The sequence below is a fragment of the Hypanus sabinus genome, chromosome 9 (assembly GCF_030144855.1).
Source record: "Hypanus sabinus isolate sHypSab1 chromosome 9, sHypSab1.hap1, whole genome shotgun sequence".
Lineage (NCBI taxonomy): Eukaryota > Metazoa > Chordata > Chondrichthyes > Myliobatiformes > Dasyatidae > Hypanus > Hypanus sabinus.
This window is the reverse complement of record NC_082714.1, coordinates 87,753,204-87,857,314: the sequence shown is the minus strand read 5'-3', so window position 1 is coordinate 87,857,314 and position 104,111 is coordinate 87,753,204. Positions and strand designations below refer to the sequence as shown.

General features: G+C 49.8%; 2 protein-coding genes across 4 annotated transcripts; both read right to left on the bottom strand.

Annotated features, from left to right (window-relative positions):
* Positions 1-5,936: 5,936 nt before the first annotated feature.
* LOC132399572 (protein ENTREP2-like) lies at positions 5,937-40,562 on the bottom strand. The gene is made up of 12 exons (XM_059980083.1): positions 39,551-40,562; positions 32,308-32,364; positions 30,267-30,377; positions 29,700-29,840; positions 28,265-28,372; positions 26,727-26,887; positions 26,537-26,636; positions 26,144-26,228; positions 25,548-26,021; positions 15,728-15,787; positions 12,438-12,739; positions 5,937-6,472 (listed from the first exon to the last, which is right to left on the bottom strand). Exons 1-12 carry the CDS (start codon positions 39,767-39,769, stop codon positions 6,287-6,289), a joined length of 2,004 nt encoding a protein of 667 aa, XP_059836066.1. The 5' UTR covers positions 39,770-40,562; the 3' UTR covers positions 5,937-6,286.
* A 14,709-nt stretch (positions 40,563-55,271) lies between these two features.
* Positions 55,272-99,085, bottom strand: scamp3 (secretory carrier membrane protein 3). 3 transcript variants are annotated; one of them, XM_059980079.1, is made up of 9 exons: positions 98,854-99,085; positions 78,446-78,529; positions 72,425-72,553; positions 70,665-70,782; positions 69,166-69,294; positions 66,906-67,065; positions 66,074-66,175; positions 59,764-59,881; positions 55,272-56,528 (listed from the first exon to the last, which is right to left on the bottom strand). In XM_059980079.1, exons 1-9 carry the CDS (start codon positions 98,893-98,895, stop codon positions 56,382-56,384), a joined length of 1,029 nt encoding a protein of 342 aa, XP_059836062.1. In that variant the 5' UTR covers positions 98,896-99,085; the 3' UTR covers positions 55,272-56,381. The 3 variants fall into 3 exon arrangements, with proteins under 3 accessions (XP_059836062.1, XP_059836063.1, XP_059836065.1); XM_059980080.1 differs by lacking the exon at positions 98,854-99,085 and adding an exon at positions 82,794-82,820; XM_059980082.1 differs by lacking the exon at positions 98,854-99,085 and adding an exon at positions 79,868-80,015.
* Positions 99,086-104,111: the final 5,026 nt, after the last annotated feature.

Here is a 104,111-nt window from a genome sequence, read left to right as displayed (position 1 = left end):
GCTGTACTTGATCTGGTATTGGGAAATGAACCTGGTCAGGTGTCAGGTCTCTCAGTGGGAGAGTATTTTGGAGATACTGATCACAATTCTATTTCCTTTACCATAGCATTGGTGTGGAATAGGAACAAACAAGTTAGGAAAGTGTTTAATTGGAGTAAGGCAAAATATGAGGCTATCAGGCAGGAAGTTGGAAGCATAAATTGGTAACAGATGTTCTCAGGGAAATGTACAGAAGAAATGTGGCAAATGTTCAGGGGATATTTGCGTGGGGTTCTGCATAGGTACATTCCAATGAGACAGGGAAGGGATGGTAGGGTACAGGAACTGTGGTGTACAAAGGCTGTTATAAATCTAGTAAAGAAGAAAAGAAGAGCTTACAAAAGGTTTAAACAACTAGGTAATGACAAAGATCTAGAAGATTATAAGGCTAGGAGGAAAGAGCTCAAGAAATAAATTAGGAGAGCCAGAAGGGGCCACGAGAAAGCCTTGGTGAACAGGATTAAGGAAAACCCCAAGACATTCTACAAGTATGTGAAGAGCAAGAGGATAAGACATGAGAGAATAGGACCAATCAAGTGTGACAGTGGAAAAGTGTGTATGGAACTGGAGGAGATAGCAGAGGCACTTAATGAATACTTTGCTTCAGCATTCACTATGGAAAAGGATCTTGGTGATTGTAAGGATGACTTACAGTGGATTGAAAAGCTTGAGCATGTAGATATTAAGGAAGAAGATATGCTGGAGTTTTTGGAAAGCATCAAGTTGGATAAGTCACCGGGACCTGTAGGAGGTGAGGGAGGAGATTGCTGAGCCTCTGGCGATGATCTTTGCATCATCAATGGGGACAAGAGAGGTTCCGGAGGATTGGACAGTATTCCTCAGTTCTGGTCACCTCGCTACAGGAAGGATGTGGAAGCCATAGAAAGGGTGCAGAGGAGATTCACAAGGATGTTGCCTGGATTGGGGAGCATGCCTTATGAGAATAGGTTGAGTGAACTCGGCCTTTTCTCCTTGGAGCGATGGAGGATGAGAGGCGACCTGATAGATGTGTATAAGATAATGAGAGGCATCGATCGTGTGGATAGTGTTACGCCTGTGTCCCAGCTCTGAGGGGCCGAAGGGTACAAAGTAGCCCCCTCCTTTTTGAGAATCGCAAGATCGCTATTAATTCAGGTTAGGAGACCCAGGAAATGAGAGAAAGACACGCAGAATCCACAAGGGGTTTGGAATGTCCTGGCCCCTCAGCGATACAAAGCCACGGGAAACGGCCATTGTCTCTTGGAGATGGAATTGTGTATTGAGTACTGTACCGTTTATTTGAAGCCCTCAGGGGAATGACCAAAGTGGGCTGGTTGAGGGATGGCACCATCCCAACCTGATTGACATCTGAGACCCCGTGAGTAAGGATAAAAGAAGGTCTGGGGAACAACCCCTTTAGACGCACCAGGAGAAATGCCAGAAATCCCGTGACAGCATTTAATAGCAACAGCCCGTGGGGCCCGCGTGCGTCCTTTCCCGTTGCCTGGGATTGGCAGGACTGACCACGGAAGAACGGCTTAGCTAAAAGGAAAAGGACACCAACAACATTTCGAAGGATCGACATCATAAAAAAGGAAACTCTGGCAAGTTCCAAAATCTCTCTCTCTTGAATCCAACCAAAGGCTGCAGCCTGAATGAACTAAAGTGACTTTTATATTTCCATCGGACAATACATTATCCCCTAGACAACGATAGAGCTATTTCTTATTGATTATTATTATTATACCCACACTTTTAGATTTAGTATTGACGACGTATATTATCTATATGTTTGCATTGATATTATTTTTGTGTATTTTTATCAATAAATACTGTTAAAAATAGTATCATCAGACTTCAACGGACCTCTCTATCTTTGCTGGTAAGTGACCCAGTTACGGGGTTCGTAACAATAGTCAGAGGCTTTTTCTGAGGGCTGAAATGGCTAGCACAAGAGGGCACAGTTTTAAGGTGCTTGGAAGTAGGTATAGAGGAGATGTCAGGGGTAAGTTTTTACATAGGAAGTGGTGAGTGTGTGGAATGGGCTGCTGGCATCAATGGTGGAGGTGAAAATTATAGGGTCTTTTAAGAGACTCCTGGATGGATACATGGAGCTTAGAAAAACATAGGGCTATAGGTAAGCCCAGGTAGTTCTAAGGTAGGGACATGTGCAGCACAGATTTGTGGGCTGAAGGGCCTGTATTGTGCATCATGTTTTCTGTGTTTCAATCTGATTTTAGCTTCTCCTTCTCAAACTGCAGGGTGAATTCTATTATATTATGATCACTGTCTCCTAAGGATTCCTTTACCTTAAACTCCCTAAACAAACTTGAGTCATTACGTAACACACAATCCAGGATTACCATTCCCCTGCTCTAAAAAGCCATTTCTAGGCACTCTACACCCCTCTCTTGGGATCCAGCATCAATCAGATTTTCCCAATCTACCTGCATTTTGTAATTCCTCCCCCCCCAATATTACCCTCTTTACATGCCTTTTCTATCTCCCAGTGTAATTTGTAGCCTGCATCTTGGGTTCTGTTCAGATCTTCTTACCCTTGCAATTTCTTAACTCTACCATCAAGGATTCCATATCTTACAACCCTCTTCCTAAGGATTTGGTCTCATTTTTAACCACTCCACCCAGCCCATCCAATGTGTGTCCTTGGATGTTAAACTCCCAACTATGATCTTCTTTCAGCCATGACTCAGTGATGCCCACAATGTCACACCTGCCAATCTCTAACTGAGCTACAAGATCATCTACCTTATTCCATATACCATGTACATTCAAATATAACACCTTCCGTCCTGTATTCATTGCTTTTTTTGGACTTTGGCCCCCCCTGTGACACTTTAACTCATCCTACTGGCAGCAATTTTGCCCTATCATCAGCCTGTCCTTCCTCACAGTCTCACTACACACTGCTTCTAATCATATACCACCTGCTCCATCCTCAGCCCTATCACTCTGGTTCGCACCCCACCCTGCTAAATTAGTTTTAACCCTCCTCAACAGCTCTAGCAAACCTGCCTGCAAGGATATTGGTCCCTCTTTTGTGCAGGTCTTACCTTTCCGAGAAGATATCCCAATGATCCAGAAATTTGAAGCTCTGCCTCCTGCATCAATTCCTCAGCCACACAATCATCTGCCAGATCACCCTATTCTTACCCTCACTGGCACGTGGCACAGGGAGCAATCCAGAGATTACTACCCAACTTTTCAGCTTTCTACCCAACTCCCTGTTCAGGACCTCCTCCTTTTTCCTATCGCTGTCATTGGTGCCAATACATACCACGACTTCCGGCTGCTCACCCTCCCTCCCTCTTTAGAAAGCTGTGGACCTGATCTGAGATATCCCTGCCCATGGCACCTGGGAGGCAGCATACCTTCCAGGGGTCTCTTTCACACCCACAGAATCTGCTGTCTTCTTGTCTAATTTAGGAATCCCCTAACACCACTGAACTCTTCTTCTCCCCCCGTTCCCCTCTGACAGACTCACTGCCAGAAACCTGGTCACCGAGAGGCCGCCCCTCGCCAAAATGGTACAATTATTATCGAGGAGAATGGCTACAGGGGCACTCTGCACTGTCTACCTATCCCCCTTGCCCCTCCTGACAGTCACCGAGTTTACCTGCCCCCTTCAACTCAGGTTGCCTACCTGCCTGCACCTCCTGCTTTCCCCGTATGAGCTGAAGGTCACCTGCTGTCCTTGAGCCTGCTAGAGTGTGAATCTTCGACCCGATGGGAGAAAGGAAAATCGAGGCAGTGGGAGAGCAGGCAGGGTCTGTGGAGAAGGTCGGTCAGGAGTTTGCCATTTTCTGTTAACTGACTCGTACGAAACATCCTCTCTCCCATCCCTGTCGTAGAGTCTGCACCAACCATTCTGTTGCTGTGGTGGTCTAAAGGGTCCCTGTCCCTGGTGTAAAACTTCAAAGGACGTGCTCTGGCATTGGTGTCAAGATTCCTGACTGCTGAAGAAATGTGATCTGAGTTGACTTTGACCGTGGAACGATTGTTGGTGCCAGACAGGGTGGTTTGAGTATCTCAGATTTTCACACACAACAGTTTCTACAATTTAGAGAATGGTGTGAAAAAAAATCCTGAGGGGCAGTTCTGTGGCTGAACTCACCTTAGTGGATACGGCCCAGTCGGTCACAGGTAAAGCCCCCCCCCCCACCATTGAGCACATCTACACGGAGCACTGTCACAGAAAAGCAGCATCCATCACCTGGGACCCCCACCACCCAGGCCGTGCTCTCTTCTCGCTGCTGCCATCAGGAAGAAGGTACAGGAACCTCAGTTCTCACACCACCAGGTTCAGGATCAGTTATTACCCCTCAACCATCAGGCTCCTGAACCAGAGGGAATATCTTCACTTGCCCCATCACTGAAATGTTCCCACAACCTATGGATTCGCTTTCAAAGACTCTTCATCTCATGTTCTCGATATCCATTGCTTAATCTTTGTGTTTGTTTTCCTTTTGCATTTGCACAGTTTGCTGTCTTCTGCACATCGGTTGTTGGTCCGTGCAATCTTTCACTGATTTCAGTGCTTTCACTGTGTATGCCTGCAGGGAAATAAACCTCAGGGTTGACGTGGATGCCCTTTGATGATAAATTTACTCTGAAAGGGGTCAGGGGGGCACGGGCTGACAGGAAGGAGACAGTAACTCAAATAACCGCGCATTACAGCAGTGGTGTGCAGACGCCCAATTCTGAATGGACTGCACATCGAACCATGAAGTGGATGGTCTACAGCAGCAGGAGACCTGATACATACACCCCAGTCTGCCAGGCACAGAACGAAGTGGCCACAGAGTATTGAAATGGGAATGGAGCAATACCACAACATAACTGTAATCAGGGGCAGAGACAACGCAACGTATAGAGATATAGAGGTTTCATTTATTGTATATATTTATTGCAACATTCTCAGTCTCTGCAATGCTTTTATTCTCCATCTTCTGCCACCCAGTTCCTCCTGAGACCTCGTGCCCCTCATGGGGCAGTAAGAAAGGACAGATTCCCCACACTGATCCCCCACCCTCCATGTTCAAAGACCCAGCCACTCTTCCCTCAGCTGAACAACATTCCCCCCACCTGATCTCCATCCTCGAATGTAAACCTGAGCAGTCAGGGTCAGTAAACTATTCAGCTATGGACTACAGCACACAATTACCTTCCAGCAATGCCAAACTCAACAGTGGAATTAACTCCCTCTGCACTGTCCCATCACACACACACTCCCAGGGTCAGACACAGAGTGAAGTTGCTTCTACAGCAGGCGTTCCCAACCTTTGTTATGCTGTGTATCAATAACATTAAGCAAAGGGTCCATGGACCCTAGATTGGGAACTCACTCTCGGGGTCAGACACAGAGAGAAACTCCCTCCACACCATCCCATCACTCACTCCCGGGGTCAGACACAGAGTGAAGCTCCCTCTACACTGTCCCATCACTCACTCCCGGGGTCAGACACAGAGTGAAGCTCCCTCTACACTGTCCCATCACACACTCCCGGGGTCAGACACAGAGAGAAGATCCCTCTACACCAGGGTGTTCCAACCTGGGTCCATGAACTCCATCGGCTCCATGGTATAAAAAAGATTGGGAATCCTTGTACTACACTGTCCCATCATCGACTCTCAAGAGACAGACCTGGAGTGAAGTTGTCCCACCAACAATGCTCGGATTGGGGAAAGCACTCAATTCTCTGGAGAGGTCTCCGCAGGTTGGCCCTGACCCTCGACCCCTCCACCCCACTGGGTGGTTCCATAGAGAGATGGCATGCATTGTGCGAATCCTAACACCCCGGCCAGGCTAATAGCACCAAGCATCGAAGTGACCCTTGACCCCACCCCTTCTCCCACCCACCCTGCAGCAAGCTACCCCAGCAGAGCCCACCCCAAGCCAGCGGGGCCTCAGATACCCCCTCCCTCCTGCCCCCATTCAAATACCCCTTCCGGGGCAAGCAGTGAGTAGTCTGGAGTATAAACCCTCCCCTATTTACAAGGGCATCATGCAGGTCTGGAAAGAGCTGGCCTAACCCCTCATCCACCCTGTCCAATCTCAGAGGGCTTGTGGGGGGGAAGAGGGGAGCAGCCAGCAGTGGGAGGCTCCCTACTTATAAATCCCACTGCCTCCCACAACATATCCCCAGCTGGGATGCAATGGGCAAAGATGTCCTCCACGTCCCCGTTGATCGACCCAGCAACCATCACCCAGGATTCCAGGAGATGGTGAGGTGTGGGGAGGGGGCAGCTGTCAAAGGACAGTCTCCCGATAGACTCCGATCAGACTGTGGGGGCGGCTTCCCTCCAGCGCGCCAGCCGAGAAGAGACGGTGCATGCTGGAGGCCGAGGAGTTGATATCTCCACAGCTCTGAAGGTGCAGGCTTTCCTGGTGCATCGGGTGTTGCCTCGCGCTGGCTATTCCCAGGCTCCGGAATACCTGGGGGGGGAGAGGTGGGGCAAACAGGGTTGGGGGGGGTAATATCAAACACAAGTGAAGCTCCCTCCCATCACACACTCCCGGGTCAGACACAGAGTGAAACTCCCTCCACACTGCCCCATCACACACTCCCGGGGTCAGACACAGAGTGAAACTCCCTCCACACCGTCCCATCACACACTCCCGGGGTCAGACACAGAGTGAAACTCCCTCCACACCGTCCCATCACACACTCCCGGGGTCAGACACAGAGTGAAACTCCCTCCACACCGTCCCATCGCACTCTCCCGGGGTCAGACACAGAGTGAAACTCCCTCCACACCGTCTCATCACACACTCCCGGGGTCAAACACAGAGTGAAGCTCCCTCCACACTGTCCCATCACACACTCCCGGGGTCAGACACAGAGTGAAACTCCCTCCACACTGTCCCATCATACACTCCCGGGTCAGACACAGAGTGAAACTCCCTCCACACTGTCCCATCACACACTCCCGGGATCAGACAGAGTGAATCTCCCTCTACACCGTCCCATCACACACTCCCAGGGTCAGAGACAGAGTGAAACTCCCTCCACACTGTCCCATCACACACTCCCGGGGTCAAACACAGAGTGAAGCTCCCTCCACACTGTCCCATCACACACTCCCGGGGTCAGACATAGAGTGAAACTCCCTCCACACCGTCACATCACACACTCCCGGGGTCAGAGACAGAGTGAAACTCCCTCCACACTGTCCCATCACACACTCCCGGGGTCAAACACAGAGTGAAGCTCCCTCCACACTGTCCCATCACACACTCCCGGGGTCAGACACAGAGTGAAACTCCCTCCACACTGTCCCATCACACACTCCCGGGTCAGACACAGAGTGAAACTCCCTCCACACTGTCCCATCACACACTCCCGGGATCAGACAGAGTGAATCTCCCTCTACACCGTCCCATCACACACTCCCGGGGTCAGACACAGAGTGAAACTCCCTCCACACCTTCCCAACGCACACTCCCGGGGTCAGACACAGAGTGAAACTCCCTCCACACCTTCCCAACACACACTCCCGGGGTCAGACACAGAGTGAAACTCCCTCCACACCTTCCCAACACACACTCCCGGGGTCAGACATAGAGTGAAACTCCCTCCACACTGTCCCATCACACACTCCCGGGGTCAGACACAGAGTGAAACTCCCTCCACACTGTCCCATCACACACTCCCGGGGTCAGACACAGAGTGAAACTCCCTCCACACTGTCCCATCACACACTCCCGGGGTCAGACACAGAGTGAAACTCCCTCCACACCGCTCCATCACACACTCCCGAGGTCAGAATGAAACTCCCTCCACACCGTCCCATCACATACTCCCGGGGTCAGAATGAAACTCCCTCTACACCGTCCCTTCACACACTCCCGGGGTCAGACACAGAGTGAAACTCCCTCCACTCTGTCCCATCACACACTCCCAGGGTCAGACACAGAGTGAAACTCCCTCCACACTGTCCCATCACACACTCCCGGGGTCAGACACAGAGTGAAACTCCCTCCACACCGTTCCATCACACACTCCCGAGGTCAGAATGAAACTCCCTCCACACCGTCCCATCACATACTCCCGGGGTCAGAATGAAACTCCCTCTACACCGTCCCATCACACACTCCCGGTGTCAGACACAGAGTGAAACTCCCTCCACACAGTCCCATCACACACTCCCGGGGTCAGACACAGAGTGAAGCTCCCTCTACACCGTCCCATCACACACTCCCGGGGTCAGACACAGAGTGAAACTCCCTCCACACCGTCCCAACACACACTCCAGGGGTCAGAATGAAACTCCCTCCACACCGTCCCATCACACACTCCCGGGGTCAGACACAGAGTGAAACTCCCTCCACACTGTCCCATCACACACTCCCGGGGTCAGACACAGAGTGAAACTCCCTCCACACTGTCCCATCACACACTCCCGGGGTCAGACACAGAGTGAAACTCCCTCCACACTGTCCCATCACACACTCCCGGGGTCAGACACAGAGTGAAACTCCCTCCACACCGTTCCATCACACACTCCCGAGGTCAGAATGAAACTCCCTCCACACCGTCCCATCACATACTCCCGGGGTCAGAATGAAACTCCCTCTACACCGTCCCTTCACACACTCCCGGGGTCAGACACAGAGTGAAACTCCCTCCACACTGTCCCATCACACACTCCCGGGTCAGACACAGAGTGAAACTCCCTCCACACTGTCCCATCACACACTCCCGGGATCAGACAGAGTGAATCTCCCTCTACACCGTCCCATCACACACTCCCGGGGTCAGACACAGAGTGAAACTCCCTCCACACCTTCCCAACGCACACTCCCGGGGTCAGACACAGAGTGAAACTCCCTCCACACCTTCCCAACACACACTCCCGGGGTCAGACACAGAGTGAAACTCCCTCCACACCTTCCCAACACACACTCCCGGGGTCAGACATAGAGTGAAACTCCCTCCACACTGTCCCATCACACACTCCCGGGGTCAGACACAGAGTGAAACTCCCTCCACACTGTCCCATCACACACTCCCGGGGTCAGACACAGAGTGAAACTCCCTCCACACTGTCCCATCACACACTCCCGGGGTCAGACACAGAGTGAAACTCCCTCCACACCGCTCCATCACACACTCCCGAGGTCAGAATGAAACTCCCTCCACACCGTCCCATCACATACTCCCGGGGTCAGAATGAAACTCCCTCTACACCGTCCCTTCACACACTCCCGGGGTCAGACACAGAGTGAAACTCCCTCCACTCTGTCCCATCACACACTCCCAGGGTCAGACACAGAGTGAAACTCCCTCCACACTGTCCCATCACACACTCCCGGGGTCAGACACAGAGTGAAACTCCCTCCACACCGTTCCATCACACACTCCCGAGGTCAGAATGAAACTCCCTCCACACCGTCCCATCACATACTCCCGGGGTCAGAATGAAACACCCTCTACACCGTCCCATCACACACTCCCGGTGTCAGACACAGAGTGAAACTCCCTCCACACAGTCCCATCACACACTCCCGGGGTCAGACACAGAGTGAAGCTCCCTCTACACCGTCCCATCACACACTCCCGGGGTCAGACACAGAGTGAAACTCCCTCCACACCGTCCCAACACACACTCCAGGGGTCAGAATGAAACTCCCTCCACACCGTCCCATCACACACTCCCGGGGTCAGACACAGAGTGAAACTCCCTCCACACTGTCCCATCACACACTCCCGGGGTCAGACACAGAGTGAAACTCCCTCCACACTGTCCCATCACACACTCCCGGGGTCAGACACAGAGTGAAACTCCCTCCACACTGTCCCATCACACACTCCCGGGGTCAGACACAGAGTGAAACTCCCTCCACACCGTTCCATCACACACTCCCGAGGTCAGAATGAAACTCCCTCCACACCGTCCCATCACATACTCCCGGGGTCAGAATGAAACTCCCTCTACACCGTCCCTTCACACACTCCCGGGGTCAGACACAGAGTGAAACTCCCTCCACTCTGTCCCATCACACACTCCCAGGGTCAGACACAGAGTGAAACTCCCTCCACACTGTCCCATCACACACTCCCGGGGTCAGACACAGAGTGAAACTCCCTCCACACCGTTCCATCACACACTCCCGAGGTCAGAATGAAACTCCCTCCACACCGTCCCAACACACACTCACGGGGTCAGAATGAAACTCCCTCCACACCGTCCCATCACACACTCACGGGGTCAGAATGAAACTCCCTCCACACTGTCCCATCACACATTCCCGGGGTCAGACACAGAGTGAAACTCCCTCCACACTGTCCCATCACACACTCCTGGGGTCAGACACAGAGTGAAACTCCCTCCACAACGTCCCATCACACACTCCCGGGGTCTGACACAGAGTGAAACTCCCTCCACACCGTCCCATCACACCCTCCCGGGGTCAGACACAGAGTGAAACTCCCTCCACACCGTCCCATCACATGCTCGCAGGATCAGCGAATGAAGCTCTCTCTGCACCATCCCATCACACACTTCTAGGGACAGACACCAGAGGTGACGAAGCCTTTTAAGATCGTGAATTGTTGATAATCTACCAAATTCTCTCACGCGCCTTGTTAATTTTGAGCAGCGCTCATCATCGTTGATCTGTTGTCACCAGTACAATCTGCGATGTGGTGTGTGCTGGGGCAATGGCAGCAACACGGGTGATGCCAACGGGCTCAATAGACTGATCAGCTGTGTTATTGGAGTCAAACTGGACACACTGGAGGCTGTGGAAGGACAAAGGACCCTCGGGAAAACCCTGGCAATTCTGGACAATGTTTCTCACCCTCAGCACGCCACCTTGGCTGAACAGTAATAGACTGAGACAACTGTGCTTCTCCAAGGAGCGCGATATGAGATTGTTCTTACCCTCGGCCATCAGGCTCTATAACGAGTCACCCTATAACCGAGGAAGTGGCTGTTTGATGTAACTTAATTTTTATTCTTTCTTACTTCTCGTCTAATTTTTGTATATCTGTGACACTGTAATTTCCTTTGGGATCAATAATGCATCTATATATCATTGATTAATGAATTAATAACAATAATTATGGACATTTTTAATGAAAAAAGAGTGAGTCCTGTTGTCTATTTGCATTAATTCATTGCTTCACTGTTAATAAAAGTGTAACAGAGACAGATTTAAATAACTGAAGCAGTTTAGAAGAATGATTCATAAATTAACAATATTATTTTGAAGGGAACAAATGAAATATAGATGATTGTGGAGTACTGTGAGCAGTTTCAGGCCCTGTATCCAAGACAGGGTGTGCTGGCTTGGAGACGGTCAGAAGAGGTTTACAAGAATGATGCCAGGAATGAAAGGGTTAACATATGAGGAGCATTTGATGGCTCTGGGTTTGTGCTCACTGGAGTTTAGAAGAATGGGATTGGGGTGGGGGGTGGGTAATCTCACTGAAGCCTGTCAAATACCGAAAGGCACAGATGTCCCAGAAAGGACATGGACTGTATGTTTCCAATAGTGGGACCAGAGGGCACAGCCTCAGAATATAAGGAAATCCCTTTAGAACAGAGTAGAGGAGGAATTTCTTCAGGTGGTGAATCTGTGGGATTCATTGCCCTGTACGGCTGTGGGAGGCCAAGTTACTGAAAGTGGAGGTTGATAGGCTTTGGATTAGTAAGGACATCATTGGTTACAGGGAGCAGGTGGGAAAATGGGGTTGAGAAGGATAATGAATCAGTTAAGATGGAAAGTTGGAACAGACTCGATGGGCTGAATGGCCTAATTTTGCTCCTGTGTCTTAAATATCCTTGCAACCAATCAGCCGGCACCGAGCCAGCACGTCACAGTTCCTGTGAAAACACCATATAATCGTCATGGTTGTAAAAAGAATAATCTGCTGCTTCATTCGGCAGTAAAGATAATCATTATGTATCTTGTTATTATGGATGGGGTTTGAAGAATCGGGGGGGTCACCACCGCACAGCATAAACACAAGAGATTCTGCAGATGCTGGAAACCTTGAGAAACTCACACAAAATGCTGGAGGAACTCAGCAGGTCGGGCAGCACCTGTGGAGATGAATAAAGAGTCGGCATTTCAGACCAGGACCCTTCATCAGATGTCGTTGACTGTTCATTCATCTCCATAGTTGCTGCCCGACCTGCTGAGTTCTTGCAGCATTTTGTGTGTGTTACCTATTGGTTTGTTATTGTTCAGTGTACTGAGATATACAGTGGAAAGCTGGAGAACGAGAGACTGCAAACGCTGGAGGGACCCAGGCATCTACAGGAGCCTGTCCACAGATGCAGCCCGACATGCCGTGCTCTTCCGGCATTTTATACGCGTGCCTTAGGGTTCGCCACCTCTGCTTTACGCCGCCCCCCCCAGCCCCCATCCCTGGTTTCCCAGCCGGGCTCACCTGCTCAGAGCCGCTGCCCGTCCGGCCCCTGTCGAGCCGCCGCTTGCTGGTCGCGGGCCCCGGGTCCCCGAGGCCGTGCTCGGCCGCCAGGTTGCGCTTGGAGCGCTGCAGGAAGCGGGCCACCAGTACCCGGGTGCCCCGGCACACCTTCAGGTCGCCCAGCGAGCGGGTGCCGTCCTTGCACAGCGCCCGCGGTGCCTTCCCCTTGCCCGCCGGCCTGCGCCGGGAGCCCACCAGCCGGCGCAGGAGCTCGGGGGTGGCGTGCCGCGATCCTGGCAGCAGACACGCTTCGGAGCAGGGGGCTGTGGAGAGATAGGCGGGGGGGGGAAGAGTACATTCAGTTAATGAGGGTCTGATCTCCTTCCTCGAACTCACCTCCTGGACCCTGCAGAAACCAGGCCCCAGGCTTTAGGCTCATAGTGGGCCCACAGAGCCTGGGGACAGTGGTGACTCCCCTCCAGCTCCTGGTGTCCCTTCTGGGCTTTGTCCCCTGCAGCCATCCAGCCACTTCTGCTCCCTGCTAGGATTTTGGGCTCACCTACCCTCCCTGCTTCTGCCCCCATGCTGGGGAGTGAGTCCTCATTTCCAGCCCCTCCCAGTCCTTGGGGAGCAAATCTGCCTGCATTCCCTGCCGGATTATTGAGAAACTATGCTAAATTACCGGTGAAACCCTGTCGCTCACATCCAGCCCTTCGGAACATCTGGTTTTGCACCAAAGTCTCGTCTTTTTTCTCTTTCTCTCTCTTCACCACCTTTCTTTGTTTCTTTATTTGGCAGAGTAAACCCTTCTGGCCTTTCGATCCATGTTGCCCCCAGCAACCCCTGACAAACCTGATAAACTCTGACAAGCCCAATTAGTTCCTAACCCAATCAGGGGAAAATTTAAAGTGACTAATTAGCCTATCCGGTAGGCCTGGCCTTTGGACTGTGGGAGGAAACCGGACTCCCAGGGAAACTCACGCGTTCCACAGGGAGGACATACTGATGGCGCCAGAGTCGAACTCTGAACTCCGGGACACATCGTGCTAACTGCGGCGTCTTGTGTAATTTATATTCTGTGCGCCAACTGCCCCCACGCGTCCGTGAAGCTGGTGCGAGCGACTCTTTTCCTCGTACCGGCACCTCACCCTGCCTGGGCTCACGTCTGAAATCTCAGTTTGGTCTTCCAACCCAACTCCTGAGCCGGCCCAAGGGGAAAGATTCTGACCGTCCAGCCTGGCCACGCCTCCGATAACTTATAAACTTCTATCAGGACTCCACTGCCCCTCCGGAGAAAACAACCCAGGTTTGCCCAACCTCTCCTTACAGCCCATACTCTCCAGTCCAGGGAGTATCCTGGTGAACCTGGTCACTTTACAACCGAGGTGAGGCGTATTAAACCCATTGGTTCCCTGAGGTTGTCAAATCCGGAGGGGTAATGGGGATAAGCCCCCACTGCCCGTTAAATGCTCCTTCTGACGGCGTGCATCTCTAGTAACCCCTGACAACCAAGTGCAGCTCCTGACCATCACGTTTGGCTGCTAAGCCCGGCAGAAGCGTTTCCACTGCAGGTGAAGGGGTGCTACTGATGCCTTTGGGCAGAGGGGGCTCATCAGGTGTGGTTGGCAGCTCATCTAGGAGAAGCAGAAGTCTGATCTCAAACCTCCACTGCTAAACCCACTCATGGGGAGCTCGTTCAGAGTGAACCCCAGGAGAAAGCCTGGAGCTTCCTAAGTCCCTACGTTGAGTTCAACGCTGACTGGCATCTCCTTCGACACCACTGGTGCTGAACCGTATTGGTCTTTGCCGTTCCTTCGGATTCATCAGCTGCGTGGAGAGGGGGAGCCTGCTACGCGGGCTACAGCTTGCTCTGCGCATCGTGTTGCCTTGGCTTGCGTATCACGTAGACAGCTAGAAGGCAATAACCATGGTCGACCGTGACCCCTCAATAAACCCCTAGTACAATCTACAGTTCGCACTGCTGCAGCTGACTTTCCTGCACTTACCTTGTGTCAGCACGCCATTGTGGGCCGAATGGCCTGCACTGTGCTGTATTGTTCTATGTTCTAAACCCCCCCCACCTCTATCTTCTGAAGTGACAAGGATAGGATAAGGCACGGGGAAGCCGACCTCCAAGTCACATGACACCCTGGCTTGGAAATATATCCCCACTCCTTTACTGTCAATGGAGCAAAACCCTGGATCTTTCTCCCTGTGGATCCTCATGGACTGCAGTGGGTCAAGAATGCACGTCACCACCACCTGACATCCCCGAAGAGGAGCAATTTCTTCAGCCAGAGGGTGGTAAATCTGTGGAATTCATTGCCACGGGCGGCTGCGGCTGCTGGGAATTCTGAGAGCATTGGGGTAAATCTGTGGAACTCATTGCCATGGGCGGCTGCGGCTGCTGGGAATACTGAGAGCATTGGGGTAAATCTGTGGAATTCATTGCCACGGGCGGCTGCGGCTGCTGGGAATACTGAGAGCATTGGGGTAAATCTGTGGAATTCATTGCCACGGGCGGCTGCGGCTGCTGGGAATACTGAGAGCAGAGGGGTAAATCTGGGGAATTCATTGCCACGGGCGGCTGCGGCTGCTGGGAATACTGAGAGCAGAGGTTTGTAGATTCTTGGTTGGTCATCAAAGCTTATGAGGTGAAGGCAAGAGAATAGGGTTGAGACAGGATTGAATGGGAGAGCAGACTGGGGCCAAATGCTCATGTGGTCTTCTCAGGGGCAAATGGGGGGGCAGCAGGCAATTGAACACTGGCTCAGCCCAAACCCCTTCGAATAAATGTTTAAAAGAAGAGGAGATTCACCGAGATGGAGCTGTTCAGTTACAACGATCTCTTCTTCCTGGAACAGAGGAGTCTAAGGGAAGACATGTCCAAGGCACGTAAAGTGAAGAGGGTATAGATAGAGTAGGCTGCAGGAAACTACTCCCCAGATCAAAGGGAAATAAAACGGATTTAAAACTCAGATTTAAAGGAGGAAGAAGGGATTCAGAGCACGTTGGAAGGAGAACCCTGGATTAAACAAGGCAGGGCACGGTACAGACCAGGTGCTGCTGGATGGGATTAATACAATTGCCCGCTGGTTGAAGTGGGCTAGATGGGCTGAATGGCCTGTGCGAGGATGCTACATCTACCATGTCACTCTTATCGATCCTCCCTGATGCTGTTGGAAGAGTTCGGGATTTGTCCAGGTGGGAATTCTCTGCAGGTGTCAGGCCCTTGGAGGAGGGGGGTTTGGGGCACTGCTGGTGGGGTGGTTCAGTGGCCAGAGGTGGGGGACGCAAGGGACCAGTCTTACCCGTGTCGGTTGAAGTCTGAGATGTGACGTCCTCTGGAGTTTTTGATCTCCTGTTCACCTCTGGAAATAAATCAAGAATGGTTTATTGAAGCAATATGCTCCCGTTACCACCCCACTTGCCGTCTACTAGTCCCAGACACTCTCAGAGCACAAGGGGACATCCTAGGGGCTTATCCTCGGAGAGGAGAGGACAGTTGGCTCGGAGGCGGAACCCCTGGGCCCCACCTTTGACCAGGCCCTGGAGCTGGATGACCAGGAGGACCCCACTCTCCACCCCAATGATGGACCTATCCCTCTCCTCACAGGCTGCCCACCGTTCAGGAGCATGGGGGCCAGAGTGTAGCCACACCCTGACAAGCAGCCCTTCAGGTCCTGAGACAGGGGCTGCGACCCCTCACACTCATAACGTAGATTCATCAGGCAGCCTTCCTCGGGTTTTCTGGATAAGAGTGGAGACGTCAGGCAGATTAACTGGTTACGGGTAACCGTCACCAATTCTTTTTGACGCACCATAGAGAGCAGCCTGTCTGGATGCATCATGGCTCGGCACGGTAACTGCTCAGCCTGAAAACCAGAGAGAGTCATGGGCACATCACAGAGGCCAGCCTCCCCTCCATGCTCTCTGTCTAGGTGCTTGCTCAGTGAAGCAGCCAGCACAATCAAAGAGCCTACCTACCTTCCTGGGCACTCTCTCTTCTCCCCCTCTCCCTTTGGGCAGAAGATATAAAAGCCTCTAGGCACGTGCCTCCAGGCTTCTATCCCCCTGTCCAGGTTCAGATTTATGAAACGTACAGTGAAATGTTAACACAACCTGAGGATGTGCTGGAGGTAGCCCACTGTTATAAGAAAAGTTCCCGAGTACGATAAGATGAACTCTTGACATCAGAATCTACCTCACCATCGCCTTATTGTCTGCCTGCACTGCACTTTCTCTGTAACTGTAACATTATTCTGCATTCTGATATTGTTTTACGTTGTGCTACCACAGCGCACTGTGTAGTGAATTGATCTGTCTGTACCAACAGAATTCAAGACAAGTTTTCCCACTGCATCTCTGACCATGTGACAATAATAAACCAATCTGCCAATGTACAATCTCGTGGAATCTCAACTGAGGGTGTGGTTTAACGACTAAAGAGGGAAATAATTGATCCCTGTCCCAGACAAAGGGCTTATCCATGCAATGACAGGTAATAACATTTGAGTAATCTTGTATCCCGCTATCACGTGATACATGCGCACCTTACTTAAAACAAAGTTACATCCGCTTTTTCAGACTCCCTTGTTTTTTAAGGAATTAGTTTAATATTTTGAAATCACAAAACATAACATTGGCGACACAGTATTTTTAAAAAAATATTTTAAAATATTTATGGAATTCTCTCCCTAACAGCATGGGGGTGTACCTACACCTCAGGGACTGCCGCGGTTCAGGAAGGCAGCTCATCACCACCTTCTCAAGGGCAACTAGGGATGGGCAATAAACGCTGGCTTAGCTGGTGACGCCCACATCCCATAAATGAATAAATAAATAAATAACCTAAATGATAACACAGTATTTTAAAACGAACCGCAGACAGCTATCGACCTGTTAAAGCAGAGCGAGGCGTTTGAACTGACAAAACCTCACTGAGGAATGGTTGATTCTAAACTCAGCACATGGAGAGATGATCAAGTTTAAAACAAAAGCAATTAGAACATGTTCTCTGGAAGGGAAGACATGATCGAGTTTTTTTTAAAAAGGCCATAAAGGGAACAACGTGTAATTTCATAAAGAGTGAATACTGGGTGATAATAATCACTTAAAAATCAAAAACGGCTGGCTACATCAGAAAGTTTGATTACACAATGGGTAGTTGGCTCGCGTACACTGAAATATTGGAACAGTATTTCAGTGTAAATGGAACAGCTGATGAGAAGCGAGTTCATTCGGTTTACAGACATGCAGGTTGCTTCAAAGGTTGACTGCTTCCAGCAAGCCATCAGAAATGAGCTTTGCTACTATTGTAAAAGTAAAGCAGAGATGTTTAGAGCCGAAGGCATTGTTGATTGCCAAATGCTTTAGGTTTCATAAGCAGAATCAAAAAGAAGGAGAGCCCATTTCAAAGATACCAAACTGAAGCCTGCATATATCCAGCTAAGAAGTCATACCGGACTAAAGGTAACTCCTGTGGGATGACATTCCTAACAGAGATATACAACAACCAACAAGCCACGCTGGGTTTGTAACTGGTAAACACAGAAGGGCCAGCATTGTGGGGCCATGGTTGACTAAGACAACTACAACGTGATTGGAGATCCATCCACCGTCTGCATGCCACATCTCCGGCAATAGGGTCAACTGAAAGTGAAAGTGAACTAAGTGAATTCAGAAAGGTACTGGATAATGCCACAACTGCCTCCATGCCAAACACCAGCAGAGGGCAAACAGGTGCTGGTGCCAACCTCTGTGCCTCTGGTTGGGAAACATATTGGACCAAGGAAGGACCACCATGCTGCTCAGGGGAAGCGTGAAATTTACAAAAGCAGTGGTCTGGCTACAACAGTTTTCGTAGATAACATATCTGAGAGAGCTTCTGATCTGTTAATCAGGTGTGAAATGTGGCTTGCTTTTAAGCTGGAAGAGAGTTCAAGGAGCTGCAGAAAAGTTTTAAGCATTTAGTTTTTGTGAGTATAAAAAAATAGAATCTACTCTGCAGGCATTAGGGTTTTGGCATGAACTTCAAGTGGGAGACAAAATGCTGCTTGTAAAGGTAGATGCAAAGAACAAAGCCGAGCCAGGTGGATGGATGGAAGGCCAAAATAAAGGAGTCAATGGAGATACAAACACAGAGAATTCATCAGGTGAAGTTGTGGATGAGGAGAGATCGGATCATAAAGGGAGCAAGAGAATGATAAGTAAGAGAATACTCCAGAGAGCTGAATGCACCTTCCCAAGATCAAGAAGCACAAACTAGGAAAAGGAGGGATAGAGAGAAAGAACGTGGGTGTGAAAGAGAAGGAATATGAGAAAGAAAAAGAAAGGATTCAAAGTAGACTCAGAGAGGGAAAAGGAGAGGAAAGGTGTCCAGAGCTGTCAGAACAACGTCCTGCGGCCTCAAAATCAACTCCTAGACCCCCCAAGGAGGAAACGTGAGAACCTGAGGAGGCTTCACAGCCACGAGTCTCACCTGCCAGGCAAAGTGATCCCTCCCCCTCGTTACGAAAGACGATATCCCACAAGAGTAAGAAATCCTCTACAGTGATTAAATCTTCAGGCTTGAATGGGACCATTTAAACAATAACTATGCTGTGGATGTCTCTATATAGTAGTTATATTATATAATATACTGTCTATATAGTTGAGATGCAGTCTATATTGAGTTGGAGTTTATAGCTAAGCAGGGAGGAGTGTTGTGCATCTGATACTTCAATAATATTTGAGTAATCTTGTGTGTGCGTATATGTGTGTATATATATTGGTTTGATTAAATATTCTTGTTCATTTAAATAATTTATTATAGGTTATATGTAAAAATATGTTAATTGCATATTTCATCGCACTATCATATGATATGTGCACACCTTGCTTAAAAGTAAAGGCAAGGTTACAAAGTTACGCCTCTATTTAGGATTCTTGGGCCTTTCGTTTAATTTAATGTTTTGAAGTTATAAAACATAGCACTCCCATTTTTGGACCCTTTTATTCAGATTTGCTACCAGCCCCTCTTCTCCATTTCCATCCAGCTCTTGCGCACACAATCTGGGCCCCCACCCTTGGTCCTTCCCTACCTGGTTCTGGTTCCACCTGCCATTCACCCCTACCCTGATGAATCCCATCTGAATGGTTATATGAAGATGTAGCTTGGAAACTCTGAAGCTCAGGAACACAAGGTCAGTTCCCTCCCGGGTACAGCTCTCCCCACTATCGAGGAACATCTACAAGAGGGGGGATATCTCAAGTATGTAGCATCCAACATCAGGGACTCCAACACCCTCTTCTAGGTTCTGTCTTCAGGTAGAAGGTACAGGAGCCTGTAGACCAACACCTCAGGGCTCAACAACAACAACTCCTTTACCACCACAAGCCCTCAACTTGAACCAATGTCACAGTTATTTTTTGTTTATATTGTGATTTACATTATGTATAAATCATGCTGTTTTAAAAGATTAGCTTCATTTGTCACATCTACTGAACCATATGTAAATTCACATCAACAATCAACACAGTCGGGGGATGCGCTGGGGACAATCTGTGGTGCCAATGTAGCATGCCCACAATTACTAACCTTAACTGGTACGTCTTTGGACTGTGGGAGGAAACCAGAGCACCCGGAAGAAACCGACGCGGTCACAAGGAAAACATACAAACTCCTTGCAGAGGGCAGTGGAAATTGTAGAGTGATTGCACTAACCCCTAAGCTACCATGCTGCCTCTGGCTCAGATAACTAGTTTGTCTTTGTAATATTCTACGCTGCTGCTGCCAGAAGCATTCGTACCCTGTGTATGTGTGTGGCCCTGACCATGAACTTGACCGTCTCACCCACTTTACATATCGAAGTCCAGTGTTTAGTGTGGCTTCTTATCTCTCTCCAGCAGCTGTCTCCTAGCTTCACACTCCCTACTGCCACCTCCCTCCATTTGCCGCTTCATAGTTCTCATCGCTCATCCATTTGCCACTGTCTCCCAAGTTTATCCCTTTCTCCTACATTGCACCACGTGCCCATCATCTTTCACCCCTCCACAGTCCTCCGACCACTCATAGCTCTGTCTCACGGCTCCCCCTCTCCATTCTCAGTCCTGATACGTCAACAATTCCCACAGAAGCTGCCTGATACACTGATTTCCTTCAAACGACTGTCTGCGTGGCTTACTTTTATTTGGATTTTGTAAACATTGTAAACAATGCCTCAGAGGGCACAGGAGCAGTCATTACCCCTCAACCACAGCTCTTGAAAGGGATAGCTTCACTTACCCCATAAATTGATGCTGAGAGGCAGGATTTATGAACATTTGGAGAAGCATAATATGATTGGGGATAGTCAGCATGGCTTTGTCAAGGGCACGTCGTGCCTTATGAGCCTGATTGAATTTTTTGAGGATGTGACTAAACACACTGATGAAGGAAGAGCAGTAGATGCAGTGTATATGGATTTCAGCAAGGCGTTTGATAAGGTACCCCATGCAAGGCTTATTGAGAAAGTAAGGAGGCATGGGATCCAAGGGGACATTGCTTTGTGCATCCAGAACTGGCTTGTCCACAGAAGGCAAAGAGTGATTGTAGATGGGTCATATTCTGCATGGAGGTCAGTGACCAGTGGTGTGCCTCAGGGATCTGTTCTGAGACCCTTACTCTTTGTGATTTTTATAAATGACCTGGATGAAGAAGTGGAGGGATGGGTTAGTAAATTTGCTGATGACACAAAGGTTGGAGGTGTTGTGGATAATGTGGAGGGCTGTCAGAGGTTACAGCGGGACACTGATAGAATGCAAAACTGGGCTAAAAAGTGGCAGATTGCAATCCAGATAAGTGTGAGGTGGTTCATTTTGGTAAGTCAAATATGATGCAGAATATAGTATTAATGGTAAGACTCTTGGCAGCGTGGAGGATCAGAGGGATCTTGGGGTCTGAGTCCATAGGACGCTCAAGGCTGCTGTGCAGGTTGACTCTGTTGTTAAGAAGGCATACAGTGCATTGGCCTTCATCAATCATGGGATTGAGTTTAAGAGCTGAGAGGTAATGTTGCAGCTATATAGGACCCTGGTCAGACCCCACTTGGAGTACTGTGCTCAGTTCTGGTCGCCTCACTACAGGAAGGATGTGGAAACCATAGAAAGGGTGCAGAGGAGATTTACAAGGATGTTCCCTGGATTGGGGAGCGTGCCTTATGAGAATAGGCTGAGTGAAATTGGCCTTTTCTCCTTGGAGCGATGGAGGATGAGAGGTGACCTGATAGAGGTGTACAAGATGATGAGAGGCATTGATCATGTGGATAGACAGAAGCTTTTTCCCAGGGCTGAAATGTTGCCACAAGAGGACATAGGTTTGAGGTGCTGGGGAGTAGGTACGAGGAGATGTCAGGGGTAAGTTTTTTACTCAGAGAGTGGTGAGTTTGTGGAATGGGCTGTCAGCGATGATGGTGGAGGTGGATACGATAGGGTCTTTTAAGAGGCTCCTGGACAGGTACATGGAGCTTAGAAAAATAGAGGGCTATGGGAAACCCTAGGTATTTCTAAGGTAGGGACGAGTTTGGCACAACTTTGTGGGCTGAAGGGCCTGTATTGTGCTGTAGATTTCCTGTGTTTCTATGAAATGCTCCCAGAACCTATGGATTCACTTTCAAGGACTCGTGTTCTCAATATTTATTGCTTATTTATTATTCTTTTTGAATTTGCTCAATTTGTTGTCTTTTGCACTCTGATTGAACGCCCAAGTTGGTGTGGTCTTTCTGTTATTGGATTTATTGATTATGCCCACAAGAAAATGACTCTCAGGGTTGTATACGGTGACATAGGTAATAAACTTTGATAATACATTTACTTTGAACTTTGATTTCTGTTTAATTGACGTTTTTCTTGTGCTTGCTGCTTATGACGTGCCTGTGATGCTGCTGTAAGTTTCCCATTATGCCTGTGCATACACGGGCTCGTGTACATGACAATAAATTTGACTCTTGTGTCCATGTGTGTATTCAGCCCGTGACCGTAAGAAACTGCAGAGACACGGCTCAGCTCATCACAGGAACCAGCCTCCCCTCCATGGACTCTGTTTACACTTCTCACTATCTCAGTGAATCAAAGACCCCACCCACCCCAGAAATTCCCTCTCCCATCGGCAAGCAGATACAAAAGCTTGGAGGCAACAGCAGGCTGAAGGATGGCTCCTACGATTGAGCAGCCCCCTAGTGTGGTCAGACAGACTCCTGACCTCATGCTAAAGCATCAAACAAGATTGTGACATCGAGGCGAAATGTGGGAGGCAGACAAGAGTTGCAGTCCCGACTGCCTGCTGCTGGAGCTGCTTATCCCTGTGGCAGCGGGTACGGGTATGCCCCCCTGCCTCGCGTGCTGCCTCTCTCTTTCAATGAATGTCAGTTAATATCACAGGATGGTATCGTGGTTCTGTGTTTATGGTCGGACTATTGTGTTGATGGATTGTGGACATTTCCGGACTTATTCAGATCCTTGTTTTTTTTTATATTCTGTGTTTTTTATTGCCCTGTCCTTTTCCATTGCATTGTGTTTAGGGGTTGGTGATACATTAATTATTTTTGTGCGGGGAGGGGTTGTTTTTTGAGGGCTGATTTTCCTGTTGGGCTTTGTGCAGGGGGAAGGGGTTTGGGGGTGGATGATCAGGATGTTCTTTTTTGTGCGGGGGGGGGGGATTGATGTTTCTCTCTAAATGACTTTTGTCTTCTTTCTTTGTTTTGTGGCTATCTGGAGAAGACAAATTTCAGAGTGCTTTGATAAAAAATGAACCCTTCAACCTTTGACAGTCTCCCTAGTCGTGGCCCTTGCACCTTATTGTCTGCCTGCACTGTACTTTCTCTGCAATTGCAATATTTTATTCTGCTGTTGCTTTCCCTTGAAATGCTCTTGAAGAATTGATCTGTACGGGTAACGTGCAAAACTAAGTTTTTCACTGTACACGTGACGATAATAAGATTAGCTTTATTTGTCACATGTACATTGACGCATGCGCTGAAATATGCTGTTCGTGTCAGCTCAAATTACACTATACTTTTCTATGTAAACAATTGCCTGTCACGATGCAGTGACAGGGAGTAGACACCGGCGGCGCTAGCGGACCGGTTCTGGAGCCCCGCCCCCTTCCCGGAACGCCCCCTGTAGGATGAAAGAATGCAACGCTCACATGGCCCCGCCCTCGTCCCGTAACTCCTCCTCAAGTCCGGTCCCCAGCACCGGGACGCCCGCTGCGCGAAAACCACTTCACTCTCCTCCCCTGGTCACGTCCCACTCCCTAGAATGCTCCGCCCCTGGTCACGCCCCACTCCCTAGAGTGCTCCGCCCTCTGGTCACGTCCCGCTCCCTAGAGTGCTCCGCCCTCTGGTCACGCCCCGCTCCCTAGAATGCTCCGCCCTCTGGTCACGCCCCGCTCCCTAGAATGCTCCGCCCCTGGTCACGCCCCGCTCCCTAGAATGCTCCGCCCTCTGGTCACGCCCCGCTCCCTAGAATGCTCCGCCCTCTGGTCACGCCCCGCTCCCTAGAATGCTCCGCCCTCTGGTCACGCCCCGCTCCCTAGAATGCTCCGCCCCTGGTCACGCCCCGCTCCCTAGAATGCTCCGCCCCTGGTCACGCCCCGCTCCCTAGAATGCTCCGCCCCTGGTCACGCCCCACCCTAGAATGCTCCGCCCCTGGTCATGCCCCACTCCCTAGAATGCTCCGCCCCTGGTCACGCCCCACTCCCTAGAATGCTCCGCCCTCTGGTCACGCCCCGCTCCCTAGAATGCTCCGCCCTCTGGTCACGCCCCGCTCCCTAGAATGCTCCGCCCCTGGTCACGTCCCGCTCCCTAGAATGCTCCGCCCCTGGTCACGCCCCACTCCCTAGAATGCTCCGCCCCTGGTCACGCCCCACTCCCTAGAATGCTCCGCCCCTGGTCACGTCCCACTCCCTAGAATGCTCCGCCCTCTGGTCACGCCCCGCTCCCTAGAATGCTCCGCCCCTGGTCACGTCCCGCTCCCTAGAATGCTCCGCCCCTGGTCACGCCCCACTCCCTAGAATGCTCCGCCCCTGGTCACGTCCCACTCCCTAGAATGCTCCGCCCCTGGTCACGCCCCGCTCCCTAGAGTGCTCCGCCCTCTGGTCACGCCCCGCTCCCTAGAGTGCTCCGCCCTCTGGTCACGCCCCACTCCCTAGAATGCTCCGCCCTCTGGTCACGCCCCGCTCCCTAGAGTGCTCCGCCCTCTGGTCACGCCCCGCTCCCTAGAATGCTCCGCCCTCTGGTCACGTCCCACTCCCTAGAATGCTCCGCCCCTGGTCACGCCCCACCCTAGAATGCTCCGCCCCTGGTCACGCCCCACTCCCTAGAATGCTCCGCCCCTGGTCACGCCCCACTCCCTAGAATGCTCCGCCCCTGGTCACGTCCCACTCCCTAGAATGCTCCGCCCTCTGGTCACGCCCCGCTCCCTAGAATGCTCCGCCCCTGGTCACGCCCCACCCTAGAATGCTCCGCCCCTGGTCACGCCCCACTCCCTAGAATGCTCCGCCCCTGGTCACGTCCCACTCCCTAGAATGCTCCGCCCTCTGGTCACGCCCCGCTCCCTAGAATGCTCCGCCCCTGGTCACGCCCCACTCCCTAGAATGCTCCGCCCTCTGGTCACGCCCCGCTCCCTAGAGTGCTCCGCCCTCTGGTCACGCCCCGCTCCCTAGAATGCTCCGCCCCTGGTCACGCCCCGCTCCCTAGAATGCTCCGCCCCTGGTCACGCCCCGCTCCCTAGAATGCTCCGCCGTCTGGTCACGCCCCACTCCCTAGAATGCTCCGCCCCTACTATGTCCTCCCTCGACCCCATTCCTCCCCTCCCCGAACAACCCGACCCCTCATCTGGACCCGCACCTTCCAAATACTGTAGCCCACACCCAACCCAACCCTTCAGACCCATTCTCTGACTCCCCTCACCCCACCCTCCCTGCCCCATCTAACCCCGACCTTCCAATTGAGCCCACGTATCTCGTCCCAACCCACCTCACCTACCTCCCAGCCCCGCCACTTGCTCCTGTCCTCTCCCTTTCCCCGGTCCCGCTCTCTCTTTTGGCCTCTTCTACCCGGTCCCACCGCTTCCCCACCCACCATTCAGCCCCGCCCCGTCTTCATCACTTACCTGCACCCCCCGGCACAAAGAGGCCGGGGTCGCTGTTGGACCTGGTGACTCGCGTCGAGTGCAGACTGCAGGCTGGAGTGGGCGGCCGGGACTGCTCACTGTGCCTCCGGCGCCGGGCGGCGGGGCTGGCGTCGGCGGCTCCCGGCCCGTGGGCGTCCGGCCGCTCTCGCAGCCTGTCCTCGTTGGGAGCCGGGGAGCCCGCAGTCTCCAGCCTCAGGCAGCTGCGGGTGAGCCCGTCCTGGTCGGTAGGAGGCCCGAGCCCGGGCCCGGGGCTGTGGTGCCGCGGGGTGCTGCAGGAGAAGGACCGCCGGCTGCGGCCGCAGGGGCTGGCGCTGACCGGGCATGGATCAGTCCCCATCCCCGGTCCTGGCCGCAACCCTCCCACTCCCATTAGGCACGAGTCCTCGGAGCAGCTGCTGTCGTCTGGGATGTCGATGATTTCGGACATCATAAGGGAACCGCTGTCTATGGAACCTGGGGCGGGGGAGGGGTGTAAGAAGAGGGTGGTTAGGGCCGGTGGTGGGAGGCCCCGCGACCCGATGAGGGAAGGGGTGAGGGTCAAACGGGGAGGGGGTCGGGTCGGAGGAGACCGTTACCTTCTCCGCTGAAAGCTGTGGAGAGAATTTGCTCACAGAAACTGGAGTTGGAGATCTCAGTGAGTTGATGATCAAAGTCCGTCGTCTGTGGGGTGGGGGGAAATGAGGGAGGGCGTAGGATGGGGAGAGGAGGTGGAGTAACAGTAGGAGAGTGAGAAAAGTGGGGTGAGAGGGGAGGTGGAATGGGAGAGGAAGTTGATGTTGGAGTGGCGGGGAGGAGGTGAGGGGCATGGTGGGAGAAGGGGGGGTTGGGGTAGGGAACATGAGGAAGAGGAGGAGTACCGGAAGGAAGGGAGAATGAGAGGGGGAGAGAGAGAAAGGGGCAGTCAGCAGCCTGCCTGATACAATACTGGACCCCCAGAACTCTTCCCCTCCCTCACCCCTTCCACCTACCTGGCTGGTCGATCCGTGCCTGATCACCGCCTCATAGGGAGGAGGGAAGTCGCTGGGGTAGAGGGGTACCGGACTCCCCATCGAACCGTTGTAGGTGATACTACAAGAGGAGGGAGAGGTGGTAAGGTGTGTGATGGGATGGTGGTGACCATCTGCGCCACGTCCGGAAGAAGCTGCCGAGGGAGCCTACCTCTGCGCGTCGGTCTCCGAGCTGCAGGTGTACTCCGGCGGGTAGTAGGGAGGAGGGGGAACCGGCGGCACAAACTCGTCTGGGTCCGACATGTTCCGTAGAAAGTTTTCCTGGGGCGAGGAGCACTCCGGATTCAGGGACCTCGGCCTCTGCGGAACCAGCTGTCGGAACAGGGTCGGTCAGCACTCGACGCCCGCCCCCGGCTAAGCGGGATCCCCCAGACCAGACAAAGATGAGGGTTGGGTTTACTTTTTCCGCGTCCCCCCTCCATACTCTCCCCCCGACCCCCTCCATACTCTCCCCCCGTCCCCCCTCCATACTCTCCCCCCGTCCCCCCTCCATACTCTCCCCCCGTCCCACTCCACACTCTCCCCCGTCCCCCCTCCATACTCTCCACTCCGTTACTCTCCCCCGCCCCCCTCCACACTCTCCCCCGTCCCCCCTCCATATTCTCCACTCCGTTCACTCTCCCCCCGTCCCCCTCCACATTCTCCCCTCCGTTCACTCTCCCCCGTCCCCCTTCCACATTCTCCCCCGTCCCCCCTCCACATTCTCCCCCCCGTCCCCCCTCCACATTCTCCCCCCGTCCCCCCTCCACATTCTCCCCCCGTCCCCCCTCCACATTCTCCCCCCGTCCCCATTCTCCCCCCGTCCCCCCTCCACATTCTCCCCCCGTCCCTCCTCCATACTCTCCCCCCCGTCCCACTCCACACTCTCCCCCGTCCCCCCTCCATACTCTCCACTCCGTTACTCTCCCCCGCCCCCCTCCACACTCTCCCCCGTCCCCCCTCCATATTCTCCACTCCGTTCACTCTCCCCCCGTCCCCCTCCACATTCTCCCCTCCGTTCACTCTCCCCCCGTCCCCCTTCCACATTCTCCCCCGTCCCCCTTCCACATTCTCCCCCGTCCCCCTTCCACATTCTCCCCCGTCCCCCTTCCACATTCTCCCCCCGTCCCCCCTCCACATTCTCCCCCCGTCCCCCCTCCACATTCTCCCCCCGTCCCCCTCCACATTCTCCCCCCGTCCCCCCTCCACATTCTCCCCTCCGTTCACTCTCCCTCCGTCCCCCTTCCACATTCTCCCCCGTCCCCCTTCCACATTCTCCCCCCGTCCCCCTTCCACATTCTCCCCCCGTCCCCCTTCCACATTCTCCCCCCGTCCCCCCTCCACATTCTCCCCCCGTCCCCCCTTCACATTCTCCCCCCGTCCCCCCTCCATACTCTCCACTCCGTTACTCTCCCCCCCGTCCCACCCCATACTCTCCACTCCGTTACTCTCCCCCCGTCCCCCCTCCACACTCTCCCCCGTCCCCCCTCCATACTCTCCACTCCGTTACTCTCCCCCCGTCCCCCCTGCACACTCTCCCCCCGTCCCACCCCATACTCTCCACTCCGTTACTCTCCCCCCGTCCCCCTTCCGCACTTCCCCCAGTCCCTCCCTCCACACCTTCCCTCTCCCTCTCTCCCCCTTTCTCCCTTCCCACGTCTCTTGCTCCTCACCTCCTCTATCCCTCCCTCCCACCCCGGGGACACTCACGATATGCAGCACGTCGACAGCGAACATCTGGATACAGCAGATGACCGTGGAGAGGGTGCAGATGATGGTGGAGAGGATGCTCAGGCCACACACGCTGAACAACAGGTCCTGGGGTTGGGCACAGAGAGGGTCCCCGTTACTGCCCCGTCGGAAATCACACCCGCACCCATTCCTGTCCGGCAGCCCCCGTCACCTGCCTCGTTGTACGGTCCTCCGTGAGCGGCAGACAACGGTGCCGACGGAGCGCGGTGGAATAGGCGGCGGTCTGGCGGTCTCCCCGTGACTGCTGCCCCCTCCCCCGCCCCCGCCCCCGCCCCCACGATCCAGAGGTGTACGGTTAGGGTAAGTTGTGGGCACGCTTCGTTGGCGCCAGAAGTACGGCGACGCTTGCGGGCTGCCCCCAGGACATCCTCGGACCGTCACTGTATGTTCGACACACGGGGGCTCTGGACAATTTAAGCTAATCGTTTTCTCTCCGAATCAGGACAACAATCTCTGCCTCAACGTCAGGAAGCTGGGCGGGGTACTCGTCCGTCTGTATTAATGGTACCGAGTTCAGGAGCGCTGGGAGCTTGCGGCTCCTGACAGCGAACATTCGCCCGTCCCAGTCCCGCCGCGTAGACGGCGTGACCGAGGGAGCTCACCGACCCCGCTCTTTCCTTGGGGGGCGAACGCCCTGGTGACCAATCGACACCGACGCGCCACAGAAAGCATCGTCGCGGCTCGGAACGGTCACTACTCCGCCCCGCGACCGAAACGCTGAGCTGCGGAGCTGTAGACGTCACGGAAACCAGCCTCCCCTCCGTGACTCTGTCTACACTCCTCACTGCCTCGGTAAAGTGGCATTCTCTCCCCCTGCCCCCGACAATGGACAGACGGTACCAAAGATGAATTCTTCATCTCCCGCTCTATCTCTTGGGCCTTTACGCTCTACGTTCTCTGCGACTGTGCCACTCTATTCTGCCTTCTGATTCCCCTTCACTACGTACGGAATGATCTGAGTGCTTTTATTTCACCGTAGCTCGGTACACAGTAATGTGACAACTCAAAATGAATCACCGAAATCTTTGTCCCGGGGTGTTCAATCGACATCTCCGCTCGTTTGTTCCGTAACCCCTTCCCCATCCCGCATGGTCAGACACCATCCCATCCACTGTCCAGGATAGTCAGTCCTCTCAATCCTCCCCTCCCCGTCTCAGACAGTTAGTCCCCCTCCCCTTCCATTCCGGACCTCGGAGCCCTGCGCGGTCCTCCCGGTGCTGTGTCGTTAGTCCACTCCCCTCCCTCTATGCCCAACATCAGATTCTGCGGTCCTCCCGGTGCTGTGTCGTTAGTCCACTCCCCTCCCTCTATGCCCAACATCAGATTCTTCCCTCCTCCCCTGTCCCGAACGGACAGACTCCCCCCCCCCCCCACTCCCCCGACGGCTCCTCACCTTCAGGGCCATGCGGACCGTCTTGCAGTCCTGGAAGTGGTGCAGTTTGAGCAGCTCCCCGAGGGCGCCGCACAGCTTGGGTCGCTCCCGCTGGGTCACCCGGTCACAGCACATACACAGCCCCTCCCTCTTGAAGCCGATCTGGACAGGGGACAGGACGGGACGGGAGCGATTAAATATTAATTACTGCCCAGCAGTGGGCCGTTCACACTTGTCATCCCCGTCCCTCCATTTCCAAAACTCTCAACCCTCCTTCCTCACCTCCTCCGGCCTGTCGCCGTCCTTTGCTCTTCAACTGCGCCTCTCCCTCTCATCCTCAAACTGCCCCACATCCTCTCCTCCCCTTCCCGCTCTCCCCTTCTACCTCCTTCTTTAATCACCACCTTCCCCCTTCCACCTCCCCCCCTCTACCTCCCCGCTCCCAATTCCACTTCCCCTCCCATTCCTTCCTTCCTTCACACCACCCCCTCCTCCGTATTGTCCATTCCCTTACATGTGCCCCATCCCTGACATATGCCTTCCCATGTTTCCCTCCCTCCTCCCCGGCCCTTCCCTTCGCACTCTCACCATCTGACAAGCCTCCAGGGCTTTCACGGTCTGAGCGTTCTGACAGGAGAGGATGGATCCGGCCAGACTCAGCATCACGCACACCACCGACAGCAGGGTAAAGAACGTCACCTGGGACAGACATTCAGAGTCATCTTCCCCCCAAGAGTACGAATCCCATTCACTTCTCCCTCGTCGAACCCCCAATCACTCGTTCCCACCGCCTGAACTCCAGTTCCCACCTCCCGCAACCCTCATTCAGTCCTCCCGACTCCCGCAACCCTCATTCAGTCCTCCCCCACTCCCGCAACCCTCATTCAGTCCTCCCCCACTCCCGCAACCCTCATTCAGTCCTCCCCCACTCCCGCAACCCCCATTCAGTCCTCCCCGACTCCCGCAACACCCATTCAGTCCTCCCCGACTCCCGCAACCCTCATTCAGTCCACCCCGACTACCGCAACCCCCATTCAGTCCTCCCCGACTCCCGCAACCCTCGTTTCGTCCTCCCCCACTCCCGCAACCCTCATTCAGTCCTCCCGACTCCCGCAACCCTCATTCAGTCCTCCCCCAGTCCCGCAACCCTCATTCAGTCCTCCCGACTCCCGCAACCCTCATTCAGTCCTCCCCCACTCCCGCAACCCCCATTCAGTCCTCCCCCACTCCCGCAACCCTCATTCAGTCCTCCCCCACTCCCGCAACCCCCATTCAGTCCTCCCCGACTCCCGCAACACCCATTCAGTCCTCCCCGACTCCCGCAACCCTCATTCAGTCCACCCCGACTACCGCAACCCCCATTCAGTCCTCCCCGACTCCCGCAACCCTCGTTTCGTCCTCCCCCACTCCCGCAACCCTCATTCAGTCCTCCCCCACTCCCGCAACCCTCATTCAGTCCTCCCCCACTCCCGCAACCCTCATTCAGTCCTCCCCCACTCCCGCAACATTCAGTCCTCCCCCACTCCCGCAACCCCCATTCAGTCCACCCCGACTACCGCAACCCCCATTCAGTCCTCCCCGACTCCCGCAACCCTCGTTTCGTCCTCCCCCACTCCCGCAACCCTCATTCAGTCCTCCCGACTCCCGCAACCCTCATTCAGTCCTCCCCCACTCCCGCAACCCTCATTCAGTCCTCCCGACTCCCGCAACCCTCATTCAGTCCTCCCCCACTCCCGCAACCCTCATTCAGTCCTCCCCCACTCCCGCAACATTCAGTCCTCCCCCACTCCCGCAACCCCCATTCAGTCCACCCCGACTCCCGCAACCCTCATTCAGTCCTCCCCGACTCCCGCAACCCCCGTTCACTCGCCCAACATCTCTTCACGCCCCGTGTAAAATGTGGTCTGTTCCCCACCCAATGTGTCCTTGCCCCACGTTGGAGGGGTGGAGTGTATGGTTAGGGGAGGAGAGGAAGGTGTCGGAGAGGGATGGGCAGAAGTAGGGTGGAGAGATCGCAGGGCGGTGAAGTTCAGATACCGAAGGAGTACCGAGGCCTCGAAACAGACCAACACCCCCAGCGCAGTGACGAGTGAGGGAGGAAGAGGAATGTTTTGGGGGGAAGGATGAATTTGGGGGATGGGAAAGAGGATAAGATGCTTGGAGGAGGGTTTGGGAGGGAAGGGGAGAGAGGAGTACAACTTGAGGAAAGTATGAGAGAAGGGAGGGGTGATGGGAGAGTCAGGAATGTACAGGGGTAAGGGAGGGGTGATGGGAGAGTCAGGAATGTACAGGGGTAAGGGAGGGGTGATGGGAGAGTCAGGAATGTACAGGGGTAAGGGAGGGGTGATGGGAGAGTCAGGAATGTACAGGGGTAAGGGAGGGGTGATGGGAGAGTCAGGAATGTACAGGGGTAAGGGAGGGGTGATGGGAGAGTCAGGAATGTACAGGGGTAAGGGAGGGGTGATGGGAGAGTCAGGAATGTACAGGGGTAAGGGAGGGGTGATGGGAGAGTCAGGAATGTACAGGGGTAAGGGAGGGGTGATGGGAGAGTCAGGAATGTACAGGGGTAAGGAAGGGGTGATGGGAGAGTCAGGAATGTACAGGGGTAAGGGAGGGGACCTTCACCTACCACCAGGGAGAGTGGCCTCTTCCAGGAAATGACTCCAATCAGCCCCGCTAACAGCACCTGCCGGCAGGAAGGAAGATCATTGTTAACGGGCACCGGGAAAACGTAACCAACGAGAGCTTGGGTTGTTGGATCGACCCCTCCCCTATCCCCACCATCCTAGCTCCAGGTCTCGGGAACACAGACTACGTCCCCTCTCCAAACCTGTGTCAACGAGACTCAGCAGGTTGGGCAGCAGCCGTGAAGGGTCGTTTTGTGATGAGTGGGGAGAAGAGGGGCTGTCAGTGTTTAGTGGTACGTACGGGGTCGGCCACGGATCGGGCGGGGGGAGGTTCACAAAGCAGAGGAGCAGAGGGACTTGGGAGTCCCTGTGCCAGATTCCCTAACGTTGCACGGTGAGTCAGGAAGTTGTTATCATTCAGTTGGAGAGGACGGAATGCTAAAGCAAGGATGTGACGCTGGGGGCTAAATGAGGCTCTGGGCAGACTGCGCTTGGAGGATTGGGAGCAGTTTTCGGCCCCTTCTCTTAAAAAAATTGTTGGTATTGGGGAGGGTTCCGAGGAGGTTCATCCGGGAATGAAAGGGTTAACTATGAGGGGCGTTGGACGGCCATTTACTCGCTGAAGTTTAGAAGAATAAAGGGGGTGTGTGTGGGGGGGAGGATCTCAGTGAAATCTATAGAATATTGAAAGGCTCAGACTGTGGAGAAGTCTAGGGCCACTGGCAAAGCCTCGGAATAGAGAGACATCCACTGAGAACGGAGGTGAGTAGGAATCTCTTCAGGCTGACAGTGGTGAATCTGTGGAATTCATTGCAGCTGCGGGAACTACCTCACTGGGTATCGTCCGTGCTGTAATTGTTATATGGTTATTTTGGTCAGTGGGGGTAAGCGTTCGGCACGGACTAGAAGGGCCGAGATGGCTTTTCTCCCCGTGCTGTTATGGTTATATGGTTATATCTTTAAAGTGGAGGTTGATAGGTTTTTGATCAGTAAGGGGAGGGTCAAAGGTTCTGGGCAATAAGCTGGAGAGCGGGGTCGAGAAGGACAACGAATGACAGAGCAGACTCGATGGGCCGATTGGACTAATTCTCCTCCTATGTTGAATGGGGGGAGGAGAAACAAAGGAGAGGAAACGTGATCCATATCCCCCCCCCCCAACATTCATGTACTACCCCTACCCCCGCAACCCGTTCCAGGCACCCACTCACTGTGTAAACAAGGAACTTACCTCGCAAATATCCTTTAACCCTTCTGCCCTCCCAACTTAGACCCCCGCTCTCTCGTATTAGTCATTTCTACCTTGGAAGCAACAATTCCGTCCGTCCCTTTACAAGCAAAAGTACGGTAAGTCACAAATGCGACAGGCCCGTTCAGTAAGGCTGCAGATGTCCCAAAATGAAGCATTTTGGAAAGTCAGACCGGTGCGGGACGGGTATTATCAATGGTCGGTCGAGAGGGGATCACAGAAAAGCGACCCGCGGGGAAACTTTTTCAAACACAGAGGGTGGTGAGCAGAGGAGAACGAAGTGCTTGAGGCAGGTACGCTACTGTCATTTAAGAGGCACTCGACAGATTTGGTAACAAAAACAAATGTTATCGAATGGGATCAGATGAGTGGGCACTGTTGGCAGGGACGGGTTGGGTTGGAGGGTTTGTCTATGCTGGATTGCTCTATGAGTCTAGAATCTGAATCAGGATTAATATCACCAGCATATGCCGTGAAATAGGTTTTGCGGCAGTGCAATATATAACAAAAATTATACATTACAATAATATATATGTATGTTAAATTAAATCTGTCGTGCAAAAAAGAGAGCAAAGAACACGTGGTAGTGCACACGGTCCATTCAGAAATCTGACGGTGGAGGGGAGAAGCTGTTCCTGAAACGCTGCGCGTGTGTCATCGGGCTCTCCTTGATGGTAACAGTGAGAAGAGGGCATCTCCCGGGTGATGGATGAGGTTTTCCTCCATGCTGGGAGGTTAGTGCCCCTGTTGAGTTTACAACCCTCTGCAGCTGTTTTCCCATCCCGTGCAGAGGCCCCTCCATGCCAGACGGTGATGTCGCCCGTCACATCGGCCTCCACGGTAGATCCGTGATCTATGACTCCGCCGTCGAGGCAGAAGATACAAAACTTTCATTGCACAAACCAGCAAGACCAGCTTCTGCCCCGCTGTTATGAGACTGTGAACGGATCTCTCGGATACTGAAAGACGGAATCTTGACCTCACGATCTAATTCTTTTGGCAACACGCACAAAATGCTGGAGGAACTCCGCACCAATTGACGGGAATAGACTCCAGTTTCGGGCCGAGACTGGAGAGGAAGGGGGGGGGGGCAGAAGCCAGAGTAAGGTTGGGAGAGGGAGAGGAGTACAAGCTGGCGGGTGGTAGGTGAGAGGGAAGGTGTGTGGATGGGCGAGGGAGGGATAAATTAAGAAGCCGGGAGGAGATGGGTGGAAGAGGTAAAGAGCTGAAGAAGATGGCATCTGATAGACACGGGGAGTGGACATGGATGATAGGGAAGGAGTAGGAAAAACAGGGGGAGGTGACGGCAGGCGGGAAGTGATAAGATGGGAAACAGGATGGGGAATGGAAAACGAGAGGCGGGGAAGTAATTTCCAGAGGTTAGAGAGTAATCAAATCAGTGTTGATGTCAACAGGCCGGAGGCTGCCCAGACGGAACGGGAGAACTGTCCGCGGGCGGTAAACTCTCTCCGAAACCGCGACGCTCTCCATTTCCACCCGATCTGCCAGGTGGCGCGCAAAGCAAAACCCTTCACTTGCAGCAAGAGGACAAAACTATTCCCACCGCCCTCAAACATGCCGAACTTCTTTAATTCAGGAGAGGAGAGAGTAAGATGGATATGGTCAAACTGTGTGTGTGTGCGGGGGGGGGGGGTGCGCGGGGGTTTTAGAGAGGGTGGGGGTTCAATGTAAATTTATTATCTAAGTACATAAATGTCATCATATTCAACCCTGAGGCCCGCTTTCTTGCGGGCATACTCAGTAAGTCCATTAACCGTAACAGAATCAGTGGCAGACCGCACACATCAGGACAAACAACCAACGTACAAAAGACGATAAACTGTGCGAATGCATAAGAAAAAAAAACAACAAATATCGAGAACATGAGATGAAGAGTCCCTGCCAGCGAGTCCATAGGCTGTGGGAACAGGTCAGTGATGGGCCGAGTGAAGTTATTCCCCCGGTTCACAGCCTGATGGCTGAGCGGTGATAACAGCTCCTGAACCTGTGCTGTGACATCTGAGGCTCCTGCTGACAGCAGCAATAACAGGGCATGGTCTGGGTGGTGGGGGTCCCTGATGATGGATGCTGCTTTCCTGTGACAGTGCTCACTGCTGGGGAGGGCTTTGCCCATGATGGACTGGGCCGTACCCACTACTTTTTGAAGGGTTTTCCTTTCAGGGGCATTGGTGTTTCCATACCAGGCTGGGGTGCAGCCAGTCAGTTATGCAGTCAGGTGATTTAAAGAGGCTGGGGTGGAAGGGGTGTGGTTTCGAGAGGGTGGGGCGGTAGGGGCAGTGATGTTTGAGGAGGGTGGTGTAGAAGCAGAGGGAGACAGGCAGCCTGGAGAAGTACGATGTGTACGCACTTCGCAAACACTTCACCCCAGGGGCAAATACACACAGCAGCTGGACTGTCGGAGTAGATTAAAGGGTCGGCACCACACTGTGGGCCGAAAGGCCTGTACTGTGCCCCACCGTCTGCCCCCAGAGATAAAACAGACCGGCTCGTTCCATCTCCGCAAAACATGAACTCACCCGAGCCCACCCCGCCCAGGAGAAAACACTCCTTCCCCCTCCCCTACCCCAGTTGTAAATGCCCTGGGAGCTGTTGCCGGGGCCGGTCACCGGGAACACATTGTTGCTGGTTTTAGAATTGCCTTTCGTTGAGCCCGGGAGCATCGGGGTGACGTGCAACCGGGCGAACTCGCTTCTGCTCTACGAACAAAATTAGGACAGAGGCACTGGGGCTACAAGTTGGAGCCGATATTGCCGCTGCATTGGAGCTAATTATAGAGCCCCGGATGCGGCAGGCTGAGACTCCCAGCCCGAGATCGTTCTGCGGCTCAGGTCCCCTGCCTCGGCAATCCAATCTGTTTTGTTTTATTTTTAAAAATAAGCATTTATTGTTTTTTTTTATTATTGATTGGGAGTGAGTGTACAGGAAGCTAAATGTTTCAGATGTGAACTGGAGGCCGTGTGCAATTAGAGAGAAGCGGGGAGGAGGGAGGCGATTATACAGATTACAAAGCGGATATGAAGACACAAGCAAACACATTAACGCACTTTTCAAGGTGAAAGCAGACCTCGTCACTAGGACACGGACACCCAGCGTGAACACCCGTGGAGGGCAGGAACGGCAAGCTCCCTCCACACCGTCCCATCACACACTCCCGGGGTCAGACACAGAGTGAAGCTCCCTCCACATCGTCCCATCACACACTCCGGGGGTCAGACACAGAGTGAAGCTCCCTCCACACGGTCCCATCACACACTCCCGGGGTCAGACACAGAGTGAAACTCCCTCCACACCGTCCCATCACACACTCCCGGGGTCAGACACAGAGTGAAGCTCCCTCCACACCGTCCCATCACACACTCCTGGGGTCAGACACAGAGTGAAGCTCCCACCACACCGTCCCATCACACACACCCGGGGTCAGACACAGAGTGATGCTCCCTCCACACCGTCCCATCACACACTCCCGGGGTCAGACACAGAGTGAAGCTCCCTCCACACGGTCCCATCACACACTCCCGGGGTCAGACACAGAGTGAAGCTCCCTCCACACCGTCCCATCACACACTCCCGGGGTCAGACACAGAGTGAAGCTCCCTCCACACGGTCCCATCACACACTCCCAGGGTCAGACACAGAGTGAAACTCCCTCTACACCGTCCCATCACACACTCCCGGGGTCAGACACAGAGTGAAACTCCCTCTACACCATCCCATCACACACTCCCGGGGTCAGACACAGAGTGAAGCTCCCTCCACACTGTCCCATCACACACTCCCGGGGTCAGACACAGAGTGAAACTCCCTCTACACTGTCCAACACACATTCCCAGGACCAGACACAGAGTGAAACTCCCTCCACACTGTCCCATCACACACTCCCAGGGTCAGACACAGAGTGAAGCTCCCTCCACACTGTCCCATCACACACTCCCGGGGTCAGACACAGAGTGAAGCTCCCTCCACACCGTCCCATCACACACTCCCGGGGTCAGACACAGAGTGAAACTCCCTCTACACTGTCCAACACACATTCCCAGGACCAGACACAGAGTGAAACTCCCTCCACACTGTCCCATCACACACTCCCAGGGTCAGACACAGAGTGAATCTCCCTCTACACGGTCCCATCACATATCCTGAAGACAGAAGCAGCTCTATTAGATACTGAACTGGAAACCAGAATCTCCACCCCGGGGACCGGTTAGGAGATGGCTCTGTTAGAGGATGTAGAAAGTAAAATTCGAGCATCAATTATTCATTTGGCCTTTGCAACTTCAGCATCAATTTCTCGTCAGTACAGGAAGTTCAGAGCAGAATCACTCACATGGGACCTCATTTAATCGTGGAAATGCACTCACATACTGACACACTCACACCGACACACAATCCCGCATACTGACACACTCACACTAACACACAGTGTCACATACTGACACACTCATACTGCCACACTCACACCGACACACAAACCCCATACTGACACACAATCTTCCATACTGGCACACTCAGACCGATACACAATCTTACATACTAACACATTCACACTAACACACAATCTCACATACTGACACACTCATACTAACACACAATCTTCCATACTGACACACTCACACCGACACACAATCCCGCATACTGACACACTAACATCGACACACAATCTCACATACTGACACACTCATACTAACACACTCACACCGACACACAAACCCCATACTGACACACTCACACTGACACACAATCTTCCATACTGACACACTCACACCGACACACAATCCCGCATACTGACACACTAACATCGACACACAATCTCACATACTGACACACTCATACTAACACACTCACACCGACACACAAACCCCATACTGACACACTCACACTGACACACAATCTTCCATACACACACCAAGACTCACACTGACACACTCACATACACTGACACGCTCACGCACACTGGCACACTCACATGCACTGACACCTTCACAAGCATTGGTGCTGTACACTCACGCTAGTGAGAGTTGCAACTCACTCACAGCCACCTAATTTTTTTAGTCTGAAGTTGGTGACTCTGAAGAATTCATTGCCACACACGGCTGCGGAGGTCAAGGCACTGGGAATATTTAAAGTGGAGGTTGATAGCCAGTGAAGGCTACGGGGTGAAGACATGAGAATGGGGTTGAAAGGGGAAATAACTTAGCCATGGTGGAATGGAGGAGGAGATTGAAAGGGTCCAATTCTGCTCCTATGCTATGTAGTCTTAAAAAGAACCTATATTCAATTTTTTTTGTGCGTGCACACACATGCTAACGGACACAATCACACTCAATTTCACACGTACACTCGTCTCTCGGACACAGTCACACACTCCTCAAGCTCGGCAAGCCGTTGCACGCCCACACGTGCTTTCACACTTGTCTGCAGGCCGAGGGGCAGATCCGGACTCTTGCACATTCACACCCAGACGCTTTCACTCTCACTCGCGTGCTCACACTTGCACTCAGCCACGCGGGTGATAAGGACGTGGCCTCGCACGCAGTCTCGACACCCCCCCCCCCCCGGCACTTCGACAGGAGCATGGGGGGATCACACTCATCGGCTGGGCAGAGGGCTTGTGCCCAGTTGAGATCGAGAGAGGGATGGGGAGGGAAGTGAGTGTGAAGTGTGAGAAGGAGCTGAGGGGAAGAGATGTGGAGGGAAGTGAGCAGCGGGTGGGGAGGGGGTGCGTGAGGGAGGGAGAGATGCAGATGGAAGTGAGAAAGATGTGTGGGATGAGGAAGATAAGGATGGATGGAGAAGAGGAACAATGATGACTGGTAGGGACATGATGGGTGAGGGAGGGATATTGAGGGAATGTGAGATATGGAGGGGATAATGGGGTGAGGGAGGGAGGGAATGGAAGGGAGGGAAGGATGGATATGAATGGTAGAGAACATGGAAGGGAGGGAGGATATGAAAGCGGAGGAAATGAGGAAGGTACTCACCGCGAACCCAGCCCAAAAGGGACAGGAGTGCCGGATCTTTGCAGAGTTGGTGATGGCGAGGGCAGCGAAACTGACGGCCACGATCATGGAGCCCAGGGCGATTTGGGTCACTCCCAGGGCCAGCAGAAGCTGCGTCCGGGCCCTTTGCTCCCCCAGCCGGGACAGGCTGCGTGATACGGCGGGGCTCAGGGACGGCAGCGAGTCCGAAGACATTGGCATCGCCTGGCGTGCGGTCACCTCGGGCGCAGCGCCCTAGACTTTCGGCCCAGAGGCCGCAACCCGGAGTCAGTGTGCGGGGTGGGGCGGGCTCGGGACGCACCATTCCCTCCCGGAGCAATCTCCTGCCGGGAAAGATCCTGGAGAGACTGCAGCCGGAACATTGGAGTGGGAGGGGGTAAGGAGGGTGGGGAGAGGATGGAGAGAGAGAGAGGGGAAAGGAGGGGAAGAGAGAGGGAGGTGGGTGGAGAAAGAGGGATGGGGAGAGAGATATGAAGGGAGAGAGGAATGAGAAAAAGGAGAGAGAAGAACGGGGAAGTGGGAGAGAGAGGGGAGTGATTTGAGAGAGGGATTGGGGATTAGAGGGAGAGAAAGAAGATGGGAAGAGCGAGAGAGAGGTAGGGAGGGAGAGAAGGGTTGGAGAGAAAGGAGAGGGATGAATGGAGGAAAAAGAGGGAGCGTTGGGGATGTAGTGGGAGAAAGATGTGGATGGAGAGAGGGTCGACGAAGAGGGTGATGGAGAAAGACGGGGGTGGAGAGAAAAGGAAGAGAGGATGGAGAGGAGTGCGGAACGAGAACTGGGAACGGAGAAGAGGTGATGGAGGGTAGGGGCAGGAAATCTGGAGAGGAGGTAGAGGAAGTAGGTTAGGGAGGGAGGGGGAGGGGGAAGGTCAAGAGCTCCGCGAGGTCCCGGACGAACGGATTGCGCTCCCGGCAGGGGAACCGCGGCCGGGCGGGGGATGGGGACCGAGAGCGGAGCCGCGTCTCTGCACCAGATCGCTGAGCCGCCGCGGCCGCTGACGTAAGGCGGCTGTCAATCAGAGAAAGGCCCGCCCACAACAGGGAGGGAGGGGCGGAGGCGAGGTGAGGGTGAAGAGTGAAGGATCAGGTTTATTATCACCGGCAAGTGTCGTGAAATTTGTTAACTTTGCGGCAGCAGTTCATAGCAATGCATGACAATATAGAAAAAAATAAGTAAATGAATTACATTAAGTGTACATACATGAAGAAGAGAAAATCCGCAGATGCTGGCAATCCAAGCAACATACCCAGCCCGAAACGTCGACTATAATCTTTTCCATTGACGCTGTCTGACCTGCTGAATTCCCTTCAGGCTCCTGTACCTCCCTCCTGATGGTAGCAATGAGAAGAGGGCATGTCCTGGATGGTAGGGTCCTTAGTAATGGACGCCGCCTTTCTGTGTCGCTGCTCTTTGAAGATGTCTTCGATACTACGGAGGCTGGTGCCCAAGATGGAGCTGACTAATTCTACAACTTTCTGTAGCTTCCTTCAATCTGTGCAGTAGCTCCCTCCCCCTCCACATATCAGTGGTAGCCAGTCAGAACGCCCTCCATGATAGATCTACATAAGTTTTCAGGTGTCTTAGGTGACAAAACAAATCCTCCCAGACTCCTAATGAAATATAGTTGCTGTCGTGCCTTCTTTATAATTGCATCGATTGTTGGAACGAGGCAAAATCCTCGGAGATAGAAACATAGAACCGTAGAAAACCTACAGCACAACACAGGCCCTTTGGCTCACAAAGCTGTGCCGAACATGTCCCAGGGTTACCCATAGCCCTCTATTTTTCTGAGCTCCAGGTACCTATCCAGGAGTCTCTTAGAAGACCCCATCGTATCCGCCTCCACCACTGTTGCCGGCAGCCCATTCCACGCACTCACCACTCTTTGCGTAAAAAACTTACCCCTGACATCTCCTCTGTACCTACTCCCCAGCACCTTAAAACTATGCCCTCTCGTGCTAGCCATTTCAGCCCTGGGAAAAAGCCTCTGACTATTCACATGATCAATGCTTCTCATTATCTTGTACGTCTCTATCAGGTCACCTCTCATCCTCCGTTGCTCCAAGGATAAAAGGCCCAGTTCACTCAATCTATTCTCATTAGACATGCTCCCCAATCCAGGCAACATCCTTGTAAACCTCTCTGTTATTAAACTCAGTCTCATGATTGATGAAGGCCAATGCACCGTACGTCTTCTTAACCACAGTCAACCTGTGCAGCAGCTTTGAGTGTCCTATGGACTCGAACCCCAAGATCCCTCTGATCCTCCACGCTGCCAAGAGTCTTACCATTAATACTACATCCTGCCATCATATTTGACCTACCAAAATGAACCACCTCACACTTATCTGTGTTGAACTCCATCTGCCACTTCTCAGCCCAGTTTTGCATCATATCAATGTCTCGCTGTAACCTCTGACAGCCCTCCACACTATCCACAACATCCCCAACCTTTGTGTCATCAGCAAATTTATTAACCCATCCCTTCACTTCCTCATCCAGGTCATTTATAAAAATCACGAAGAGTAGGGGTCCCAGAACAGATCCCTGAGGCACACCACTGGTGACCGACCTCCATGCAGAATATGACCCGTCTACAACCACTCTTTGCCTTCTGTGGGCAAACCAGTTCTGGATCCACAAAACAATGTCCCCTTGGATCCCATGCCTCCTTACTTTCTCAATAAGTCTTGCATGGGGTACCTTATCAAATGCCTTGCTGAAATCCATATACACTGCTCTTCCTTCATCAATGTGTTTAGTCATATCCTAAAAAAATTCTATCAGGTTCGTAAGCCACGACCCACTCTTGACAAAGCCATGCTGACTACTCTTAATCATATTATACCTCTCCAAATGTTCATAAATCCTGTCTCTCAGGATCTTCTCCATCAACTTACCAACCACTGAAGAAAGACTCACTGGTCAATAATTCCCTGAGCTATCTCTACTCCCTTTCTTGAATAAGGGAACAACATCCGCAACCCCCCAATCCTCCGGAACCTCTCCCGTCTCCATTGATGATACAAAAATCATCGCCAGAGGCTCAGCAATCTTTTCCCTCACCTCCCACAGTAGCCTGGGGTACATCTCGTCTGGTCCCGGTGACTTATCCAACTTGATGCTGTCCAAAAGCTCCAGCACATCCTCTTCCTTAATATTTACATGCTCAAGCTTTTCAGTCTGCAGTAAGTCATCCCTACAATCGCCAAAATCCTTTTTCGTAGTGAATACTGTAGTAAAGTATTAATTAAGTACCTCTGCTAACTCCTCTGGTTCCATACACACTTTTCCACTGTCACACTTGATTGGTCCTATTCTCTCATGTCTTATCCTCTTGCTCTTCACATACTTGTAGAATGCCTTGCGGTTTTCCTTAATCCTGTCTGCCAAGGTTTCTCATGGCCCCTTCTGACTCCTAATTTCTTTATTGAGCTCTTTCCTGCTAGCCTTATAATCTTCTAGCTCTCTATCATTACTTAGTTGTTTAAACCTTTTGTAAGCTCTTCTTTTCTTCTTGTCTAGATTTACAACAGCCTTTGTACACCACGGTTCCTGTACCCTACCATCCTTTCCCTGTCTCATTGGAATGTACCTATGCAGAACTCCATGCAAATATCCCCTGAACATTTGCCACATTTTTTCTGTACATTTCCCTGAGAACATCTGTTCCCAGTTTATGCTTCCAAGTTCTTGCCTGATAGCCTCATATTTCCCCTTACTCCAACTAAACACTTTCCCAATTTATCTGTTCCTACCCCTCTCCAGTGCTATGGTAAAGGAGATAGAATTGTGATCATTATCTCCAAAATGCTCTCCCACTGAGAGATCTGACACCTGACCAGGTTCATTTCCCAATACCAGATCAAATAGAGCTTGTAGGCTTATCTACATATTGTGTCAAGAAACCTTCCTGAACACACCTAACAAACTCCACCCCATCTAAACCCCTCACTCTAGGGAGATGTCAATTTGTATTTGGGAAATTAAAACCTTCCACCACAACAACCCTGCTATTATTGCACCATTCCAGAATCTGTCTCCCTATCTGCTCCTTGATGTCCCTGTTACTATTGGGTGGTCTATAAAAAACACCCAGTAGAGTTATTGACCCCTTCCTATTCCTAACTTCCACCCAGAGACTCAGTAGACAATCCCTCCATATCTTTCTACTTTTCTGCAGCCCTGACACTACCTCTGATCAGTAGTGCCTCTTCCTTCCCCTACCCTGCTGAGCCACAGGGCCAGACTCTGTGCCAGAGGCACGACCACTGTTGCTTTCCTCAGATAGGCCATCCCACCCAACAGGACTCAAACAGGAGTACTTATTGTTAGGGGGTACAGCCACTGGGGTACTCTCTAGTATCTGCCTCTTGCCCTTTCCTCTCCGGACTGTTACCCATTTATGTCTCGTGAGGCCCCGGTGTGGCTACCACCTCTCCATCACCTCCTCACTCTCCCTGACCAGACGAAGGTCATCGAGCTGCATCTCCAGTTCCCTAACGCGGTCCCTAAGGAGTTCCAGCTCGACGCACCTGGTGTAGATGTGGTCGCCTCCAAGACTTCCCATACCTGACACCGAGCACAGAACACTGGCCTCACACACATACTTCCTGTCTGTATTCTACATAGTTAACCTACCTCGCCTCGACCCGTTATCACCGAAGCCCCACTGAGCCAAAGCCTTCCTACTCTGTCTCCCTCCACTCAGTCGCTCGCTCTGTAAAGCTGTCTCCTTTTAAACTACTCTCGCTGGCTGTCGTCCACACGCTTGCGCAGTCGTGCCCCGATCAAACCGCTGAAGAAGATATTGACACCCAGGAACTTCAAAGGAAGTGGATGAGGAGGTGAGAGAGGGGAAGAGGGGTGGGGAAGAGGAGCGGTAGGCAGAGGGTAGAGAAAGAGGGTGAGGCCTGAGGGATAGGAAGGGAGTGTAGGTGGGGAAAGAGGAGAGGGTGTAGTAGATTGAGGGGTTTAGGGGCGGGGAGTGGTAGGTAAAAATGAGAGAGGGCGAGGGGAAGAAAGGAGGTGGGAATGGCTTTGAAGGGGCAAAGGGGTGGTAAAGTGGGAGGGGAGGGATAGCAATAGAGGTGGGGAAGAGTGGAGGGGAGAGAGGGAAGGGGCGAGGAAGGAGAGGAGGTGGAGGGAAAGAGGGGAGGGGAATGGTGAAAGGGGAGGAAGAGGTGGGAAAGGGGAGACAGAATCAGTGGAGGGGAGATGATAAGGGGAGATATGGGACGGGGTAAGGATGAGGAGGTGGGGAGGGGAAGGGGGTAAGAGGAGGAAGGGAGGTGGTGGGGAAGGAGAGAGAGGAGGGGTAGAAGGGGATGGGGATGGTGAGGGTGAGGAGTGGGGCGCTGAGGGGAAGTGGAAGATGGAGGAGTGGGAGGTATGAGGATAGTGTGGGGTGGGAATGAGGGAGGAGGGATGGAGAAGGATAAGGGAGGAGGGGATGAGGTGGTGGAGGAGTAGGAGGTGAGATGGAGAAGTGAGAGGTATGAGGGGGACAGGAGTGGGCGAGGGGTGAGGTGTGAGGGAAGAGGAGGAGTCAGGAAGGGGGTGATATACCTTGGTCTCTGCTGTCCAGGACACGGGCAGTGGACCCTCCTGTGTCATTGCTCGGGATCCCTGGTGTTTCAGTCAGTTGCTCCATCCATTAACTCACACACCCCCACATAGACACACACACACACAAACACACCCACTCACTCACTCATACACACACATCCACATACACATATACACACAAACACACCCACTCACTCACTCATACACACACACCCACATACATATATACACACAAACACACCCACTCACTCACTCATACACACACACCCACATACACATATACACACACACACCCACTCACTCACTCACACACACCCACATACACATATACACACACTCATACACATACACCCCCCCCCCCACATACACACCCAAACACACTCACACACCCCTGCACAGACACGCACAAACACCCACACACACATGGTCTCTCTCAGGAAGGAATGGCAGAGTGTAGGGGAGAGGGGGAGGAGGGAGAAAGAGGGAGGGTGAGAAGAAATGGACAGGGAGAGTCTGGGGGCAGAGAGGAGGAGGGAGAAGGGAAGGTGGGGGAGCACCATGAAGAAGAAATGAGGTACAAATGTAGAAGAGATGGGATGGGGAGAGAGTGGAGAGGATGGCAAAAAGGGAGCGGGAGAGAGGCAGGGAGGGTCAGGAGAGGGAAGGATGAGGGAGGGGATGCGAGGAGGGGAGGGGGAAGCAATGGGATGAGAGTGACTGAGTCGGTACAGAATAGTGGAGAAGAGGAGAGAGGTTGGCAAATGTGATGGGACATGTCAGGAGAGGGGGGAGGTGGGATCATAATTGGGGAGGGCAATGGAGGGATGGATTTGGGGGATACTGAAGCGTGTGGAGTGAGGGACAAAGGGAAAGGGGGCAGAGATGAGGCAGAGCTAGCAAGAATAGCAAGGTGAAGAGAGGTGCTGAGGATGGGACTGGGGGCAGGACTGAGTAGAGGGTTGGAGAGGGGCTGGAAGGGAAATGGGATTGTGTTTGGTCTTCACGAGAAGCAGAGAGCTTGGTACAGCACTTGCTCTGCCCAGGACCACCAGAGAGCTGCTCCACTCGGCACATCATGGTAGTATAGTAGTTGGTGTGACACTAATACAACTCAGGCCATCAGAGTTCAACTCCAGCGTCCACTGTAAAGATGTTTGTACTGTGTGTGTGTGTATATATTCTCTCTTCTCCTTCCTCTCACTGTGCAGAAGATACGAAAGCCCAAAAGCGCCTACCACCAGGCTCAAGGACAGTTTCTATCCCACTGTTATCAGTCTTGAGTGGACCTTTGTTCGATAAGATGGACCCTTGGCCTCACAATCTATGTCAATATGATCTTGCATTTTAGCTGCACTGCTCTCTATTAGTATCTTTATAGTTTATTTTGATAGGCTCTAGGATTCTGTGTTACCTTTATTATTTAAGTGAACGCCTGATTAGCAGTCATCACAGGGTCCTGGTTTTGAGAGTGTTACGTCTTGCAGTTTTGCTCAGCCAAGCTACCAACATTCTTTTGGAACTATTAATAAATTTTCGATGTCACCTTCACCTCATAGTCTGTCTTTCCTCCATACTTGAGTTCTGATATTGCCAGAGCACATCTTGACACCTTTAGCTTCAACCCCTTCTCCTGGATTGGGACAGGATGAATAGCAAGATCCCACGCTCTGTTGCTTTTCTGTGCCAGGCCAGCTGGACAGAGGGGACAATTGTAAACTAGTAAATAGGTTTAGTGAGACAAAAGTTTAGAAAAAAACCTGTCTTGTTAACTGTATTGGTATAGTTTAGTACTGGTCTATTGTTGTCACCTGTACTGAGATACAGTGAAAAGCTTGTCTTGCACACTGTTCATACAGATCAGGTCATTACACGGTGCATTGAGCTAGAATAGGATAAAACAACAATGCAGAATAAAGTGTAAAAGCTTCAGACAGACTGCAATGCAGGTAAATGATAAAGTGCAAGATCATAATGAGGTAGATTTTTAAAATTTATTCATTTATGGGATGTGGGAGTCACCAGCTAAGCCAGCATTTATTGCCCATCCCTAGTTGCCCTTGAGAAGGTAGTGATGAGCTGCCTTCCTGAACCACTGCAGTCCCTGAGGTGTGGGTACACCCACAGTGCTGTTACGGAGGGGATTCCATGACTTTGACCCAGGGACAATGAAGGAACGGTGATCTGTTTCCAAGTCAGGATGGTGAGAGACTTGGAGGGGATTTCCAAGCAGTGGTGTTCCCAGATATCTGCTGTTCTCGTCCTTCTGGATGGTAATGGTCCTGCTTCTGGAAGGTGCTGCCTTAGGAAATATGGTGTGTTGTGCAGTGCATCTTGTTGACAGTACACACTGCTGTAACTGTTCATCGATGGTGGAGGGACTGGATGCTGTGGAAGAGGTACCAATTAAGTGGGCTGCCTTGTACTGGATGGTGTCAAGTTTCTTGAGTGTTGATGGGGCTGCATTTATCCAGGCGAGTGGCGAGTGTTCCATTACGCTCCTGACCTGAGCCTTGTGGATGGTGGACAGGCTTTGGGAGGTCAGTTACACACCGCAGGATTCCTAGCCTTTGACCTACTCTGGCAGCCACTGTTTATATGGCTAAAACAGTTAAATTTCCTGTCAATGGTAACCTTACACCCAAGAGTCCATCTTATCATACAAGAGTCTGATAACAGTGGGATAGAAACTGGTACAAGGGCTGTGTCAGGGGTGAATCGTGAGATCGAGAGTCCATTTCATAGTCCTGGGGACCAATCGATAGTCTTACAGTAGGGTCTTTGAGCATGGTGGGACATGCTTTCAGGCCTTTGTATCTGTTGTTCAAAATTAAAAGTAAATTTATTATCGAAGTAAATATATGTCTCTATTTACCACCATGAGATTTATTTTCTTCCAGGCAATCACAGTAAACACTAAAAGACACAATAGAATCAATGAAAAACCACACACAATGCAGGTGGACGAACAGCCAATGCACAAAACACAACAAACTGCAAATATAAAGAGAAATATAAACAAAGTAGTAATAATAAATACATAAGCAATAGATATGGAGAACATGAGTCGTAGAGTACTTGGGAACGAGTCCATAGGTTGTAGAATCATTTCAGTGTTGGAGAAAGTGAAGTTATCCCCTCTGGTTCAAGAACCTGATGGCTGAGGGGCAATAACTGTTGCTGAACCTGGTGGTATTGCCTGATGGGAGAGGGGAAAGACAGAATTCCAGGGTGGGTCGTGACTGATTATGTTGGCAGCTTTACTGAGACAGCAAGAAGTGTAGACAGTGTCCATAGACAGGAGGCTGGTTTCCGTGATACACTGAGCTGTGCCCACAACTCTCTCTGCATTTTCTTGTGGTCGTGTGCAGATCAGATGATGCATGCCAAGCCGTGATGCATCCAGACAGAATACTTTCTGCGATGCATCAGCAAAAGTTTAGTAAGAGTCCAACAGAGACATGGCGAATTTCTTCCCCCCCACCCCCGAGGAAGTAGAGGAACTGGTGAACTTTCTTGGCTGTGGTGTCTACGTGGTTACATCTGGACAGATCATTGGTGATCTCCACTCTAAACTCTCCTGACCACAGCACCATTGACAGAGACAGGAGCATGCTTAAGTCAATGATCAGCAATGATATTGAGGGAGAGGTTGTTGTCATGACACCATGTTACTTGGCTCTCTATCTCCTTCCTGTATTCCAATCTGAGATACAGGTGGCGGGCGGGCGGGCGTGTGCGTGTGTGGTGGAGTCATCGGGGCGCCGTCATGACAAGCTTTTTGCACTGATCTGTTTGGTGATTGCTCATTATACGGCGTGTCTTGAGCATCTGAAACCTGGTGAAACCCTTCCCTCTCCAGGTTTTTTGGAGCTGGCTGGATTTGAACTCAGGAGCCTTCGCTCCAAAGTCCAGCGCTGATGCCACTACGGTCATCTGCAAACTCGTAAATGGAGTTAGAGCAGGATCTGAACATACAGTCGTGACTGTGCAGCGGTCTGAGGGGGCGTAGCCTTGTGGGCAACGTCCTAGGGGACTTCGCCTGTACCCTCACCAGCACTCTCACAGCATTCCTACACAACAGTACACCAAAACTTACCCCTTGAGCCTGTAACCCACCAGGGGACATCTCTTCAAACTTCCCATCACTGTTTAAATGTTACAGTGGTGGGGGTAAATTGGGGGGGGGGTGGTTGCCATCACACTTTCAGGCCCAGTTTTCTACCCACCTTGGGAATAAAATGATTCCACTTCTGCCCCTTCCATCTTTTGAATCTCCTCAGGCATTTGACACCTCTCAAGGAACTTGAGCTCTTAGAATGTTGGATACATTTTTAAGCCCCTTAAGCTTGCCCCATTAAAAAATCAAACATGCCATACCAAAACCCTGTAAATCTCCCCAACATCCTCACTGACATATAGTGATGTAGTAAACTCCTGTAGTGTTGCCAGTTAGTAGTATGGCTGGTTAGCTCAGTTGCTGAGACCATGGTGCTAATAATGCGAAGGTCATGGATTACATCTCCTGGGTCTGGCTGATTTGATTTGATGATAGGACTATGAGGAATATTAATGTAGAGGGGGATCTGGCTGCTTCAATGATATGACCATAAGGAGCATTAATCTACAGAGGGATTTGGCTTATTTCAGGATAGGACCATTAGAAGGATTAATTTACAGAGATATCTGGCTGATTTGATTGGAAGATTGGATCATGAGGAGCATTAATGCACAGAGGTATCTGGCAGATTTGATTTCATGACAGGACCCATTAGTGTATAGAGGGGACTGGCTCATTTGATCTGATGATAGGAGCATTAAGGAGTACAGAGGGCTCTCGTTGATTTCATTATTTGACCATAAAGAGCATTAATGTACATAGGGCTCAGACTGATTTAATGACAGGTCTATGAGAGACATTAATGTACAGAGGGATCTGGCTGATTTCAGGATAGGACCATTGTAAGTATGAGTGAACAGAGGGATCTGGTTGACTTGATGACGAGGAGCATTAATGCTCCATAAGCTCATTACAGGAGGACATGGAAACCATAGGAAGGGTGCAGAGGACATTTACTAGGATGTTGCCTGGATTGGGGAGCATACCTTATGAGAATAGGTTGAGCGAACTTGGCCTTTTTTCCTTGGAGCAACGGAGGATGAGAGGTGACCTGATGGAGGCATAAAAGATGGTGAGAGACATTGATCATGTAGATAGTCGGAGGCTTTTTCTCAGGGTTGAAATGGCTAGCATGAGAGGGCACAGTTTTAAGCTGCTTGGAAGTAGGTACAGAGGAGATATCAGGAGTAAGTTTTTTTATGCAGAGAGTGGTGAGTATGTGGAATGGGCTGTCAGCGGCAGTGGCGGAGGCAGATGCAATAGGGTCTTTTAAGAGACTCCTAGACAAGTATATGGAGTTCAGAAAAATAGAGGGCTATGGGTAACCCTCGGTAATTTCTCAGTTAAGGACATGTTTGGCACAGCTTTGTGGGCTGAAGGGCCTGTATTCTGCTGTGGGTTTTCTATGTTTCTATTAATGTACAGAGGGAGTCTGTCTGATTTCATGAAGGGACCAGGAGGAGCATTAATGTACAGGCAGAACCAGCTGATTTTAGGACAGAGCCATTACAAGCATTACTGTACAGATGGATCTGGTTGTTTTAATGATAGGATCATGAGCAGCATTAATGTATAGAGGGGTCTGGCTGATTTCAGGAAAGGACCATCAATAACATTTAATTACAGAGTGGTCTAGCTCATTTGATGATAGAACCTGGAGGAGGATTCATGTGCAGATCAATCTGGGTGACATGAACAATTATAAGTATTCATGTACAGAGGGTTCCAGCTGATTTGATGATAGGACCAGGAGGGGTCTGGATGATTTGAGGTAGGACCATTGGAAGCATGAATGAACTGACAGATCTGGTTGACGTAATGATAGGAGCATGAGGAGTACTAATGTACAGAGTGGTCTGCCTGATTTGACAATAGGACCATGAGGAGCATTAATGTACAGTGGAGTCTAACTGCTGTGATGAAAGGACAATCAGGAGCATTAATGGAGAGGGATCTGGCTCATTTGACAATAGGACCATGAGCACCATTAACATACAGGGCAGTCTGGCTGATTTGATGATAGGACCATCAGAGACATTAATGTGCAGAGGGGTCTGGCTGATTTGACGATAGGACCATGAGGAGCTGTATAGATGGATAGGGCTGATATGATGATACGACCATTAGGAGCATTAAGATACAGAGGTGTATTACTGATGTTATATGACCATCAGCTGCATTATTGTGCAGAGGGGTCTGGCTGATATGACAATAAGACCATGAGGGGTAATAATGGATAAAGGGATCTGGCAGACATCATTAATGTAGAGGTAGCTGACTAATGTGAGGATAGGATCATGAGGATAATTAATAAACAGAGTGGTCATGATAGGACACGAGGAGCATCTGATTATACAGAGGGATCTGATTTATTTGATTAGATAATACTTCTCTCAGGAGCAAGACTGTACAGAGGGATCTGGCTGAATTGATAATAGGAACATGAGCAGTATTAAATGTACAGAGGCTAATATGAATTGATGATAGGATCATTAATGTACAAAGGGATCTGGCAGATTTCATTTGATGATTGGACCATGAGGAGCATTAATGTACAGAGCAGGCATGGGCAAACTACGGCCCGCGGGCCACATGCGGCCGGTTAAGCTTTTTAATCCGGCCTGCAGAACTTGATGAAATTATATTAATAAACCTTGTTAACGTTTTTTCCCCGCAATTCTGGCATTTTCCCAATAGATGACGCACTCTATACACATTGACCTTTGTTGAGGTGCAGCGTATTACTCCACATTTGCACTTTACTCTTTGTTCGGCTCGACCTATTTGTGTGAACAGGTGTTCAGCGTCATGAACATCAACAAAGCCAGCCACAGATCCAAGTTAACTGACCAACACCTCAGATCCATCCTGAGAATCGCCACAACAAAACTAAATCCAGACTTTGATGCGCTGGCTAAAAAGGGAGACCAACAACACTGTTCCCACTGAAATTAAAAATAAGTTTCTTCGTTGTGTTATGTAAAAATGCATTTGAAAATATTTTTTTCAATAAGCCTTACATGTTAAATGTCATTTCTGTTAAGTGATAGACATGAGTAGTGCACAGGTGCACGTACGTTCTCAAAATAAAAAATGCGCTCCACATACTGGCGCGCTGTCATTGTTCTGTCTTTGTGCTGGTCGTTGTTGAGTTTTGGCACAGCAGACAATTGAATAAGAAGGAGCAGGCCAAGTAGACCTGCATCTCCTACCGTTTTTGAAATAAAGACAGTCAGGAGAAGAGTGATGATGATAATATCTTGAGGGATAACAGAATTTTCAGTGCTTTAAAATAATAACTGTTACTATTAAAAAAAGCAGTATTTTATTCATTTAATTTTCAGTGTTTTAAAAGTCATTTCAATAAATAGCTAAATACTATGGGACTTCAAAGACAGATATTTTGTTGTAATGCATTTGTTCATTTTCAATTGAAATTAAAGCACATGTTTTCTACATATCCCATGATATTTTATTTTCTCTTATGAGGTGTATTACCAAAACACTCCGTCCATCTGCTCCTGGTCCAGCCCCCCTGTCAAATTTTAGAACCCTTTGTGGCCCACAAGTCAAAAAGTTTGCCCACCCCTGGTACAGAGGGATCTGGCTGATTTGATTCTATGATATAACCATGAGAAGCATTAGGTTATAAAGGGATCTGGCAGATTTCATTTGATTATTGGACCACGAGGAGCATTAACGTACAGAGGGATCTGGCTGATTTGATGATAGGACCATTGGAGAATTCATGTACAGAGGGATCGGGCTGGTATGAATTGATGATAGGAACAGGAGAAGCATTAGTATACAGAAGGTCTGGCTGATTTGATAATAGGGCTGTGAGGAGCATTAATATACCGAAGGATCTGACTGATTGCAGGATAGGACTATTATAAGGGGCCTGGCTGATATAATTTGGTGATAGGTCCATCAGAAGTATTAAATTGCAGAGGTATCTGGTGGATTTGATTCAATAACAGGACCATTAGGAGCATTAATGTATTGAGGGGACTGGCTGATTTGATCTGATTATAGGACTACGACAAGCATTAATGAACAAAGGGTTATGGGTGATTTCACTTGATGCAAATGATGCATTTCACTATGTTTTAATTTATTTATTGACATACAGTGCCAAATAGGCCCTTCTGCCCAGTAACCCCCCCCCCCCCCCCCACCCTCACCTCCCCTGATTTAATCCTGATCTAATCTCGGGACAACTTACAATGACTGGTATGTCTTTGGACTGTGGGATGGAACTAGAGTACTGAGGAAACACACGTGGTCATGGGAAGAATGCACAAGCTCCTGCCAGGCAATGGCAGGAATTGAACTCAGGTAACTGTAAAGCGCTGCGTCAACCGTTAGCATGCTGTCCCAAATATACATGTGACAAACAAAGCTAATATTTTCCTTCCAGGTTTTCTTTGGAGTGTGGGAGGCTGAGGGTGGACCTGATACAAAATTATCAGGGGCACAGGTAGGTTAGGTGTGACGTGTGGCCAAGTGGTTAAAGCGTTGGACTAGTGATCTGAAGGTTGTGAGTTCGAGCCCCAGCTGAGGCAGCATGTGGTGTCCTTGAGTAAGGTACTTAACCACACATTGCTCCACTCAGGTGAAAATGGGTACCGGCAAACTGCTAGGGGGTTAATCTCATGGCATCCTATCTGGGGGCGGGAGGAGTCTCGTACTCAGTTGCTTCATGCCACGGAAACTGGCATAAGCACCAGCCTGATGATCCTAAAAGCTCGGTACAGAAGCAGGTAGGTTAGACAGCCAGAATCTTTGTCCCTGGATAGAAATGTCCATTCTTAGAGGGCATGCATTTAAGGTGGGGGAGGGGGAATTTTAAAGGGGATCCAAGGGGTAAATTTTCCACATCAAATGTTGGTCTCTGGGATAAGCAGTTGGTCTCTGGGTACAACAGTGACATTATTTCAGAGGCATCTGAACAAGGCACAGAGGAATAATCAGGCAAGTGAGATTAGTATTACTCAGTATGATAAGGCTTGCTTTCAGGGGAGGTTGAAAAAGTGTAGGTTGTTTTCTCTGGAGTTTCAGAGGCTGAGGAGAAACCTGTTAAAAGTTTATAAAATTATCAGAGGCATAGCTTATGCTGTTCTATTCTATGTTCTAAGATGTGTACGGCACAGAAAACGTCCCTTCAACCCATCACGTCTGTGCTGTTATTTAGCAAGACACAAGATTGGAAAAGTACAGGGAAAATTTACAAGGATATTAAGGAGCTGAGTTATCGAGAAACATTGAACAGGTGTTTTCCTTGGTGGAAATCTTTTCCCTGGTGGAAGACTGAGAGGCAATTTGATAGGAAGTATACAAAATTATGAGGGGCATAGATAGGGTAAATGCAATCAGGCTTTTTCCACTGAGGTTGGGTGAGACTAGAACTAGAGGTTATAGATTAAGAGTGAAAGGGTGAAATACTTACAGAGAACCTGAGGGAGAATTTCTTCGCTCAGGCAGTGCTGAATGTGTGGAACGAGCTGTCAGCGGAAGAGAAGGATGCAGGCTTGATCTTAATATTTAAGAGAATTTTGAATAAGGGAGGGGTGCTATGGTCCAGGTGCTACACAGAATAACAGTTCAGCATGGATTAGATGGGCCAAAGGGCCTATTTCTGCGCAGTAAGTGTCTATGGCAGACATAGGGATCTGGAGCAACACACAATCTGCTGAAGGAACTTAGCAGGTCGAGCAGCATGTGTGAGAGAGATTGCTGACGTTTAGGGCCAAGACCTTTCATCGAGAAAAGTACCTCATCTACACTGATCATGTTTACCAGAGCTTGTTCCCTAGGACTCGGAGATTCAAGCACTTGTTTTGGGGATTTACAGATTGAGTTCCATTTTGATTTCTACACTGTTGATCAGGATTCGGTCACCGACGGGGGAATCAGGTGGAGGGATCTTGCATCTAGCCCAGACAATCCAAGGTCAGTAAAAGTGAATGCGTGAGATCATTCAAGGAGCCAGCAGGCAAGGAAGACAAGGAGCTTGGATCAGTGTAACAGTTTTAATACAGTAAGACCTCCCAAGACAGATTAACAAAGTGCTTGATGCTGTCCAAGTGAGATTAGTAGGGCAACTCGTCTGAGAAAGAGGGAGAGCCAGTTACAAAGTACGGGAAATGGGGAGAGGGTGCAGGTAGGGTATTCTGAGCCTGGGAGCCCAGACAGCTAAGGGCATAATGGTGAATGGTAAAGTTCAGCAAGAGGTCAGAATTGAAACAGGATGGAAGGCAGAGGGAAGTGCTCCACTCTGCCGTCTGCAGCATACAAACTCTAGCGAGTTCTTCCCCACCCCCATCCCCCACCCCCTCACCTCCCAAGACCAAAGGAGGAAAACGACCAAGGTAAATGGAAAACTCATCTCTGAAAACGGTCTGCTTAAACCTCTGGGGAAAGCTCACCAAGCCAAGTGGCAAGTTTAGTGCAAGAATAATTTTGGCCAAGCTGGATTTACCAGGCGTGATTCAGAGAGGCCTGCAAAGGGTGATTCCTGTGGCAGATGTCAGGGCTGCACTTTTTGGGGCTGGCCACAAGGAGGCAGGCAGGACCCCCCCCTTGGTGAGTACCTATTCCCCCTGAGTGTCACTGATCACAGGTTTCTCTACCCTCCCTCCTCCCTCCATCCTGCCAAGGCTGATTCATCGGGAAGGGGATCTCCTCGCTTGGACACAGTGCTGCGGGGCAAGGTGGCATCCACTGGGGTAGGGAAATGGCAGGACATCAGCCAGCCAAGTCCAGTGGCTCCAGACATAGGTGACATCAGAATTCTGGGAACCCGACTGGTTTCAGAAAGGATCCTTGTGGGGGGGGGGGGGGCAAGGAATGTCCAGGAACCTACAGGAGAACTGGGAATATTCAGGGATATAAAGGGACTAGGAATGTCCAGAATCCGATGGGGAGATTGGGAATGTCCAGAATCCTACTGGGGACAGGGAACAGGAGAAACTATTCCCTGTCCACTGATTGGGAGCAAAATCCAAGTTTTAAACATGATATGGTTGTGAATCATTTGGCATGACCTTTCACCTCTGCGGAAGCCATGGCTTCGGAGCAGCTGAGCAGCGGGGCTGGGGGTGGGTCGACCCCTCCCTCTCCAGTCCTCAGTTGCGCTGGAAGGCAGAGTGAGCGGCGGCACTGGCGGCACTGGAGGCTGCAGTCTGCATGGCGGGGTTGGACATCACTCCAGCCGCCAACTCCTCCTGTGCCTTCTGGAAACTGGCTCCTGTCCGCCGGTACAGGGAGTGAACCTGGGAGTGGGGGAGAGGGGAGAGAGCAGGGAAGGAAGGTAGGGGAGTGGGAAACAAACAGACAGTTAGTGCCCAGCCTGGCTTCATTTCACAACACCATCCGCACCAGAGACGCCATCGAATTGGCGGTTACTGTAAGTTTCCAATGTCGGAGGCTGCTGTCCTCCTGATTTATCCTACCTCCCCACCACAGCCTCATGGCGAGGAGCCAGTCACATTTTGAACAATTAAGGAACTGGCAAAGAGGAGACAAGGCTTGGGACATGGTGGCACTGAATGGTAGAGCCTCAAGGGGCTGAGGAGCCTCTTCCTGCTGTATTCTGCTGTTTCTATAAACATTAGAATTTTGTAGAAAGCTTGAAGTAAGTTTGTATGAAAATACATTTTTGTCACCATATACAACTCTGAGATTCATTTTCTTGTGGGCATACTCAATAAATCCATAATAGAATAATAACCATGATAGAATCAATAAAAGACCACACCAAATAGCCATTCAGCCACTGTGCAAAGGACAACAAACTGTGCAAATGCAAAAAAGACAGAAACAATAATAATAAATAAATAAACAAATATTGAAAACACGAGATGAAGGAGACTAGTGTTGAAATTGCAGGGGCCCTGGCAGAAATATTTAATATGTCGATATCCACCGGTCAGGTGCCAGAGGCTTGGAGGATAGCTCATGTAGTTCCGTTGTTTAAAAAAGGCTCAAAAAGTAAGCCGGGAAATTACAGGCCGGTAAGTTTGACATTAGTAGTAGGTAAATTATTGGAAGGAATACTAAGATCTGTAAGTATTTGGATAGACAGGGACTTAATAGAAAAAGTCAGCATGGCTTTGTGAGTGGTAGGTCATGTTTAACCAATCTATTAGAGTTTTTCGAGGAAGTTACCAGGAAAGTGGATGAAGGGAAGGCAGTGGATGTTGTCTACATGAACTTCAGTAAGGCCTTTGACAAGGTCCTGCATGGGAGGTTAGCTAGGAAGATTCAGTCACTAGGTATACATGGACAGGTAGTAAATTGGATTAGACTTTGGCTCAATGGAAGAAGCCAGAGAGTGTAGTGGAGGATTGGTACTCTGAGTGGAGGCCTGTGACTAGTGGTATGCCACAGGGATCAGTGCTGGGTCCATTGTTATTTGTCATCTATATCAATGATCTGGATGATAATGTGGCAAATTGGATCAGCAAATTTGCTGATGATACAAATATTAGAGGTGTAGTGGACAGTGAGGAAGGTTTTCAAAGCTTGCAGAGGGATTTGGACCAGTCGGAGGAATGGGCTGAAAAATGGCAGATGGAGTTTAATGTGGACAAGTGTGAGGTATTGCACTTCGGAAGGTCAAACCAAGGTAGAACATACAAGGTAAATGATAGGACATTGAGGAGTGCAGTAGAACAGAGGGATCTGGGAGTACAGATACATAATTCCCTAAAAGTGGTGTCACAAGTAGATAGGGTTGTAAAGAGAGCTTTTGATACATTGGCCTTTATAAATCAAAGTATTGAGTATGAGTTGGAATGTAATGGTGAGGTTGTATAAGACATTGGTGAGGCTGAATTTGGAGTATTGTGTGCAGTTTTGGTCACCTAATTACAGGAAGGATAGTAATAAGGTTGAAAAAGTGCAGAGAAGGTTTACAAGGATGTTGCCAGGACTTGAGAAACTGAGTTACAGAGAAAGGTTGAATAGGTTAGGACCTTATTCCCTGGAACGTAGAATAATGAGGGGTGATTTGATAGAGGTGTATAAAATTATGATGGGTATAGATAGAGTGAATGCAAGCAGGCTTTTTTCACTGAGACCAGGGGAGAAAAAAAAGAGGTCATGGGTTAAGGGTGAAGGGGGAAAAGTTTAAAGGGAACATGGGGGGGGTGCTTCTTCATGCAGAGAGTGGTGGGAGTGTGGAATAAGCTGCCAGATGAAATGGTGAATGCAGGCTCACTTTTGACATTTAAGAAAAACTTGGACAGGTACATGGAGGAGAGGTGTATGGAGGGATATGGTCCAGGTGCAGGTCCATGGGACTAGGCAGAAAAATGGTTCGGCATAGCCAAGAAGGGCCAAAAGGCCTGTTTCTGTGCTGTAATGTTCTATGGTTCTAAGTGTCCTTGAAAGTGAGTCCATAGGTTGTGGGAACATTTCAGTGATGGGGTGAGTGAAGTTATCCCTTCTGGTTCAAGAGCCTGACATCCGAGGAGTAATAAGGGTTTCTGAACCTGGTGGTGTGGGTCTGAGGCTCCTGTACCACCTCTTCACCACAGCAGTGAGAAGAGAGCAGGGCCTGGGCAGTTGGAGACTCTGATGACGGATTTTCTGTTCAGATTAGAAACACAATGTTCCTAATGGTTGGTGAGCCCCAGATCTGGGTTCACTGATCAGGGATTAGCCATTTAAGGCCCACATGATGAAAAATTGTGAGGAGTTTTAGGTCCGTATCTAAGAAAGGATTTGAGAGTCCAGAGGAGTCAAGAACGATCCTGGGAATAAAAGGCTTAACATGTGAGGAGCATCTGATGTCTCTGGGCCTGTACTCACTGGAGCTCAGAAGGATAAAGCAGGGAGAGGGGGAAGAACTCATTACAATCTACTGGACACTGAAAGGCCTACTTAGAGTGGAGCAGATGTTTCATTAGTAGGAGAATCTAGGATTCAAGGGCAGAGACTCAGAAGGAGGGAACTCAGCAGGTCAAGCAGCATCTGAGGGGGAAGGAAGTAAAGAAACTGTTGATGGTTTGGGTCGAGACCCTGCATCAAGTCTCCTGAAGTCGACCCCACAGATGCTACTCAACCCACTGAGCTCCTCAAGCAGATTGTTATAAGGGTGTGTTTCCTCGGGTGAGGAGCCTATAAAGTTATAAGTTTGAGCTAACTGCTCAGAGGAAGTAAATCTTTGCAAGGAGGTGGAGGGGATGCGGAGCAGAATGTTCTTAAACAGACAAATCAGTTTTTGGATTTAAAGGTGATTAAGCAATCACAGCCCAAAGGTACACATCAGTCATAATATGAGGATGCAGAGGATTGTAGATTCAGCTGACTCCATCTTGGACACCACCCTCCCCACCATCTTCGTGTGCCTCAGAAAGAGAGCAGAGAAGGGAGAGTGGGAAGAGGAGGGCAGAAGGAAGGGGAGGGAAGAAGGAGTGGGCTATTGGATGGGGAGGGGTGAGGGGTGATGGGGCTGTTGAAGGGAGGAGATTGTGGTCCACCTCAGGGAGTAGCTGGACTCACCCTCTTCAGCATCACGATGCCCATCACAGCAGAGGTAGTGAACAAAACCGAAACCACCATCATAATTGCCCCCACAGCTGCATTGCTCTTCAAGGCAGATAGCGAAGAAATCCAGCCACTAGTCGGAGAAAGAGAGAGATGAGTGAGAGGCGTGTGCACCACAAGCTCTGACATTGGCTGCTTGGAATCACATGACCAAACAGGTGGCTGGCAATTGGGTAATTCTGCTGTCATTCTGTTGTTGGTACAATGCCAATGGTCATGGAGTCACAGAGCACTACAGCAGGCTTTTTGGCCCATCTAATCCATGTTGGCCTGGACTGCTGTCTAGTCCCATCCACCTGCACCCAAATGAAAGCGCACCATACTCCTCCCATCCAAACTGTCTGTATTGTGGAAGCAGAGAGTCTACAGTAGGACTTGGACAAATTGGAAGAATGGACAAAGAAGTGGCAGATGGAATATAGTGTGTGGAAGTGTATGGTCCTGCACTTTGGTAGAAGGAATAAAGGAGCAGACTATTTTCTAAATGAGGAGAAAATGTAAAAATCAGAGGGGCAAAAGGGACTTGGGAGTCCTAGTGCAAGATTCCCTAAAGGATAACTTGCAGATTGAGTCAGTGGTAAGGAAAGCAAACACAATTTTAACATTCATTTCGAGAGGACTAGAATATACAGTAAAAGCAAGGATGCAACGCTGAGGCTTTAAGGCAGTGGTGAGGCCTCACTTAAGAGTACTGTGAGCAACTTTGGGCCCATTAGCTAAGAAAAAAATGTGCTGGCATTGGAGAGGGTCCAGAGGAGCTTCACAAGAATGATTCAGGGAATGTAAAGGTCAGCATATGAAGAGCATTTGATGTACTCAATGGAACTCAGAAGAATCAAGAGGGATCTCATTGAAACTTATTGAATATTGAAAAGCTTAGATAGAGCGGATGTGGGGAGAATGTTGTCTATAGTTGAGAAGTTTAGGACCAGAGGCAACAGCATCAGAACAGAAGGAAGCTTCTTTAGAACAGAGATGACAAATAATTTCTTCAGCCAGGGAGTGGTGAATCTGTGGATTTCATTGTCACATGGCTATGGAGGTCAAGACATTAATTATATTTAAGGCAGAGTTTGATAGGTTCTTGATTACTAAGGGTATCAAAGGTTACAAGGAGAAGGCAGGAGAATGGAGTGAGAGTGATAATAAATCAGCTATGATGGAAAGGCAGAACTGAATGGACAGAATGGACTGAATGGACTAGTTCTGCTTCTGTGTCTTATGACCTCTAATTCCAGTCTTACCCAATCTGAGGGACAAATAAATCTGAATGCATTGGAGAATACAGTTGCATTGTTTGCTGTGTAGCCAGCCTTGTGTTTGCTATTTGCTATGTATCCAATTTATTAGCCAGAATGAAATCTCTGTATTGTCTCTGTACTATTGAACACATCAGTGCCTTAAGAACGTAGCTAACAGTGAGAAACCAGCCTTCTATTTACTATGTATCCAACTTATTTCCAGAATGAAATCTCTGTATTGTCTCTGTACTAGTGAACACATCAATGCCTTGAGAATGTAGCAATGAAAGTTAGCATGTAGAGATAACGGTGGTAGATGGGATCGTGGAGTGGTGCGATGGTATGGGGACCAGTCATGGGCGAGAAGGGGGACATGTGTTCCAGGGAGTAGACTAGAGCAAGTATGGGCTATGGAGTGGTGTGATGGTATGGGGACCAGTCAAGGCACTAGAACAAGTATATGCTAATGCAACTAAGATAAGAAATTACTACAAAGAATACTGTGAACTAGGGCTCGGCAGACAATTAGTGACATGCTCATTAATTGTCTCAGCTTTTGTTTGCAAATAAAGGCTTAAACTTCTCGAAGAATTTTCTGCGTCCCCTGGTTATTTCAAGAAACCACGACAAATGCATTCACCATATCTGTAACCCTCAATTTTTAAATAAAATTTCTCCCCATTCTCCTGCACTCCAGTCCTAACCTATTCAAATTTTCCCTATAACTCAAGTCCTAAAGTCCCAGCAACATCTTGTAGATGTTTTTTCCCTACTGCGGTCACTTTGCTGAACAGTTAACTGCCAGTTAACTGTCGGCTAACTATTACTTGGATTGCACTACCTGTATGTATAATCTATATTTTCATTTATATTTATCATTATTGTTGCTATGAGCAGAGAGACAACATCTGCCGGAAGTAAATTCCTTGTATGTGCGCAGGTACTTGGCGATTAAGGTCTGATTCTGATGTTCTATGCAGTCTTTCATGCTTATTGCTATCTGTTCTTTACATAGGTGATAAACAACCCCCACTCATTGTAACTTGTAGAACAAATCCTAATATCAGTCTACAAAACTCCAAGCACAGCCTCACCAGCCACTAATAACTGCAATATAATGTCCCAGCTCCTGAGCTCAGTGTATTTAGCTGTACTGAAATCCACTTGCCACTCCTCTGCCCACTTCCCAAACTGATCAAAATCCCTCTATAGTCTGATTATCTTCTTCACTATCAATAAAACCTCCTAATTTCATGTCATCCACAAATTTAACGATCCAATCTTCTGCATTTGCATCCAAATCATTTATATAAATAATGAATAACTAGGGTCCCAATTCTGACCTCCACAGCACACGGGAAGTCATGACAAGCCTTCACTCCAACCAACAACCTTCAACCACCACCCATTGCTTCCTACCAGTTTTGAATCTCCTGGTTAGTTCAACCTGGATTCCTTGGGACCTAATCTTCCAGACCAGCTTATGGTGTGGGACCTTGTCAAAGACCACGCTGAAGTCCAAATAGACATCTACTACCCTCATCAGTCGATAAGCTAAGATCAGTAGATAAGTCAACTTCCTGCACCAATGCAGAATTTGTCGATTTCATCCACTTTGCCACCAACTTCCACCTAGCCCTCAAATTTATCTGGTCCATTTTTGATACCTCCCTTCCCTTTCTTGCTCTCTCTGTCTCTATCTCTGGAGACAGCATGTCTATTAATGTCTATTACAAACCCACAGACTCTCACAGCTACCTGGACTATACCTCTTCCATCCCCTTCTCTCAATTCCTCCATCTACACTGCATCTTCTCTCAGATGAGGCTCTTCATTCCAGAACGGAGATGTCCTCCTTCAAAGAAAGGGGCTTTCCTTCCTCAAGCATCAACTACTGCCCTCAACCACATCTCTTCCATTTCAAAGATGTCTGCCTTACCCCATCCACCTGCCACCCTACCAGAGATAGGGTTCCTCTTGATCTCACCTACCACCCCACCAGCCTCCACGACCAGCACATAATTCTCCGCAACTTCCGCCATCTCCAACGAGAGAGCCCCGGGTAGACAGAGTACGAGAAGGGTTGGAGACTTGTCTGTCACACGGAACCGTGTCTGTGAGGGAGGGAGACACACCAGTTCCCGTACGGATCTGGAGAGACACGGGGGCTGAGCTGTCGTTGATCAGCAGTAAGGTACTAGAGTTTGGTTGAAAGGCAGAAAGGTAGCTGTAAAGGGACAGAAATGGGTCATTATGGATTGTGAGCTGGTACCTGGACCAGTTGAAATAGGGGTGCGATCAGAATTCCCGAGAAAGGACGCGGACGTCCTTCTCGGTAATGATTTAGTAGGTGGTAAGGTTTGGGCAGCCATGACGATGGCCAGCCGACCGGTGAGTGCTGCGGCCCCGCCCCTAGATTCCAGGATCTATCCCGCACGCACGGTCACTCGCAGCCTGTCGAGAGAGGCAGCTGAGAACGAGAGCAGTTTAAATCTGGCCAGTATCGATTTGGCCGAGACGTTTCTACCGACCTTGTACCACGAGGGTTTAGAGGGTGGTAAAACGAAGAGTAGTAAAGTAAAAGAGGGTAAGGAAGTGGAGGCAGATCTGCCTTTAGCGAGGAGAAAGGTCCTAGAAGCCGGAAATAAAGATGAGAAACCGCTAGAGCAGTTAAGAGGTCCAAAGTTGGACAAGGATGATCTGTCTGGTTTGGCAGAACTGTTTGAAGAAGTTGAAAATTCTAAAGGAGTTCCCAATAACGAAATGAGGGCAGTCCTAAAGGAAAAGGATGCCATTACCTCGAAGAAGTCTGCTGGGTTGGCAGATGAGGTTATCTCAGCCTGCGGGGTTGAGTTAACTCCGGAAGGGAGTTGCCCAGAGAGTACCTGGGAGGATCGGGAGAACTAGAATTTGAAAAAGGTACGGGTATTGAAAGCCTGGAAGAGGTCAATGTCCCGTTTGAGTGTGTCCAAGATGGGGATGCACGTGGTACTGAACCTAGTAATGGAGCTCAGAAAAAGTCTGAGGTAATTGATTCAGTGGAACGGGACAGCCGTCCTTGTGGTCAGATAGACTTGGTTCAGTGAAAAAAGGGTTAACCTTGGTATCAGTGGGAAGTGAGAGTTCCCAGGTGTTTGTGCTCGAAGGTGTGTTCAAAGTTAATGCAGAGTTTAAGAATGGGGAGATAAGAATTATCATTGAAGGAAACGGGTAATCTGTAGTTCCCAAATCGAATGAAGAAATTTTAAGCTCTGCAGATCGCTTACAGATTAAGCCGGAATATGACAGGGCCCCCCACGCTATTGTTATTCCAGCGTGTGGTGTAAAAGGGCAGAATTTGAAATGCTGCTTGAGCAAGGAAGTCGAACTGAAACCACATAGACTGAAGGGGCCTGACGAGAGGGTTAGCCACCTGTGTAAAATTACAGAGGTGGGTGGAAATTCAGAAGATGGGCTAAGTTTGGGACACGGTGTTGATAAAATAATTCCTATGGAACAGGCGGGCGAGGGTTTATCTCGCCACCTTACTCAAATTCCCCGGAAAAGAGGCGACGGTTAATGAGGACGCCATTTTTAAATAGCAAAGCCGGTTGTAAGGGATTTTGACAAAGCCTGTGAATAATAAAGACAACCCCCTTGGAAGCCTGCCTGTTCAGTTTGAAAACAACTGAAAGACTAGTATTTACATAAACTTTTGTAGATGCACCTAAGCTAAGAGCACACCTCCTTAGTTTTGTTGCTGAAAAAAAGGTAATAAAATAGGTGGTTATTAAATTGAAGTCTGATGCTACAAGACGTTAGTACGGTACAAGATGTTAAGATATTAAAGAAAGTGACACTGTAATCGTTAACTGTTTAGGTACTGAATTGAATGTATAACTGTATTACTCTGTAGAAAAAAAAAACTTTGGTGTTGTGTTGGATTCTAACCCCCTGTAAGACTCGGTATTATTTCGCTTTTCCCGATGGTAAAAAACACGTTGAAGAAAGGGGGTGTTACGTCCGTAGCCCCCTCCTTTGTGAGAATCGCCAGATTACTGTTGGGTTGAGTCAAAAGGGGGCCCAAGGCATGAAGGGGAGACGTGCAGGATGTCACGTTTCTCCCCCCCATAGTGATGTAAAGCTACTGGACATGGCCATTGTCTCTTGGAGACAGATTTGTGGATTGAGATGCTCTGCTACGTGAATGCCCTCGGGCAAAGTGGCCTGGTTGAGGGAGAGATTGCATCACCCCCAACCTGATTGACATCTACGACCCTGCGAGTCAGAATAAAAGAGGGGCTGTAGGAACAACCCCTCAGATGCACCAGAAGAAACGTTAAGCAACCACGTAACAGCAGACGGTCATCGGAAACCAAGCCACGTGCGTTCAATTCTGTGGCTGGAATTGGTGGCTGAAACCACGGAAAACGGCTTTTTAGCTAACAACGGGGAAACCCGCTCCCGACTCAACGGATTGGCATCATAAAAGACTTGGGCAAGTTTAAACGCCTCCCTCTCTTAAACCCAAAACGCCGCAGCCTGAACAAGCTAATGACTTTTATATTTCCATCGGACAATACATTATCCCCTGGACAACAATAGAGTTACGTTTTATTGGTTATGATCATACCTGCGCTTTAGATTTAGTATTGATGACGTATATTATCTGTATGTTTGCATTAATCTTATTTTTGTGCCCCTTTATCAATAAATACTTTTAAAAATAGTACCATCAGACCTCAACGGACCTCTCTATCTTTGCTGGTAAGTGATCCAGTTACGGGATTTCGTAACACTAGGTTCACCCTTCACAACCTAACAGGAACATGTTGGTCTTGGATGTTGACAATCGCACTCTTAAAAGCCTCTTAAATGTGCCACTCACTACCTTCTTTTCAAACAGGTCACAGAGAGAGGGGGAATCAGCCAGTGTTACTGCTCCCCATCACAGACAAACAATCTTGGGGTGAGAGAGAGAGAGAGAGGGAAATCATCCAAGGATTCTGTTCCTCATCACTGCACCTCAGTTAACAGCTACTCACCAGAAGCCCCAGCCCGGAATCCCCACTGACTCTAAAACAAAGACAATGTCCTGGATGAAGAACACGAAGAAGAAGGTGAAGAAGTTGAATGAGCTGTCACTCCTGCAAAGGAAAGAAAGGAAACAGACCTTACACAACCTGGACACCAGACCCAATGCTGATAAGTTGTGGCACAGGGCTTTTAACACTAGGTGGCAGCAGTAAGCAGGTGATACGTTGGAACCGCCCTAACACACAGGGTAGAAAGGAAGAAAGTGGCAGACCACTTCTGTCACTATCTATTGGTGGGCCCACAGGGAATGTGTCTGTATTCACAGGGGTCCTAAGGAGGGCGTCAGATTTCACAGGGTTCCCTGGAATGTACTGGTATTTAAAGGGTTGCAGGAAGTGTATCAGTATTCACAAAGTGTCCTGGGAAATATGTTAGAATTCACAAGTGGTCCCAGAGAGTCTATTGGTATTTTCAGGGGTCCCAGGGTAGTGTGTCAGTATTTACAGAGGGTCCTGGGGAGTGTGTTGGTATTTATAGGGGGTCTCAGAGCATGAGTCTGTTTTCATGGGGGTCCCAGGGAGGGTGTCGGTATTTACAGGGGTTTCTGTGGAGTATGCTGGCATTTACTGAGAACATTCCCAGCACAGATGCATAGGTAGAGCCACTGCCTCACGGCTGCAATGACATGGACCTCCAGTGAAGTGTGTTGCACTTGTAGCTCTGTGTGTCTGGGCCAAAGGGCCTACTTTCATGCTGCCCCTCTCACTCTTCGACTATGCGCAGTGCCGTATTCGTGTTGGCTGAAAAGGCCCTGCCCTCTCCACTACACAGTGCAGTTACCTGAACGCCTTGTAGATGGGTCTGTACCAGCAGATGAAGGAACAGGGCGTGAAGAGCAGCAGCCAGAGGATGGAGAGGCCGAAGTGCGTCCCCTGCTCCACGCTGACTATGAACCAGGCAAGGCTCCCCAACAGATTGAAGAACAGCACTATGGCACTCACTGTGGACACAGGCAAAGAGGGACACTCACCAATCACAAATGCCTTCCTCACCAACACTATACCAGCCTACAAGAAGCCTTGCAAAGGACAGATTATCTGGGAAGGAATCACCAAGGCAAACAAGCCTACAGATCAAGTACTGGGAAGTGGGATCAGTACAAATGAGAATCTGGTGGTTGATAGGGAGGACAGCATAGTAGCATAGCAGTTAGCACAAAGCTTTACAGTGCCAGTAATCGATCAGTAGTTGTCATTCAGTTCCTGCCGCCATCTATAAGCAGTGTGTAGTGCTCCCCATGACTACGTGGGCTTCCTACAGGTGCTCTGGTTTCCTCTCACATTCCAAAGATGTAATGGTTAGGGTTACTGAGGTGGGCAAGCTACATTGTGCTGGAATCGTGGGCTGCCCCCAGCCCAATCCTCGGACTGTGTTGGTCACATTTCACTGTGTGCTTTTATGTATATCATGCTTCCTTTTACTGGTCAATGCGTTGAGTACAGAAGTTACCAAGTCATGCTGCAGCTGTGTAAGACTTAGCCAGATTTGGAGTACTGTGTGCAGTTCTGGTCGTCCCCATTACTGGGAGGACATGGAGGCTTTGGGGAGGTTGCAGAAGAGAATCATCAAGATGCTGCCTGGATGAGAGGGCATGAACTATAAGGAGAGATTGGACAAACTTGGTTGTTTTCTATGGAGAGGAAGAGGCTGAGGGGAGACCCCACAGAGCAGGGGTTCACAGAACCCTTGGTAGGTGTCCACGGCATAAAAAAAAAGTTGGGAACCCCTGCCACAGAGGTTTATCAGGTTATGAAAAGCGTAGATGTATAGCCTATTCTCCTGGGAACGAAATGACAAATGCTGGATGGCAGAGGTACAAGATGACAGGGTTAAGTTCAAAAGGGATGAAAATGATAGGACCTCTGGAAAATTGCATTCAGTCATTCAGTTATTCCCATTGCAGGAAGGATGTTGAAGCTTTGGAGGAGATGCAGGAAGCTGCCTGGTTAGAGGCCATGAGCTATAAAGAGAGGTTGGACAAATTTGTGTTATTTTTTCTGGAGCATCAGAGGCTGAGGGGAGATCTGATAGAGACTTATAAAATTATGAGGCAGATATAATCAGTGTCCTTTTATCAGGGGGTAATGTTAAACACTAGAGGGCACAGCTTTAAGATGAGTAGGGGAAAGTTTATGGGGGATATACGAGGAACCTCTTGTTTTGACATTGTTGGGTACTACATGACTGGACAGGTTGGCAGGAGAAGTAGTGGAAGCAGATACGAATAGCAACATGAACAGGCAGGGAATGGAGGGATATAGACCATGCATAGGTAGATGGGATTAGCTTGGATTGGGATCATGGCCTGTTTTTGTTTGGCTGAGGGAGGCGACTGTCTTTGGTTTATTATTGTTACATGTATGAGTTACAGTGAAAAGCTTGTCTTGCATAGTGCTCATACAGATCAAATCATTACAGAGCGCATTGAGGTAGAATGAGGTAAATAGCAGGTAAAAGATAAAGTGCAAGATCATAACAAGGTAGATTGTGAGGCCAAGAGTTGATCTTATCACGCTAAAGGACCTTTCAAGAGTCTGATTATACCCGGGTAGAAGCTGTCCTTGGGCCTCGTGGTACATGCTGTTGTATCTTCTGCCCGATGGGAGGGGGGAGAAGAGGGAATATCTGGGGCAGGTGGTGTCTGATTATGAATATCCAGGGTGGGTTGGTTAGAAGCTCGTCGTCAAAATCAAGATTGTCAGCTGCACAAGTCCATGCATGTAAAGGTGCAATGAAAAACGTACTTGCAGCAGCATCACAGGTACATAGTATCAGATATTTAAATAAGAAAAAATTTGTGGCAGTACAATGTGGTCACAGTGTTGCTGTACAGAGGTAGCGGTTTGGGTTGTACCAGCTGATTCAAGAACCAAATGGTTAAAGGTAAATTGCTGTTACTGAACCTGGTGTAATGGGACTTCAGGCTTCAGTAACTCCTGCCCGATGGGAGCTGTGAGAAGACGGTTGAAATGTGCAGTGGCCGTGTGTAATGTAGTGAGCCATCTCTATGCAAAAGGTGAACTGGTTTATGGGTACTCACACATCCATACATAATACATGATGGTGACTGTCTTCTGCAGGTCTTGGGGAATCTCCCCCTTGATGTCATGATAGAAACAGGGCTTCACGGGGCAGAACGAGGGCAGTGGGGGCCAGTTATTCACAATTCCTGCAAACATAAACAATCATTATTAAACTTAAACCACAGACCATGGCTCATATTGTGGTTATTCTAACAAATAGCCAAGTCCCAGGGTAGAAATGGCTAAAATGAGGGAGCATAAGTTTAAGGTGATTGGAGGAATATCCTGCCAGGAGTACTGTTAGAGGCAGATGGATTAGGGACATTTAATAAACTCCGAGGCACATGAATGACAGAAAAATGGAGGGCTATGTAGGAGGGAAGGGTTAGATTGATCTGAGAGTAGGTTAAAAGGTTGGCAAAACATTGCTGGCCAAAGGGCTTGTACTATGCTATAATGTTCTGTTTCCTGGGTGGATGGGCTGGCTGGCAGTGAAAGGTCTGCATAAAGCGACGAAGGTGTTTCCAATACTGGGAGAGTCTAAGATCAGAAGGCACAGGCTCCGAAGGATGCGCTACATTGGAGAGGGCCCAAAGGAGGTTCACGAGAATGATTCTGAGAATGAAAGGGTTAACATGTGGGCCCAATCTTGGTAGAGTTTAGAAGAATGGGGGCTGGGGTAATCCTATTGAAACCTACCAGATATTAAAAGGCCTAGATAGAGTGGATGTGGAAAGGATGTTTCCAACGGTGAGGGAGTCAAGGACCAGAGAGCAGAGCCTCAAAATAGAGGGATGTTCCTTTAGAACAGAGATGAGGAGGGACTTCTTTCGCCAGAAAGTGGAGAATTTGTAGAATTCATTGCCACAGACAGCTGTGGAGGCCAAGTCACTGGGTATATTTAAAGTGGAGGTTGACAGATTTTCGATTACTAAGTGTTATGGGAAGAAGGTAGGAGAATGGGGTTGAGAGGGAAAATAAATCAGTCATAATGGAATGGCAGAACAGACTCAATGGGCCAAGTAGTCTAACTCTGCTCCTACAGCTGATGGGCTGCACAGTTCATCAGTTCTCTCAGGGATGATTACCCGTGGGTCCTGGGGAAGCCCAATTCCTATGCATGTATCCATCCAAATAAATGTAATTGTAACCCCCTCTGCTACTTCCGCTGGCACCTCATTCCACCCTCTGTCTGAGAAAGTTGCCCGTCAAGTTTCCCTTTACATTCTTCCTCTTGCATTTTAAACCTGTTGAAGCTCGTTTCAAACTGTCCTTCCCTGCCCTACCACCCAACTTATCTATGCCCCTCGTGATTTTATAAACCTCTATCAGGTCACCCTTCAGCTTCCTTCACTCCAGGGAAAACAGCCCCAATCTCTCCAGCCTCTCCAGGTTACTCAAACTCTCTGGTTCCTGGCATCATTCCTGGGGGTCTTTCCTGCACCCCCTCCAGCACAGCCACACCCTTCAGGTCAAGACAGCGGGAGAAGTGGGGGATTAGGCATGTGTGACTCACCCACCGAGGAGGCGGATGCGTTCTGTAACGCCCGCTCCTTCCGGTCCAGTTCAGCTGCCTTTCTCTCCAGCTCCTCCTGCTGCCGCTGCAGGTCAGCTGTCAGGACTGTCGTGGGTTTCTGCAAGGCATCAACCAAACCGTTCAGCGGGCCCGGTGAATCGGCTCAGGGTGCTTGCCAGCAGTGATGGGATGGGGCACAGAGGGAGGGTGGAGGGATGTTACAGCACAAGAACACGCCCTTTGACCCACAGCGTCTGTGCCGACTGTGATGTCCACATGTGATGCATGTCTCTCATACAATCAAAAAGCATGGTAACAGGCCCTATGGCCTGACCAATTCACATTGACCAGTATTCCCATGCAGGCCCATGTCCCTCTAAACCGGGGTTCACAACCTTTTTTATGCCATGGACCCCTATCATTAACCAAGGGGTCTGAGGATCTCAGTTTGGAAACCCCTGCTCTAAACCTTTCCTATCTATGCACCTGTTGTTTAAATGTCGTTAACATACCTGCCTCAACCACTTCCAATGGCAGCTCGCCACCTATTATGTGAAAAGGTGCCTCTCAGGCACCCCTCCTCTTTCACCTGTGCCCTCCGGTTCTTGATTCCCCAACCCTGGGGGTAAAGACTACATGCATACCTATACTCTTCATGGTTTTATACACCTCCAAAATCACTCCTCATGTTTCTATTCTCCAATTCCCTGCCTGTCTAAAAGCCCCTATCTGCTTCCACCACTCTCTCTGGCACCCTCTACTCTCTGTATAAAACCTCTCTGGCACCCCCTACTCTCTGTATAAAACATTTCCCTGCACATTTCCTCTATACTCTGCCCCCTTAAAGCTATACCATCTGGTATTAGATATTTCCATGCTGTGAAACATGCTCTGACTACTTGAGTCTCTCATAATTTGATAAACATTAATTTGGCCTCCCCTCAGCCTGCAAAGCTCCAGAGAAGACAACACGTTTATCCAGCCTCTCCTTTTAACTCATACTTTCTAATCCAGGCAGCATCCTGGTGAACCATTTCTGGATCCTTTCCAAGGCCTCCACATCCTTCCTGTAATGGGAGGGGAGTAAGACACAGACGGATTTCAATCAATGCCTAGGTTCAGTCTGTGGGGGGAGCTCTCTGATCTTTGCCACTTTAATTAATTCATTCATTTAGAGACTGTGCAAAATAGGTCCTTGTGACCTTTCAAACCGCACCACCCAGCAGCCCCCAACAACAATTTAACCCTAACTTACTCATGGGACAATTTATAATAACCAATTAACCTACCCAGTGCATCTGTGGGAAGAAACTAGAGTACCTAAGGAAACCCACGTATTCTACAGGCAGGACGTACAGTGGACACCGGAACTGAATTCTGAACTCTGTAATAGTGTTGTGCTAATCACTTGCTACCCTGGTGCCTTACTTCCCTGCCCAGGCCACTGGACTGCACTGTCGCAATGAGGCTCAACATAGGCCTGAGGAGTGGCAGTTCATCCTTTGTCTGGGCCACACTGCTGCTTTCTGGAGTTAATACTGAATTGTGCAGCTTCAAGCACGTCATTTTTCTGTCTGTATTGGTCATCCATCAGCAGCATTGCTTCTGGCATGTTGATTTTGAACCATGCAAAATGCTTCCCAGCAGACAAGGATGGGGCAGTAGGTGAGGTAGCGGACAGGGAGACAGTGAGTGGGAATACCGGGGCTCGTTTGGGTCGGCTAACGAGGGTAGGATGTGATGACACTAGCGCTACTGACCTGGGTCCCGTAGTTCCTTCGGTCTCCAGCACTCTGCTTCCTGGTGGACAGACCAGGAGCTGGAGCTGGGGGTCTCTCCGGGGGCAGCGGTGTGGTCATGGTGGGAGCAGGGGTGTACAGAGGGGGAGCCTGGAAAGAGAGAAGCAAAGACATTGGTGGCCTTGTGAGTGCAGAAGATCCCAGGACAGGACAAATTGTTCAGTCCCAGTCTTCCAGCCGGCCACACACAGTCCGTGTTCATTGCATTCCCCTGTGAGCACACACACACCCACCGGCCAGCATGACAAGGCTATGGTGATAATAGTGCCAAACTCTACATAGCGCAGTAACAACCAGAGTTCATTCAGTCCCTTGTGCCCACAGACAAGATCTGCAGCTCAGTTCCATTTGCACAATATTCCTCAACTAACAAACCCACCATGCCCCCACTCCAGTGAATCCCTAGCTGATTCCCTCTCTCTCTAACCCTGGGGTCACTGGGTTCTGACAGAGAGCAAGAGCCCTGATTGATCCCTCCTCTCTAACCCCAGGGTCATGGGACAGTGATGGGGAGCAGGAACCCTGGCTATTCTCTCTCACACATGTCATCCAGCCACTAGATGGAGTCACTGAGCCTGGTGGGCTGCCAGTATTGCACCATTCCAGTGAGGCCATTGGACTAGGACATCTTGCGTTCAAGGCTAGACCTCTTCATCTGGGGTAGGGTCCCTCTAACATCTGTCCTCCCATTGTGGCCTGTATATTGGTGAGATCCGATGTAGATTGGATGAGCACTTACGCACCATCTGCCAAAAGAACTGGATCTCCCAGTGGCCACCCATTTTAATTCCACCCTATTCCCATTCCAATATGTTAATCCATGGCCTCCTTTACTGTCACAATGAGGCCACACTCAGGTTGGAGGAACCTAACATTCCATCTTGGTAGCCTCATTCCTGATGGCATGAACATTGATTTCCAGTAATGCTCTCCTCCTCTCCTTTCCCCTCTCTCACATTATCTCCTTGCCTGCCGATCGCCCCCCACTTCTGCTGCTCCTCCCCTTTTTCCTTTTTCCATGGCCTTCTGTCCTCTCCTATTAGATTCTCCCTTCTCCAGCCCTGTATCTCTTTCACCAATCAACTTCCCAGCTCTTTACTTCACCCCTCCCCCAGCCTTTTAAATCTCCTCGTCTTTTTTTCCTCCAGTCCTGCCGAAGTGTCTTGGCCCGAAACATCGACTGTTTCCATAGATACTGCCTGGCCTGCCGAGTTCCTCCAGCATTTTGAATGTGTTACATACAGTCCTGAGATTCTTTTTCCTGCAGACGTACTCAGCAAGAATCACAGGGTTGTATGTAGTGACGTGTATGTACTCTGATAATAAATTTTACTTTGAACTTATACATAATTTGATAATAAATTTACATTTTGAACTTGTCTCCCCACCATTCAGGACATCTTCAAAGTCAGTGCCTCAAGAAGGCTAATTCCATCACTAGGGACCCTCATGTTCCACGACATGCCCTCTGCTCATAACTACCATAAGGGAGGAAATACAGGAGCCTGAGAACACACACTCAACGCTTTAGGCACGGCTTCTTTCTCTCTGCCATCAGATTACTGAACTGTCCATGAACACTACCTCGCTATTCCTCTTTGGCACTCCAGTATTTATTTAACTTTTACTGTAAATCATAGTAATAGTTTATTTCTTGCACTGCTGACACAAAACAGCAAATTTCATGACATACGACAGTAATAATAAAACTGACTCTGATGATTAGGAGACTTTTCTGATTAGTTACTTCCTCTGTCATATTCTGAAGAAGACGGTTTTGGAAGGAGACTTCTATTACTGCCTCTGCACCACACACCAAGGGGTCAGTAATTGTCTGCTCATCCCAACTTTTCTTTAGGTATGCGGAGAGAAGGGACACGTTTCACTGCCGTGTATTCCTCAGGATAGGGAAGTCCCAAAGACACACGTGGCCAAGCGAGGTCATGTTGACGTGCTGTCACTTTGACAACATGGAGCTGATTGCCACAGGGAACCCGGTATTGCTGAGTAGGTGGATCTGTTTTCAGCAGTCTTGATGAATCAATAGTCAGCTGACAGATTTTTTAAAAGCACATCTTTAAGTTCCGATTAAACAGGTCTTCCCAGCAAGCCTCCCACAATGCAGCGATCTCTCCTCACTGCCCCTACAATAGTGTAACAGCCCCTCACCAACCCTCCAGCAGTGTAACGCCCTCTCTTCACTGACCCTCCAGTAGTGTAACACCCTCTCTTCACTGACCCTCCAGTAGTGTAAAACTCTCTCACCGACCCTCCAGCAGTGTAACACCCTCTCTTCACTGACCCTCCAGTAGTGTAAAACTCTCTCACCGACCCTCCAGCAGTGTTACACTCCCTCACTGACCCTCCAGCAGTGAACGCTCCCTCCTCACCGACCCTCCAGATGTGTCACACTCCCTCCTCACCGACCCTCCAGCAGTGTCACACTCCCTCCTCACCGACCCTCCAGCAGTGTCACACTCCCTCCTCACCGACCCTCCAGCAGTCACACTCTCTCCTCACCAACTCTCCAGCAGTGTCACACTCCCTCCTCACCAAACCTCCAGCAGTGTCACACTCCCTCCTCACCAAACCTCCAGCAGTGTCACACTCCCTCCTCACCAACTCTCCAGCAGTGTCACACTCCCTCCTCACCAACTCTCCAGCAGTGTCACACTCCCTCTTCACCAACCCTCCAGCGGTGTCACACTCCTCACCAACCCTCCAGCAGTGTCACACTCCCTCCTCACCAACCCTCCAGCAGTGTCACACTCCCTCCTCACCAACTCTCCAGCAGTCACACTCCCTCCTCACCAACTCTCCAGCAGTGTCACACTCCCTCCTCACCAACCCTCCAGCAGTGTCACACTCCTCACCAACCCTCCAGCAGTGTCACACTCCCTCCTCACCAACCCTCCAGCAGTGTCACACTCCCTCCTCACCAACCCTCCAGCAGTGTCACACTCCCTCCTCACGGACCCTCCAGCAGTGTCACACTCCCTCCTCACTAACTCTCCAGCAGTGTCACACTCCCTCCTCACCAACCCTCCAGCAGTGTCACACTCCCTCCTCACCAACCCTCCAGCAGTGTCACACTCCCTCCTCACCAACCCTCCAGCAGTGTCACACTCCCTCCTCACCAACCCTCCAGCAGTGTCACACTCCTCACCAACCCTCCAGCAGTGTCACACTCCCTCCTCACGGACCCTCCAGCAGTGTCACACTCCCTCCTCACTAACTCTCCAGCAGTGTCACACTCCCTCCTCACCAACCCTCCAGCAGTGTCACACTCCCTCCTCACCAACTCTCCAGCAGTGTCACACTCCCTCCTCACCAACCCTCCAGCAGTGTCACACTCCCTCCTCACCAACTCTCCAGCAGTGTCACACTCCCTCCTCACCAACCCTCCAGCAGTGTCACACTCCCTCCTCACTAACTCTCCAGCAGTGTCACACTCCCTCCTCACCAACCCTCCAGCAGTGTCACACTCCCTCCTCACCAACCCTCCAGCAGTGTCACACTCCCTCCTCACCAACCCTCCAGCAGTGTCACACTCCCTCCTCACCAACCCTCCAGCAGTGTCACACTCCTCACCAACCCTCCAGCAGTGTCACACTCCCTCCTCACGGACCCTCCAGCAGTGTCACACTCCCTCCTCACTAACTCTCCAGCAGTGTCACACTCCCTCCTCACCAACCCTCCAGCAGTGTCACACTCCCTCCTCACCAACTCTCCAGCAGTGTCACACTCCCTCCTCACCAACCCTCCAGCAGTGTCACACTCCCTCCTCACCAACTCTCCAGCAGTGTCACACTCCCTCCTCACCAACCCTCCAGCAGTGTCACACTCCCTCCTCACCAACCCTCCAGCAGTGTCACACTCCCTCCTCACCAACCCTCCAGCAATGTCATACTCTCTCCTCACTGACTGTCCAGCAGTGTCACACTCCCTCCTCACTAACTCTCCAGCAGTGTCACACTCCCTCCTCACTAACTCTCCAGCAGTGTCACACTCCCTCCTCACTAACTCTCCAGCAGTGTCACACTCCCTCCTCACTAACTCTCCAGCAGTATCACACTCCCTCCTCACTAACTCTCCAGCAGTGTCACACTCCCTCCTCACCAACCCTCCAGCATTGTTACACTCTCTCACTGACCCTCCAGCAGTGTAACGACCTCCTGGTATGGCAGCACACCTTCTTTACAGCCCCTCTGTCACCGTGACAGTGCTTGCAGTGAGAGCATCAACACTGAGAACCCAGCTCTCCGGAGGTCCAGAAAATATAAAAAAAACATCATCAGCCCTTTGACAGGAGAGCTGCTCCAACTCACCGCTCTGTGGTTCAGGGTACTCTAACACACACAAGCAATGTGGCACTCCCCAACGCGGCTCCAGGTGCATGTTAAGCTGGTCAGACCTGTGGCTGAATATAGGAGCCTCAGCAGCCTCTCGCTGCTCTCTGTGCCCTGGGGATCGCACATATATTTACATACTGAGCAGCAGAGGGAAGAAATACCTCAGGGAAAACAAGTCAAGGCATCAGTTCTAATAGAATCTGAAATGGATCTTTTAACAGGCATAGGGATCTATTCCAGGGACTCAGGGGATTTACTTACTTTTATTTAGCGATACAGCATGGAGCAGGCTCTTCCACCCACCTATTTAACCTCGGAACAATTTACATTGACCAATTAACCTACTAACTGCTATGTCTTTGGACTGTGGGAGGAAACTCGGAGCACCTAGAGGAAAGCCACATGTTCATGGGGAGGACACACAAACTCCTTACAAATGGCGCCAGAATTGAACTCTCAACTCCAATGCCCTGAGTAGTAATAGCATTGAGCTAACCATTACACTACCGCGACGTTCAGTTGTTCTGTGGAGTTACAGATCCCTGGGAGCCAGTTGGGATACAAGAGGTTTGGAGGAGGTTTTCACATAGAATAACAGATTCTTGGGACTGAGTAATACGCACAAAATTCTGCAGGAATTCAGCAAGTCAGGTAGCATCCGTGGAAAAGTCTCGGTCCAAAATGTTGATGGTTTACTCCCCTCCATAGATGCTGCAGACTTGCTAAATTCCTCCAGCATTTTCTGCATGTTTCTCATTATTTCCAGCATCTGCAGAGTGTCTTGTGTTTATAATTTGCTGGTAGTTTGGAATATAATGAGGGGTTATATCCATGATGTTGTTACAGGCTGGAATATAATCCAGGGCCTCAGGACTTTTGGAGGAAGTGTGTAGAGAATAACAGATCTCTGGGGTAGACCACAGCCTGGGATCTAATCCAGGGTTGGGGGGGGGGGGGAATGGCTGGTTTATATATAGAATAACAGATCCCTGGGGTAGACTACAGCCTGGGATCTAATCCAGGGTTGGGGGAGGGGGTACGGCTGGTTTATATATAGAACAACAGATCCCTGGGGTAGACTACAGCTCGGGATCTAATCCAGGGTTGGGGGGGGGGGGGTGGTATGGCTGGTTTATGTATAGAATAACAGATCCCTGAAGTGGACTACAGCCTGGGATCTAATCCAGGGTTGGGAGGGGGTTATATAGAGAATAACAGATCCCCAGGGTGGGCTACAGGCTGGGATCTAATCCAGGTGCTCGGAGATATTTATGTATAATATATCCATGGGAGTGGGTTACAGCCTGGGGTATAATCCAAGGGTTAGGGTGTTTATATAAGGAATAACAGATCCCTGGAGTGGGTTACAGCTGGAATCTGATCTAGGAGTTCAGTGGGATGTATATACAGAATTACATCTGCAGAAACGAGATTAGGCTTGGAAGCCGACAAGAGGTTCAGTTGGGAGGAAGAAAGGGTTATTGAAGATTTATACATAGAAAAACAGATATAACAAAATGTGCAAGGCCAGTGCCGTCAGGTTCCTGGCTCTCTGAGGTCGTGGTGGGAGATGGCCTTCCTCATTGGTGGTCGATAGCTGGATAGAAAGGCAGCTCTGTGCCGTACTCACCCCTCTGGTTGTCTCAAAGGGGTTGTACAACTGGCCCAGGTCAGGCTGCTGGTGCTCTGCCATGTGTTCGATCACTGCCGGGTCCTGCAAGAAAACAGTGAAATGCAACAATCAACTGATGATGTACTAACAGACATTTCCTGCTGTCTTACAGCCTCTTCCCATCACAGATAAGTCAGTGGAGGGGTTGGGGGGAGGTGGGGGGGGGGGGGGAGACGGTGGCGCCGGTATAACAATGCAAGCCCTGTTTCTATCACTTCATCTGACTGTTCTACCCGAGAGTAGACTCTGGCATCTCATCCACAGAGGGATACAGCAGTCAATTAGTCCATACTGACCACTGACCACCCATTTACACTGATTCCATTTTGTACCCCCAATTTCTATTCCACCACACACTGGGGGGAGGGGCAAGGGTGGAGGGGGACACTTACAAGAAGATAACTAAACCAGTGAACCCCTGTATCAATGACCTAGGTTTAATTCCCACGACTGTCTATAAGGAGTTTGCATGTTTTCCCCATGACCAGGTGGGCTTCCTCTGGGTGCTCCAGCTTTCACCTGTATTGTAAAGATATATAGGTTAATTGGATGCCTGGGTGTAATTAGGCAGTGTAGGCTCATTGGGCCAGAAGGGCCTGTTACTGTGCTGTATCTCTACACTCCCCCAGGGTCAGACACAGAGTGTAACTCCCTCCACACCGTCCCATCACACACTCCTGGGGTCAGACACAGAGTGCAACTCCCTCCACACCATCCCATCACACACTCCCGGGTTCAGACACAGAGTGAAACTCCCTCCACACCGTCCCATCACACACTCCTGGGGTCAGACACAGAGTGAAACTCCCTCTACACCGTCATCCCATCACACACTCCCGGTGTCAGACACAGAGTGAAGCTCCCTTCACACCGTCCCATCACACACTCCCGGGGTCAGACACAGAGTGAAGCTCCCTCTACACTGTCCCATCACACTCTCCCGGGGTCAGACACAGAGTGAAGCTCCCTCTACACTGTCCCATCACACACTCCCGGGGTCAGACACAGAGTGAAGCTCCCTCCACACCGTCCCATCACACACTCCCGGGGTCAGACACAGAGTGAAGCTCCCTCCACACTGTCCCATCACACACTCCCGGGGTCAGACACAGAGTGAAGCTCCCTCCACACCATCCCATCACACACTCCCGGGGTCAGACACAGAGTGAAGCTCCCTCTACACTGTCCCAGCACACACTTCCAGGGTCAGTGTGAGGAAATTGGAGCATCCAGGGGAAACCCACATATTCACAGGGAAATAGAACAACCTTCACCTCCTCCAACACCACCACCACCTCGCTTGCTCTCACACACACACACACGGCAGAGTTCAGAATCAAACACAGATCACTGGAACTATGAGGAAACAGCTCTACTCACTGTACCACTCTGCCCTGGGATTGTCTATTCATACTTGTTTTCTTTCCCATCCGTCACCATGTGCTGATTGGCATGGACCTTTTACTTGATGCCCACTTACAGCTGCTGTGCCCTGGTGTATCACAACAGGTAGCACATGACAAAGCAGTTGGCAATTCAGCCAAATCCCAAGCCCTCACAAGGCAGTCACAACTGCTAGGGCCCCACCTACAAGAGTTGCAGTTCCCTGAATGAGTAAGAAACAGAAGTCACCAGAGGTCAAGAAACTGTCTTCCTTCCTTTGACAAATGGCCCAATCAGTTGGCAGAAGGAACACCACCACACCCTTACCCTTTCAACCCATCTCATAAGTACGAGATGCACAGAGAACATCACTTGACCAGGCGAGACAAGATCTCTCCAAACAGCATACCTCCAAGAAGACAGTTTTATAGGCACTATCAGTCTCATCCCTGTCTAGAAGTGTGTGATGGGACGATGCGGAGGGAGTTTCACTCTGTGTCTGACCCCAGGAGTGTGTGATGGGACGGTGTGGAGGGAGCTTCACTCTGCGTCTGACCCCTGGAGTGAGTGATGGGACGGTGTAGAGGGAGCTTCACTCTGTGTCTGACCCCGGGAGTGTGTGATGTGACGGTGTAGAGGGAGTTTCACTCTGTGTCTGACCCCGGGAGTGTGTGATGGGACAGTGTAGAGGGAGTTTCACTCTGTGTCTGACCCCAGGAGTGTGTGATGGGACGATGTGGAGGGAGTTTCACTCTGTGTCTGACCCCGGGAGTGAGTGATGGGACGGTGTGGAGGGAGCTTCACTCTGCGTCTGACCCCTGGAGTGAGTGATGGGACGGTGTGGAGGGAGTTTCACTCTGTGTCTGACCCCGGGAGTGAGTGATGGGACGGTGTGGAGGGAGCTTCACTCTGCGACTGACCCCGGGAGTGAGTGATGGGACGGTGTGGAGGAAGTTTCACTCTGTGTCTGACCCTGGGAGTGTGTGATGGGACAGTGTGGAGGGAGTTTCACTCTGTCTGACCGTGGGAGTGTGTGATGGGACAGTGTGGAGGGAGCTTCACTCTGTGTCTGACCCGGGAGTGTGTGATGGGATGGTGTAGAGGGAGCTTCACTCTGTGTCTGACCCCGGGAGTGTGTGATGGGATGGTGTAGTGAGAGTTTCACTCTGTGTCTGACTCCGGGAGTATGTGATGGGATGTTGTGGAGGGAGTTTCACTCTGTGTCTGACCCCAGGTGTGTGTTGGGACAGTGTAGAGAGAGTTTTACTCTGTGCCTGACCCCAGGAGTGTGTGATGGGACAGCTTAGAGGGAGCTTCACACTGTGTCTGACCCTTTTATTTTTTATTTATCTGCAGGCCCCCAATTTGAGTGTGTTTTAATGTTTTTTCAGTTTAAAGTACATTCAAATTGAAACATCACATCTAGACTGGAAGGCCCTCAGAAGGCAACACCAGACATGGAAGTACTCCAGAAGAGGGGCAAGCAGTGGGCTCAGACAGAATCCTTTGGTCAGGCTCGGGAGCAGACCGATGGGAGAAGCACCTAACCCCACCCCAAAAGACACACTCCACTCCTCTCTCCAACAACAGTTACCTGGGGCCTGAAGTGTAGCCAGAACTGAGAAGCCCCTTCAGGGGCTCAGCGAAGAGATGCGACCTGTCACATTCTGGGTGAAACACAGACTCAGTGCCATAGAAATTTGAGTTCCTGAACCACAGATACACCTGTCGTACTGGTCAACAGGTTTTAGGGAGGTGTATTTACATATTTGCAATATTTACATTATTCTCAATTTACTAAGTAGAAACTTAAATTCAAATGCCCAATTCAAACACGAGCAACACACACAAAATTCTGGAGGAACTCAGCAGAAATCAGGCAAGACTGATGATGGGTCTTGACCTGAAATGTCAACTGTTTACTCCCTCCATATATACTGCCTGAACTCTGAGTTTCTCCTGCATTTTGCATGTGTTGCTCAAGATATCCAGTATCTACAAAAACTCCTGTTAATGAAAATACTGGCATCCTGATGAACAAAAAGTAAAAATAAGCTTTATTTGTCACATATACATCAACAGATATACATTAATAACAAATATTCATGAATTTGTTAATATACATTAACAGCCGGTGATAATAAACCTGATTCTGATTCAGAAACAAACAGCATTTGTGTCGAGAACATGTTGGGGACAACCATGCTTCTGGTGCCAACATTAACATACCCTTAGCTCGTTAACCTTAACCCTTTGAAACCCAGGAGGAAACCTGCAGTGTCTTGGTCAGAACACACAAACTCCTTTACAGACAGCGACAGGAATTGAACTCCAACCTTACAGCTGGAACAGGGTGTCTGACCCTGGGAGTTACCATCTCCCCCAGGACACTCTGCAGCTTTTCTGTGCCACGAAGGCCTACAAAGAGCCTGCGGAAATCATCTGCTCTTTCTCCTGGGAAATCCAGTAGTTGGCTTGGGTGGAAGCCTTGCTGGTCTAGAGCTGTGAGTGACCACTTCAGTTGCACTGACCAACCAGCTCCAGATCAGGAACGTGAGGCTGGAGTACAGCATGAATGCTGGGAGAAAAGTGGGTGGACTCCCATGCAGAGACCAGTCTGTAGAGTCGACTCTGTCTATGCTTCCCACTGCCTCATTCAGCAGCCAGCATAATCAAAGACCTCACCCACTCTGGGTATTCCCTCTTTTCCTCTCTCCAACTCAGCAGAGTAAAAAAACCTGAAAGCCTGTACCACTATTCTGTCAGGTTGGGGGAACAACACTTCATACTCTTTTTGGGTATCCTACAACCTGATGGTATGTACGTTGATTTCTCCAGTGTCTGGTAATTTCTTCTTCTTCCTCTTCTCTCTTTTTCAATTCTCCATTCTGGTTCCCCTCTCACCCCCTTCTCTTCTCCTCACCTGTCTTATCACCTCCTTCTGCTGTCCCTCCTCCTCCTTCAATTTCTCCCATGGTCCACTCTCCTCTCCAATCAGATTCCTTCTTCTTCAGCCTTTTACCTCTTTCACCTATTACATCCCAGCTTCTCACTTCATTTCCTTCCCCCACCCACTCACCTTCACCTTCACCTGGACTTAATCTGCCAGTTTGTGCTCCCACTTCCCCCACCTTCCTATTATGGCTACTGCTCCTTTCCTTTCCAGTCCTGATGAAGTATTTTCGTCTGAATCACCAACAGTTCAAACCTCTCCATAAATGCTGCCTGACTTGCTGAGTTCCTCCAGCATTCTGAATTTTGCTCAAGGACAGTTTCTATCCCAATATTATCAGACACTTGAATGGATTTATTGTATAATAAGATGGACTTGGCATTACAATCTACCTCCTTGAACTTTATTGCAATTTTTCAGTAGCGATTACACTTTATCTGCATTTGTTGCTTTACCACAATGCTCTGTGTAATGCTTTGATCAGCAAGACAAGCTTTTCACTGTATCTTGGTACACGTGACAACAGTAAACCAATACCACCTAGTAAAGCTCTGTAAACACCAGAACAGACGGCAAGGGTGTGTCTGAACAGCTGATGAGAAAGAAAGGGTAAATTGAGAGAATGCAGGAATAGCACAAAAAGGAATTCCTTACTGCACAGACTGCAGAATAGCAGAGCGCAAGAACAGACCCTTCAGTCGGTAATGTCTATGCTGAACAGGATGCCAAATTAAACTAATCCCTTCTGCCTGCACATGATCCACTTCATCCATTTCCTGCATCTTCATCTTCTGCTTAACAACCTCTTAAACACCAGTACGCCCTTGTGGTGAACTACATATACCTGTCTGGACACGCCCCCCCCCCCCCCCCACTGACTGCTCCTGTGGCTCCTCCCACGGACCCCGGTATAAAGGCGATTGGAGCCTGAGCCCTGCTCTCAGTCTCCAGGATGTAGTGTGGTGGTCAATTGCTGCTTGCTCTTTCTTCCAGTCAATTAAAGCCTATATCTCACCTCACGTCTCAGAGTTATTGATGGTGCAACAGCCCTATCCTTGTTATATGCATCTACAGACCATGTGGATTCACAGTCATGCGAGGAACCTATTTCTACCAACACCTCCTTATATGCGTCCAAAACTCAGTTATGCGAGGAGCCCCGCTTTCCCGCCAATACAAGTCACGTGCGCATGCCTCAGTCTCACTCCCGCCAGTCTCACATTGGCTTTGGCAAGGTGTGGATGTGCAATCTTGCGCACTTAAACTTATGTTGGTTTTACCTACAGTGCAGTGATTTTGTGCTTGAAATACTTAACTATGCCTTCTAAGCATCCGATGTCATGTCTTGGGCCGTCAGCCAATCGGCAGAGAACCTCTTTAACACTTGGAAAAAAGTTGGAAATTATAAACAGAGCGGATTCAGTTAAAGGTAACAAAGCTCTGGGACACTACTGCCAGGAACAGAATCTTGCCTTTAAAGTTCCTTTGTTGCTTGACAATGTGCAGCCCATCCTAAACATTTGACAGCTTTCATCGTAATATAACTGCGTTTCCTGCCACCTAACACAACATCGCTGATTCAACCACTCGACCAAGGTGTGATCCACATTCAAGGCATATTTTTTTTCTTTTTAAATCTTTTTATTATTATTATTCAAAAATAACACAGGTACCTTGAAGTAACAACACTTACAATGCCTCAAAAAAAATTATCTTAAAGATTGAAAATTTTTGTGAATGAAAAAAACCCTACTAAACAAGAAAAGTGAGAAAAAAAAAGAAGCTCATTGGGGGTACAACCCCAGAGCCATGCGTCATACAGAAAGCTTCTAAAAATAAACATCAAACTGCCAACAAGAAAAAAAGATATATTGTAGCGGTGTGCTACACGCAGCGCTAAAATAACGACATGGAGTCGGTAAACTGCAGTTAAAGAAGACTTTATTCCAACTTCACAGCCCTGCTTTAAAGCCTCCCTGATCCCGCCCTCCCCGGGCGCAGATGCTGTAGGGGCACGTACTCACAATCCCCCGCAGGCTTTTCCCTTTGTTGGTGAAGCAGACCTGGCACCCTTTTGGGACTGGCCTTTGTGCCGGCGCGCTGGCTATTTGTAAGCCGGTTCAAGTGCGCTAGGAAGTGAGTCGCCACATAACCCCCCCACCAGAACCGGCAATACACTCCCCAATGTTCACAGTCTGGGCCGGACCCTGTTTGGGAGGTCAGCCTCTGCGTCGCGGTGCCGGAAACTCGACCAGTTGTGCCAAGTCCACATGGGCCGGTTTGAATCGGTCCACCGTGAAAACCTCCTCTCTTCCCCCAACGTCCAGCACGAACATGGACCCCTTGTTCCTGAGCACCGTAAATTGCCCCTCATAGGGCCATTGCGGCGGTGGCCAATGCCCGCCCCTTCGTACAAACACAAACTTACAGTTCTGCAGGTCTTGGGGTACGCAGGTCTGGTTCTGCCCATGCTGCGAAGTGGGTATGGGGGCCAGGTCACCGAACCTCTTGTGTAGTCTGCCCAGGACTGCTGCAGGTTCTTCCTCTTGCCCCCTTGGGGCTGGAATGAACTCCCCGGGGATGACCAGGGGTGCGCCGTACACCAACTCAGCTGACGAGGCATGCAGATCGTCTTTGGGCGCCGTGCGGATGCCAAGTAGGACCCAGGGAAGCTCGTCCGCCCAGTTAGCTCCTCTCAGGCGGGCCATGAGAGCTGACTTTAGGTGACGGTGGAAACGCTCCACCAGGCCGTTCGACTGTGGGTGGTAGGCAGTGGTGTGATGCAGCTGTATCTCAAAAAGGCTGGCCATAGCTGACCACAGGCTGGAGGTGAACTGGGCGCCTCTGTCGGAGGTAATGTGGGCCGGTACACCAAAGCGGGACACCCAGGTGGCGATCAGTGCCTGGGCGCAAAATTCGGAGGTGGTGTCGGTGAGCGGGATCGCCTCTGGCCATCTTGTGAACCGGTCCACAATAGTCAGGAGGTGCCGCGCTCTGCGCAACACTGGCAGGGGGCCCACTATATCCACATGAATGTGGTCAAAACGCCGGTGGGTGGGGTGGAACTGCTGTGGCAGAGCTTTGGTGTGCCGCTGCACCTTGGCCGTCTGGCAGTGCATGCACGTTCTGGCCCATTCACTGACCTGCTTGCGGAGTCCGTGCCAAACGAACCTGCTGGAGACCATCCGGACGATTGTCCGGATGGAGGGGTGCACTAAGTTATGAATGGAGTCGAAAACGTGTCGCCGCCAAGGTGCCGGGACGACGGGACGGTGCTGGCCGGTGGCGACGTCACAGAGTAGGGTCCTCTCACCTGGGCCTAAGGGGAGGTCCTGGAGCTGGACCCGACAGCAGGGCGAACAGGGGGCGCATGATTCGGGCAGCTGAAGGGAGGAAGCGGTGGTAGAAATTGACCATACCTACGAATTCCTGAAGGCCTTTGATTGTGGTGGGTCGGAGTAAATGGCGGACCGCGTCTACCTTAGCGGGCAGAGGGGTTTTAGTAATCCTGTGGCCCAGGAAGTCGATGATGTCGAGCCCGAACTGACATTTGGCCGGGTTGATTGTTAGACCGTACTCAATCAGTCGGGCGTAGAGTTGACAGATGGGAGGTGGGACAGATGCTCCTGACGACTGCTGCTGGCTATGAGGATGTCATCCAAATAGATGAATGCAAAGTCCAGGTCGCGTCTCACCGCGTCCATTAACCGCTGGAACGTCTGTGCGGCATTCTTCAGGCTGAACGGCATGCGGAGGAACTCAAAAAGGCCGAACGGAGTGATGAGAGCCGTTTTGGGGACGTCGTCCGGATGCATCGGGATTTGATGGTATCCCCGGACGAGGTCTACCTTGGAGAAGATCCGTGCGCCATGCAGGTTTGCTGCAAAGTCCTGAATGTGCGGCTCAGGGTAGCGGTCCGGTGTGGTAGCCTCGTTCAGTCTGCGGTAGTCGCCGCATGGTCTCCAGCCCCCTGTCGCTTTGGGCAACATGTGCAGGGAGGAGGCCAATGGGCTGTCGGACCGCAGGATGATCCCCAATTCCTCCATCCTCTTGAACTCCTCCTTCGCCAGTCGGAGCTTATCTGGGGGAAGCCGCCGAGCTTACGGGTACGGGCACTTACGGGTACGCCATAGGTCCTTACCGTGCTGCCGTAAACGGCCCTCGGGGGGGGACCTGGTACCCGGTTGTGGGTGTCGTAACTCGTCAGAGGTAAGACGCTGATCTCAGCACCAGTGTCGACCAAAAAACGGCGTCCCGACCTCTTGTCCCACACATACAGGAGACTATCACGATGGCCAGCAGCTGTAGCCATCAGCGGCGGCTGGCCCTGGCATTTCCCGGAAACCTGCAGGGCGGGCTACAGCGGCGGGCTTCTGCACCCCACCGCTGGTGGTAGAAGCACCATTGTTCGTTGGGCTCCTCACCCCTGCCTCTGGGGTTAGCGGGCTCTGTGGCCGGGCCTGGACTGGTTTGCTGCTGGGAGCGTGGCCTGGTGATCTGTGCGACGGAAGCCCCACTCACCTTCTTGGCATTCCACAGCAAGTCCGCCCGGGCTGCCACCTTCCAGGGGTCGCTGAAATCCATGTCGGACAGCAGCAGGCGTATGTCCTCGGGCATCTGCTCCAGGAATGCCTGCTCAAACATGAGGCAGGGTTTGTGTCCGCCGGCCAGAGACAACATCTCATTCATTAAAGCCGATGGAGGTCTGTCTCCCAAACCATCCAGGTGCAGTAAACTGGCAGCCCGCTCGTGCCGTAAGAGTCCGAAAGTCCTTATAAGCAGGGCTTTGAATTCCGTGAACTTGCCGTCCGCTGGGGGAAACTGTACGAACTCCTCAACCTGGGCCGCTGAGTCCTGGTTGAGGGAGCTCACCATGTAGTAGTAACATGAGTCCTCTGAGGTTATCTGCCAAACGTGGAATTGGGCTTCTGCTTGCTGGAACCATAGGTGAGGTCGCAGCGTCCAGAAGCTTGGCAGTTTCAACGAAACCGCATGAACAGATGCGACGTCGGTCATCTCCGGTCCAAAAATCATTTGGACCATCAGGGTCACCAATTGTAGCGGTGTGCTACACGCAGTGCTAAAATAACGACATGGAGTCGGTAAACTGCAGTTAAAGAAGATTTTATTCGAACTTCACAGCCCTGCTTTAAAACCTCCCTGATCCCGCCCTCCCCGGGCACGGATGCTGTAGGGGCACGTTCTCACAATCCCCTGCAGGCTTTTCCCTTTGTTGGTGAAGCAGACCTGGTGCCCTTTTGGGACTGGCCTTTGTGCTGGCAAGCTGGCTATTTGTGAGCCGGTTCAAGTGCGCTAGGAAGTGGGTCACCACAATATCAAAAAAAATTTACACTTAGATCATGGAGGAAATCTATCAGTTAACTGAAATGATAATAACGAGCAAATGAGCCCCATTTCTTCTCAAAATCAAATAAAGGTTCAAAGGTTCGACTTCTAATTTTCTTCAAGCCAAGACACAGCATCACTTGAGAGAACCATTGTGACAAAGTAGAAGCTGATATTTCCTTCCATTTCAACAAGATGGCCCTCCTAGCTATCAATGTAACAAATGTAATAACATGTTGGTCAGACACAGAGATACCATGGATATTTTGAGGAATTATTCCAAAAAGCACAGTCAATTTATTAGGTTGTAAGTTGATTCTGAGCACTTTAGAAATTGTCGAGAAGACTGCCTTCCAAAACTGTTTTAATATAGAACATGACCAGAACATACGTGTCAGTGTAGCTATCTCAGTTTTACATCTATCACAATACTTGTTAACATTGGGAAATATTTTAGAAAGTCTCTCTTTCGTCAAATGGTAACGATGTACAATTTTAAATTGCATCAGTGAATGACTAGCACAGATTGAAGAAGAGTTAACCAGCTTCAGAATCCGCATCCAATCCTCCCATATAAAAGTCAAATTGAGTTCCTTCTCCCAGTCCTGTTTAATCTTAAGTAAAGGACACTTATCCCATTGTAATAATAAATTATAAATTCTTCCAATAGAACCTTTCATCTAGGGGTTCATATTCATAATAGTATCTAACAAGTCAGCCTCCAATACGTAAGGAAAATTACTTAAATATTTTGTAATAAATGCCTAACTTGAAGATATTGTAAAAAGTGTGAATATGAGAGAGAATATTTATCGACAGACTACAGAATAGCAGAGCGCAAGAACAGACCCTTCAGTCCATAATGTCTATGCTGAACATGATGCCAAATTAAACTAATCCCTTCTGCCTGCACATGATCCACTCCATCCATTTCCTGCATCTTCATATTCTGCTTACCAACCTCTTAAACACCAGTATGCCCTATCCTCGTTATATGCGGCGACAGACCATGTGGATTCACAGTCATGCGAGGAACCTATTTCTACCAACACCTCCTTATATGCGTCCAAAACTCAGTTATGCGAGGAGCCCCGCTTTCCTGCCAATACAAGTCACGTGCGCATGCCTCAGTCTCACTCCCGCCAGTCTCACATTGGCTTTGGCAAGGTGTGGATGTGCAATCTTGCGCACTTAAACTTATGTTGGTTTTACCTACAGTGCAGTGATTTTGTGCTTGAAATACTCAAGTATACTTCCTAAAAAACTGGAAATTATAAACAAGAGCGGATTCAAGCAAAGGTAACAAAGCTCTGGGACACTACTGCCAGGAACAGAATCTTGTCTTTAAAGTTCCTTTGTTGCTTGACAATGCGCAGCCCATCCTAAACATTTGACAGCTTTCACCGTAATATAAGTGCGTTTCCTGCTGCCTAACACAACATCGCTGATTCAACCACTCGACTAAGTTGTGATCCACATTCAAGGCATATTTTTCTTACAGCAAACTATCTCTCAAATGCTGCATGCAAAAGACAATTTTGAAAATCCCGGGAATTTACCAACGGCGAGGGAATGTTGGAAGTCGGAACACTTGGCACAAATGGCGGTGGACATGGACCCAAGTTTAGAATGGAGTCAGCATTTCAGTTGTTCCCTGCCATCACCCCTTCTTCCCTACAAGCAAATTTATGCTGAAAAACAAAATGCTGCCAAGCAAACAACCCTCACCACTTTCTTCAAACCGGTGTCATCTCCTGCTGCCGGCAGTACTGAGAGTTCTGTGAGTCTTCCTTCACCCTTTGCTGTGTTTGATATGATCTTGATGATCCAACCATCCACCTTATCCATGTAAAGCTGCCCGACACCACAACAACCACTCATCTCCCGGAGCGAACACACCTGCTACCATTGGTGAATACTGTACACTCTAGTATGTTAACTTTCTATGATTTATTACATTGAATATTACATTAAATTGATTAAATGTAATACGAATGTTGCTTTGTAGTACTGCTTTTGTGTCATATTGGTATGAAAATGTGAATAAATTACAGATAAAACATATTTAGGAAGCCCTCTGGAACAGATCCCTATTTTCTCCATTTAAATCATTATTCACATTATGCGATTTCAGTACAAGGAACATATCCCCCACATATAATGAGGCTAGGGTGTATAGTATCTGCTTCCACCACCACTCAGACACCCACCACGCTCTCTTATGGTCTTATTTGTGCTTTGGACACTACTTTGAAAAAAAACACAGCCTCATTAGAAATGAAAATGCAGCTTTCCCACCAGCTCCTGGGAATCCCTGGCCCAGCTAAACTCAAGGCAGGGGAAGAATACTTGAGTTAACATTGGGTGACACTGGGATCTGGAGATCCTGGATCAGAAACACCTTCCAAACTACCCAACTGCCCGCTCCATCATGCACCCCCTTGTCTCATCTGTGGAGGAGTCCATAAGTCTCAAATTGACCTCAGAACCATAAGACATGGGAGCAGAATTGGGTAATTTGGCCTACGAACTCTGCTCCACCATCCCATCATGGCTGAATTATTTTCCCTCTCAACACTATTCTCCTGTGTTCTCATAACCTTTGCCCCCCCCAACTAAACAAAAACCTATCAACCTCTGCTTTAAATATACCGAATGACTTGGCCTCCTCGGCCATCTATGGCAATGAATTCCACAGGTTCACCACAAAATTCCTCCTCATCTCTGTTCTAAAGGATGCCTTTGTATTCAGAGGTTGTGCCCTCTGATCCTAGACTTCCCAACTACTGGAAACATCCTTTCCATGTCTGCTCTATCTAGGCATTTCAATATTTGATAGGTTTCAGTGAGATCTCCCCTCATTCTTCTAAATTCCAATAAATGCTCCTCATATGTTATCCTGGAAATGAAAGGGTTGTCTCCAAAGCCAGCACATTTTTACTTGGATAAGGGGCCCAAAGCTGCTCACAATACTCCAAGTAACCCAAAACTGCATCAAAAGCAAGTCAACCTCAATCTGGAGGGACTTCCTAAGAAGAGTGTAACATTGAGGCAAAGGGTTCAGCTATGCAGTATATCGAAAGATAGGCAGTGGATTAGTTACACTAGTTTGCTTTGCCAACACCCCAAGCTGTTGTTTGACCTCACTGCTTCAGTGATGGGGCCCGCACCAGATAGCTTCAGAAATCCCAGAAGAGTTAACATGGGGATGATTCAACACAATCATCCCTCAGAAAGATTGGAAAGCTGAGCCTACTGGGCCCGAACACCTCCCTCTGCAACTGGATCCCAGACTTCCTGACTGGGAGACCTTGGTCAGTCTGGATCGGGAGCAGCATCTCCAACACCATCACACTGAGCACAGGGGTCCCCCAGGGCTGTGTGCTCAGTCTACTGCTGTTCACTCTTATCGACCCACGACCGTGCTACAACACACAGCTCGAACCATATCATCAAGTTTGCCGATGACACGACCGTGTTGGGTCTCATCAGCAAGAACAACAAGTCAGCTTACAGAGAGGAGGTGCAGCAGCTAACGGACTGGTGCAGAGCCAACAACCTGTCTCTGAATGTGATCAAAACAAAAGAGATGGTTGTTGACTTCAGGAGGGCACAGAGCAACCACTCCCCGCTGAACATCGACAGCACCTCAGTAGAGATCGTTAAGACCACCAAATTTCTTGGTGTTCACCTGGCGGAGAATCTCACCTGGTCCCTCAACACCAGCTCCGTAGCCAAGAAAGCCCAGCAGCATCTCTACTTTTAACGAAGGCTGAGGAGAGTCTATCTCCCACCCTCCATCCTCATCACATTCTACAGGGGTTGTATTGAGAGCATCCTGAGCAGCTGCATCACTGCCTGGTTTGGAAATTGTACCACCTCGGATTGCAAGACACTGCAGCGGATAGTGAGGTCAGCTGAGATCATTGTGGTCTCTCTTCCCGCCATCATAGACATTTATACTACACACTGCATCCGCAAAGGAAACAGCATTATGAAGGACCCCACCCACCCGTCATACAATCTCTTCTCCTGCCGTCTGGGAAAAGGCACCAAAGCATTCGGGCTCTCACAACCAGACTATGTAACAGTTTCTTCACCCAAGCTATCAGACTCCTCAATACCCAGAGTCTGGACTGACACCTTACTGCCCTATTGTCCTGTTTATTATTTATTGTGATGCCTGCACTGTTTTGTGCACTTTAAGCAGTCCGGGGTAGGTCTGTAGTCTAGTGTAGTTTTTTTCTGTGTTTTTTCTTACGTAGTTCAGTCTAGTTTTTGTACTGTGTCATGTAACACCATGGTCCTGGAAAACATTGTCTCATTTTCACTATGTACTGTACCAGCAGTTATGGTTGAAATGACAATAAAATTGACTTGACTTGACCTTGACTTGTCTACAAGTGCAGAGTGAGTCAATAGTTATTACAGATCTTATAGCACATGATCAACTTCCTAACTAAAGCAGCTTTCTCATTTTCCCAGCTTCAGATGGACTTTTTAGAAAAGAAACTACTTTACTGAGCAGCAAACAACCATTCCTCTGGGGCAGCAGTAGGCCACAACATCTGAGGAGAGAGTGTTTCTGTTCCCCATTACTGCCATTACTGCCCAGTGACTCTGGGGTTAGAGCCGGGTGGGGGGGGGATTAGCTAGGGCTTCTGTTCCCATCACTGTTCTGAGGTTAGAGGGAGAGAGGGGAATCAACCAGGTTTCGTGGACCCCATCATTGCCCAGTGACTCTGGGGTTAGAGCCGGAGGGGGGGGGGGGGAAATTAGCCAAGGCTCCTGTTCCCCATTACTGCCCAGTGACCCTGGGGTTAGAGCCGGGGTGGGGGGAATTAGCCAAGGCTCCTGTTCCCCATTACTGCCCAGTGACCCTGGGGTTAGAGCTGGGGGGGGGGGGGGATTAGCTAGGGCTTCTGTTCCCATCACTGTTCTGAGGTTAGAGGGAGAGAGGGGAATCAACCAGGTTTCGTGGTCCCCATCACTGCCCAGTAGACACCCCTTCCCCGGGCTAGAGAGAGAGCGAGGAGGAATCAGCCAGAGTTCCTGTTCCCCATTACTACCAGGTAACCCTGGGGTTAGAGGAAAAGAAGGGGCATCAGCTGGGGTTCCTGTTCCCCCTGGCTGCCTAGTGACTCCAGGGTTAGAGGGAGAAGGCAGTCAGCCAGGTTTCCTGTTCTCCATTACTGCCCAGTGACACCAGGGTTAGAGGAAGGGGGGGTGCAGAAATCAGCCAGAATTCCTGCTCCCCATCACTGCTCAGTGACCCCAGAGCTTAAGGAAGAATCACTTAGGGTTCCTGTTCATGATGACTGTTCAGAGATGACTCAGAGAGCAGTCTTGTGGTGTAAACTAGAAACTGTTGAACAACATGGTAATTGGTTTCATAGGACAGGATGTTTTTCACACAAGTGTTTTATTTCAGTCCATAATTGCTTTTACGATAACACATATCCTTGTTCGTAGGAGGCATTCATTTCGGCCCATCAGAACAATCCCCTTCCCTGCTAAATTTTTCCTGTTTACATGTTCAGATTCTACCCAGATTCTACCCCTCATCTACACACTAAGGATAACTTAGTGGCTGATTAACATGTTTTAACTTCTGCCACTCTGTTTTGTGTTAGACACAAGATATTACGCAGATGCCTGTAACATTGAGCAACACCCACAAGGTGCTGGAGGAACTCAGCAGATATCAACCTCACACTCAGCATCAGTAAGGCCAAGGAATTGATTGTGGACTTCAGGAAGGGGACTCGGGAGATCACACACCAGTCCTAATTGAAGGATTGGTGGTGGAAAAAGTGAGCATGTCAGCAGCTGTACTCGATTAGGAATTTCAGGAGATTTGCAATGTCACCGTAAACTTCAGCACATTTCTACGGATGTATGATGGACGGCATTTTGACTGGTTACATCGCTGTCTAGAATGCAGACTAAAATGCAATTAAGGTTAGGATTTGGATTGCAAGAGGCTTGTAGACTCAGTCAGCTGCATCCTAGGCACAACCTTCCACACCACCGAGAACATCTTGGGGAGGCAGTACCTCGAGAAGGTGCCATCCATCATTAAGGATTTTCAATGTCCAGGACATGCCCAATTCAAGTTCAAATTCAATTTACTATCATTCAACCATACAGCCAAATGAAACAGCATTCCTCTGGATCAAGGTGCAGAATATAACTCACATACAACCACATAAAGTAATATTACCACAAACAGATAACGGTGCATTTATAATACAAGAGAAAATGTAAAGAACATAATGCTATTAGTGCTTCATTTGTGTTGAGACCTGGGTTGTGGCAGGGAGTTAGTAGTCTCATGACCTGAGGAGGAAGCTGTTTCCCATCCTAAATGTACTTGTTGTATTCTATTAGTAGCATCAGGGAGGAGCTACAGGAGCTTGAAGACACACACTCAACACCTTAAAAGCAGTTTCTTCCCCTCCACCACCAGATTACTTTACCGTCTATGAACCAACGAACATTACTTCACTCCTTTGCTCTCCTTGGACCATAACACCATAAGATACAGGAGCAGAATTAGGCCATTTGACCCATCAAGTCTGCTCCACCATTTCATCATGGTTTTCATATTTCCTCTCAGCCCCAATCTCCTGCTTTCTCCCTGTATCCCTCCTGACCAATCAAGAATCTATTAACCTTACCTTAAATATACATACAGACTTGGCATCCACAGCTGCCTGTGGCAAAGAATTCCACAGATTCACCACACTCTGGCTAAAGAAATTCCTCCTCATCTCCATTCTAAAGGACGCCCTTTATTCTGAGGTTGTGTCCTCTGGTCTTAGATTCTTCCAGCATCCAGTGAGTACAGGCCCAAATCCATCAAAAGCTCTTCATATGACAAGCTGGTCAAACCTGGAATCATTTTTGACTCCTTTGAACTCTCTCCAGTTTCAGCGCTGGAGGGTCTAAGGGGTCCAAACTTGTTCGCAGTACTCATCAGTGGCCTTAAAACCTCAGCAATACATCCTTGCTTTTATACTCAAGTCCCCTTGAAATGAATGCTAACATTTGTCTTCATCACCACAGACTCAACCTGCAAATTAACCTTTAGGGAATACTGCCCAAGGACTCAAAAGTCCCTTTGTGCCTCCATTTAGAAAATAGTCAACCTTTTCATTTACCTTACCAAAGCACATGACCATACACCCAAAAAGGCTCCCTTTATTCCCACTCTTTGCCTCTTGCCAGTCAGCCACTGCTTTATACATGATAGAATCTTTTCTGTAATACCATGGGCTTGTAGCTTGTTAAGTAGCCTCACGTGTGGCACCTTGTCACAGCCCTTCTAAAAATCCAAATACACAACATCGACTGATTGTCCTTTGTCTATCCTGCTTGCTTTTTGTTAAAAGAATTCCAACAGATTTGACAGGCAAGATTTTCCTTCAGGAAACCATGCTGACTACGGCTTGTGCCTCCAAGTACCCCAAAACTACATCCTGAACAATTGACACAACTTCCCAACCACTGAGAATAGACTAACTTGTCAATAATTTCCTTTCTTCTGTCTCTCTCCCTTCTTGAAGAGTGGAGTGACAATTGCAATTTTCCAGTCTTCCAGAAACATTCCAGAATCTAGTGATTCTTGAAAGATTATTACTAATGCCTCCGCAATTTCTTCAGCCACCTCATGCAGAACCTTGGCATGAACACCATCTGGGCCAGGAGACTTATCCACCTTTAGACCTTTCAGTTTCCCAAGAACCTTCTCTCTAGTAATGGTAACCTCCCATACTTCAAGACCCCTGATACCTGGAAATTCCACAATATTGCTAGTGTCTTCCACAGCAAAGACTGATGCAAAATACTTAGTTTGTCTGCTATTTCCTTGCTCCCCCCCCCACCACCTCCAACATCATTTTCCAGTGGTCCAATATCTACACTCCCCTCTCTTTTACACTTTATGTAGCTGAAAATTTTTTTATTATCCTCTTTTAATATTATTAGCTAGTATTCTATCTTTACCTTCTTAATGACTTTTTAGTTGTCTTCTGTTGGTATTTGAAGTCTTCCTAACCCGCTAACTTCTCACTAATAATTATTTATATTTTGTGCGTGTGTGTATATATATAGCTTTTTATTTATTTTTTATTATGTATTGTACTATACAGCTGCCACAATATAATAAATTCCACAACATACCAGACCATAGGAGCAGATTATGCCAATCAGCCTGTCAAGTCTGCTCCACCATTCCATCATGGCTGATTTACTCAATTTCATGTCAGTGATAATAAACCTGATTCTCATCTGCACTTTGTCATCAGAGACACAGAGATAAATATTAGGAAGGGAAACCTTCCCTTTATAAATTCTTAGGCTGAAGAGCCAGGGATCTTGTCTTAAGGTGAGAGGGGAATGATTTAATAGGAATCTGAGGGGCAACTCTTCTTTTTACACAAAGGAATCTGTCAGAAGAAGTGGTTAAGCCATGAGCCACGTCTGATAAACAACTTTTAAGAGACACTTGGACAGGTATTGCGATGGGAAAGGTTTAGAAGATTATGCTGCTAAATGGGACGAGCACCTTGGTCGGCATGGGCCAGTTGGGCCAAAGGATCTGTTTCCCTGCTGTATGAATCTAAATAAAGTGCCTGAATTTTTTTTACATCCACCCAGCAGAATCAATGGAGCAAAATGCATAGTGCTCCCTCACCAACAACCCATCAGAGTGGCTCAATACATGCGGCTATGAAATGATACATACTGGGAGGTCAAACCAGAACAAGTACCACAAAGAGTAGACACTAGTGTGAGTAATGGAATAGAGGAACCTTGGAGTACAGATGCTTATTTCATTGAAAGCAGCATCACTGGTAGACACTGGTAGTCTACTGGCCTTCATCAGCCAGGGTGCTGGGTATGGGAGTTGAGACATTATAAGTCATTGATGAGGCTTCTCTTGGAAGACTGTGTATAGTCACCGTGTAACAGAAAAGGTTAAACTGGAAAGAGTGCAGAAGAGATCTTTGAGGATGTTACCAGCACTAAAGGATTTGAATTATGGGGAGAGTTTGGCCAGGCTAGCTCTTGATTCCTTGGAGCATGAGAGAGTGAGAGGAATTTACATATTCCCTTTGTGACTGTGTGGGTTTCCTCCCAGATATTTCTGTTTTGCATCCCAAAGGAATGCAGGGTTGTTGAGTTACCCATCCCTCATAATATTACAGATCTTAGCAAGGTCACTCCTCAGCCTCCTACACCCCAAAAGATGGAATGCCATTCCAGGATTCCTGGATAGCATGAAGACAGATTTCTTCTTCTGGCATTTTTTTTTAGTCTTTCACCTTCTAATCCTAATGTTGGCATCTTACCTCTTCTCACCTGCCTCTCACTTCTCCTTGATGCCCCTCCTTCTTCCCCTTCTCTCATGGTCCACTCTTCTATCAGATTCCTTGTTCTCCAGCCTTTCCCACCCACCTGGCCTCACTTATCAGCTTGTCCTCTTTCCCATTTCCCCCATATTTTCATTCTGGCATCTTCCCTTTTCCTTTCTAGTCCTAAAGAAAGGTTTCAGTCTGAAACATTGACTGTTTATTCTCCTCCGTAGATGCTGCCTGACCGGAGGGGGGGGGGGGGGTGTTGCTCTGCATTCCCAGCTTGTTCCAAGTCTGCACTCCACCCAATACTTAGTGTTAGTGCCCCCTCTTCTGGGCAGTAACACCAGCACTTTTGGGAAATTTGGAAAAGGAAACAAGAGACTATTAAATTCCTCCAGCAGTTTGTGGTTGTTTTTAAAGAGTGAGAAAGGATGAGCTGGGCACATCATCCTGGATTTTCATGCATTTGTCCCTTTCCAAGGCCAACTAACAGTTGATGGGAACACAGTGAGCTAAGGAAACTGATTAGAATTAGGATAAATGGACGATTGACCTATTGACCAAGTGGGCCATATTGCATAGCAGCAGGTTAGCCATTCAGCCCATCAAGTCTGCTCCACCATTCGAATATGACTAACCTATTCTCCCTCTCAACCCCATTCTCCTTCTCCCCATTAATCTTTGATGCCTTGACTAATCATGAACCTATCAACCTCCACTTTAAAAATACGCAATGACTTGGCCTCCACAGCCGTCCCTGGCTATGAATTCCACAGATTCGCCACCCTCTGGCTAAACCCTCTTCATCTCTGTTATAAACGGACACTCATGTATTCTGAAGCTGCGCACTCTGGTCCTAGACTTTCCTACTAATTTAGCGATGCACAATATGAACCTGGTTGTGATCCTCTGGGCACTCTCCTACATCCCTAAAGACGCGTGGGTTGGTTAGTCAGCCTTTGGTACAAGTAAGTGTGACGAGGGGATGGGTGGGGGAGAAAATAAGGTGCAGGGTTAGAGGGCAACAAAGATAGGGAGGGAGGGAGGGATAGGAAATCGCAGCAGCTTGCAATGGTGGGCCAAATGGTCTCGGGTCCTCCTCTGAGCTGCACTGAACTGGGCTCCTCCCCACCCTGCGGTGCTCCCTTATAACAGGGCGCAGCTACGCCCCGTAGGGTGGAGCTCCCTCCGCAGCACGATGCTCCCTCACCGAAGCCCCTCCCAACCCTCGGCGCTCCCGCTGCGTGGCCCCTCCCATCCCGCGGCGTTCCATCCTCCCCTCAGCTCCAGGCCCCCGGCCCCCGGCCCCCGGCCCCACCAACCTCAAACGGGTTGTCATCGACGCATTGCGGCGGTCGCGACATGGCGGCGGCTGGGCGACGGGAAAGCGGACAGGCCGCGACGCCGGGAACGGTTGGCGCGGCCGCGAGGAAGCTGCGCGCTGATTGGCTCCGCCCACACGCCGCGAGCGGGCTGCGGCGATTTGCTCCGCCCTCCCGCGCCCCACGCCCACGCGCAGCGCACGCGCTGCGGTGCTTTGGCGCTGTCCGCGCTCCTGGCCCGTGGATGGCTGCGGGGATTGGCTCCGCCCATCCGGCCTCGCCCCTCCCACCGACTCTTAGCCACGCCCCACTGGTGCCCCTCACCCTAAACCCAATCTAACCCCGGATCCCCCCAAAGCACATCTGATCCCTCAGATCCGAGCCTCATTCACTGATCCCTCAGATCCAAGCCTCATTCACTGATCCCTCAGATCCGAGCCTCATTCACTGATCCCTCAGATCCAAGCATTCACTGATCCCTCAGATCTGAGCCTCATTCACTGATCCCTCAGATCCAAGCATTCACTGATCTCTCAGATCCAAGCCTCATTCACTGATCCCTCAGATCCGAGCCTCATTCACTGATCCCTCAGATCCGAGCCTCATTCACTGATCCCTCAGATCCGAGCCTCATTCACTGATCCCTCAGATCCAAGCATTCACTGATCCCTCAGATCCAAGCCTCATTCACTGATCCCTCAGATCCAAGCCTCATTCACTGATCCCTCAGATCCGAGCCTCATTCACTGATCCCTCAGATCCAAGCCTCATTCACTGATCCCTCATTTCCCCCAGGTCTGTTCCCTCAAAACCAACCCTGACTCGCTCATTTCTGGGCTGGTCCTTCAATTCCAATCCATAAATCTCACAGCAGCCTAATGCATTCGGCCCTCTGGCCCAGAACTTGTCTACATTCGTGCTGCCTTTACAAATGCGACCCCCTCCCCAAGCAGAATTCTGGCGTGCTAATCAACTCTCAGCCCTCGGGTAGGTCCATGATGAAAACTGCAGTTGACCCATGGTGTAGCAACCAATTGATGCAAAACTGAGGAGAATTCCAAGCAGAAGCAGTTGGTGTGACGGGTTCAGGGTTCAATTCCGGTCTGTAAAACGTTTGTGACAGTATGGGTTTCCTCCGGATGCTCCATTTTCGTCCCACTGCCCAAAGCCGTACTGGCCAGCAGATTGTAAATTGTCCTGCATTTATACTAGTGTCAAATAGGTGGCTGCCGAGCGATGTGACTGAAGGGCCTGTTTCACGCTGGATCTCTCAAAACATTAAACAAATTCCCCAGGACTAATCCAATGGGGATAACTTCCACTCACCCCATCACTGAACTGTTCCCACGACATATGGACTCACTTTCTTCATCTCAGGTTCTCGATTTTTTTTATTGCTTATTATTTATCTTTTTTTTCTTTTACAATTGCTTGGCTTATTGTCTTTTTTCTTCTGTCCTGTCTTTCATAGATACTATTATGTTTCCTGGATCTACTAAGCACGCCTGCAGGGAAACAACCCTCAGGGTTGTAAATGGTGACGTGTATGTACTTTGATAAGAAATTTACTTTGAACTTTGGACTTTGATCCCTCAAGCCCAGCCTAATCTGAGCCTGGGTGTCCACATCCACACCTGATCCCTCTGAAGCCAACCTCCATCCACTCATCTCAGCCCTCATACACTAAACCCAGCTCCCATCTCTCTAAAACCTGCCCTGGCCCCCAGAACCAGGGGCCCACTAAATCTAGCCTCCATTCCCTCTAAACCCAGTGGCAGAGGAACACAACATGGACCCACAGTCCCACAACCCAACATCAACCCTTATTTCCATCCACCTACTCTAAATTCTGCAACTTAACCCTCATGTGTCTGGGATGTGGGAGGAATGCAGACCACCGGGCGGGGGGGGGGGAGGGTGGTGCACCCATATAGACATGGGGTCTCAAACCCACCTAAACACAGCCCCGACCCCTACTCTGTTTTTCTGCTCTTGAAATACAGGGTACTGACCTGAAACATCTCTTTGACCTCCAACCACCAGGCAGAAGGAACGCAAGTATGAAAACAAGGTCTGCTAGGCTGGGTGACAGCTTCTTCCCCCAGGCTGTGAGATTTCTGCACACCCAGTACACATTGTTAACAACAGCGCCAGTGTAGTAGCATTTTTGTATATTTAACTCAGTGTCATCTGAACGATATATGCACCATATGTCACCTTGCACGTCCACAGAATATAATTTATTTTGTGCTGTGGATGATATATGCAGAGGGTTTCGCAACTTGGTCTCTGGTCATTTTGTTCAGCTGTGTTCAGTTGAACTTGAACTTGATGATTCCTTTCGCTGCTCGAACCAAAGAGTTCCTCCAAGCAGGCTGCTTGCTGCTGGAGCTTCCTTTCTCTCTGGGATTCCAAAACCAGACTCCGAACCCCAAACTCCAGCCCCGGAGCGAGCGCTTCACTTCCGTGGCCTCGGACAGCGAGGAACTTACCCCTCAGTGAGGTTTATTTTCCAAGCTAGCAATACACACAAGTCCAACGAAGGTGACCACAAGAAAGAATTAACTGGGAATACAGATCCGTAATTCCTCCAAAGTGACATTACAGGTAGAAGACCTCAAAAAGGCTGCACCCCTCAGTAAGGACCCCTGTCACTCAGGACATGCCCTCTCCTCACTGCTACCATCAGGGAGGAGGTATAGGAGCCTGAACACACACTCGACATTTCTTCACCTCCTCCATCAGATTTCTGAATGAATAATGAACCCATTCTCAGTATTTTCTCTCTTTTTGCACAATTTATTTAATTTATGTTTTTATACACACAGTACTATGTAGAATTCTTAAACACATACTGTATATATGCCCCAGCTAGACTTTTGCACAGCACTACTGCTGTCAAAATTAAAAAAGCAAATTTCACGATATATGTGAGAATGAGAGATTTGCGTACAAAACTAGGAGGGAAATCGGGTGCATGCAAGCAGGCTTTTCCGCTGAGACAAGAACAGTTCATGGGTTTGTGGTGAAAAGTGAAATGTTGAAGAGGAATCTGGGGGGAGGGGCTTCTTCACTCAGAGGATGGTGAGAGTGTGTAACGAGCCGCCAGTGGTAGCGGTGGAAGCAGGTTCGATTGCAACATTTAAGAGAAGATTGAGTAGGTACGTGGATGAGAGGGATATGGTGGGCTGTGGTCAATGGGTAATAGTTCAGTATTGACTAGATGGGCCAAAGGACCCATTTCTGTGCTGTAGTACTGTAAGGCTCTAGGACTCCAAGAACAAAAGAAATGGCAGCTGAACTTCAAGGGTACTTTGCATCAGTCTTCACTGTGGAAGACACTAGCAGTCTGCCAGAGGTCTGTGAGTGTCAGGGAGCAGGAGTGAGAGCCATTGCTATTAGAAAGGAAAAAGTGTAAGGCAAGCTGAAAGGTCTTACAGTGTAAAAATCACTTGGACCAGATGGACTACAGCCCAGAGTCCTGAGAGAGGTTGCTGGAGAGATAACAGATGCACTGGTCATGATCTTTCAAGAATCACTTGATCCTGGCATGGTCCCAGAAGACTAGAAAACTGCAAATTGCAAATGCCACTCCACTCTTTAAGGGAGGCAAAAGAAAGGAAATTATGGGCCGGTTAGCCTGACTCCAGTGGTTGGGAAAGTGTTGGAGTCTGTTACTAAGGATGAGGTTTCAAGGTACTTGGAGACTAATGATAAAAAAAAGTCAAAGTCAGCACGGTTTCTGTAAAGGGAAATGTTGCCTGACAAACCCGTTAGAGTTCTTCCAGGAAGTAACAAGCTGGGCGGACAAAGGAGAGGCAGTGGATGTTATTTACTAAGATTTTCAGAAGGCATTTAATAAGTTGCCACACAAGAGGCTGCTTAACAAGATAAAATCCCATGACATTACAGGAAATATATTGACATGGATAGAGAAATGGCTGACAGGCAGGAGGCAGCAAGTGGAAATAAAAGGGGTCTTTTCTGGTTGGCTGTCAGTGACTAGTGGTGTTTCTCAAGGGTCAGTATTGGGACCACTACTCTTCACATTGTTTGTCAATGATTTGAATAATAGAATTAATGGATTTGTGGCAAAGTTTGCAGATGATACAAAGATGATACAGGTAGGTATATGGGGTTAAGTGGGATCTGGGATCAACCATGATGGAATGGCAGAGTAAACTTGATGGGCTGATTGGCCTAATTCTGCTCCTATGTCTTATGGTCTAAAAAGAATGTCATGGTCCGGTCTGTGAAATCCGCATTCCAGTTCACGGTCCGGTTCAGTTCCTTATTCCAGGTTTTCCAGTTTCCCCCAGTTTCTGTTGAGGCAGCTGATTCTCGTTTGGGCTGGCTTCATAAATAGCTTCAGGAGTCAGCCTCTGGCTGGCAGATTGTTCCTGTCCAAACCCCCCGTCTGTTTCCCTTCCCTTTGCCTTCCTTCTGGAACCTCGCCTCGCCTGAAGCCTCACCTTCACCGCTGTCAAGTTCAACCACCAGAGCAAAATAGGAATTGTCTTTCATTGTTTTGAACTGTTTCTGTGTCCATGTCTTCGTTAGGTAGGTCCAGCTATCTGCCGCTACCTTGTGTTGGGATCCGTCTCATTGTATTCTGCATTCCGTGTATGAGTCCCAGCCCTATGTCCTGTCCCCAAGGAGGGGTCCTGACTCTGTGTTCAGTGTTCCTGTGCTCGAGTCCAAGGCCGTTTGCTGCTACTCAAGTGGACTGTGGTTGTTTTGTCGTCTCGTATCCAGCTCAGTAGGCAGGCCGTTTGCTGCTACTTGAATGGACTGTCATTGTTTGTCGTTCCGTGTCCAAGTCTAGTCCAAGTCGTAGCCTAGGCCCTGAGTCCTGGTCTCGTCCAGGGCCTGTGTCCAGCTACGCCTCTCCCAGCTTTGCTCTCCCTCGACCAAGGCTCTGCATTCCTGTCTCTCCCTCGACCAAGTCAGGCTTCGGGGTCTTGTCCAGTCCTAGCCACGTCCTAGAACCTTGTCCTGTCCCAGTCTTGGCTTTGTGTTCTTGTCTCGTCCATGTGCTTCACCCAGCCCAGGAGTACCTTGCCCAGCCCGGTGCTGGGGTTCCCTTGCCCTGTCCAGGAGTCTCGCGTCCAGTCCTGTGCCTCTCCTCGTCCTGTAGCCACATCTTGTCCTCGCCAGGTTCTGGAGTTCGAGCCCGAGTCAAGACCCAGGTTCTGGGTCCTTGTCCAGTCTTTGGCTTGAAGTCCAAGCCCAGGCTTCTAGTTCCCAGATCCATGTCC

Bases quoted from the DNA above. Each gene is read 5' to 3' on its own strand.
- LOC132399572 (XM_059980083.1), bottom strand. From the start codon at position 39,769: ATGCCAATGTCTTCGGACTCGCTGCCGTCCCTGAGCCCCGCCGTATCA. The intron at 15,788-25,547 runs GTAAGTGATGAA...ATTTATTTCCAG, and splicing joins CTTTGTGCCGGGGGGTGCAG to AGGTGAACAGGAGATCAAAA. The intron at 6,473-12,437 runs GTGAGCCCGGCT...CTCCCCCCCCAG, and splicing joins CGGGCAGCGGCTCTGAGCAG to GTATTCCGGAGCCTGGGAAT.
- scamp3 (XM_059980079.1), bottom strand. From the start codon at position 98,895: ATGTCGCGACCGCCGCAATGCGTCGATGACAACCCGTTTGAG. The intron at 78,530-98,853 runs GTTGGTGGGGCC...GTTTTCTTGCAG, and splicing joins TCGATGACAACCCGTTTGAG to GACCCGGCAGTGATCGAACA. The intron at 66,176-66,905 runs GTAACTGCACTG...TTTCCTTTGCAG, and splicing joins CCCATCTACAAGGCGTTCAG to GAGTGACAGCTCATTCAACT.